Source organism: Anthonomus grandis, chromosome 1 (genome assembly GCF_022605725.1).
Source record: "Anthonomus grandis grandis chromosome 1, icAntGran1.3, whole genome shotgun sequence".
Lineage (NCBI taxonomy): Eukaryota > Metazoa > Arthropoda > Insecta > Coleoptera > Curculionidae > Anthonomus > Anthonomus grandis.
Window position 1 is genome coordinate 34,161,809 of NC_065546.1, and position 118,902 is coordinate 34,280,710.

General features: G+C 33.4%; 3 protein-coding genes, 1 long non-coding RNA gene and 1 pseudogene across 7 annotated transcripts in view; 2 read left to right on the forward strand and 3 right to left on the reverse strand.

The window, feature by feature from the left end:
- LOC126734928 (uncharacterized) overlaps positions 1–10,023 on the reverse strand; it is a 13,185-nt gene extending 3,162 nt beyond the window's left edge. The window contains exon 1 of the long non-coding RNA XR_007660210.1: positions 9,875–10,023. This is a non-coding gene — a long non-coding RNA (uncharacterized LOC126734928). The remainder of the gene's footprint in view (positions 1–9,874) is intronic.
- Positions 10,024–37,493: 27,470 nt separating this feature from the next.
- LOC126734667 (tyrosine-protein phosphatase non-receptor type 4) lies at positions 37,494–75,829 on the reverse strand. 2 transcript variants are annotated; one of them, XM_050438380.1, is made up of 17 exons: positions 75,534–75,829; positions 74,796–74,952; positions 73,470–73,629; positions 73,199–73,415; positions 73,018–73,138; positions 72,871–72,958; positions 63,924–64,076; positions 63,626–63,871; positions 63,319–63,464; positions 63,022–63,254; positions 57,463–57,645; positions 57,297–57,401; positions 57,070–57,234; positions 56,894–57,010; positions 50,351–50,583; positions 44,533–44,817; positions 37,494–38,239 (listed from the first exon to the last, which is right to left on the reverse strand). In XM_050438380.1, exons 2-17 carry the CDS (start codon positions 74,912–74,914, stop codon positions 38,132–38,134), a joined length of 2,679 nt encoding a protein of 892 aa, XP_050294337.1. In that variant the 5' UTR covers positions 74,915–74,952; positions 75,534–75,829; the 3' UTR covers positions 37,494–38,131. The 2 variants fall into 2 exon arrangements, with proteins under 2 accessions (XP_050294337.1, XP_050294328.1); XM_050438371.1 differs by having other exon boundaries at positions 57,070–57,237.
- A 45-nt stretch (positions 75,830–75,874) lies between these two features.
- LOC126734866 (transcription factor Jun) lies at positions 75,875–89,165 on the forward strand. Of its 3 annotated transcripts, none has more exons than XM_050438698.1 (4): positions 75,875–76,248; positions 88,066–88,292; positions 88,348–88,642; positions 88,700–89,165. In XM_050438698.1, the coding sequence occupies exons 2-4, from the start codon at positions 88,094–88,096 to the stop codon at positions 88,887–88,889; spliced, it is 684 nt and encodes a 227-aa protein (XP_050294655.1). In that variant the 5' UTR covers positions 75,875–76,248; positions 88,066–88,093; the 3' UTR covers positions 88,890–89,165. The 3 variants fall into 3 exon arrangements, with proteins under 3 accessions (XP_050294655.1, XP_050294641.1, XP_050294648.1); XM_050438684.1 differs by having other exon boundaries at positions 75,877–76,248; positions 87,971–88,292; XM_050438691.1 differs by lacking the exon at positions 75,875–76,248 and adding an exon at positions 76,491–76,634 and having other exon boundaries at positions 87,971–88,292.
- Positions 89,166–95,029: 5,864 nt separating this feature from the next.
- LOC126744944 (uncharacterized) lies at positions 95,030–97,197 on the reverse strand (annotated as a pseudogene).
- Positions 97,198–97,253: 56 nt separating this feature from the next.
- Positions 97,254–104,691, forward strand: LOC126734863 (ataxin-3-like). Its single transcript, XM_050438653.1, has 6 exons — positions 97,254–97,458; positions 103,290–103,499; positions 103,555–103,802; positions 103,858–104,070; positions 104,129–104,216; positions 104,299–104,691. Exons 1-6 carry the CDS (start codon positions 97,435–97,437, stop codon positions 104,323–104,325), a joined length of 810 nt encoding a protein of 269 aa, XP_050294610.1. The 5' UTR covers positions 97,254–97,434; the 3' UTR covers positions 104,326–104,691.
- Positions 104,692–118,902: the final 14,211 nt, after the last annotated feature.

Here is a 118,902-nt window from a genome sequence, read left to right on the forward strand (position 1 = left end):
GCAGAAGATAATAACTTAAAAAAAAATAAATTGCGGACCGACGAGTGCACCTTTACAACCGTGGGCATTTACAATCGAAAAAAATGTTCGCTTTTGGTCAAGAACAAACCCCCGAATAACAAGGGAAATTAAGTTTCAAGGGCGGCAATCTCTACATGTATGGTGTGGAATTTTAAATGACCAGGTCATAGGACCTATTTTTTATAACGGCAACTTGACGGGAGAGAGATACCTAGAGATGCTTACTTATCAAATTGAAGCTAAACTTGAAGATCTACCCATAAGGCAATACGAGCAAATAGTTCAGGCATCAAGATGGTGCCCCACCGCATAATGTGTTACCTGTTTTGAGATTTTTAAATGAAAGATATAACCTGTGGATTGGACGAACTGGGCCAATTCGTTGGCCACCAAACAGTCCAGACCTGACACCTCTTGATTCATTTCTGTGGGGTTACCTGCAAAATAAAGTTTACGAACAGAGAACTGAAAATGTCGAGGAGCTCCGCAGAAAAATTATTACCGCGATAAATGATCAAAATCAAAATCATAGACAATTTATAAGGAATACAATACACAAAATTGAGCAGGATTATATAAACTGTATTCATAATGGTGGTGGTCATATAGAGCAGTTATAGTTATAATTATGTCTAAATTAAAGTTTAACAATTGTTAAAATAATGTTTCCTTGTCAACAAAAAGATGCTAAATATCACCTTAGTAATAATAAATCTTCTGTTTTTATTGTTTCTACTCAATTCATTTATCTTAAAAAAAAACGCCAAACAATAACAATGCAGCGCTTACCAAGATCTTCAATATAATATTTTTTTAAAGTTTGGAGCCCGATATTTCCGAAACGGTTTAATAAAACATAGTTAAACTATATATATTTGAAATCAGAAAATTCGGCTCTTTTTAACTATGAAGTCATATACAGGGTGTTCCATAAGAAAAAACCGATCATCTGTCAAAATTTGACGTTTCTAAACGAAAAAAATAATGTTGACATCGGATTCAAAAATTTAAAGTAAAACCCCAAAAGTTTTGTATTAAAAATTTTTTTGTAACTTTTCGCATTACCCCTGTAGCGGGAGGGGTTAATATATGGGGAAAGACCCTGTACAATTAATAACTTAGCTTAGAGTAGTGGCTTACATTTGACTATGTACTACTACTAAATATACCCCTATTGAGTCAATATCCTAGCAAGTATCTTACCATTTTGAAATCTAGATTGGATTTACCAACTTTTGAAATCATTTGCCAACCAGTGATGTCATTTTCTTTCCAGCACAGCTAGTTAAATTTGGGAAACGATGGACAAAAGACACAATTTTTAACACAAGTTGAGCAAAAATTTGATAATATCCGAAAAATGTGAACAGTTGTGTTTGAATTTAGTTTTGAAATTTAAAGGGTTATTCAGGGTTACATTAAGAAAAAATTGTAAAGAAATTCGAAAATTTGTAACCACAGCACCAAAAAGATCAACAGCAGGGGCTGTAATTTTTTTTCAGTTTTCTATGAATGCCCATAATTTTAAAAGTACTCAAGATAGATTTTTTTAAATATTTTTTTGAACCCCTGAGCACCTGCTCTATTGCCCGTTTTTGGCTTATTTTTTGGATACCCTGTATACATACGGATATCGAAACGCAGACAAGATTGGCAAGATTTGGACGGCAGAAATTGAAGCAATCTACAATGCAATAACATATTGCCTGAAAAAAAAGATATCAAAAAATGCCTTGTACTTTTAAATTCAGAAATTGCAATAAAAGAAATCGAATCAAATAAAATAAGGACAGATCTCGACCATATCTAATATTTAATCAAACAAATAATATTAGATGTAAAGAATAATTCGAAATAAATAAAGGCTGGATTCCAGGTTTTATCAATATTACAGTGAATGAAATCGCTGACAATTTAGCCAACATAGGAAGAAATTTATGTGTGCTTTTTTAATTAACTAGAACTATTGTACTAGGACATTAGACATAAAGAGCCAGCATTACAGAATTCTGAAAAAAACTATGGTTCTCTACATTAGAATATCAGGGCAGAGCACAAATTAGTACTTTCATCAGAATGGGCACGGAATATTTCTTAACTCTGAACAGATTTGGTTTAAAAAAATATCCGAATTGATCATGTGGAAAGATCAGCGACCTTAAACATATATTATTCGATTGTACGAACTACAAGCTTGATTTTTTACCAAGATTATCATTATCATCTTTTTTTTATAATTACAAACTCGTCTTCATAATACAACAAGAAAAACTATGAAATTATTCATTAAGTTTTTGGCAGAAACTGTATTAAATAATAGCAGTCATAGTTACAGCAAAAATTAGAAATTATTTAGCCTAAGAGAAAAATGCAAGTTGATCTTTCAATACATTCCTCGTAATTCATATATCCTATTTATATCGTCTATCCAAAGTCTTATTGTTTAATAAAAGAAGCATCAAAAATGTTTAATTACAAATTTAAAAATTTACAATTTCCGATTTGTGAGACTATATATATATATACAGGGTGTCTACTATAAAAACCGCCAAAGTTTAAGAGGTGATTATACAAGTCATTTGCAACAAAAAAGTCATATAAGATTTTTTCGAAAAGTTGTTAGTCCTTCTGGTACCTATTTAACATTTTTTGATTTTATCAAATTTCTTTGTTTTTTTTCATATAAACAAGAATATCTCCGTTATTCTTACCACCACATAAAATTTAGATATACCATCTGAAATAGAATTAAATTTGCTATAAGAAGGGTATATTTAAGTTTTTGAGAAATTTTTTATACCGTGTGTTATCAGAAGTTAAATGTAACATTTAGGAAATGTGCAAAATTAGTGGTATCTTCTTCGTTGTTGTTTTTCTAAAATTGGGTAAATAAGGACATGTTTTTTTTCAGCAAAAACTACTGCATTTAATATGCTTTCCAATGATATAGTTAATTTTGTGATAGCTATTTGCTTCCACAGCAATATCATGGCCAAAAGAAAGAAAACCACAAAAATTAAAAATTTTCAAATTTTATATTTCTTGATCTTTTGAGCACCAATGCGGTGAGTACTTGAAGATCTATCTTCCCTAACACAACAACTCCACAAATTTCCATTAGAGAAGCCGTAAACAAATAACATATCGCGATATTCATTCTTTAAGAAAAAAGGCAGGTTTTCCTTCTTTTGTAAGTGGCAATGAATCCGCAAAAAAAGAAAATTCACAAGTATTACTTAATTTTAAAACAAAAGCATAGATATTTACAATTTGACAAGAACTGTCATTAAGTTTTCACTTCGACTTAAAGTAGTTAAATAAGTAATTTGATTTAAACGTGCTTAAAAAAATAATGCCTAGTTTCACAAACATTGACAACTTATTTATTTACGGTGTCGCAAATGGAAACTCGCGGAAGGCAGCAGGGGAGTATGTGCTTCGTTTTCCTAATAGACGGCAACCCCATAGAAGTACATTTGCAGAAGTGTTCAGACGCTGCTGTGGCGAAACTGGTTCCTTTCGAGGTTTGCAGATTAGAGAAGGTGGTCAAAATGGTCAACGCTGGAGACAAGAAACTGCGATTATGAGAGCTGTTACAGAAGATAGATCTAGAAGTACTCGCCGCATTGGTGATGCATTAAGGATTCACCATTCCACTGTACATAGAGTTCTTAAAAAAATAATTTGCATCCGTTTCATTTGAAAAAAGTCCAGGATTTATTGCCAGTGGATGGTGAGGTGAGGCTTCAATTCTGTAGGTGGTACTTAAATAAGTTGCAAGAGTGGGGAACACATCAAATATTTTGGACAGATGAAGCAACATTTACAAGAGCCGGAATAATAAATTTAAGAAATAACCATATATGGCATACAGAAGAATGCGACTATTGCTTCACATTTCAACGTATGGATTAATGAGAGGTCGCCTTTTCGAGCCTGTAATACTTCCTGATCGGCTCAATTCCAATGAGTTTTCAAATTTATTAAATAATGACCTTGTTGACTTTCTGGAAGAAAACCCCTTAGCCGCTAGACAGGAACTGGAACAGGAACGGTCCGGTAAGATGGCTGCCCAGAAACCCTGACTTTACGCCCCTTGACTTTTATGTCTGGGGCACATTAAAATCTAATGTATATTAACATTAATACTCGAGACGAACTAATTAATCGAATTAGTGTATGTTGCAATGAAATGAGACAAAAACGCGTTAAACTTGAACGGGTTGTTGATATAGTGTCAGAAGAAGATGCAACAAATGTATTGAACAAGAGAGAAGACATTTTAACAATTGTTATAATTTTAGGTTTGTTTAATGAAATTTTGATTTTTTAATTTTGGTCAATCAAGAAATATAAAATTTGAAAGTTTTCAATTTTTGTGGTTTTCTTTCTTTTGCCCATGATATGGCTGTGAAAACAAATAGCTATCACAAAAGTAAGTATATCATTGGAAAGCATATTAAATGTAGAAGTTTTTGCTGAAAAAAAAACATGTCCCTATTTACCGAATTTAAAAAAAAAAAAACGACAACGAAGAAGGACCACTAATTTTGCACATTTCCCAAATGTTACATTTAAGTTCTGATAACACCCGGTATAAAAAATGACTCAAAAACTTAAATATACGCATCTTATAGCAAATTTAATTCTCTTTCAGATGGTATATCTAAATTTTATGCGGTGGTAAGAATAACGGATATATTCTTATTTATATGAAAAAAAAACAAAGAAATTTGATAAAATAAAAAATGTTAAATACCAGAAGAACTAACAACTTTTCAAAAAACTGTTATACGACGTTTTTGTTGCAAGTGACTTGTTTAATCACCTCTTAAAGTTTGGCGGTTTTTATAGTAGACACCTTGTATATACATCGTCGAGTATGTATGTACATACTCGAGAAATCCTGAATCATTACAAGAAGCTGCGGAGATTTCCTGGTTCCAAAACCCATAAGAAAGCAGGCGGTCAGTCAGTCAGTGGATTAAATCTTAAAAAATATCTAATCCTTCGTATCCACTGTATTGCAATATTTGCTTAGCATAATGCCTTACGTCCGACCACTGTGTTCAAGTACAACTATCAAGCCGCCATTATTACTGCCGTAATCTTAAGGAACCGTTATCTTTACCGAACTTTTCCGGCTAGAAAATAAGATTTCTCCCTGTCGATATTCATATATTATGAGAGAGCAAAGGTTCTAGAAAATGCTAAAAACCAATAATTATCGAATTGAGGCATTTTTTAAATGATATTACAGTGTAAGGACCTAGAGGTTTTCATCGCATTAAAGCGTTTTTATATAGACAAAACACAACCCAAAAGCAACTTAGCTAAATTTCTTTCTTGTGTGAAATGGAAATTGCTAAAAAAGTGCATAATTTGAATATACGGGGTAGTTTTCAAAGTTTTAAAGAGTCATTTATTTTAACACCTTATAGAACTCGTCAAAAGATGATAACATACCAGAGAACACCTATATAAAAGTTGCATAATAAGAGAGGTATGTACTTCCATTATTAAAAAATATTTAAAAAAATCTTTATTAAGTTCTTGCGGAGTATTTACTACTCCATCATGATACATAAATTCTTTTAAATAGCCCGAAATCGCAAGGCATTCAATGTTGGAAGTAAGGAGGCCAAGAAATTGGTCCATTGCTCCGTATCCATCTATACGGAAATCCATTATTTACATGTTCATGAACTTATCGTCTAAAATGTAATGGAGCCCTATCATGTAGGAACAACATATTTAGAGAAACATCTTCTACTAATTATGTTAGATTGTGTTGAAGAAAATAACTTTCACCGATTAGTCGAGCTGGAAAAAAGTAGGGCCCAATAAGCAAGCCACACCAACACAAACATTTAATAAGACTCTAGTGTCGTTTTCCTATTGCCCAAACATAATTGTTATGGAAATTTTTCACCCCATGTATTGTAAATGTGGCCTGGTCTGTACACAAAATTAATTTCATGAAATCTTTATTTCTGCTGAGCTGTTCTAAAAGCCACTTGTAAAATACAACCCATTTAGGATGATCTCCAGGTTGTAACGCTTGCACCCATTGATAATGATAACGGTTGTTGAGAATTCTTCCTCTTCGACTATTTCTAAAATGTCGTCCTCAATTTAGAACATTTCAGGTTGAGCAGCTCTTTTCCAGCCTAACCTCCTCCTTGGCCTCGAAGTTTAATAACTAAATTTACATATGTGGGCCAGATGATTCCTTACAAGAAATCTTTTCGCATACAACCTGCATGTTGCGGCAGTATTTTGTTGGCCCTTTCGATAGGTAGTATTATGTTTATTTGTTTGGTTACACAAAATACACACTCTCCTTATAAAATATACGTGAGTATTAAAGATTAATTTTATAACATTAAGTGCGTCTTTTAATAAAAAAGACTGATACGACTGATCGAACTCAAGATTTATACTGAAGTAAGCAAAAAACCTATATAAAAATTTACACGAGAATATAAAAAAAATTGTTTATTCACATTCTTATTTTTAAAATTTTTAATGTTTTACTATATTTTTATTATTTATGTATTTTTATTATGCAACTTTTATACAGGGTGTTTCTTAACCTATACGCATAAACTTGGGAAATTATTGCTAATGATAAATAATGACTAATAGTGAAAAAAAAATTAAGTAAAATATTTTTATTTTCTGAGATAATTCTTTTTTTTTCATAAAAATGTAATAACTTTATCAGGTGGAATTTTGTTTTTAAATTAAGAAGTAAACAAGTCCGGATGATGTTTATTATGTTTAGTAGTATACCTACTTTGCTATCAGTTATGGTCGTATTTCGTTTTTTATTAAAATTATACCGCATAATTTTTCAAATGAGGAACTAATGGACATGTTACTGGCATACGGGGAATCAAGACAAAACAGTGTGGCTGCAGCTAATCTTTATGCACAAAGGTTTCCTCATAGGTATCATCCGTCGCGTGAAGCTTTTTTGCGTGTGGTTCAGCGGGGTAGAGAAACTGGAAATTTGCGGCCGAGGCCAGGGCAACATGGTGGATCCATTAGACCTAGGCGCATTTTAAATCTGGAGAATTTGATTTTAGATATCATCGAAGAGCATCCTGACATAAGCACTAGAACAATTGCAACGCAATTTGGATTATCACCAGTCACAGTTTGGCGAATTTTAAGGCATGAATTACTGTATCCATTTCACGTCCAAAGGGTTACTTCTTACAAAGCTTTACTTCCAAGGGATCATGCGCCTCAAGTAAACTTTTGCGAGTGGTTGTTACATCAGCAGCAGTTAAACCCAAACTTTACCAGGAACATTTTAGCTACGGATGAAGCAATTTTCACACGCAATGGTATTCACAATTTTCGCAACACGCATTTTTGGGCAGTTGAAAATCCGCATGCCATTCGGCGAACAAACTTTCAACAACGATTTTCAGTAAATGTGTGGGCTGGAATTGTAAACGGAATACTTATTGGCCCATTCATTTTGGATAATCGTCTAACTGGTGCTCTTTATTTACAATTCTTGCCACAAAATTTGCCGGTACTCCTTGAAGAAGTCCCTCTTCACATTAGGCAGAATTTGTGGTTTCTTCACGATGGTGCTCCACCACATTTTACGCGACCAGTGCGACGGCATTTGGATCGAATGTGCCCCGAACGATGGATAGGCCGAGGTGGTCCAATTGGATGGCCTCCTCGATCACCCGACCTTAATCCGCTTGACTTTTATTTTTGGGGCCACCTAAAATCTCTGGTGTATGTAACCGAAGTTGACAATGAACAAGAATTAAGAAATCGGATATTTGCTGCCGCCGAGGAAATTCGACTACAACCTGGATTAGCTGCTGTCTGCAACTCTTGGATTAGGCGTGCTCAATAATGTATTGAAAGTCATGGAAATAACTTCGAACAGTTACACTATAATAGTTAAATAAACATTTATTTTGGAGAATTTACGTTTTTTTTAAATTTTAATTAATAAGTCGTTTATCTCCGTAACTAAAACTATTTTACTAATTTTTTTTCACTATTAGTAATTATTTGCCGTTAGCAATAATTTCCCAAGTTTATGCGTATAGGTTAAGAAACACCCTGTATACAGTGTGTCCCAGGATGAGCGAATTTATACGTAAAAATGACAACAAATTTTGGGGTTGAAATTTGACAGTTTGGCATTCAGGCCTGCTTGATTAAAAAATAAAATTTAGCATATTATTATTTTTTTAAATCAAGCATGCCTTGATACGAGCATTTTTTAAATTTTATGAGTAGTTTAAGTAGTATTTCTAGGCGAGATATGAAAAAAGTTTATAAGAAAAAGTTGTTGAGAATGCAAAATTATGCCCAAATACCGAATTTCTTAACCAGATTTTTACGTTTATAAATTATTTAATTATTTTTAATCCTTTTTTTGAAAGTTTAAACAAAAACCAAATAAATATTAATAGTTAAAATAGTGAAAATTATTGCCCTTGGACTAATTCTGTTTATGATCGGTACGAATTTTTTGCTCGTGGAATGGCGCTTATTATATTGGGTTCTTTTTTGCTGCATTTACGAGTTTTTGTCGAACTTTTTAAAATATAAACATTCTCAATTAAATGAGGCAGCTGAATGAGCACTATAAAACATTGTCACTGTCAAAGTTATGTACAAAAAACGTACTTATGTCATTATCTTATTGTAAAGTTATCGGCGGTGCTGAACATAAGCAAATCTGAATTACAAAGAATTTATCATGCCAACAATATTAAAGCATTCAAACCAGCATACTTAAGAAGAGGGGGATGAAGCGCGCCGTTTATTATTTTCACACAAATGGTGTAATTTCATCTCGAAATAGTCGATTTTGGTCCAATGAAACGCCAAACTTTTATTTAGCAAATTGTTTATTCCCAGCCATTACCCAATAACAGGGAATTACTAAAATAAAGAAATAGAGACGCTTGTAATTTAATTTCCATTGAAGAAATTAGAAATTCTTTTAAAATGTTTAGGAAAGATATTGAAAAATGTTTCAATAATGGAGGTAGCTACATTGAATAAATTTAAAATAAGTAAATAAAATAAATTTTCTTGTTCAATTAGACGTACTATGTACATTTTATTACAAACACATTTTTGAGGATGGTTTGTTATTCTTAGATCAGTGATTTAACTATTAGATAAATAAATTAGTTAATTAAATATAAATACAAAAATTAATTGGTACACAAAATGTAAAAATCAAAGTAGGCATATGGTTATGAAATTTGGTATTCAAGCATAATTTTGCATTCTAAACAACTTTTTCTTAAAAACTTTTTTTATATCTTGCCTAAAAATACTACTTTACCTACTCATAAAATATAAAAAAATGCTCGTATCAAGACATGCTTGATTTTCAAAAAATAAAAATATGCAAAATTTTATTTTTAATCAAGCAGGGCTGGATGCCAAACAGTCAAATTTCAAATACAAAATTTTTTGTCATTTTTACGAATAAATTCCCTCATCCTGGGACACACCGTAGGTCATTTTTGCTATATATTTTGACGAGTCCTATAAGCACTTAAAATAAATGACTCAAGTTTGGAAACACTCATTATTTGTTTTATATTAGTGACCGTACTGCTTAAAATAGTTTTTATCACAATTTTACTCTTCAATATTAAACACTAAACCTAATAAAATATTGCTTCAATATAAAATCTCGGTCCAGGACAGTAAAAGCGTATATAACAAAGAGCGGCCTGGAGCCGCCTAAACTGCATATCAGCCAAGCTTTTTAAAATTTATGTTCCTATTTATAGTTTTTATTATATGTACATATGGACCCAACAGAACTTATTATAAACAGATTTACCTTCTGTATAAACACTTGGGGAAAAAGTTTATTTTGGTTAAAACCTGTATTTTTTCCTCATTTACTTGAAACTGGGCATAATGCCAATAAGGCGCGTTGTAAACGTTATATAACGCGAATAAAGTATAGATAAAAGTCTAGGATAAAGAACGTTGACGTTTTCTACGTTATTCTGTTAAATCGGACTTTTGCTTATTTTTATAAAGAAAACCTCCGTTTATTGACGTCAAGAGTTATTTTTATTTTGTAATCGGTGCATTTATATGAGTAATTACGTGCAATAAGATGCTGCTTACAGTTTAAAAAATGATAGGGACTAATCGCTTTTAAAAAGACGTCATCACTATATTCGAATTTCGCGCTTCCACAAGAACCTAATATATAATGGGGAAAATAAAGTTTTACACCCGGAAAAATTCGGCAGATTCACGTTTGCAAATTGGTATATAATATGGCCGCTTAACAGTTTAAACCATTGGTAGGATATATCGCAATGGCTAGACAAAAATAGTGATGCAGGTCGATGAACATTTTTTTTTAAATTAATTTATTATGAACAGAGGTAGATTTAGAGGGATAAGAAAAATAATATTATAACGAAACTCGGGAACACACTTTTATTGTCAACGTCAAAAACACTAACCTAACTCGCCTTGACTGTCGTTTAATTATTTCCAAGGTAAAAACTGACTAAACAATTAAAACTGAATGAATTGTCACGAAGTGCGTCCTGTTTAAAACCCGATGGAACAGTTTCGAAATATTTAGAATTATCTTCATTGTTTTTGCCGAAAGAGACCAATAATTTTAGGAGAATACTGACAGTCAAAGCAAGCAAGCATACAAATTCTAGAAAATTAGAACTACAGGGATTTATAATGATATAACCTAAATTGGGGCCAAAATGGGGCTCTTAAACAAGATAAACTACTTAAAAACTAAACACTATAGATAAAAATAATAAGCCAAACGTAAGTAGAACCCTAAAGAAACCCTACGAATCGACTTTAACTACAGAGTACTAATAAATTAGTACAAAAACTAGGAGAATAATTAACGTATTTACATTTTCATAATAATATTATATTATGTTCTTCATCTCAGATAATTGATGCCTTCTGATGATTCTCTGTTGTCAAGTACTTCACATTTTTAAAAGAGAAAATTTTCAGCTATCAATTAACACATATAATAATGTTAATTTAACTTATTTGTGTTAGATTTTGGATTAACAATAAAAAGTCGAAAGTCGAAATAGATATATAGTCTATTCTAAGAGCAAAAATATCATCTTCAAACCTCTAAAAAAATTAACACTTCTGTTTCTAAAACATGGAACGGCAACATTCCGATTAAAGCTCAGTGATGCGCGAAATTTCATTTTGTCAAGCACTCGGCATTTGTGAAGTTTTGTGGTTCTTCTTTAGTTTTTGGTTGAAAAAGGAAAAAGGTCTCATTTGAGTGTTTTTGCGAACTGTTACGATGGTAACAACTTGTGGCGCACCTCGGAAAAAAGGCGATTCACGCCGATCTTTTCACAAGTAAATCCCGATACAGTCATAACATCATATCAAGGAAGAACCGTCTTCATCAACCTAGAATAGGAGATCATAGATTTGAAAATACTTACCTATTAATAGGCATAATATAGGCATTAATAACAAAAAACTCGAGTTTTTTCTATGGTTTTATTAACAAGACTGATTTTATATCTGAGATCTGAAGGAATAATATTTAAAATTCTTTTATTAAAAATCTTAACTTTTATTATAACTAGTTTATTGCCCTCAACCTTAGCTCACTGCTGGCTCTATGTTTTTAGAAACGTCACTAAGTTTGTTAATCTTTTTAGTACTATTAATAGCTTCCACTTCATCATCATCGATATCTGATATGTCAGCAATCTGACCAATCTGTTTTTTCTAATAAATGTCCTCTGATGAAGACGGCGATCTAATTACCTCTCTAATATTTGAATCCAAATGAATGCTTTTCAATGATATGGTTTTTAAAACATTCTTCTTTACTGTTCCTTTAAAATTTCCCGATGTTCACTGATTTTCCAAGAAGAAATTCTAAACATTTTGAAAAAATGTTAATTCTGTTTTAGCAGATATGTTTTAAACCAATTATAAAGCAACTAAATAAAAATTTGTGCTTAAAACAATATAGTTGTATTAGATTGTTTTATAAATGCTTTCTACCAACTTACGTATTGCATTATACAAATATTTTATTAAACTGTCTCATAGCTATCTATAAAACATTGTTATAAAACAAGGTTGTTTATAAGACAGAATTAGTTTAATTAAAGCCGTTAAGTAATATTTCATTGTTCAATACGCTCTTAATATAACTAAGTAATATAAAATAATTTTGTTTCGTAGTACAATTTGCGTGCTGCTTGGGTATGATGAGCTTCGAGTGTCTTGACGCTATTAAGTACAAAATAATAATTATAGAAAATTATATATTTCCTCATCAGGTTACATAAAGACTTTTGTTTATTTTTTAGAGAAAAGCCTCTGTTTATTGGCGCCAAGAGTCTTCTTGCATTTATGGTGCATTTATGAGCTCTTGAAGTCGAAATATGAAATTTTGATTGAGCAAAAACGATAAAATATGCATAATTTTTATTTCAGTAATTTTTCCCCAAGCCTTCTTTTCCTCTGTTGTAATCTTTCTCTGTCTGTGTTATTAATGATAAAATAATAAATATACTAAATTATACGTTTCCGCATCAGGATAAATAAAGACTCTTATTCCTGTAAACAAATTTAATGTATTTTTTGTTTTCAAGGCAAGGAGATCGTTGGATATAACGAGCTCACCGTCACGTAGGCCAACCGCTATATTTTTTAAACCACAAATAGTCCTTCAAGTTGATAATAATAATAAGCCCTATATAATAGAGCATATGAAACGATTTGAGCCGATTCTATCGTCATCGTTAGAATAAGTCCTTTTATTACTACAAAGGTGAAAAACAGCTTATAAACGTACATTTTATCGCAAAAAAACAGGCCAGATATAAATCAATTACACACAATATAATATAATCTTATTGTTTATTTGGGAACCAGTTTGGAAACGTTAAACCGGAAAGGGTGCCGAACTGAAATAAATAGCAGTGTCAAGGTTATTGATGAGTTTAAATTTACATAAGAAATAAATAACATGTTTTTTTGCCATATGAGATAATAGATCATGTGACAAAGCGATTATGAGAAGACTTATAGTTTAGACAATATTTGGTCCAAAAAAAATATTGCCTATTCCCATCACAACCGGGTTTTCTTGTGGTTTTGTGATGATCTGTTTATGATCATTTGACTAGAAAAAAACAACTTGGGCAACAAACATCTCTTATCTGTGATAAAAATAGAGTCAAAGGTGTGTCCACATCTGCTTAAATTTCATCATACCCATACAAACAATTTGTTTAAATAATAAGCGAGAAAAGTTATTTTTAGTTAATCATTTATCAAACTGAAAATATTGTTCTATATAATGAGATTGGGTAGCCAATTAACGTGTATATGCTAGATTAGCTTTTATTTTTAGATACGATAACAAGTTGTATTTTTTCTGTTTTATTATCATCGAATTAAATATACAACCTATGATTTTTCCAAGAAAAAAATAGAAAAAGCTACTTAAGACGCGGTTCAAGCCTAGAATCACGTATAGCCGACCCAAATGACCTAAAATTACATTTTAAAAACAACATGTCATTAAATGTTAATCATTATTTGAAAATCGTGTAATCGTTATATGGCTATTAAAAAATATAAATTTTTTGTGTGTATTTATTTATAACTTGAGTAACTTGAGTTCCTTATGTAGTGTTATGTTGGGCCACTGACCCAGACAGCACAAATCATGTAAGATATCAATAAAATCCATTTTGAATATTCACTACTATAAGTGAACATTTTAAAGCTATTTGGCCTTCTTCCAAGCAGTTATTAACTCTACGCTTCACGGCAGTTGAAGCCACTTTTTTCAGGGAATTCATTGTTTTTTTGTTCTATATTAATAATTTTTCTGTTCTTTTTTTACATTTTTTGAAACATTATTAATTTGTTTAATCAACATTAATTTCAAGCATTCATTTTTTAAGGGTTAAGAAAACAACACCAACCAATGTACACCTAGACATAATTTGTGTGTGTACAAAACATAAAAAATACCTAATAGGCACAAAACATGATAATATACTAAAAGCCAAATCGTATAATAATCGGATCCGTAATTCATTTACATGATCTGCAGCAGAGTAGCAATAACCTCCATAACATTTTCCCAAAGCAACTCACTTATGTTTTTACTAGTCAAGTCAAAGTCAAAATATACTTTATTTGCTAAGTTTAGAAACTTAAGCTAAAAGCTTCCTAATCCTAGATTTTATAATACAAGTATTTATTTGGTTATACAGGATATAGGACAAAAACAGAATACAGAATCGATTTTGATTGTACATAGAAGCATATTTTATATAAACAAAGAAAAAACCAAAAAAGAAGCAAAGAAAAGGCGAGAATCAACATAAAACAAGAATAATAAAAAAAAATAATAATAAAATAAATCTGATCAACAGATATATAATTAATTTTAAATATTAAAATGAGTCATGATTAAATATTGGAACATGATTAAATATTTTACGATAATAAATATAAGAGAGTTTCTCGTAAGTGAGGAGGTGGGGATTGGAAGAGATAAGTTGCCCACTTGACGAGTATTATGACTGGTGCAGGATGGTGGACTTACGAACTTATGCATGAGTGTTGCAGTTTCCAATATAAAGAGGGAGAAAACTGTTGTAAACGGCCAAAATTTTATAAATAAGACACGAGTGCTCACAACAAATATATATTCCAGACTACCGGGCTTTTCCTTTTTAAAATACGTTCTACCAGATCCAAAGTTTGTCCAAACAGTTGGATAACAGATGTGGCTAGATTCCCACCATAGTTCGAAGGCTCATTAGTATTCTTATCGCGTCCCAGCCTAGGGTTGCTTTTAGCACCATGTGGTCTCATTTTGGGCCCGGTACTTTTCCGTAGATTACAGTCGCCCTTCCTGACTACACTTCACGACCTCGTGAAGCTAGATTCACTAAAAAAAAAACAAAAAAAAACATAATTAGTTACCTATATTATAAACAAATTCAGAAGACGAAACACATTTTTCATCTACTGATGGTTGCTACTGATATCGTCATCATCATCAGTAACTGTCGTAACAAAAAATTTCATTCTATCTGAAGGACATATACCCGTATAAGCAGTCCTGCAGCGTTTGGGACCTTGTATTTCGTCAACTACATATCTATCGTTATCTAGTACTTTTGTTACAACAAAAGGACCTTTATACCGAGGTTCAAGTTTTCTACTCCTTCCGTCATTGGAGACCTTACTGGCTTAAACCACCACATGTTGGCCAACTTCGTAATTCGTAACAGGGGCATGCCTTTTATTATAATACTCTTTTTGCATTCGTTGCCGTTTTCGAGTAACCTCTACTACCTCTTTACGCATAGCTTCCAAGTCTTGCCGTTCTTCGCATATGACTTCTGAAGCCAGAAAAGAGTCGTTCACTTTCGTAAGGTGATTTTCCGGTCGTGGAATTAACCGTCGAATTAATTCCCCACCTCACTTTACTCACTGATTCATCCCAACGGGATTCATCTTCAATAGAAGCTGTAAGGGCCGACAGGATTGAGCGATTCATCCTCTCCACTTGCCCGTTAGCTCTAGGCGTCGCTGTTGAACATAAAACACGTTTAATACCTAACGTCTCACAAAAGCCCGTAAAGCTTTTGCTTGTAAATGCTGTGCCTCGATCACAAATTAATCTTCTTGGTACACCAAACATTTCAATGATGGATTCCAAGAAACGTGTCACTGGTAAAGTTTTCGTATTAGGTACTGCCTTCATGAAAACAAACTTTGTAAATGCGTCCACTACAACTATTAAATAAGCATTTTTCTTAATACTCGTAACAAAGGGTCCAAGATGGTCGATTGTGTAGAAGTACTTGCCATAGCATCCCGTTGAATTATGTCAATTGTTTGTGTCGGTAAAGGAGGAGTGTTGCAACGGTCAACGATTCCACATACATTAGAAACCGCCGGTGACTGATTTTTTTTTTCTGGTAAACTGATGATAGCTCTTTATTACTTACCCCCGTATAAAGGTTTAGAGGAGCGTTTTCCGTTTAAGTTTAATCTGTACCTCTCAGAATCTGACTCACTAGTGGACGACTCACTTAAAGTAGACATATCACGTTTGGAATGTCTTTTACTACAGCCCATCGTAACAGGAAGTATCCAATAAAAACTTATAAGCAAAACTATATACACCTAACCACTAACAAAAATCCAAATTCCGTGAAAGTCCAAACAAAAACAAGAGATGTGGCTAGATTCCCACCATCATAGTTCGAAGGCTCATTAGTATTCTTATCACGTCCCAGCCTAGGGTTGCTTTTAGCACCATGTCGTCTCATTTTGGGCCCGGTACTTTTCCGTAGATTACACTGTTAAAATTCTTTCAGCTACAAAAAGAGGTTTACAAGAGACTCTCAGACCAACACCACACAGATACCTTAATGCTTTTTTCTGAATAGTAAAAATTATGTTAAGGAGTCCCTTGGAGCACAAACCCCAAAATGGCAACCCATAACGGATATAAACAACCAGAAGAAAGTTTAGCAGCGAGGTCCAAAACGTGGTTGTCAAACCTTAAACTCTCATCAATGAAGAGGCCGAGAAATCGACAATAATCCCTACCATGTAGTGGGCTCTGCTCATCATAAAACAAAAAACCCTGTACATTACACTTAAAGCCCAGAACAAAAGTCTTATCAACATTGAATACAAGCTGATTGCAGATGCACCACTCTTTAATTTTGTAAAGGTCCTCTACTATGAGATATCTGACTACTTTTTGATCTTTGTTATGCCACAGAATTGTAGTATCATCGGCAAACTGAACCACTAGTCCATGCAGTGATAGAGAGCTTAAGTCCTTAACGTATAATAAAAATAAAATAGGACCCAACACTGACCCTTGAGGTACACCACATTTCAGATGTGCTATCCCTGACGAAAATTCAGATGCAACCATCCTCTGGGTGCGGCCAGACTGTATGACTTCAACCACCCCAAAGCCACTCCCCTAAATCCATAAAAATCAAGCTTTGACAGCAGTATTCCATGGTCCACACAATCGAAGGCCTTGGACAGATCACAGAACACCGCTGCTGCAGCCTCCTTGGAGTTCATAGATAGATACACACTCTCCAAGAATCTGAAAATGCGTCCCTTAGATGACTGAAATCCATACTGATTAGGGGACAGCACATTGTATTTGGTCAAAAAAGAGACAATTCTCTTTTTTGCAAGCCGCTCAAGAACCTTGGAGAGGGTAGACAACGGAAGTTAAGACGGAAGTTAGAGGGTCGGTCCAAGCTACCACCCTTATGAAGAGGGATAATCATAGCTTCCTTTAAAGAAGATGGGAACTCGCCCTGAAGAAATGACTGATTGATTGCCCAAGCCAGAGCACCTAAAGCGCTCGTAGGCAGAAGTGACAGCAGACGTGAAGAGATACCATCGGAACCCGAAGACCCTATGATTCTTCAAGCACTGAATTGTTTCAAGGACCTCGGTGGCATCTACAGGGTGGAAAAAGAATGATTGGTTGATAGCATTCCGATTAAGATACTGCAATGGATCGCCGTCACTGGGAACTTCCAGTAACTTCTCAGCAATATTAGAAAAATAGTCATTGAAATCATCGGGCCCCAAGTCCGATTCAACCAACCGCCGACGAGAAGACTGCCTACATTCATTAATGATTAACCAACTTTCCTTCTGTCTGTTACCGGACGAATCTAAGCGCTCATTGTAATACAGTTCCTTTCTGACTTTTATCAGATGCCTATAAATTTATATTTATTTTGAAGTTGTCTAATATTGGGACAAGGTTAAGAAGTTTAGGACGAAAATATGTCAGATATCTTTGAGTAATTGTTTTTGTAAGAAAATATGTAATAACAGATTATGCAGTCGGTCTTCTGGTAGAGTAAACTGAGTTCTCTGTCAAAGTCAGTCGTAATAGAGGAGTTTTATATACAAAGATAATCGCTTTTACTATAAAGACTGTTTGTACTGTGATTGTACTTCTTGATAAAAGAGGCCTGTATAAAATCTGGGCGGTTTAAAAAATTGCTCTTAAATCTTAAAGCGTATTGATAGTCATATAATTTCTGATATAATAAAACTTGTAATTTAGTTTATGAATTTTTAAGTCCATTAACCCATATTTTCTATATGGGTTTCACATGTAATATTTTATTTTTATATTTACTACCAATATAAAAGTTTTAATGAAACTTGGAGATCAGGCGCGCCAAAAATATATGATGCCCAGAACCGAAGGTAGTCTAAATTATTACAGAGAGTTAAAAAATACACTAAACATGCAATAAACAAGGAAAAATTAGCTTACTTTCAACAAATGTCATTAAAAAAGGGAATTTTGGAATAATGCTAAAAAACTAAATTTTACAAAAAATAAACCCACCTATTTGATTTGAAATTCTTTTTTTTCAAATTCCATGGCATTTACAAAATTAACATCTAATAAAAAAATTAATTTCTACCTTACTAATAAAAAAAATATAAATCGAAGAACATAACATAAAATTAATAAATGAAGAAAAAGCTATAGATATTGTAAAAAATATCGGAACTAATGTGGCAGAGACTGATGGATTTAAGATCTTAGGTTATGCCTTCCTTACTGCCTGAAACATTTGTTAAATTTTATTAATTGTTGTATTTTGCAAAACAGTTTTCCAAGTGAATGGAAAAAAGCTATTATTAGTATTATTGTCCTCTTGCCTAAAGTACCATCTCCTCAAGATTGTTAAGATATTAGACCTATCAGCAGTTTACGAGTGGTTTTAAAAATTTTAGAACGTCATATTTATAATGAACTTTTGGAGTTATATATAATAATCGTATTCCCAGACTGTCAATCAGGTTTCCGAAAATCATTTAACACTACCACACGTCTTTTGAGCATTATTAATGACATCAGAGCCAAAAATGATATTAAAGAAATAACCTCTCCAGAGCGACATCATTCAACAAACACAATGTTGGACTTTTTTTCAAAAATTTGGAAAAAGTGTTTCAGAACCATGGAAATTTTTACAGCGGTACAAGAATTTATAATTTAGATGAAACTGCCACCACAACCGTCCAAAAACCGAAAAAGATTGTTGCTCAGAGAGGGATCAAGCAGGTCTCTTCTTGCACGAGCGCCGAACGAGGTTTACTGGTCACCACTTGTTGTATTATATCAGCATCTGGGAATACAATACCACCAGTCATGATTTTTCCACGAAAAAAGTTTAATCTTCGAATGACTTATGGAGCACCGCATGGTACTTGGTTTCCGATTCTGGATGGATGACTGGTGAATTGTTTCCAAGCGTTGTAAGGCACTTCATTAAACAGACGTCCAGCACAAAAGAAAACCCTTCTCTCCTAATTTTTGACAATCACGAGAGTCATCTAACGATAGAAGGAATAAATCTAGCCAAGGAAAATGGAGTGATCATTTTGACCTTATCGCCACATACTTCCAACAAGTTGCAACCATTAGATGTCTCGGTGTTTTTTTCGTTTAAATCATTCTACAATACTGCCTTACAAACATGGCTTTTAGAGCACCCTAGGATACCTGTTTCTATTTTTGATATCGCTGGCTGTGTTGCTTGTGCATTTGAAAAATCGATGACTCCCGGTAATATCAAATCCGGATTTCGAAAAACTGGGATTTATCCCTTCGATAAATTCATATTTACAGATGACGACTTTGCAATTAGCAGCGTAACTGATAGGAATGTGGATCAAAACAATGAAGAAGCTCAACGACTTATGGATCCAAATCAACCATCAACATCAAAATGCATTGAAGAAAATATAATGTCAGACTCCTCAGTTTCAGTATCAGTTAGTTTAAACACAACACCTACACAAAATCACAAAGAAACTTTCGTAAGTCCACGACAATTTAAAGGATACCCAAAAGTTGAAGAACGAAAAAATCAGAGAAAGAAGAGAGAAAAAGCTAAAAGTATTATCGCCACGGATACTCCAGAAAAGATCGCCCTAGAAGCTAAACAAATGGAGCGAGAAAGAAAAAAAAGTGTTAAGAAGAATAAGGTCGTGAAAAGAAAAGTAATCGATGAAGACTCAACAGACGAAGAAAATGAAGACGCGGCGATGCTTGTAACCGAAAGTTCCGATGATGATATTGATTTTGTAGGAGAAATCGATCCACCACCACTTCTAGATAAGCTTAATAAAGAGCCAGAAGTTGGCGATTATAGTTGGAGTTTATTTTGATAAAATTTATGGACAAAAAGAAAAAAAATTATTACATAGCTGAAGTGTTCTGTAAAAAGGATAAGGAATGCGAGGTAAAATTTTTGAGAAAGTCCGTTAAGTATAATAACAGCTTCAATTACCCCAAAATAGAAGACGTCTTATTGGTATGTTTGGAAAACATTAAGATGGTGTTACCAAAACCAACACATGTGGGAACAACAAAGCGGCAATCTTATTTGAAGTTGGAAGTAAATTTTTCAGCTTTAGAAGTTGATGCTCTGAATAGAGCAAAACACGTGTAGCTTTAAGTAAATGTTGTGAGACCGTGACTTTGTGTTTTTCATTGTTTTTCGTCTGTTTAGAAGTTCGTTAAAACATTATTACCTTTTGTCTTATTGTGGAACATGCAGTGTTTGGATGTGGTACATGTGTGTTCCACTAACAGACAACTGTCCTTCCTTTGTTAAACAAACTTTTTTTAAATTAGTTTTTGGTTTATGATGTTTGTTCTACCATAAAAACTTATGTTTAGCCTTAATTTATTTTAGTGATAATCATATTTTGGTTGGTTCAATAAACAAGGTCAATACTTAGCAAAATCGATTTTGTGTCTGATTGTGGAACACTCTCCCCTACTCTGGGTTTTCAAGAAATACCACCACATTTTTTTAATCTTATCTTGAAGATCGCTGTCACTGTGTTCGAATAAGAAAATATTCAGATCTAGAATATTCAAATTTCTTGCCATAAACTACAGGCATCCCACAGGATTCTATATTTGAACCACTACTTTTTTTATATTTATATGGCCGATATGGAGGACTTCGACATTCGTCTAAATTGCAATAATACGCAGACGACTCTCAGGTCTACCGGGTTTGCACATAGCTCAAAATAAAATTCCAGTGATTTAGAAAAATTAGCTTCATTCGCTGAAAATCATAATTTAAAACTAAATGCTTGGAATTCTTGTGTGTTTGTAACAAGCAATAAAAATCAATTAACTGATGTTATGTATACCTTCAAAATAAATCTAATGGGCTGAAGCTATACCCATTGTTATGAGAAAAACAGTTTAGGAGTAATAATCGACTCAAATTTAACTTTTGCAACACATGTTAATATTAAAATTAAGCCCGTTTAAACTAAAATGCCCTAAATACTCATGCCCGATTAAAAAGTCTACATCAGTACGAAAACAAGCTATAACAAAAAATAAAATATTGGCTGTGTGATGTGCTTGTTTATCATTACTCGATTACAGAGAAGTATCGAGTACGGAGTGTATGGTGATTCTTTAACAGTTTATTTATCTAAAAAAAATAAAAATTAGCTGTATGAGGTATTCATTTAAGATACCATTTAGAAATCATATCACTCCTTATTTAAATGCAAATTCAATTTGAAATATGAGCAGTACAAGTTTTGTATAATTTAACATATAAGATTATCAAAACTGGGCAACCCGCATTTCTAAGACATTTATTTTTCACTCGGGAAGTTTCATATAATACTATAAACCCTTACCCACTGACAATCCCTATGCATAGAAGTTCAGATTGTGAAAAATCATTTGAATATACAAAGTATTTGGATGTGGAATGACCTGCCTAAGGACATGAAAAAATGTTCACCCAGAAGTTTTTTATTACATATAAAGAATTATGTTTTAAATGGACCACTTGCTGCAGTTATACAGTGTGTCCAAAATAAGGATGTCTATCATAGAGATCTCGGCAGCTATAGTAGATACGAGGTTGATTAAATTTGAGAAAAGTTGCGCATTTTAGAACCTAACAATACGCCGTTTAGAAAGTTTTAAAATTTTGAGTAGGTCCGACGACATTCGAGAAAAACCGAAATTTACCGATTTCGTTTTTATTTTTTTCTGGCGTTATTTAAAGAGATATGGAAAAACAAAAGACACTTTCTCATGGTCACTTTTTAAGCTCTAAAAAATAACATTGCGAGATTTTTCGTACGACGTTTCGTTTCGAAGAAACCATCATCAACTTAATTTTTTTATATGGCGCGTAAAAAAGTACACCCTTTATAAAATAGCATATTTCTTTACGATTACAACGACGTATGACACAATATGTTTCGACAATATTTAAATTGTAAAAAATGATTTTTTATTAAGTTCCGATAGTTTTGATGTAGTAGGCTGTGAAATAATGACGTTGAGAAAATGTCAAAATTAAATATAAATTAAATGTCAAAGTAGTTTTTATTATAACCATTATTTTTTATTCTTTTTATCTTAAGTGATGTAAATAGCTTTAATTATTTAATAAATTTGTAAAATTGTGTTTTTGAACTCGCGTCTTGTTGCTAGTTTTTTTTGTTACAAAATGGAAGACGCTTTTTTACCTGAGGAACAGTTTGATATGTACTGAAATGTTATATCCTATGCTTCAGCAACGCCGTTGAAGCTGGTCGTATGTATTTAAATAAGTATCCAGACAGGAAACAACCTAGTACAACAATTTTCGGACGATTGGTTTTCAATCTTAAGCAGTTAGACAAATTGAAAATACCACTGGAATACCAAAATCTACTGCTTATGTCATTTTAAAAAAACATAAATACCACCCGTTTAAATTCAGAATCTGTCACGGCAGAACATTTTGTGAATGGTACACCAGGAAGTGTCAGGAGGATGAAACATTTCCCAATAGGATTATCTGGTCCGACGAAAGCATGGTTACAAATATTGGAATTTTTAACCGGAAGAACACCCATTATTGGTCAAGAGATAATCCCCGAGTACACCGAATGGCTAGACATCAGCACCGTTTCGGTTTTAATATGGGGGTTGGCATTTTTGGAACAGATTTAATACGCCCCTTTTTTTACAATAATTCCCTTACCTCGGAGCGGTATTGGAACTTATTGGAACGCGATTTGGAAGAATCCTTGGACAACTTACCGCTTGCCAAGGTTAAAAACTGTTGGTTTCAGCAGGATGGTGCGCCCGCATACAATGCCCTAATAGTTCGAGAGTATCTATCGTACAGATTTCCGGAAAAATGGATAGGACCGCCTATTGACCGGACATTTGACCGCCTGCTACATCAAAACCATCGGAATTTAATAAAAATCCAAATTTTAACATTTAAATATTGTAGGAACATATTGTGTCATATTGTGTCATCGTTATAATCGTAATAAAATATGCAATTTTATACAGGGTGTACTTTTTTTACGCGCCATATAAAAAAATTAAGTTGATGATGGTTTCTTCGAAACGAAACGTCGTACGAAAAATCTCGCAATGTTATTTTTTAGAGCTTAAAAAGTGGTCATGAGAAAGTGTCTTTTGTTTTTTCATATCTCTTTAAATAACGCCAGAAAAAAATAAAAACGAAATCGGCAAATTTCGGTTTTTCTCGAATATCTCCGGAACTACTCAAAATTTTAAAACTTTCTAAACGGCGTATTGTTAGACTCTAAAATGCGCAATTTTTCTCTAATTTAATCAACCTCGTATCTCCTATAGCTGCCGAGATACCCATGATAGACATCCTTATCTTGGACACACTGTAGGTATATGTGGAGGCTTCACCTGTCATAGACCTGCTTAGCTGATTGCTGCTTTAAAGCTAAATTCTTAATATATAAAATATGTCAGTTTTAGTCTTGCCTCTTTCCTCTCCTATGGTTCTAGCTTGCCTTTGCGCTGATTCCTACAATTTACGTATTATCTATTAAGTTATTTTAGGCTATAATGTACACATACTGTTATTTCTAATATTTTGTCTTTACACGACGTTTGTCTTTATGGGTTGTACGACACATGCGCTGAGTCGCATCGGTGTCGGTTTTATAAAACCGCAGTACACTCCGATCCGATTACCAGAAAAGTATATTAATTAATCATAAAAAGTAGTTAAATATTGTTCAATCTTTAAAAGCATATTATTTGTGTAATTCTTTTGTATTTCTAAATGGTAATAAAATTGTTTTGATTTGATTTAATCGATAAAAATGCCCAATTACTTTATACATGTTGTTCTGTGCAATCGCATGATTTCAGCTTTAAAACATTTATATTTATTTGATTCTGATTAAGAATACTATAAGTCATAATTCTAATTTTGCCAATGTTTATTCTTAACCCATTAGCGCCGGAATTAATTTTTTCATGCTACTTTTTTATGCTCTTTTAAGATTACTAAAAATACGTTCAGGAAGCTGTAAAAATTTAGTTTTTTAATTTTAGCTACTTACATTTTGAGATATTAGCCGTTACCATATGGCAACGCTAGGACTTTACACTACCTAAAATTTCAAAGCAAGAAATACATAGAGCTACATCACATTTTGAACACATGGTTCTTACTGTGGAGTTGCATGTTTTGAGTGCACATCGTCTTCGTTTGTTTTGTGTTGTTTGTTAAACTAAATGGTCAAAACGATCAAACCGGATATTATCCGAAACTCGCGAATCTGAAGATTCCAATGCAGAAGCTCGTCGCCCAGATCCTTTCGGCAAAACTTGAAGTTTTTTCAAGTATACGGCCGCCACCTCTCTTTTACACTCTAACTGTGAAACCTTTTGTTTTCGAGATCGATTGTATAGTATCCAGGAGTTTTGAAGAGCAACATCAAAAATCCAGGTTACCAAAGGCCAATACCATTTCTTACCTCGAATACCGATGCGATAGCAGCCAAGGTTCTGGTCCATCTGATCAGTTCCTCCCATGTGGGCATTATATTTCGCAATAACTTTTGGTCGTGTAACCATTATATTTTTCTTTTGTTGTTGTGAGTACCTTTTAACTTGTCCAATTTCTTGAGCTCCATGCGAAGTAGACGTCATAGTTACCACTGAGTTATCCATCCATCTCACATACAAATGGCCATCGGATTTCTTCATGGCTGTTTCGAAATATCCATGGTCTTTTTTGACAAACATTTTTTTGTTCATGAGGGGGCATTGTTTGGGCATTCGGTTTTCACGAATTGTTCCAGTTGCAGAATAACCACGAAATTGCAAATATGAGTAAAGCGCTGGGTTTGAAAACAAATTATCCATATAAAGTTCATATCGCAAATCCTTTTTTTCTGGCGGCAATTCATCTAACATTACTACCAAAGGGCTTGCAGCTTTGCCAAACAATAAATCGTAGTCCGCATTAGATTTGGGACTTTTACCTTGATAAACATCAAAATTTACCAAATAGCCGTAAGTAGTATTTAGGCTCCAAATTTTATACCCAAATCTAATGGGTATTCCACGAATAAATTGCAGCTATGTCGCCCGAAATTTCGAACCATACTCTCATCATAAGCCAAATTTTGTAACGAAATTTTTCAAACAGTTTTTCTTTAACATTTCTATGACAGGCCGAATCTTGAAGAACTTATCATTTTTGTCTAGTTTTGTATTATCAGAGCAATGAAGAAACCGAGTGATCTGTAAGAATCGATCACGGCGCATTGCTTGAGACACAGCTAAATTTTTAAGATCTTCGCCACTGCTCCAATATTGCCTTTTAGATGGCAAAAATAATGCATACCTGCGAGTGTTCTATAAATCACACACCAAATGCTCTATAAATTCATCATCTATAAACTCTTCGAAAATTTGAATTACGGACATTTGCTCAAATCTGGAATAATCTGGTGGTGGAAAATATTTTGGCGGTACAACTGCATAGTCTGCTCCTTTTTCCCACTGAGGTATAAATGATTTAGACTGGTTTCGCCTATCTTTTAGCCAAGTTGTGTATTCCTGCACAAGAACCGGAGTAGGCACAGTATTTGTTTCCTGATCTGCTATATTTGCATCACGTTCAACCTCATATTGGGTTAATATGAGGCCAATCTCTCGTTATTGTCTAATCTTATTTCGGCCGGGGCTCGCAACTGTCGAGCTGTCAAATTATCAACTAGCCTACGAAAAAAAAAATGATCAAGAAATAACAAATTACAATAAAAAGTTGGCTTATTACCCGCCATCGTCCTCGTCAGCTGAGTCCTCATCTGTGTCTACATTGGGTTCTGGTGGTTCAATGTAAATATCGCCGTCAAGATCATCGTTATACACCATATGAAGCGCTTCCGCAAGTGAAAAGCCATATCTGTAATTATTTGAAATCACTTAGAGTGCAAACGCCTAGTGTTGCCATATGGTAACATAGGATGGATGGATTTTATTCCAAATTTGGCCAACGATAAGCCATAGTATTCTGAGCATCACAGTGTAACAAAATATCCTCCACTATTACACATAAAAAATAAATTATACTTACTCGAATTGTATATCCATATTTTCACGACTGATCACGTTTCAATAACTATCAAATTTAACCGCACTAAACACACACAGATCGGCGTTTTTACGGAAACTAAGCGAACGCGTGGTTTTTGCACACTGTGATTGGTGATATGATACGTTCGCAACAAATTTACTAGCGCCTGGCCAATGCCATCGCACTTTGAGTAGTCACGTGTTTGCCGTAGCCATGTGGTAACGCTAGGCGTTAATGGGTTAAGTGATGCCATTGACGAAACTTCGCAAAATCTAAGATTTCTCTTTTCTACAGAACCTTGCCAGTTGTATATACTCTATATACTAGTTTTTACTACGCGGACGAAACTGTTTTCAGTTTCGTCCGCGTTTTCGATATTAGTTTACCTGAAGTATCCAGAAAAAGAAGTTCATTAATGTAAAACTGAAGGATTCCAGCACGGTACCTCATGGAACATCATAATTTATATTTTTAAACGTATCATATGAATCTTCTACCTTTTTTGCTGCTTTAGCCAAATATTAACTTAGCTAAAAGAATAGTTAAGGGTTTTTGATTATTTGTCTTATAAAGATGATTTGTTACCTCAAATAAGGCATACTTGATTTAACCTATCTAAAACTATAAACTGAATTTTTATTACAATATAACTTATAAAAATAGGTTTTATCCTATTTTTCTCAGAATGCTTTGAGATCCTATCCTTTATACAGGCTTCAAGTAATTTTGCTATATTATTAATAAGTGATATGGAACGATAATTCCCTGGAGAATATTTATTATTCCTTTTATAAATTGGTACAACAGACTTTTTAAATTCTTTCGGAATTACTCCTTAAACTATGTGTTAATGGTCTTAAAATATTATTTTGTATTGTTGAAGAAGTAGTCCATTCTTGCAGTGGAGTTAATAGATCAATGGGTAATTAAAAGTATTTCGGTCATCCTCCACTAAATTTATTTTAAAACTATTAATCCGACATATTTCGGACATATAACATGTCCATCATCAGGGATAACAAATTAAGGGGTTGTGTTGTGTATCTTATAGTTCTAGTGCCTCAGACAAGGTTAAAGCGACTAAAAATGAATAAAAATATCATATTAAGATACATGAGAATGGGACAAAACTTGGATTTACAAAAACTTTAAACTACATAATTATGACAATAGGTCAATAATAATACAACTGTTGTTTTGTAAACGGTTTTCTGGTAAGGTTCTCTCTTATTGTTTTGTAACATTTTAAGAGGCACTAGAACGTTACAAGATGTATTGATAAAACCCATTAATTTGTTATCCCTGATGATAGACATCTAATCCTGGAGCAGACAAATTTTTCCGAGTTGTTATATGTTTAAGAACTTCCCACTTGGTTATAGGCGCTAAAAATGAACATTGACTTCCTACATATACATACAAAATTATTAAAAATATTTGTTACATCTTTTTTATATTAGTCAATTGTATTATTCTCATCCTTATTTGGCTTTTGCTTATACAGTCAAGCTCTTCATTTATAATTTCCCACGTTTATTTAGGAATATATTTTGTTTCAACAAATTTTGTTTTAAAGGAAGAAGTTTTTGTCTATTTTATTAATTTATTTAAAATATTGCAGATTTATATTCATTTAATAAGGCAAGGATATCTTTATTTTATATTTAGCTTATTTTTAACGTATAACCTGTAACCCTATACAATGATTAATGATTTTGCTATTTCAGGTTTTTTCCAAGCAGTTGAGGTTATTATTATTACTTTTTCCCTGGTAATGTGCTTTGTGTATTTGAAGGTTGGTTTCTTAAGAAAAAAATTGCGTTAAAATGCAGATAAAACCATTTTTATCAATTTTACACCTCGAACATAAATAAATGAAAGTTTCTTAGTTAGAAGTCAAGAAAATCTCCTGCTCAAGTAACAAAAACTGAAATATCAGGATATTACATTGACTCTGCTTTAAACTGGAACTGTCTGTCAAATAGATAACTTGTTTTCTGAACTTGCTGCATTTTCATCTTAAGAGACTTTTCAAGCCAAAATAGTGTTTTATCTTACTACCTTGCTCACTTTCTATCACGGGCTTATTTTTTTAAGAGCATCTAATTCTAATTTGACTAGAGTGTTTTGAGTGTAAAAAAAAATCCTTAAAAAATATTGCTGTTGTAGGTATTGGGCATTTTTATAGAAAATTATTAGAAAAATATTATATTCTCACTATTCCCATCCTCAATGTACGAGAAATATCGATCTATGTTAAGCAACATTTAAACAGTTTTGCGAGATTTAATACCACTTTGAAAGTGCCTGATTACAATCTAGCACTGTTCGTAAAGAATCCTTGTTATACTGGTGTAAAATTGTTCAATTAATTGCCTATTCATATAAAAAAGATGAATTATTGTATGTTTAAAAATAATATTTCAGAGTGTAGTAGTTTTCGCACCATAGAACTTATAGAAATTCTTAATAATGCATCTGTCCTTATCATTTAGTTTTACTATTTGCCTTTGAAACATTTTATATCTTTTTTTTCACTTGCTTTGTATTGTGGTAAAAAAAAGTTTTAAATTGAAAACCAATATGTATAATGCTGAGAAGATGTTTCTGTTTTCTCTTTTAACGTTTTCCATTGCTCTTTTATGAAATAAAAGCTTTTAATTTAATTTAGAGTATTTTTTTTCAGATATATATTTTTTTATTTCTTTCAGGCAGGTAGAATTATTGTATTTGGCAGTTTTTTAAGCCTTTCCAGCTATTATTCATTGTTCCAGAATTATAAATAATTCCTTAGTCACATTGTTTATTTTTCCTAATTTTCGAAAATAGATATTTATTATCGGTATTTTCCAGGCAGTTAAAGCCTTCCTAATAATTTCTACAGAACTGAACAATTTTAACCCTAGAACGCACGCGCTTGGGTAAAATATACCCATGCCTTTTTCTTTGGTCCGTATCTTTGTGAAACGCGCGAATATCCGCCCCCCACCTATAGTACCTTCCTAAAATAGATTATTCGTCAGTTTCGTTTCGATGACCATCGCTGCCGGACGCTTAAAATTTTTTTGTCTGCTATTGTTCTTGGCTGGGTAAAATTTACCCATAGCGCGAGCGGTTACGTTCCAGTTTTTCAGTGTTTTGTTACCAACAGGTAAGTGTTATTTTTTTATTATTTAGGTGATGTCTGCATTGACATATTTTTTGCAGGCATAATATTATTCTAACAAATGGATAAAAAAACTGAAGATCAGTTGCTGAAATGGTACGACGAGTTAGAAAGTGACCAAGGCGAAGATATTCTAGGAGGTCAGGAAACAGATGAAGAAGATGATCTACACATTAGTGATCACGACTCGGCTTCAGAGGAGGATCCTTTTGAAGAAAATGAAGCAATAATGAACATACCTGATGATATTCCCCTTTCCAATTTTGTGCGGAACTATGTCGGACGTGACGGAACTAAATGGAATAAAGATCGACCAAGTCAAAATGTGCGGACGCCTAAACACAACTGATCGACACAAACCAGGAGTACGTCCTGAAGCGAAGCATGCAAAGACGCCTCTAGAATCTCTTAGTCTTTTTTTATCTAATGATTTGCTTCAAAAAATTGTAGATTACTCCAACATTTACATTGATAAAATTAAACGCCAGTACTCACGTGAACGAGATGCTTTGCATACAAATTTACATGAAATAAAAGACGTTATCGGGCTTTTGTACCTGGCTGGAGTTGCTAAGTCGTCACATGTCAACATATACGATTTATGGGCAACTGATGGTATGGGTTTGGATATATTTCCTGCTGTGATGTCGATATCTCGATTTAAATTTTTGATGAGATGTCTGCGTTTCGACAATATTTTGGATCGCCAAAAGCGAAAATTAGAAGACAAATTAGCTCCAGTTCGTGACATGTTTGAAGATTTTGTCCAAAAATGTCAAAACATGTATACCGTATCAGAGAATGTGACAACAGACGAAATGTTAGAAGCCTTCCGTGGGCGATGTGGGTTTCGGCAATATATCAAAAATAAACTGGCCCTTTACGGAATAAAAAATTTGGTCATGGTTGATTCAAAAAACTTTTATACATCTAATTTGGAAATATATGCAGGTAAACAGCATCCGGGACCATACTATTGACCTTCTTCCCGGCAGTTATTAAATTACGCTTTTTTTTAACACTTCAAGGCAAATAGATGTTTTGTCAAGGCAGTTGAACTCATTTTTAGCCTGTTGTGTTCCAGGTAGTTAAAACTATTTTTAATTTTTTTCTCAGATTTTTAATTTTCTGTTTTTTTCAGGGAATTAAATTTTTTTCTCCAGGCAAAAAAGCCTTCTAACTTTGCCAGCCAACTTATTTGATTTTCTATTCTTTTCTGGCAGTTAAATTAATTTTTTATATGCTTTTGGGGTACAATAATTTTTTTAGTCCATACTTCTTTTAGGTAGTTGAACCTATTTTTATTTTTTTTTTTCAGATAGATATATCATTTTCTGTTAATTTTTCTATACTCTATTTCAGAAGTGTGTAGAGCAATAAAACCTCATTAGGTATGCAAAAGTGGTACCTGGTGATCCACCAATATTTTATGCCACTACCTTAGTTGGGTATTAGTTTCAATGTAAAATTCTTTCTTTTCGTTGATTGCAGGTAGTGCCACCCGGTTTTGGGTCAATTTATGAGTTTTGCCCATTGTTACCCACTGATAAACATTGAAAACGGTTCGCCAAAGGCGTGCAACTGGGACTTGTTTTTTACCTTATAATTAATGTACTTAAATGCTATTTTATTTTAGAAAGTTACTTTTGTTTAAATGGAATAATATATTTTTTTCACAAATTTATTGAACATAATATGTAGAGTAAAACAGTTGAAAATGTCACTTTTGGATCTGGCACTTTTTGAATTGCTCTGAACAGTGTATAACAATTTTAAATTATAATAGATTGTAGTCTTCTTCGTCATCTGACGAACTGTCATCACCTCTTGACATTATAATTAAAGGATCGACTGTCTGATCGATGAGGTTGTCAAGATCCCACATTTTGTCCTCTTGCTTAATTACATGCTGCTTTTCGCCAATTCTCTGGTGTCGCTTCCGTAATGGCTTGATCAAACAGTAGCTTAACATCTTTCATTTTAAAAGTCGTGTTTTGTCTTGCTACAAATCCTTTTACCTGCGCCCATATCAGTTCTATAGGATTTAGTTCGCAATGATATGGCGGTAAGCGCAGTACAGTTATATTATATTTTTCGGCTATATCTTCCACGGCGTATTTCATGAAACGAGTTTTGTGTAAGTTTGCTATTGCCAGCAGTTCTTTTTTTATCAAATTTGCTTCAAACGCAATACCTTTTGCAGTCAGCCAATCGATAATTTCTTGCTTTCTCCAACTTGAAGTTGGCGTCTTCTCTATTCGCCGTGAATGATAGCTTGCGTTATCCATAACCACCACCGAATTAGCCGGAAGAAATTTTATCATTTCACCAAAATAGTCCTCGAAAACGTCTGAGTTCATGTTTTCATGGTAATCTCCTGTGCGAGTCGACTCAAAGGTTAGCAGACCTTCTTTTAAAAATCCCTCTTCGCTTCCAATATGTGTGATTATAAGTCTTTTTCCTTTTCCCGAAGGTACTTTAATACCCGTAGACAGGCCTTCTATGAAAGCTTGGCGAGCACTGGTTATATTTTTGTCTTGCCACATTTTTTGGACTATATAACCTTCGTTAATCCACGTCTCATCAAGATAAAAAACTTTCTTTTGCTCCCTGCGGTACTGCTTAATACTTCTCAAGTATTGTCGTCTCCAACAAACAATTTCGTCGCTCTCCAGTAAAAGTGCTTTGCGGTTATGCTTTTCCCAGGCAAAATCCATATTTTTTAAAGTTTTGCATAAAAGTTTTCTACTTATCAACGGAATACTGTCATCTCGGCCAAGCTCCATTAAAATTTTGTCTAGGGTGGGTATTTCCTTTTTAAAATAAAAAGAGTGAACTTTTCTTCGAATTATACATTTAGCATTTTCATCAAGGACTTTTGTAGGTCGTCCTGGCTTTTGCTTGGGAGATTCCACTTGACCTGCTACTTTTCTTTCCCGCAACAATTTGAAAATGGTGGACTTTCCAATTCCACTCATTCGAGAACATTTTTCAACAATTTCTTGCACAGTAAAACTAGGGTAATCGTGTTTTATGCAATCATGTACATTTAAAATAATAACTTTTTCACTCAGCGATAGTGGAGAATTTTTAGTACATCTTTTCGTTGGACTGAATACCTCCATTTTTTAAATATTGGGATAATAATATTGTGATTACACTACAGCGTAGCAGTGACTACTAACGTTTAAAATATGATTTAAAAGTATTTATAGTCTGTATATATTACCTGACCCCATTTTTGCATGTTACAAAGCGTTAAAAGATAGGTACCTATACAAAAGGATTAAAAGTATTTATTTAGTATTTAATCTCTTTCAAAATAAAGGCATTTAATCCGTGAAAATTAAATTCAAAAATATTATAAGTACCTGCGCCTATGAACTACCACGAAATGTAGCCAAACAGAACGGAATTCCCCAGTTTATTGCTCTATACACTTCTGAAATAGAGTATAGTCAATTCCGTTAATTTTTCTCAGATAATTATTTTTTTCTCCAGGCAAGCTTTTTAACATCAATTTTTACAGGAAGTTAAAGTGTTTTTTTTTCTTGCAGTTGAAGACATTTTTATTTTTTTCAACCAAATTTAATTTGTTTTGTATTATTTTCTGAGAATTATAGTATTTTTTTTGTCTGTCTTTGGGTAATAAGCATTTTTTTTGAGTTCAGCACTCATTTTTGAAAATAAACTTTTTTATTTATTCCTGGCAGTTGAAGTTTTTTATCTGTAATTTCTCTAATTTTTGAAGGAGAATTTCTATTTATTTGAGGTCACTGAAGTCACTTAACTTTTTCCAAACCACTAAAATGCTTTGCCCGACGATAGTCGACCTCGGCTTCTCTTTGTTGGTGGAAATTGTAGCAGAGTGTTCCTAAAACATTTACGTTTAAAGTTTGAAGCTTACTACAAGGTCCAGTATTTCCTGAAGCCGGGCAGTTCAAGCAGTGAAGTGATTAGGACAGCATCAAATTTAGTTAAGGCCTTTACGAAAGAAGATTTTTTAATAGTAATGTTAAATGGAATTGTTCTTCATCTGACGTTTTAAAAAATTTAATTCAAAATCATGTTGATACAAACACTTTAGTGATGACAAGCCCTTATACTTATTTAAACCATAATGTTATCTATAATAGTAATAAGGATCTTTATCGTACTTTTCATGCAAATAACATTAATCTGTATGGGATTTTAGAGTCTAATCACGCCAGTAACTTTGGTTCCGACTTGGCATCATTATTACATGCACATATTTTCAAATATTTTAAAATTAATATTTCATCGAATAAATTGTCTTTGAATCATCAAATTAATGAGTCTGAACTGATTACTGATCGTGAATTGAATTCTTCTTTTTTATATACATGTCCACGAAGGTTGAATCTCATTCATGTTCATATTCTACTAGTAAGATTGAAATTAGCTCTTCGAAAAGCTTAAGTATCTTTATTCTTAATATACAATCCCTAAGAAACAAGATGGATGAGCTTCATCTTTTGCTGGACACATGTAATTTTCCTGATATTGTACTTCTGACTGAGCACTGGTTGAGGCCTAGTGAATGTTTTTTAATATCTGATTGGTGTGATTTATGTTTTTTAATATCTGATTAATATCTGACATGGAGGAACCATGATCTTGGCTAGGCAAACAATTGAAACGATTTTTTGTAATATTGATAAGTATGATAATCTTCTGTTAGAGAATGTTTTTGAATTCTCTCTTTCTTTTTGTACGCGTTTTAATATATATATTCTTTGTGTTTATAGGCCACCTACAGGAGATATTGCTATGTTTCTGGACAAACTTGATTCTCTTTTATCCCAGTTGTCCCTACACTCTAAGGTTATATTGGCTGGTGACTTTAATATCAACTACACTGATGAAACCTTGCCACGTACTTCTCTTTTAAGTATTTTAAATTCTTAAGACTTGAAAATGCACGTTCTTTCTCCCGCACGAATAACTTCTTCATCTGCAACTACAAGTGACTATTTCTGTACAAATTTTGATGACGTTTTATGCACAGTACTCCCATCTGGTATTTCCGACCATGAAGCTGTTCTTGCTAAAATGCCATATAATACTGTATTATCTTCATCTCATTATACGGGAAGAATTTTCAGCAGGAGAAATTTAAATGCTTTTTCTGCTGCTACAGCTTCGGTAAATTGGAATGCACTTGAAACGGCTTCTGACCCACATACTTTATTTTTTCAAGTTCTGTGTGATAAGATCAATCAGTGCTTTCCTAAAATGAGGCTTAAAACTAAGAAACGAAAACCATGGGTCCTAGAATTTCAGCTAAAAACCTCAGTTTTTTGACTAAATTGTGCAAATATACCACAAATGAAAATATCCTTGTATATCATCAGAAATACCGTAGTCTGTACAGAAAGACAATTAAAGCAGCAAAATCTAATTATTATAGGGATCGCTTAAATATGTCATCAAATAGGCAAAGAGAGTGTTGGTCGATTATTAATGATTTAAGACATTGCCATAGAAAAGTATCTGAATCGGATTTAAGAGCTGACATTTTAAACGACTATTATTGTGATATACCTAATATCTTGCTCAAGGGCATTCGTAGTAACATTGATCCCTTACACTATCTTCAACAAGTGTCGGTTGAGCATTCATTTTTCTTTCATCCTGTCGATCTTACCGAAGTAAAAAATGAATTCAAACGCCTAAAAAACCATAAATCATCTGGAGCTGATGGGATATCTTCGGTTGTTACTCTTTTAACCTGATTCAGCCTTAAATGCTTTAGTTTCTGCCATAAACAATTCTTTACATATTGGCATTTTTCCCAGTGGTTATCCCTCTTCATAAGGGTGGAGATTTGGATCAGCCTTGTAATTTCCGTCCCATTTCTATTTTGTCTACCCTCTCTAAGATAGTTGAAAAACTTGCAAAAAGCAGAATTTTGTCCTTTTTACATCATAATGGCATTTTGTTTGCAAATCAGTTTGGATTTCAAGCCGGTAAAGGGACTCATGATGCTGTTTTTGACTTTTTGGATAGCGTCTATGTGTCCTTGAATTCTGGAGAGTCATCGACGGCAGTGTTTTGTGATCTATCCAAAGCATTTAACTGTGTGGATCATGGAATACTGTTATCTAAGCTCGATAAATATGGTTTTAGGGGCGTAGCGTTGCGATGGCTTGAGTCCTATCTATAAAATCGTACTCAGAAGGTTACAGTGTCTGGGCTTTTGTCTGCTTCTAGATCCCTGAAATGCGGCGTTCCCCAGTGTTCAGTGTTCAGGTTCAAGGTTCAGTGAAAGACGTCTATTATGGGGTTTAAGTGCAATGTTCAGGGTCTGATGTTTAACGAAAATTCCCTCCTGCAGAATAAAGAGTGCTGCAAGTTCCTAGGAATTACCATTGATGGTCGCCTTCGGTTTGAAGATCATATTTTACATTTAGCTGGGAAATTATCTTCTGGATGTTTCGCAGTAAGAATGGCAAAACAAGAGCTGGAAGGGGTGGTTGCACGTTCAGTGTACTTTTCACTTATTGAATCTCATATTCGGTATGGCTTGCCTTTTTGGGGTTTAACCAATAAGGGGCTACTTAACATTATCTTTGTTATTCAAAAAAAAGCAGTTAGATACCTGTGTTCTGCTAAGTTAGGAGATTCTTGCAAACCCCTCTTCATTTCTGAAAAAATCCTAACTCTTTTTTCACTCTTTAACTTAGAAACAGCTGCTCTTATTCACAAAATTCCCAAACTACCCTCTGACACTGGCCATTTGACTCATCGTGTAAATGATGTTCCCCTACCTATTCCTACGTCTTCCCTTAACAAAAACTCATTAATTTACATAAGTAAAAAAATTTACAATCATGTTCCTCTATGTGTTAGACATATATCGGATGTTAAGAAATTTAAAAGAGAATTAAAGATGCTTTTATTGGCTAAGGCATATTATAACCTGGATGACTTTTTTAATGATAGGTTTTAACCTTGGACATGTTGGAAAGTTTTTTTTACTCTAGTTTTGTCAACAAGTTTACCTTAATTTAGTAATTGATTGTTTTATTTAGTTATCTTTAATTCAAGTATGTTCAAAACGATTTGTCTTCTTGTGTTTAATTTTGTTCATTGTTTTGTCAATTTTTGAAATTGTATTTTTGTTTTGTTTTTTTAGCTTGTAGGATGCTTGTACACAAGATTATTCTTACGTAATATAGCACATTTTCTTTCTTCTTTCTTTCTTTCCTCTTCATAGGCAGTTAAAAGTAATTTTTTCAAATCTCTTTTGGTTTTAAGACATTAAAAAGTAATTTCTCTTAGTTTTCCCAGGAAATTGAAGCATTTATTTATTTTCTCCAGGTATGTTAAATGGTTTTTTAATAATTTCAGCTGGTTAAAAGAAGCTTCTGGTTTTTTTCCAAACAGTCAAAATTATTTTTCTCCTTTCTAGGTCCTTTTCAAACTATAAATAATTTGCTTTTTTTATCATTTAGTTACAGTATTAAGGAGTAATTTTTCTTAATGTTGAAGAAGTTGCTTATTTTTTATTTCTTCAGTCTTTTTAGTTAGTTCAGGTCAATTTATTCTCTTCAGTCAATAAAAAGGTATTTCTTATTTGTATTTTCTTTATTTTTCTAAAATGCCTTAAAATAACTTGGATAAGTTTTAGTGAATGCAGGCTATAGTAAACAAATACAGCCCATGAAAAAACTATATTGTATCAATTAAAACTGAAATATCGATAATGACAGACATGGAATAAGAATAAACAAACAGTATAAAAAAAAGGCTTAGAATTCAGTACATAAATTTCTATTTGTCACTGTCTCCACTTTTTAAATTACAACATTCCTATGGTGTCTTATAAAAAGTACAAAATATATAATATATAGATATAATTATTATGATATAAATTATAAACAGTTATTGCACACGTTTGTGCCTCTTTTTTTTTGTCGAACTAGCGCACTTCACAGCAACAAATTAATTTGTTTTAAAAATATTTTTTTTGTAATTAGAAAGACAAAAAATAAAATCATACGAGGATAAAACTAAATCTAAGATTATCGAATAAAACTGGGGTGCCTGAAATATATAAGAACGTTACTTTTTTTTTTAATTAAAATCAACTATTGGCACTCTAATTAATATAAATACTGATACAATTTAAACAAACAGTAACTTAGGACACGAAAGACTTAATTTTAAGACTTCTTTGGACATATTTATACAGTTTTCCGTATACTTTAAGACGGATTATTATTTTTTTGAGCCTAAATGGAAGAATCCTTGTCAACATTTATATAATATAAACTTTAGTTATTTCACACTTGCACACGTCTCTGCTGAACATTTTATAGATATTATTTCTTTATTAGTCGCTAGGAAAATCATTAAAAAAAATAATTAAAAACTTACAATACAATAAAGCTATTCATTTTGTTTCTTGTTCTACCTCTTCTCCCTTTTCAGTTTCTTCCGATTCGGCGACTTTCTCTGTATATGCTTCATAAACACTTTCACACACGAATCTATATTGACTCTGAAATGGATTATTGAATTAGTTTTTTATAATTTTTACTATTAAGAATACTTTATCTAATAGAACAAACAACTACAGGGTGTTTCATTTTAATTCCATTATACCAATAATGTAAAACGGAATAATAGATTGAAAAAGCTAAATCAACGTCAAACTTTTAAAAAACTGCCAAATATATGAGGCGTCTCATAGCAAAACTCGTCTTATCCATATTAAGTCGTTCTACGCAAATTCAGAAAAACCTCTACTAAAGTTATTTTTTTGGATACAATGACAAAAAATAAATAATAATATAAAATGAGTTTTTAGAAAACACTCACATCAATTTATTTAAATGTAGAATATCCTTAATCGGCTAAAATAAATAAACAAAAATGGATAAGACAAGTTTTGATTAGTCATTTTGGATTTGACAAGTTATGCTGCAAAAAAAATAAAACAACGCCGAGTTTGAGAAGGGACATCTATATTTTTAAAAGTACAAAAGTCTTAAAAGTTACATTCTTAATTCTCCTTCATCTTCTGCTTCTCGTGGTTCTCAAAATTGATCTTCTGGAACTACAGAATTAGGTCCTATCAATGGCTGCGATATTCCATCTAAGACATCTTTATAAAACTTTAAATCCTCTTTCCTCTTCCACTTATTTCCAAAATGTTTTTCTAGTAAATTATCAACATCCAGTGGCTCCCATTGGAACGGTGTCTGGAGCAAAATGATCCCATTTTTTTCCCTATTTTAAAATCGACTTACCCCAGGTACCCCAGTATCCGAGTTTGTTTGTTTGACAAAATTGTTCTCCTCTAACCATAATATTATTTTCACCAGAGTTTTTAGTCAATATAAACCTTTTAGCAAAGGAGAACTTAAAATGCCAAGAGCTAACATTTTTTAAAAAATCGTCAACTTCAGATTTCCAGTCCATAACCAGACAGTCTTGGCCTAAGTTTACTACAGTACCGTGTTTTTTAAATAAATCCAAATATATTTTAGGATCGATAATCGTCGACATTTTTTTTAATTCCTTTTCAATTCTACCGAATACCCTATCAGGTGGTAAATATGAATGTCCAGGAACAGGAAAAATGATTTCTATGGATTTAATACTGGACGGTGCGATATTTATAAGAAAATGAAATATAGTCAAAATCGCTCTTATCGTGCGGGTGTATCGGATTATCAACGACAAACTTTTATAGTTACGTTTCATTTCAATTTGCGCAAAAACGTTTTTTAACTACAACGCGTCAGATAAACGAAACAGATATATGCAGCGTTAATGTAGCAAAAGAAGATAAAATGATAAATGTCAGTGGTTCTAAAACAATTACTTTCATAACAAACATGCCTGTCTCGTTTCGATTGACGGATGACATTATTTGTCACAAGATAATTTAAATTTCAAATTATGGAAAAGAAAAAGCCTTTTTGTGGATTTCTAAATCCTCCAGCCAAAAAAATGGTACTTAATGTTATTAATTACTTCGAGAAGGAAAATGAAAATAAAGGGTTGCCTAAGAATGTACAAGAAGAAGTAGCTAAAGCGCTTGGAATTAGTTTAAGAATGGTGCAAAAGGTTGTATATGAAAACAAGAACAATCTTATTTCCAAGAAGGAAAAAAAGTGTAAAAGGAAGAAGCCCAAGACTGAAGATTTAAGTGAATGTGTAAAAATGGAAAAATTAAAAATTTGTTTAATTTTTTTACAATGATATCATAAGGTGAATTAGGGTTATTTTTTACTATAACACAATAATAGTAAACTGTTAAAAAAACATTTAGGTAATTTTAAAAAGTAGATTAAATGAGCAAAGTTTTTAAGGTATTAGCCAGGTTGCCGTACAATTTTTTTGGTCCAGTATGAGCGGCCAAATTCAAAGTTAGAAAATTAAAAATAAGTAATACAAATAATAAATAAATATTTATTTTAGAACAGATTTCTTATTAAATTTTTTGGCGGTCTAGTTTAACGTTTGTCTTTGATCAGCAAAATGACTATTCAGTGTTGCATAGCTAAAAAGAGATTCTAAAAAATATCTATTTTTAAGGCGTGACAATCGAAAATCTGATCCAAGAGTAGGATTTTGGTGACTTCCAATAAAATGCCAATATCTCGAAAACCATCGATTTTTTACTAAGATCATTTTATGTTTTTCTGGGTGCTTATGAGTTGCTCCATCAGCCCCTTCAGTATTATTGTTGACTTTTCGGACTCCCTGTATATAACCAACAAAGGATCAATATTCTATTTTGCACAAAAAGATGCCGACAAGATACACGACACCTCGCTCCCCAAAGGGCTCTAATTGCTCTTTTTTGCAGAACAAATACTGTATTAAAGAGATAGTGGGCACATATGATCCCCAGAAACAAATCCCATAGCGAAGATGTGACTCCACAAGGGCATGATAAGCATTTTTTGCAATGTAAACGTATAAGTTCTTAGAAATTATTCTAAGGACATAGCATCCTGATTACAGCCTACTGCACACTTTAATTATGGAATTTGAGTCTGCAATCAAATTTCCCAAATAATTCAGTCTTCAAATTCTTCCATGTATTTGACCCTAGTAAGCCAAAACGAGATTATTAAACATATAGCTACTTTAAAAAATAATTCACCAGGTTTAGACCAAATTTCTACTAATATACTCAAATTAACAAATAAATTCATTTCAACTCCTTTAAGCTTTTTTTTTTTTAATTTAATTTTCACAAGTGGCCAAATACCAGCTTACTTTAAACAATCTGCGATACTCCAATACATAAAAAAGGTTTAACTAATAAGATTGAGAATTATCGCCCAATTAGGCTTATAAATAATTTTGCAAAAATTTTAGAAAAATGTATAAAAGACCGCTTAACAACATTTCTGAACTCACTTGGCATATTCTCGGAAAAAAAAGTATGGATTTACAGAGGGCCTGAATACATCGCATGCAGTATATAAATTAACTTCAGAAATAACAAAAAAATTCAATATTGGTAAAAAAAGTATTGCAGTTTTCATTGATCTGGCAAGAGCCTTTGATACGATACCGCACACAAATCTTCTTCAAACTTTAAATCATTATGGTATTAGAGGTATAGCACTAAAGCTATTTGAAAGTTGTTTTGAAAAGAGAGAGCAGGTCCTTAAAACAGAAAATACCTATAGTGATCCATTATATGTATCCATCGGAGTTCCTCAAGGAACAATACCGGGACCTACGGGGGTGGTCCCAGAAGTACCCGGCCTGACCTAGAGATGTCGGTAGTAGTTTGAAAAATATCAAAGTATTATAATTATTATAGAAAGTATACAATCTATAAAGCATATGTTTTAAGTTTGAAGACGCCACGTTGTTTAGTATTTGTTTGGCAGCCATCAATAGTGAACGTCTTTAGTGAATTTGTGAAAATGGAGAAAATTGGTCATCGTTATGTGATACAATACTTTTATTTGAAAGGCCTCAGCCCAACCAATATAGAAGCTGAACTGGATTCTACTCTGGGTGAGTCTGCTCCTTCGTTAATAACAGTAAAATATTGGGTAGCAGAGTTTAAATGAGGCCGTACGAGCTGCCAAGACAAGCATCGCAGTGGTCGACCAAATGAGCTGACGACTCCAGAAATTTTAAAGAAAATTCACAATGTGGTACTGGATGGATGATCGTTGACTGAAAGTGCGCGAGCTAGTGGACTGCCTACTATCATTTCAAAAAATGCGGTACATCGCATATTAAGTGAAAATTTTGACATGAGAAAGCTGTGTGCAAGATGGGTGCCGCGTTTGCTCACACTCGAGCAAAAACAGTGTCGTGAAGATGTTTCAATTGAGTGTTTAGCGAAATTTAATAGCAACAAAGCAGAATTTTTGCGTCGTTTCATAACCATGGATGAAACATGGGTCCATCACTTCACACCTGAGACAAAAGAACAATCAAAACAATGGATTCAAAAGGGAGAACCGGCTCCAAAGAAGGCGAAAACCGTTTTATCTGCAGGCAAGGTCATGGCGTCAGTTTTTTTGGGATGTGCGAGGGATAATTTTCATTGACTATCTTGAAAAAGGTAAAACTATCAACGGCGATAATACTCGCCGTGAACTTATTGCAACGTTTGAGGGAAGAAATCAAGCAAAAACGGCCGCATTTGGTTAAGAAAGTGTTGTTTCATCAAGACAATGCACCAGCTCACAAATCCGTTTTGCAATGGCCAAAATTAACGAATTAAAGTTTGAATTGCTACCTCAAGCACCCTATTCGCCAGATTTAGCCCCCTCAGATTATTTTCTGTTTCCAAACTTAAAAAACTGGCTCAGTGGTCAAAGATGTTCCAATGATGAAGAAGTGATGTCTGCAGTTAATGGCTATTTCGAGGCGCAAGACAGTTCTTATTTTAAAAAGGGTATCGAACTTATAAAACATCGCTGGGAAAAGTGTATAGAGCTGAATTGAGATTATGTTGAAAAATAAATAATTTTTTTTTCCAAAATTTTCGTGTTTTCTTTCTTGGGTCGGGTACTTCTGGGATCACCCTCGTATATTGTTTAAGATATACCTAAATTCTCTTCTAAAAATACCGTGGTCAGGTCAAATAGTATCATCTGCCGATGATACCGCTTTAATCTTTAATGGCAAAACATGGCAGGATGCTAGAGAGGCTTTGTGTGATGGATTTAAGCATGTAAAAAACTGGTTGTGTACTTAAAAATTAACTTTGAATATGGACAAAACTAATTACATAGCCTTTTCTTTGACCTATTTAAATAGACCACCTTTTAATGAAATCTTCGCAAAAAAGAAAACTAAATATTTAAGAGTCATAATTGATCAGCACCTCAAATGGGCAGAATACACTAATCACCTTGCTGGAAGAATTAGAAATTTGATCCAAAAATTTTACATACTAAGAGAAATTTTAAACACTAAACTTTATATTCTCATTTATGAGTCCTTAGTATAATTTCTAATAGCATACTGCATCATAGCATGGGGCGGTACAACAAAAATACATTGCAGCCTTTGAATGAAGTACAAAATTACGTTTTATGAACTTTTATATAATGAAAATATAAGCAATGTAGAACGTCTGTATATTCAGCAATCGAGTTCATTTGTTCATACCTCTGATATATCTAAAAGACTTACTATAGTTATTCACAATTCACCAGAAATAATGCTCTTAATTGCTTGTCCCTAAACATGAGACTAAGCTTGTCATTAGACATGAGAAGCATAAACTTAAAGTTTGTAGACTGCTTGGGACCCAAATTGTACAATTTGTTGCCAATGGAAATTAAAATAATAAAAAACTAACAAAAAATTAATGAAATGGCCAAGAAATATATCCTTGTAAATATAAAAAAGTTCCAATCATGCATATTAAATTGATTTAGGAATATGGTTTTATGGTAAATATTTTCATTTTGTAAACAATATCTATTCATTTCCTTATTATTTTATTATAATATGGGTGTTGTCTAGATTTGGGATTTAATAGTTGTTTTTTTTTTGTAGATATAAAGGTGTTTTTTTTTGTCACTTATGAATGTATAAAATACAATATTTTTACATATTTTTTTTGCTGTATCTTAGCTAAGTATTCCAATGAAAATGTATCTTTAAATATAAAAGCACACACAGGTATTAGGTTACCTAGGTGCTTAGGGTTAAACAAGAAATGTTATGTTGAATATTTTATGTAATATATTTGATTTGATTTGTCAATCCCAAAAACCTGCAACACTGTGAAGTTGAAATCGGCTCCTCATTGATAGTGACAGAATTCACTGAATATTTGAAACTTAACAGATATGTTTTCGACGTATTAAAACAAAGTCGATTAGCATTTGCACCATTCCCTATTCATAAGCAAGTCACCACCCAGAAACATTTTCAGTTGGTCAGTGTGTTCTCCATGCCAAATGGTGGTGGTGTCATCTGCAAACATAGTAACCCTACCCTTTATGGGGAGCAAAGGAAGGTCGTTAACATAAAGAAAAAACAATAACGGCCCCAGTACAGAACCTTGGGGAACCTCTAGGTAGTAGTCTATAGTCAGAGCAATGACCACAAAAATTAACCCTTTGGACACGACCCGAAGGATAGGAGTTGAACCAACCCAGAGAAGACCCTCTAAAACCATATCTTGATAATATGATCTTAAAATTTAAGCCCATCATCATACCTCTCCAACTACTTTAACAAAATACTTTACGTTATTACATTTCTCAACTTATTGATTAATTTTTTGTTATGCTCCAATTTGTTTTAGTATATTGAATGAAACCTCCACATGATTAGATCACTTACAGCATTTTGGATCATCATAGCACGTTGTTCCCTCATAGTTTTGACAATTTCTAACGGGTAAATCGGTTCTTCGGCTTCCATTAAACAAAGCGCGGTCTCCATAAGCACCAGGACTCCGGTTCTACCGATACCGGCGCTGCAATGAACGATCACCGGTTTGTCCTTATGACGGTATTTTCGGACATCTTGTGTGAATTTTAGAAACTGTTGGGGCGAATCGGGTACTCCGTGGTCCGGCCACGCCACGTACTGCATATGTTTGATTTCACGTGAGGTGTTATCGTTCTATAAACAAAAAAATATATAAATCGATTTACTCCCATTAAATAATATTTAGTCAATATAATAAATAAAATTTAACATCCTATATATTTAATAGAAAGTGTAGCTACGAGCGAACTCTCTAACTCGATAGAAGGAAATTTTCTTTCTATTATAGGAAAAATTTCTAAACCGTACTTTCGATCTCAACTCGTTCCGATCGGGTAGAGTTCGAGTTGCCGTCGACAGCCTTCGGAATAGAAATATAGAAAGAGGTTGTTTGGGCTTGCTATTATATTTGTCTCTTTTTAGTTCATTAAATAAAAGATATATTTATCTTTCTTGTGGGGATGGGACATCGTAGCAGATTTGAAAATCAACAAATTCTTACAACTTGTTAACCACTTTTTTCAGGTTTTAAACGATCATTAAGTATATAAGGTCATATAGTTTATCCAAGCTTTTGTAGGCCCCGAAATTGAGAAATTCCCAGTGATTCCACTGAAGGGAATAAAATGGGTTTTATTACTCTATACAAATTTTGGAATTACCCCATATACAGGGTGTCCGGAAAGTCAACGATAATACTGAAGGGGCTGATGGAGCAACTCATAAGCACCCAGAAAAACATAAAATGACCTTAGTAAAAAATCGATGGTTTTCGAGATATTGGCACTCCAAAGTCACCAAAATCCTACTCTTGGATCAGATTTTCGATTGTCACGCCTTAAAAATAGATATTGTATAATCGTCTTCTTTCTATTCTTAATTTATTCGCTTGTTCTTCCTCTTCCATTTCTAAGGCAAAATCTAAGAAATTAATAATATTATCATATAAAATTATAGTATTTTAATACTAATATTAAAATATGCATTAATAAGTAAATAGGTATATTTAAATTAAACAAAAGAAAAGATATTAAGCTATAATAAAACACACTAATGGGGAAGGGATAGGGTAAAATTAGGAGGATCCATCATAAAATTCGCTGCTGATTATTACCCTTTGTAAGAAAATCTAGTTCAAATACCAATAATAAAACTATAAGATTTCCCTTCGTAAAACGTGGCCATCGGATGAAAACAGAAACAATAACAAAGCATACTTAACTTTAAAGATCGATAATGTCGAATGACATTTCCCTAATTGACATTGTTGGCTGTGGAAAATCCCATTTGCCATAAAAATATGCTAATGTTTGTAGACTGGATAGTATAAGAACTAAGTCTAAAGCCGAACGATGCCGAATGACATAGAGAAAGGGTTAGCGAATGCTAATCGCGAATAGAAAGAAATTTTCTTTTCTATTTCTATGTCTATCGAGTTAGAGAATTCCGCTGCTGTGGTCCTAAACCTGTATTCAAATAAACGCTGGGTTTGTTCTAAAAGAAATACCAATATTTGGGCCTTTATTAGTCTTGAGGAAAGCCTAAACAGTGGCAACATTTTTCTGGGCCAAAAACTTACTTTCTTGTATATTGTATCTTGTATATGTACAAAAGCTCAAGCGTAACGGAGTTGTGGGAAAATGCCTTTCATGGATTGCCTCCTATTTGAAAGATCATGTCCAATAAGTAAAACTGTTTGGTGCTGTGGTTCTTATCACTATGGGTCTATTTTATTTTTTACTTTTTATTAACGATATTTATGTCTTAAGAAAAATTAAATTCTTGTTGTATGCAGATGGCTTAAAGTTATATTATGTTATAAATTCTATTACTTACTGTTTAACTGTACAGGGTGGGCCAATTTAGACGTTTTCTTATGGGAAGTCATGTCCCTGTTAGAGATAAAAAAATTTTGACCTCCATTCTCCGGGCTCAAATTTTAAAAGAAGTTTATTGAAGCAAATGAAATTTTGCTATGGCAAACAGTTTGGCCGCTAGAGGGCGTTTCTGAAATTTGGTCATTTTCGTTTTTCGGCTATGGCTGCTGTGTTTTTAAAGATAAATGATTTCTGTAAAGACTTTCTTATAGCACTTTTAAGCGCTTAACATGCTCATGATATTTAAATTTATACAGGGTGCTTCATTATTAAATTTTTTTTTTTTTTAAATGGAATGCATATTATTTTTTTGCATTTTCTTGTAGCCCTTAAAATTCCCTTTTCAAATATATATAACACTTATAATCTAAATTCATTAGTTTAGGAGATATAAATAGATTTCTTAAGTATCAATAAATTATAATGCCGTGCCATTTAAAACGCCTAAAAAACAGAGTAGGCGGGTGACACAATTGCGGGTGAAACAATTGCGTAAAGGGTTGAGTAGGCGGTTGTCAAACTGCTTTGAGTAATACGTCATTTTGACATAAACAAGCTTATTTTCATAATCTGTTTTACTTTGTATTTCTTTTATGTGATAATCACAATGTATCAAAACTATGAAAAATTCGATATGATTAAATGTTTTATTGAATGTAATGAAAATGCAAGAGAGGCCTGTAATTTATATCAACGACGATATCCAGAATGGGGGCAGCCACATAGTACGCTGTTTGAGAAATTAAAAAGAAACCTTATTAATTTTGGTTCTTTTGCTAAACCGCGAAGAAATGCTAATAATAATATAAATGACGATCAAGAACTGTTTGGGGGGCTCCTTTTGGAAAGGACAAATAATAGGTATTGAAGGACCAGCGTGAACTTCACACGCAAAAGAAAATAAGAAAAAGAAAACAATTACAAATTTACGGCGTCAATAACGACTTACCTGACACTCGATGAATTGGTATACTGTAGAACTGTAGATTAGATGGTTGGCCGGCCAGTTTTATCAACACACACGCTATTCTATGTTTCGATGCGTATCGTACGATGGTACCGATCAAAAAGCCCGTCTCTCGCGGGAGGAAGCGTGCACCTGTCCAAGCCATCATTGACGCATGCACGCGGATATGGATTGTTATTGGTCAATTGAAATAATCAATACTTCTAACAAAATTGGCGGTGCATTCAAATACCCTTTAAATTTGCCAATTCCAAACAAGAACTATTGGATATAACAGTTTTGGGCGCAATTGAAAATAACTCTAATCTATTCACCCGGAAATTGGAAGTAGAAACTGGTGTGCCAAGGACCTCTGCAAGACGGATTTAAAAAAAATATAGGTATAAAGCTTATCGAACCCGAAAAGTTCATCATCTCTTTCCTGCGGATCGTGATAGAAGATTGGAATTCTGTCGGTGGTATTTGCAAAAGTGTGGTCAAGATACAACATTTGGCTACAATTGTATTTGGACGGATGAAGCATCGATTAGTAGTACAGGCATTTTTAATAGGTATAATAGGTATACCTGGGCTCGAGCAAATCCTCACGCAACGGTGGCTGTAAGAAATCAAGGCCGTTACAGTTTTAGTGTATGGGTAGGCATATTTCGTGGTAGATTTATTGGTCCCTATATTTATGATGGACAGTTAAATTCAGAGCGATATTTACAAATTCTGCAAACGCAAGTTGAGCGCTTCCTAGAGGAATTGCCTCTAGCCCAGCAGAGGCATCCTATATTTTTCCAGCAGGATAGTGCGCCACCGCACAATTCTAGAGTGGTCAGTAATTATTTAAATGAGCAGTGGATAGGAAATCAAGGTCCAATACGTTGGCCGTCTAGATCCCCTGACTTAACACCCTTAGATTTTTATCTTTGGGGAAGAATAAAAGACTTGGTATACCAACAGCCAATTACTTCAAGAGTAATGTTGGAAGAAGCTTTACATAATGCATTTGCAACAATAACAAATATTGAATTAAGAAACGCTGTTGATAATGTTGAAAAACGTAGCCGCTGGTGCATTGATCAGGAAGGAGCTCAGTTTGAACACTTGTTATAAGTACGTAATATATAGAGTTGCAGTTTTAGTTAAAATATCAATAAAAAAATAAAATCTGGTTTTTACTTTTTGTTTGTTAGTTCATATTCTAAATTTAAAATAAATAAATAAATAAATACTCTTATTTTTTTTTTTACAGTGTTATTTAGTTTTTATAACTGTATTTGTCCATTAATATAATTAATATTTAATAAAACAGGAGCTATTGTTTAATTTACTTTTGATTTTTAAAAGCGCTTACTGAAGTATCACAAATAAAAAATACAGAACCTATAACGTCCTTTCTTTGAGTGTCTTAAATAACTGCACTTATTTTTAATAAGGACGTTGATATCGCAGGCCCTTAAATTCTCATTATATTTGATAAAACATCTAATCATATGGAATTTTTTGAAAAAATGATACGTTTTTGGATTCTAATATCAAAATAAAAATACAAAGGAAAACATAGATTATAAAAACAAGTTTGTTTATGTAAATATTAAGCTTCACTTATAGCAGTTTAAAACACGCCTACTCTTCCGTTTACGCGATTAAAATGGCGGGTCATTACCTACGTGTTTTTAATATTTAAGAAATTTATTTATATATCGTAAACTATTAAATTTAGATTATTAGTGTTATATATATATATTTGAAAAGGAAATTTTAAGGGCTACAAGAAAATGCAAAAAAATAATATGCATTCCATTTAAAAAAAAAAAAAAAAAATTTAATAATGAAGCACCCTGTAAGCGCTTAAAAGTGCTATAAGAAAGTCTTTACAGAAATCATTTATCTTTAAAAACAACAGCCATAGCCGAAAAACGAAAATGACCAAATTTCAGAAACGCCCTCTAGCGGCCAAACTGTTTGCCATAGCAAAATTTCATTTGCTTCAATAAACTTCTTTTAAAATTTGAGCCCGGAGAATGGAGGCCAAAATTCTTTTATCTCTAACAGGGACATGACTTCCCATAAGAAAACGTCTAAATTGGCCCACCCTGTACAAAATTAAATTTTCCGGTTAACCTCTTGGTGCGATAATAAGTGTTTAAAACTTGTTAAAGCTTAAACTTAATAAGAAAAAATCTCAATTCAATACAATTAATGGTGTCACTTGAGTAAAATTGAAACATTTAATGATTTGGGGGTAACTTTTGCAACTTTTTCAAAAAGATAAAAAACGTACTTGGTAAATACTAAGATGTAAATGATACACTGATTTTCTTGAAAAATGCTTTAAATTGTTAATAAATGGGTAAACTTTGCATTTTAGGGCAAAACAGTTTTACGGTTAAAGAGAGCGGCAAACGACCCCCTGATTTGGTTGATACAGAGGGACCCCCTATATTAACCAAACTAATTTTAAAAAATAGCCTCTCTTAATCAATTAACATTTCCCCTGTTAAATGTTTTTTCTGTTTCAAGATTTAGCCGCAATCGAGCACCGCGATATTAAATGAACACCCTATATAATAAATAAATATTTTTGAGGATAATTAATAATTCGGAAAAATATGAGAATACTCTTTCAGAAAATGCTTTTTAAAGCAGTTTTTTTGTCAATCCATAGCCATAAGACAATTAAAAAAATGAGATACACATAAGGTTCGTTGACCAAGATAAATACAACTGTAGGACTGCGTTTTTCCCTAAATTTGCGGCCTAAAATTCATGCAAAAATTAAATACACAGCTACATAAACAAACAGAAGGGACCTAGACTGACTGAGAAGACTTACTTTGACGTCGATCAAAACGAAATCCCTAAAGAAAAAACTGCCCGCCGTATCGGTTTCCTCGCTGGTACATTTGACGATAACATTGTCCAGGGTGAGAACTTCGTCGCCCTCTGGCCAGTACTTGTGACATTTGGCCCTGCCACGCTCTATCACAGTCGTGAGCATCACAATTAGGTTCACGTCCTGTTCCAGGATCATTTGCCAAAAGTCCTCGGTGGTCGTTTGGAGAGGCCCTAGAATAAGAACTATTGTATCCAAATAACCTCAAGGAAAATTGTTCTTTCTTCAAATAATGGTTCCGTGTACAATTTGTTACTGGTAAATACTGACTGGTATTTAATAATAATAATAATAATAAACGACTTTTATTTGCAAAAATTCATTATTCTTAATGTTTCTTAACCTATCAGTTGGTGAAGTCTAGCCTAGGGCGATTCAAACTCGACCCTCTAACAGATTTCATTAAATGCTAAATAACACACATGTGCCAAATAATTATGCACTTGAAACGCACTTTAAATAATGTAGTCTTAACTTATAGTTAACAGTAACTAAGGAAAAAAATGTACAAAAAAGGAAATATAAAGGAACCTGAAAATTTTTCCGTAATATACCCAACAAAAAATAAATAAATAAACAATAACATCAAAAAGAAATAGTCACTTTACTGAGAAAATTTCACGCTCCGGGCAGCAGGCGACAGACTAGCGGTGGGTCAAATTATAGTCCTATACTTGCTTAGTCATTATTATATACTTTAACACAGATTTACATTTTTTGTTGTATTGTAAATACTTTCATATAATCGGGAAATTATACCCATTTGTAATGACGTCATTTTTGTTTATCTTTGTTTAGCATATAGCGGAGACAACAAACTTTTGAAAAAAATTGGTGTCTGATGATTATTCATCATTCATCATTCATTCCAAATATTGTTCATAAAAGAATCAATTTTTTAAGGGAGTATATCAAAAATAGAAATGTAGGTCCGGAAGGTTTTACTCCAGTTTTCATTGACGAGACGTGGATTTTTAGCAAGGGATCATTTCGTAGTAGCTGGCAAGATGACACCAAGCACACGATTTCAAGGAAAAACAGTGAAAGTAAAAATTATCTGGTTATCTTTTTAGATTTTTTTTTTGAATAAAAACTATTGCCCTTGTAAGGCCCTCTAACTTCATAATTTCATCTGTTTCATAGTTTCATATAATTTCTCTCTAAGACAATATGAGGGAATTTAACTCCATACACTACTCGTATGTGCATGGAACATTACTTATTAATTATATTAAATTTATGTTCTGGAAGAATGATTTCTAAAAGAAGAGAAATGAATTATCTTTTATTTTTAAGGTCATCGTTATATCGTGGTCCACGCCGGAACCAAAGATGGCTTCATCAAGGGTGCAAATTTAATATTCAAGAGTGGATTAAAGACGGGAGATTATCATAACAATATGAACAGGAAAAACTTCGAAAACTGGTTTAAAACTCAGCTGGTTCCAAATCTTCCCCCAAAGTCATTTATAATCATGGACAATGCAAGTTACCATTCTGGTTTATTAGAAGAAATCCCGAGAAAATCTTGGACAAAGCAGAGACTGACCGAATGGTTGAAGAAAAAGAATATTGGCTTTCCAGAAAAAGCCATGAAAGATAAAATATGGAGTATTGCACGCAGAAACTGCACTAGTGAAAAAAAGTACTTCCTTGATGAATATGTTAAACCTTTAGGACACAAAATTTTGCGACTGCCACCATATCATTGCCAGTTTAATGCAATTGAAATGGTATGGCCGGAATGTAAACGAAAATATGATCAATATATTTCCAATTTTAAGGGGTCACCTTCAGAAGTTCTGACTACATGAGAAAGGGTAATAAACGAAATTTCTATAGATCATTGGCAAAAATATGTTTTTCATACAGAAAAGGTAATTGAAATGGCTTGGGAGGCAATAAAAGTGTGTGATGCCTATGACATTCTGCCACTTGTGATTACGACTGACGAAGACGACGATGACGAAGACAATATCTCTGATTTCAGTTCTGACTCTGACAATACTGACGAGATTGATTAAGCTTTTTTGTTCTAGCAAATTTTATTTTATGATCGTCGTTTAAGTATTCAATCATATCGTTGCAATTTCATTAACTTGGTAATGCAATATGGCGTGTTTTTTTTGAGTTTGTATGTTTTATTTTTTGAAATGGTATTTTCATTTTAATGTGTTAACATATTCCTTCAAGCAGCATTTTTTTTCATGAACAAGTAAATTAAAATGTGAGTATTTACATTTTTCCCAGTGAGTTAAAATAATTTTATACCATTATTCACAATTTTTGTAAGCTCGGTTTTGTTAAGTCTACTGCTCGTGCCGAATTCTACTTTTCAAAGATGTTGTAGATTTGGTTTTTGCGGTATTTTGCTTGGAAAATATATGAGCAGCGTAATCCTGATCTGATTTTATCCCATTCTTCTTTATATTTGTGATCGTTGTTGTGCTCATGTTTGTTTGTATTGTTGCATCTGCGGCTCGCTCTATCACATTCTCAATTTGAAGTGCAATTCCGTTTCGGACTTGTTGTTTATGTCCCATTATTTATGATTAATTATAATAATATTTGTTAATTATTAAGTTTGTTAATAATACAATAAATACTACAAGATTTTTTTAATTTTTTTGGGAATGAAAGTATATACACGAATATAAAAATATAATAATATGCTGCTAAAATAAATCATTTGTTAATTTTTGAACGTATAAAAATACATAGCAGACTATTAATTTCTGAAGGCGATGGTAAAGTTTCTAACCTAATATTGATTGGCAAAAATATCTACGCCATACGTTTTTTCTCACCTGGATGAGGTAACTACAAATGGGTATAATTTCGACTTTATAAAGATGAACAGAGGTATACAAAGAACTTTTTTGAAAAAATGCTGTTTTATGTTTAGGAATCACGAACTTTGTTTTATTTCTAGTATTTTTAGTGGTAGTTTAGTGTACACTGTCATTGGTCTTGATTTTTTCTATGAAGCACGTTGAAATATATTTGCGTTTATTTATAAGTTCATGAAAAAAGATTGCAAGATGTAATAGCCTTCGATTTGTCTTATTTAACCATTTAGTTTCGTTAATTTTATAAGATATGCTATCATATTTTCCAATATTAAATATTAAACGGCAGCACACATTCTGGATTTTTTGTATTCGAAACTTGTCACACTGTCTGAGGCACGGGCCATAAACTATGTTTGCATAATTAAAGTGAGACAAAACAAGGGTTTCACATAGCTTTCTTTTTAATTCGACGCTTAAAATTTGACGACTATTATATGTATAATTGTTTTAATGAAATATATGCTTTTTGAATAAGGTTTTTAATATGGCTTTCAAAATTTAATTCAGTATCTATTACTACCCCTAAATTACGTGCTTCTTCGCAGAATTCAAGCTTTTCACCATTTATTTTTATATTACTAACAACTGAAAAAATATTTTGACTTTTTTTCGGCCAAAAAACATAAGCTTAGACTTTGATGAATTAAGTTTTAAAGAGTGTTCCTGTGAAATGTTTGTTATTATTTGAAGATCCCTGTTTATGTTTTCTATTGTTTGGTTATGATTTTTAATATTAAAATGACAATAAAGCTGAGTGTCGTCAGCGAACGCTTGAACTTTACAACACTGAGGAGATCTTGAGACGTCAGCAGTGTAAATGATAAATAAAAGTGGATCCAATATTGACCCCTGTGGCACTCCTGATGACACTCTACACTCCTCTGAATACTCTTCACCCACTTTAACTCGCTGTGTTCTGTTTGAAATGTATGCTGTCATAAAAGCCAGAGCGTCAGCACTGAATCCATAATATTTTAGCTTGGCGATTAGAAGTTCGTGATTAATCGTTTTGAAGGCCTTTGAGTAGTTCAAAAGTATTAGAACCTTCATCATAAGCTTGAATAATATCATGTGTAACAACTGCCAAAGCTCCAACCGTCGAGTGTGCTTTTCGAAAACCATTCTGGAAGTCTGGGATAATCGCATTTAAATTAAAGTAATTATACATTTGCTGAATAATATTTTTTCCAAAATCTTTGACATAGCCGGTAATACAGATATAATTCTTAAATCATTATATGTAGTAGGATTTTTATTTTTTGGTAAAGGCAAACCTACACTATTTTTCCAACAAGTCGTAAAATAACTCTGTTCAATACAACAATTTACAATATTTGTAATAAAAGGATCTATGAAAGGGCTACACTGTTTAATCATATTGGCTGTTACACCATCAGTCCCACAGGCATTCGTTTTAATGCTTTGAAGTGCTTTACTTATGTCATCAACTGTGCATAACTGGAAAGCAAAATCGCTAAAATTAAAATATTATTATTATAAAAAAATATTTTATTATCACAATTTGAAACATTTTGTATATACTGTGCAAAGCGTTGAATAATTATTTCTGGACTTGAAAGTTCCTCTGGTAGCTCCATATTTTGTTTTTTTCTAGTATAGACACTTAAATCTTTTAGTGCGGTCCGATAATATATAATAATACATAAATCCTTGTCCGATTTCCTATTAGAAATGAAGTTCATATAAGCCCTCTTTTCAGCCCTGAGCATTGAAAGTGATTTTGATAGAATATTTCTGCACGGCTTTATCTCTTTCTTTCATGAGGTATTTTAAATTTGGCGTCAGCCAAGGAGCCCTAGGCTTAGTTACCCTTACAGTTCTTAATGGTGTATGAATATTAAATATTGTTGATAAAAATTCATTAAAAAATTCTAGCTTTTTCTCTATAACCTTTTATCTATTATAATTATTTTAATTACCTATTTATAATTATTTTCTTAGCACATTGAAAAATAGAATTAGTAAACAACAAATTTTGAGTTTAACATGTGCTTAGGGGCAAGAAGAATGTTTTTTTCACATGATTCTATGTTGTCAAATTAACACACATTTTTCAGCTTTATATTAACACATAATGTTAATTTTACTTATTGGTGTTATATTTTGGATTGAAACAAAATAGAAATTTAGTATGTCTTATTCTAAGCGCAAAAATAACATCTTCAAAAAAAAATTATTAACATTCTTATTCCTAAAACCACTTGTATAAAATTTGGAATGGCAACAACGCAAGCAAAAACTAATGCCATCTTGCGAAATGTACTGTTGTGAACCGGCTTTGTGTTGACATTCGGCATTTGTAAAGTTCTGAGTTTTTTCTTTAGTCTCATTGGAGTGTTTTTGTGAACTGTTACGATAGTGTGCAACATGGGTGCTGCACCATGGAAAAAAGGCGATTTTTTCACAAGTAAATTCCCATACTGTCATAACATCAGATTACGGGAGAACCATAATCATAAATGAAGAATAGGGGATCATAGAAATAAACCTAAATAAAAACTTTTTAAGAAATCTATAGTAATCATAAAATATTTGATTTCCATAAAAATGCTTTTGATTAGATAGGTAACTTTAATAGTATACGTTAAAAAAACACATAAAGGGTTCGTAAACGGTAATTTAAGACATAATCTATTATTAATAAATCATGTAAATATTTTTTGTTGACGTAAAGATTCCTTGTGTCGGTAGAATCAACAATGCGTTCGAGCGGCGTTGCGATGTTGTTGCCTTTTTCTCTAGTATTCATTAGTTTATTTTTAAGTATTGAGTATTGACTTTGTTGTAGAGAAGAACAGTAATATTGTTTTGTGCCTGTCAAAATAAGTGACAACTTTTTATGATAGTATAAAGTATATTTTTGCCATTTCTACATAAGATTTGACATTATTTTTTTCGCTTTTCGACTTTTTTAGTAAATCTTCCAGGTAATGGAGATCAAATTTTACAGCTTAAAGGAATTTGTATTAATTATGTGTTAACTATTGTTTCATGTCAATATTCCAGGCAATATTTTCTTGAAGAGTATTCAAAAATTTATTCCAGCAAAAAATTTTGATCCATTGCTCTTAAGTCATAAACACTTATGTCAAATGCCTAAAAGATGAAATATTGAAAATGTTCCTATCCCTGGAAATCATAAAAATCTCTGAAGAACAGGAAAAGTTATTGGAAATCTGTGGAAAGCATAAAAAATTACATCAAATGCCTGGAATAAGATGATAATTGCTTTTGTTGCATGGAACACACAAAAAATGACTCCAGTTTAAAGAACCAGAAAACTCATTGCAATGAAATTAAAAAAAAAACTTTAATTACATGGAGTAAGCTGAAAATTCACTTCGACTGACTGGAAAACATGAAAATTTAATTTGAATGTGCTGGAGAACAAGGAAAATTATTGGAAATCCCTGGAAGACATGAAGAACAAGAAATGTTTGGAATAAGCTGAATCTATATCTGGAAAACAAAAATATTCCTCTACGCGGTCCGGAAAAAAAGGAACGCATAAAAAACTATTACAAACCCTTGAACAATATAAAACGTAGCACGAACAAGATTCACTCTGGCTAAATACATTCTAAGCACGACAATAAGAAAACCTCCTTACCCTGCGTAGCAATATATTTATTTACAATTTCTGTCCCAGGTATCTTCATATTGACATAATTGGCATTTATGTAATCCCCGCTTGGTGCGTCCCGTAAAATAACCCTGGTTTGATCATCTAAAATAACAGAAAATTATTATATTGGGCAAAAATCACATTAAAAGCGAACAACATACATGGCGAAATATCCCTGTATCGGTTCTTATTTACATTTGCGGGTTTACTGGCTTCGTTACAAGTGAGATCCGGATGTTTCCTATAAAGGGTTTCGTAGCGCGCGATAAGAGCCCCACTGGCCAATCCGTCCGCCAATAAATACATGCTTTGTTCTAATAAATTTCCTACTGAAAATGGAAATGTTGTATATAATAAATAATAAATAAAAACCACTATACTTGAATACCTGAAGGTAATCCAACGTCATTGGCCGGTACATATTGATACGGTGGCTCTTCGTACTCCTCGTCTTGATATCCGACATTTGGTCGAGTGGTAAGGACAAGTTTCCCTTAATAAGAAACAACAAATCACATTCAGTGCGTGTAAAGGAATATGTATGGAAAACTAACCAGTTTCCGAAGCCCTCGCGGAATTTACCAAACCAACCACGTAAGAGTGAAGCACTTGCGTGACATCATGTCCGTTTATGCTCAATATTTGATCGCCCTCTGATAGTTTCGGGGTGCATTTATCCGCGGGGGTATTCGGAGCTACTTTGGATACCACTATGGGAACGCTAATTTCTGTACCGCCTAGAAATTATAACTCTTTAATTGCCTTTTATTTATATAAGAGAAAAGAAATGCAATTTGTACTTATTAAGTTATAAAGCATATAACTTAATGTATAAAAAACGTAATATATATGTAGATAAAACGTATAATATATGTGGATAAAAAAAATAAATAAATAAAATCAGGGACATAGCATTGGAGTAATAACCAACATAAAAAAAAGAGATATTAAAAAACATCATTAAGAGCATAATACTCTAGCAAACAAAATAGGATTTACAGAATATCACAACACTTTACGTAACTTAATAAAATGCAAAAAATATTTTTACTATGCTCAGGTTCTGAATGGTGATAGTGACCTTAAACAATTGTAAAAAATTTTAAATGAAGCATCTAAATTTAATAAGATGAACATGGCTAACTTTTCTAGCACTAAAAAAGCATAACGAGGACATAAGAAGAGGGCTACATAGACTTAAAGGACAATCCATAAGCAAGGACATTGAAAATAGAGCTAACACTATAGGCATAATGGGAATAAAGAGTAGTCTGGATGAAGTAAAAAGAAGCCCAAGGGAAATTGAAACGAAGGCAGAAAATGTACTAAAATATATTAATCCGGAACTAAAAGTATAGAAAGTAATCTTACTTCTTAATATTATGAACCTTAACTCACTACTAGATGATTATAATAGCAATAACGGTAGTATTAAAGTATGTGATAGACTGGAGAACATAGTCTGTTTAAAAGAATCAGTCCAAAATTTTAAATTATTGCATGTTAATATTAGGACCCTAAATAAAAAATTCGATAACCTTGTTCTTTTTCTCGAATCACTGGAAATCAATTTCGATGTTATTGTTTTATCTGAGACCAATGTCCTTCATGATCCTTTAAATTTTCGTATTAATGACTATGATTTATTTTATAATGAGAGCAAAATTAATAAATGTGATGGTAGTTTCATTTATTGTAAAAGTTCATTAGTAAAACTGAGTAATATAATTGAAATTAACAATAAAAAGTTCTTAAGAGTCAAACTTACTAAAAATAAAACAAGCATAGGGGTTATCTCCCATTATAGATCCCCTTCACTTAAAGAAGAAGATTATATTTTTTCTTTGGCGGGTCTGCTAGGTCAGGCTAATTATGCTTCTTGTAATATTGAGCTTTTTGTGGGAGACATTAACATAGATTTATTGAATATTCAGTCTTCTATTGTTAATGAATATGTAAGTTGTCTTAATAGCTTTGGTTATATCTCTAAAGTTGATAGGCCTACTAGGGTTGATAGATATAGTAAGACATGTATAGACCATATCTTCATGAGAAGCAAAACAAGGTTTGAAAATAATTTGATTATACTAACCAGCTCAGTTTCCGACCATCATTCTTTATTATTTAATATTAACTTACAAAATAAGTTAAACAACGCATCCAACGAAACAAATACTATTAGATCTTTTAGTGAAATTAACTATGAACAGCTTAAAAACTCAATACAATCTCAGAAATGGGATGAAATTCTATTATGTCGAGTCCCTGATATACCCCCTCTGAAATGTTTATAAATACCTTAAAAAACGCATACTTGCAGCAACAAATATAAAATAATTTTAAATAAAAAAAATCGCCTTACGATCACTCCGGGCCTGCTAATTTCAATTAGAAAAAGAAATGAGCTTCATAAATTATGCATTCGGAATCCTTTAGATGAAAATTTTCGTATTAGTTATAAAAGTTAGAGAAATATGCTAACTAAACTTATTAGAAGTACCAAGGCTAACTACTATAAGCAACAATTAGAAAGTGCTGGGGATTATTCGAGGAAAACCTGGGACATAATCAAATTAGCTACCAATGAATGTAAGATAAAATCTAATATTCCTTGTATTAAAAATACTAATAATCAAGAAATCACTGACCAGAAAGAGGTAGCTAATGAACTTAATATGTATTTTAGTTCTGTTGGTTCTAAGTTAGCCATTAAGATTTATAAGCCTAATAATGTTCGTGGTGTGATCCGGGAGCAACAAAAGGAATTTCCATCCATGTTTTTGTCCCCTGTCACCAAAAATGAAATTGTAATGCTGTTGCAATTTTGAAAGCAAAATCTTCTCCAAATGACTTTGGTGTTTCCAACCAGTTTGTGAAATCAAATATAGAATTTTTTAATGTGCCCTTGGTACATATTGTGAATTTGATATTTACCAGTGGCGTTTTTCCTACTATATTTGAAAGAGCGGTAATTGTTCCCTTGCATAAAGGTGGAGATAGAACAGAACCGGGTAATTATAGACCCATTGCACTTACTAGTCCCATCTGCAAAATAATCGAGAAATGTACAAAAAAACGGTTATGCAGTTTTTTAAAAGCTAATAGGGTCTTGTCAGAATCACAGTATGGATTCACCGAGTATTTTAATAACCGTGGGAAGCCTCTAGCTGTCTTTTTAGACCTTACCAAGGCGTTTGACACTGTGGATCATCTCATCCTACTAAATAAATTATATTATACCGGTATTAGGGTAATTGTACTTGACCTATTTAAGTCATATCTTAAAAAGAGATCTCAAAAGGTAAATCTGAAATCAGTTTCAAGTTCTTATGTAAGTGTGGGTTGTGGTGTTCCACAGGGTACAGTGCTTGGCCCAATACTCTTCTTAATCTACATTAACGATCTTCCACATGTAGTTTCGAAAGTAAAAGTGGTATGTTTCGCCGATGACACAGTTCTGTTATGTAAAGGGGATTGTTGGGATGAAGCTTTTTTAAAGGCTGAATGTGCAATGTGTAGTGTTCAAACATAAATGGATGTTAACTCACTGACAGTAAATATCAAAAAAACTAACTGTATGTGTTTTTCAATGAGTATAGTGGGATTACCAAGCAAGCATGTTCTTAGGATTCATACCCCAGATTGTAAAATGAATATTGACTGTACTTGTTCTGGCAGCATCAAATCAACAAACAAAATTAAATACTTAGGTGTTTATGTTGACAATTATTTAAAATGGCAGCATCATAGTGATTACTAACTAATATATAAATTTTATGAGTTACGATATAAGTTTTATGAATCATGCCTAAGCTATGGTATAATATGTTGAGGTGCTGCCTACAATGAAACTTTAAAGAATATTAATATTGTACAGAAATATCTTTTAAAAGTTATTTTATTTAAATCCAGACTGTTTCCCTCCAACCTTTTATTTAAAGAATCTGGGATATTTACTGTTACTCAACTATATATTAAAAATGTACTTAGATTCTCAATTTGTAGTAACCTTTTTAAAAATTTTATTAGTCATAATGTTAATACTAGAGCAAATACACATCAACATCTAATAATACCAATCCCCCATTTTAGTGTAACTCGAAAATGTCTAACATATATAGCTCCCAAATTATTAAATATGTTGCCGGAACAATTTAAGAACAAAAAATATTATACTGTAAAGAAGAAATTCTACTCATGGATTATAGATAACATAAATTCCATAATGCGCGCCAATAACTTCCATTAAATTATAACTAATTAGTATTTAGTCAATTTAATATTTCTGAATTTGATAACATTATTTAAGCAGGTATATGTTACTATTATTAGTGTTAGGTTGAAGTTCATTATGAACTAATTGTTGATGAGCTTGATGTGCATACACACAGACACATTATGTCCATTGTATGCATATTACATCTCATAGTAATTGTAAATTAATATGTAATCGATTAAATAAATTGATTATATTGAATTGATTAAATAAAAAAAAATTAAATAAAAAAATTCTTTGTATATGCCTTATGCCAAATATGAGGCTCAGACAGCAGTTTTGCACTTTTTTAACCCTTTTTATGTCCAGGCTGCCCATATACGCGATCAGCAAAGTTGAAAAATGATAAAACAAGTGTTTCACAGAGCATAGCCTTAGTTTTTTGCGAAAATAATATCTATGTGAATAAATTAGTTTCAACATCGAATATACTCTTTTTAAACAAAAAGTAATATGTTCTTTAAATTTTAATTTATAATCCAATATTAAGCCTAGATTTTTAACTGAGTCCTTAAATTTTATTATATTGTTGACTAATTTAAGATTTACACTATTCTGTAAGTGGTTTTTATAAGTTTCATTGCAGAATAGAATGGCTGTCAATTTGCCAGGATTTATTTTCAGTAACTGACCTGCCGAAGATTTCAATAATTCCCCTAAGCCATTATTTATTTGTTTTGTTGATATTACAGCTAAACTAGGTATAAATGACGAATAAATTTGAGTATCGTCTGCATAGAGATGACATTTACAATATTTTAAGGAATTTGCAATGTTAAAGGTATATATGCTATATAGAAGTGGGCCAAGTATATTACCCTGAGGTACTCCTGATTTGACACTCAAAAATTCTGATTTCTTTCCCTCAAGGCAAACTCGCTGTTTTCTGCCTGACAAAAATGAATTAATTAAAGAAGAAGCCTCCTGAAAGCCTGTATATTTTAAAATCTTATTGAGCTTTTTCCAAAATTTTGGAGAAAGTTGGAAAAATTGATATTGATCTTAGTTGACTTAATTCAGTAGGGTTATTAACTTTAGCCAGAGACAAAACGTTGGCTATTTTCCAGTGTTTTGGAAAGCATGAGTTCTCAATACAGCTATTTATGATGTGTGTTATATATGGTATTATAAAAGGACAGCAAAGAGAAAGAAGTGTGATATTCAATTTATCTACACCAAAAGCTTTATTCAACAGCAGTAAATTGAAAAGTCATGTTATATAATAAGTTATTATTATAAAAATCCAGCAAATCAGGGTTGGCATTTTTATTATTTTGTCCTATTTCAGTAAAATATTTGTTTAATTGGTCAACATTTTTTAGGTGATCTGGAATTGCTTTATTTTTATTTTAAGGAACATTAATTTTTCAAGCTCAGCCCATTTCTCCTTCAAAATACAATTCTTGATCTTGTGATTAAGATATGCTTTTTTTCAGCTCTTATAGCACTTGTAAGATTTCTTGGTTTTTTGTAATAATTCCAATAAAGTATTGGGTGTTTCGGCATTAATTAGATTCAGATGGACATAAACAAATAAGTGATCTGAAACGGAATAACCTGAGAAGCATCATTATCCAGCACATTCATCTTAAAATCACCAAAACACAAAATGTGGTTATAACTGGTGTAAAAATTAATTAAAACATCCTCAAAATAATTAAAAAATTCTTGAGAGTCCAGGAGGTCTGTAAATATTTCCGATAATAATTAACTCAAGTAATCAATTTAGACTACAAAACAAGAGCAAAAAATTATAAAAACCATGAGAAAATTAACGTATTTACATTTTAAGAATATTATTGTCTACTGTCTATTCCAAATTTAAACAGAAACTCACCTGTAACATTAAACCCGTACTTCCCATCTTTATCTGGGAACAGAACGATGGTACTAAAACTATCTTCTGGGGCAATCTGAGAAGTGGGCGACTGACTCACACTGTAAGGCGGAGTATCATAGACCCCATTGGACATCGGAGAAGAAATTTCTTCGTCCGCGTAACTCATCACCCTGCCCGCTATACCGGGCGAAAAAGGCCCTTCTAGGGTGCGTTCCAAAAAACCTCCGTCACTAAAAACAAATTTTTCGGTAAATTTTCTGCTGCTATTAATTGAACAAAAAAAAACGAACTTACTCGTCTGATATCCTACTGTCTTCAGTCCATGCCGGTTTTGGTTCTTTGATACAAGTTGTGGTAACTTTATAGGAGGGTCTTGGGGGAGCCAGTTGCACTTTTCCCTTGTCTTCCAATGGTGGTGCTGTTTGAACTTTATCTTTTACCTGAAAAAGTATTTATACACAGGTTTAAAATTAAAATGTGGATTTTTGACGAATTTGACGTTTGAGGGAGTTCAGAAGAACTCTTGCACTGCATGTATCCGCAGCAACCATCTCTGGTTGCTGCTTGAGAATAAATAAATAATACGTTACGTAGTACTCACCAATTGTCTACTAGGAGACCTAACAAACCGCCTCTCCAAAATGCCCTTACGTTTAACTTCGGAAACCGTTTGGAACTCGGTGCGTCCCGAATAAGTGAATTTCGAGCCTAAAGATAAGAATTTCCGTTTGATCTTAGGCGAGTGCAACCTGAAGAACGTATGGTGTTCCACGCAAGATTTCCATAAGGTTTTTGACGATCTGTAGCTTTCCATGTTGAAACCCAATAGGGTGTCGTAGTCTTCAGACTAAAAGCTTTAACTGTATGACTTAGTTAAGACTAAATGGAAAATAACTTACTGGCTCTCTCCTTAATTGTATAAAAAACTGTTTTCTCTTAAAAGATATTTTCATTATTTTAGCCCAAGAAAAGGTATTGATTCTAATATCGTTGTGAAACACTACTAGGCCAATGTGTGTTACTCCAAGCTGGATAATTCTATTTGTATTGTCCTAAAACCAAGGATACAAGAAACGTAATAAATTGCCTGGACAAATGAAAGATTGCAGTACCATAGAACAATTTAAAAAATGATTTACTTAATCATTAAAACATTGAAAGGATAAAATTAACGTTGCCATGGAACTATGGGTAATTTGTTTGCTTGCAACATCTCTGAGGCAATGATGCAAAATGCTTATGTAGAAATGGCAAAAAAACACACTTTATAATATCATAAAAATTTAATTTAACAGGCGCAAAATAATATTATTTCTTTTCAATAAAATATGAAGCACTTTTTTTCATAAAATATAATAAGATACTCTATAAAGCAGTCAACATTCAAGTTAAATGAATGTAGATAATAGACGGAGAGCTCATGACCAAAAAACCCATTGTACTTCCTACCGGCTGAAATTTTTTGTGAGATTAGTTTACTAATTTATAAATCAAAATCCGCCGGGCTGGCTGCTCAACAACGCTGTGTATTAATTTTTTTTATTTTCTAAAGTTGTTAATATAAGAAGACTACTAAAGATTCTTCCTACCAGTTGAAATTTTGACAGTATGTTATTTAGAGTATTTAGAAAATGAAATCAAAATTACCAGCCCATTTTCACGATTGTAAAGTACTGCCAGCTAATGTTGAAAGTGCGTGGATGTCAAGATGGTGCGAAGTCAACATACTTTCTACCGGCAGTCTTTTTTACAGGACATTAGCAATGTTATAAATATGTTAAATATCTAGAGCCAGCCCGTTTTGACGATTGCATCATATAAAAACGTCAAAAATGTCATTCCTGTAAGTGCGAGCGAAACAGACTTACGTGATGCGAGCGCGCGAGAGTGAGTCTGTTCATCCAAAACTCGGAAGAGTTTTGGATGAACAGACCGCCCACAAATTATGGATACGCCAGGTACGAGCTGTAAATGCAGCATTGCCGTATTTTTCTTTACCCCGCGGCCCAAATATTTTTACACAATTAGGATTATTATACATACTAGTTTGAACCCGTCGATATTCGACGCTAGAACACAGGCCAAAGTATGTTAAAAAAAAGTAATCTATAAAATTACCCGTCTTCCAATTCAAAGAACTTCTTTGTAGACAACATTTGAAGTAATGTTGCCCTTGGGTACCATTTGTACTTTTAAATTGTCAAACGATAGGCCCCAGACATAGCTACGTATAGCTGGCCATGGCTAAACACCGGTTCCGGTAAATAAATACCAACCCGTTCTAGGGTTTGTTCTTGAGTCTTATTTATAGTCATGCAAAAAGCAAGACGAATGGGGAATTAGCGTCTTTTAAAACTAAATGGCAGTGAACTATCTGAAGGCGTAAGATCTATTTTAGGAATTAATACCCTTTGTCCTGTTTTAACTCCTGTGATAATTTCCAAATCTAAACAGTTTTCATACATATGTCTTATAATTAATCTGGTTCCATTTAATAAGCCTTGAGATACATTTAAATTTCTTAATAGCATCACAATGGTACCCACCTTCAGTGTCAAAATATGAGGAGACAAACCGCTGAATTCCAAACTATTTAAAAACTCTACTGGAAATTGAAGAATGTCGTTTTCTTCTTCAGTGACTAAATGATTTACACTAACATACGTTTTTGCGATTCCAGGTATTAAATCTAAAACTTTTGTATTAATGTGATTGCAATGTTCGTTTTTTGGTGCAAGAATTGCGTATTTGGAGACTTGTATTACATTTTCAGCTTTTAGAAATCCAACGCCAAAAATTTCGGTCACGATGTCCTGTTTGCTTATTATACTTAAAGGCAATTCAATCATCAAAATTATAAACGATCAGCGACTACCACGATCCGAACACGAAATGTTGAAAGTAGAGCAATGATTAACAATAAAGCAAGTGCCTCTGGCAGTAGTATTTATAACCTATCGTTCGTGTGACATCAGATGTGCATGTCGCACCTTCAGTCGCCTCGCCCGGTCTTGTCGATCCACGTACCAGCGCATTCGCCATATTGCACAGAAAATGTTATCGGCTTAAAAACTATATTGTTTTTATAAAAAAATATACGCTATAAAACAATAAAAAAATAGTGTTGAAAGGTCTCGGTAACCAGAGGATTATTTAAAAAAAAAGATCGTGTAAATTGATGCAATACAACTCTCTCACGAACTTGCTGAAAATTTTGGCTTAGTGTTTTAAATATATAGATGAGTGTGTTTCATTTGCGAGCAGTTTGCAGACCTGGGTAATCAATGACTTGTGGAACCATACCCTGCGCTCGAGAAGCACTTGAATGAAATAAGGGAAATATGTAGAGAATTCATTGTATAAAATAGTAATAAAATAAGGAGACGTTTTTAACATTTTATAATAATAATAATAAACGTCTTTATATTACATAAAAATATGGTTTAATATAGTAAAGTAATATAATAAATTTATATGGTTTATCTGTTAAGAACAACACAACACCAAAGTTTCAGTATTATAATTTGTCACAAGATTTTTATGTTTTTTTTTGGGTCCATGGGTTAGTAATGTAATAATAACAGCCTTAACTGATATGCCTGACATCTCGACGCTCGCAAATAAGAACATCGTAACTCGATTTTTGACGAAATTGTGTTAAGACTACTTTCTAGTATGAAATTTTCTTCCCTTTCCTTTCTAAAAAAAACAGGAATTTAAAAAAAAAGGTTTAACGTATCTGCTTCGCAAGAAAACTGGCGTTAATAAAATCGTAACTTAAGTTACAAACTCTATAAATGGCTAATAAAGAACTTATTTTTATCGTATCTAGAGTTACAAGAAGACTGCAGCAAATCTAATAAAAACAGTCCATCGTATATCTACATACAATAATAATACACACATTCTAATTCATTAATTTTATCGTAAGTATACTTAAGATGTCCATTATTTTTATTTTAGCGAATGCAGTTTTATCGTAACTTAAGATACGATGTTACAAATCCGGCAACTCTGTCCGCGTGCGCTTCTGAATTCGTTCGAGTTGAGTTACGATGTTAGTACACGGGAGTTACGATCAAATTATTATATAACAGACAAGGCGAGGACAGGTGTATTATTTTTGTGTGTTATTTATCTTAAATGCCGGTAAATTATTAGACTAATATTTAAAAATAATGTGCTCACGTGAAAGGTTTTTAGTGAAGCTTGCACAGGGTAAGTGATAAATGCTCATTAAGACTATATTATTTCAAAGCTTTGATGGTTTTGGCGGCGTTTTATCAAAATAAATACTTAAAATTAACATGTATATTGTACCTAGTACCCAAAGGTTATTTTTTGCAACTTTAAAAATTCTAATTTGTTAATTGCTGTATACAGTGAGGGTGTAAAGTCACGCATAAATTCAATCAATTTTTTTTTGAAAAACCCTCGGATACGTCAGTTGACATTTTCATTTGTTGAAATTTTGACATACTTCGTTTGTTTTTTTATTTACACATGACAAAGATTTGATCTCTTGAAAATTAAAAAAAAAATAAATTATTGGAATGACTTCAAACTTTGGGAGGGAACATACTCTATGAAAGAAGACCTTTCAAATGATATATCACAAGCCATATTATTATGTTTGCATTTAAAAAAATATGACTGACATCATATTTTTATCATCTGTCAATAAAAAAACAAATAAAGTATGTCAAAGTGTCAACAAATGAAAATGTCCATTGACATGTCCGAGCGTTTTTCAAAAAAAAAAACAATTGCCTAATTCTTATTGAATTTATGCGTGACTTTCCGCCCTCTCTGTATAATAATAGTAAAAATATTAATTAAAACTCCAATCAACTAAAAATATTACCACCATCACACAATAGTTTTGCCTAATGCATACCACAAAAGTTTTTTTTATATTTTTTATTTTGATTTTCTGATATACCTTTTAGAAGAAAACAGTAGTGATACTGAAAACCACTGCCCCAATACGAGCTTAGAACAAGCATTAGCACGCTCCCCAATTTTTGATGGAAGTGATTTTGATCCCGGATTTGATGAAGTAGATCCTGCTGTATTATTATTTGGTACTACTCAAGATGGATTACCTGTGCATGAAGAGACGGCTAGTTCTGCAAATGTACAGTATTTAGAAAATACTGATGGGGATATTCTGGCTATACATACTAAGGTACTAAAATCATGAGGTATAAAAATTGCAAAGGTATGAATATGAAAATATTTTTATTGCAGCTTGAAGATGATGCTAATGAAGAAACAACTTCAATGGAAACAACTGTTTTAAAGGAAGTGAATTTATCCGTAACTATAGAAAGTAATGTCGCTGAACAACTTCAAAATGATGCTGAAAAAAATATAGGTAGAAAAAAGGTAGAAAAAAGTTTAGAAATGAGAATAATTGGAAAGTTAAAATAGCTAAAAAAAGAAGAAATACAGGTCAAGAATATACGTCTTACACTACCAAAAAAATTGTTAAGGCTAGAAAAATCAAAGAAAGTTGTGTAAAGAAAAAATGTCGAATGGAATGTTACCAGAAGATTTCAGAAGATCAGCGAAAAAACATTTTTTGTAAATTCTGGAAACTAGGAAATCATGATAAACACATTTAAAAAAATGCAAAAGAAGGCAGAAACAGTGAAAACAAATTCAAGGCGTCAATTTACAATGGAGTATTATTTTACAGTGGATGAACTCATCAAAAGTATGCAAAACTTTTTTTTTAAACACGCTCAGTATTACTGACATCTGGATAAGAACTGTAATGCTTAAGTTAGATAGAAACACGATTGGAATAGGAAGTCCATATGGCAGAGGCAGAGTCACAAGTACAGATCCAAAAGTTGAAGCTACCAGGAAATCTATAAGGCAGCACATTGAGTGTCTTCCCACAACCGAGTTACATTATATACGTAAGGAGTCAAATCGTAAATACCTACAAGTTGATATACAGTCCATAGCACAGATGTATAGACTGTCCTTAGAATGGGCCAAGGAAAAAAATATTAGTCCGATTGCTACTTGCAGACAGTATCGGTATGTCTTTGAGCATGAGTTTAATATAGGTTTTTTTTACCAAAAAAAGACCAGTGCGAGGTTTGCGATAAGTTTTTACTGGCAGATGACAGCAAAAGAGAAGAACTTGAAGAAGAAAAAAGAAGACACCAAGCCAACAAAGACGCCGTAAGAAAATTAAAGGAAAAGGACAAGGAGCAGGCAAAAGATGATAAATCATTAATTAACGTCGCCTGTTATGATTTACAAAAAATTTTAGTTACCCCACACAAAGATGTCAGCATTTTTTATTACAAATTAAAATATAGTACGTATAATTTAACGATTTTTGACGTTGGAAATATTAAAGGGCATTGCTACCTCTGGCACGAGACAATTGCAAAACGAAGAGCTAATGAAATTGGAAGTTTTGTGTTGGATTATATTAAAAATCAAAAACAGAATGGTGTCGATACTTTTGTGTTTTACACAGATAATTGCGCTGGTCAAAACAGGAATCGGTTTGTTTATGCCATGTATGTGTACGCAGCGTAAAATATAGCGTAAATATTACACACCGTTTCCTGGAAAAGGTCATACGCAGAACGAGGGAGACAGTGTCCATGCTTTTATAGAGCGACAGAAAAAGGGTAAAGTAATGTATACACCAGAGCAGTGGATTATGCTTATAAAAATGGCAAAAGTTACAGGTGAACCATATAATGTTATAGAAGTCAGTCAAGATATGGTTTATGCCTTAAAGGGACTAGTAACACCCGAAAGAAACTGGAAAACAGATCAAAATGGAAAAACTATAAAATGGAATGATATAAAAGAAATTGAAAAATTATCTGACGACCCTTTGCAAATAAAAATTAAATATGATTTTGTCGATGAGAATAACCATTGCTTGCTAGATTTAAAGAAGAAAACCATTAGTAAGAGAATGAAACTAAAGTTAAGTTGCCAAAACAAGGGATTAGGCAAGGCTTATGAAGGCCCACTTAAAATCTCCAATAAAAAGTTCGATCACTTACAATTCCTATGCAAAAATGGGATCCCCGAATTATATCATAATTTTTACCAAAACCTTCCCCATGGAGATAATGAGGAAAATGAAGATTCTGACTGAAAATTTATTCCACTTCTGTCGAAAAACTAGTTGATTTTTATGTTCATTTATTTATTTGTATTTTCTAAAATAATATTTTGTCTATCAGTTTTGTTTTCTTTATTTACTTGCAATAGTTTTGGTATATTATATATCTGTATCTATATACAGTGAGGGCGTAAAGTCACGCATAAATTCAATAAAAATTAGGCAATAATAATTGTTGTTTTGAAAAACGCTCGGACTCGTCAATTGAGATTTTCCTTTGTTCACATTTGTTGGCTCTGTTATCTGTATCTCCACTTATTTGTGTGATTTTTTAAATTTTTAGGTCTTTTAGGCAGGCCTTTATTATAAACATTCTAATATCGTATCTTTAAATAAGATAACAACATTTTAATAAATGCTCGATAGTTACATCGTATCTTTAGATACGATAATAATTTTTTAACAAATGCCCGATAGTTTTATCTTATCTCAAGATACGATATTAAATACCGAAATATGGTCAAATAATAACATCGTAACTATTTTAAACTTAAATTTAAAAAAGAAAACTCGATTTTCCACCAATTTTTTTCTTTGAAAAGGTGCCTTAATAACATATTTACACCGTCTTCAAATTTTAATGCTTAATCCGTAGTGGTTGCTTTACAAATCATAAAACAAAATCTGAAACTTTAAACCCATTTTTCTCAAAACGTACTTTTTCGAGATACGATGTTCCTATTTGCGAGCGTCGATCTGTCTGTCTTTCCGTCCATCTCTCTGTCTGCTCCAGAAGCATCTTTTAAAAACTTAGAAAAAAACTTTCAATAAACTTCTTTCTAAAATGCATAGCTATGCGTAAAATTTTAAAAATTGAAACATCAAAAATAGAAATCCCGTTAATTTTTATTTTGGGTGTAACTATGTTTTTTAGAAAAGTGTATGAGAAGTTTTTTTTTAGTTTTGAAATGATAAAGATCAATAAAACAATAATAAATAACATGAAATTTTATATCTTTTTATTTAGGTAGGTACCTACTTCATTACATTATACTTTTCAACATTTTCGATCAACATATTCTTTTTTTTTACAACCAAAAATTTAACCTCAATCGCAATAATTACCTACCTATTATATGGTAGGTATTATAATTACCTACAGTAGGTATTTTTACTTACTATGGGTTTTAACTCACTTTTCAGTTATTAGATATTATAAACAAATATCAAAAAACAAACATTAAATTTAATTTTCTACACTTAAAAGTGTTGTACCTATTTTTTTCTTAATACTGCGCGATAGGTACAATAAATAAGCCAAGAAATAAACATCTATAGCGTTTCCAATCGGTAACTCAGCCTGATGTTGCTTGGACAAAATTTCCGCTTTAAATGAAATTGAGACGTTGCCAATATTTACTGCGTCTACATGAATATTCCCTAGAAAATTTATATCGAAAATGCCCGACTGCCGCAGAAGCGGATTTGGACGAACGCACATTTGGATGAATGAACATTTGGTTATATGAGCTTTTGGATCGGTAAAGCCATCTCCAAGTTTTTACTATCGTAACAAAATTTAAAAAAATGTGAAATAAACAATTCACAAAAATACTAAGACATTTTTCCTTTTTCAACCAAAAACTAAACAAAAAACACAGAACTTCATAAATGCCGAATGTAAACACAAATCGGTTTGTCAAGATGACATGAGCTTTTGCATGTGCCATTTCAAATTTTTTAGAAGCAGTTTTAGGAATAAAAATGCTAATAATTTTTTTTTACTTTAAAGATGTTATTTTTGGGATTAGAATGAGAATATCTATTTCTACTTTTTATTTTTAATCCAACATCTAACATCAATAAGTTAAATTAACATTATGATATTCTTCAACAACTTTATCTGTGTCTCAAAAAGGAATTTATGAGGCGTGACTTACTTATTAAAAGTTTCAAAGTAAAGTTGTCATATTGACTCCCTAAAAACACAATATTTTTTAAATTGTATATGCTAATTCATTTTTTAAAAATGAAAAAAAAATAACCCTTTTGTAGGTTCAATCTTATTCAATTTGAATAAAAAAATTATAATATTGGATTGGAAATGATTTTTATTAAACCAAGCTGCATACGACTATTTCCTCAGATCTATACAAAATAAAACCATAGCAGAGTATAGATGCGGCGCCATCAACAAGTTATCTTATTGACTCGATTGCTACAAGAGCAAAATCATGGCCGTTTCGCATCGAGCCAAGTTTTAAACTGATTGGCTCCCTAACCCAGACGTGTTCGACGCGTAGATGTTTTACGTCACCGAACAGGTTTTTTAGGAGGTGATACTCTACGACAAACAAAGGCGTACGCATATTTATTATTTGTTTTGTGCTACACGCATCTATGAGATTTGAAATTTATGTTATTTAAATTTTCTGAAAAATAAAAAATAGTACGCCAATGGAGCGGCCATATTTACCTCCCGTCTCACCTTTACCCCTAAGCTTCATATAACTTTGCCGACTGTGTGTAAACTTGAAAATGATTTGAATTGGAGCTTTTGAAAATGGAGAATCGATGAATATGTTTGTAAACAAAACACCCTCCCTTGCCCCTGTGCACATGTTGAACTCAAACAAATTTGTTGTTTACTAATTTTAGTCTTTCAATGTTCTAAGACTTAATCAAGCTATATTTGTAAATTTTTCAGCCTAAAGCTAATAAAAAACAAACTCCAGTACCTTTGCTTGATGTAACTCCACCCCATACATATCCAACCTCTTTGCATGATCCAAAAAATTAAATTCGGCATCTGCTGGCAATTGCCCCCTGAAAATGGAAGATATTAATTCAATGAAAAAATAAAGATTTTTCTTGTTCAATCATACTTGTGCAATTTATGAAGCTCAGAAATCTTTTTCTCCATTTCCTCAGTCTGATGGGGTATCAGGCACAGATTGGTCAAGTAATCTGCTCCATGTTCGTCCTGATTGTAATCACCTAATTCGGCTACAAAGAAGTTTATTTTATTATACAATTTTCATTCTAGAAGTACATTTTTATGCTTACATTGAACTATATAACTAGCTAGTAAAATGGCAGTGGAAGGAGGTAGAACTAATTTTTCTGATAATATATCGTTTCTCAGTTGCAAATAGAACTGATATCTTGTGTACTCTTCATGTAACTTACTGGGATCTGATACATAAAACTTAACTCTAAAGAACAATGGGGTTTGGCAGTTTCCTATTTGTTTTTTAATCGATTTGGACGGATCAATCCATAGCTGAAAATATAAACAGTTATTATGCTTATAACCAGTAAAACCTCACCTACTTACTATAGATTCTGGGTTCCTATTGTAGAACCCATTCTCAGAGAACTGCAGGCCAAAATAGTCCTTTTCCACCAGCTCCAGATGGTCATAAACTTGGTCAAGGAGCACTGAACCTTTGGCCCTTTTCTCTACATGAAATATTTGCTCAGTATTGTCAAGAAATCTGCAATTCAAAATGCTTAATATAGACTTTTTGGTAATATTGCTACAAATGATGCTTATATATTTTTGTTAGTAATCCTATAAGAAGCATGTAGCAAGTCTATAAATAGAAATTTGAACCACTCAAAAAAAATCACATTGAATCTCAAAACTTTATAACTATTAGCCCAAACAAAGATACAATCAGCAATTGTTACTCAGCAGATTCAATATGCTTTCATTTCATCAGGAAACCAGTTGTGCAGGTTTGCTTTTTCCTTACAAATTATGTAATGGTCATATTACCTGCCTGGAATTGCTAGCAGCTCTATACTTTGTTGTGCCTTACATTAATACTAGAAGACAAAACATTTTTTACTTACAGCACCAATTAGGCAAAGAAAGAGCCTTTATACAGACCATGCTCTTGATTTAACTTGGTCCATTTGAGTCTGGATGTTGATCTCTTTAATATTATGTCTTCTTGTCATTTAAAAAAAATACTGTCAAATAATATTGTAAACCTATTTAGTTAATATGCCTCATATATTTTTTTTCTTCTTGAACATATTTTATGATTACTTATTAATTATGTTTTTATACATATTTATTATTATTTTTCATGATATATACATTGTTATTACTTATATTTTCATATATTGTCTTAGTGATTACGATTAGATTCCTGTTATTAAACAATAAATATATTTGAATTTGAATATTCTGATATGCCTATTATATGTCCAAGAAAATTTTCAGCAGTTTACCACACATTGCAAAATATTTTAATGTTTTATCAAATGAAGCAAAGTCTTGGTACTTCAAGACTTAAAGTAGAGTTTAAAGAAAAAATTAAACTAATTTTTATAGAAAATGTGTTTCTTTCAAAATTTTTTGGATATTTTTGAAAAAGCCTTTAATCTGTAGCAACTTGACTGGCCAGTGGCTATATTATGTAAATATATATTTTTGTGTGTGTATTTGTAATTAGGTATTTTATCTGATCTTACTATGTATTATTTTTTTAACTTAGTATGTAGTTCATATAAATTTTTTATTTCTCAAATTTGTTGTTTTAGATATTGGGCAACAAAACTAATGTGATCTTCATTATTATCATGTCCATTATTGTATAAATGATTTCAATTGAAAGTAACATGGGAATTTTTACAATACTGGAATACTTACTTTACAGTAACACTGAGCTTTTTAAGTTTCCTTTCTCGTGCAGCGGCCAGCTCTAAAGCCTGAACATTATATGTGCCACTAGAACCACCAAATGCCCTTTTAGACAAACTCTCGATCATTATTTAGGTTTGGGGAGACATCTTTTAAATTCATTATGCTAAAAAAAATTAAATATTTGTGGTTAAGCAGTTGATTGCTAATAACACATCTCTCCTTAGAGCACTTCAGGTTAGAAAAAAATGGATTTTTATTGGCAATGTTCTGGTAAGATCGAAACAGTAGGTTTGAGATACTAATGAAAAAAATTAATAAAAGCAAACCAATTATGCATAGACAGCACCCAATGTGAAAAGCACTAAATTCCACACCACACAGATTGTTTTCATTGCTCCAAAGCCCTTTTTATAAATATGAACTTTATAAATTGAGCTAATTTATTGGAATCTAGAGTTCAAAAATAAATATTAGAGGCGAGATAACAAATCTGGACCAGAAACTACTACTATTAAAGACAAATGCTCAGTTAAAAAAAAATTAATGAATGACTTGATTTACTGATAAAATGATTAATTCTGACACTCCCAATAAGATCAGTAATTAAGTTAGGTAACCTATATGGAACAGATTCTTCTGAGCTATGGGGCTCCACTCTTAAGGAGATAATTGGGAGGTTTTATATATAATGTTACCTTAAAAGTGTTAAGTAAATGAAAAGGATAATGGGATTATTATACTTACCAGACTCATGCGACCAGTTAATAAACGACAATCCTAATATTCTTATCAATCCACTGGCACTATTTTATGATTTTTTTAACCTATCCAAACAGTACTTCCTTTGAGTGCAGGAAAGTCATAAAAATAACATTGAGAAAGTCGTAATTGATAGGAACGCCGCATTTACCACTGAAAATTAAGCACGGATGTTTATGAAGGATGAATAAAATTAAAAAGAAATTTAAAAGCTAAGCATTTTCCACACACTTTCCAGTCTGGGACGGAAAAACGATTTCCTGATTACAACAACTCTGACAAGTATGACAGTTGACAGTATTGAAGTTTGACGTAAAATGTCAATCGTGGATTTTCTTTTGTTTATGGTTAATTTTCTCCTGGTAATAACAAAACAAGAAAAAAGAAATTATTTTTGTGAAATTAATTTTATTTTATTATAATTATTTATTGCAACAAATCAATTATACACATAAAAAAGGTCACCACCCCAATGTGCCAAATGGAAATAGCGTCTTAACCTTCAAGGTTATTTGTGCGTCATCGATGTGTCATCACCTTGTTTAGAAATTTCCTTTATACCAAGAAAAGGAGTTTTTCTTCAAATTAAAGTGTAAAATCTGTTTATTAAGTAACTTTTTACGGTTTTTACTTTTAGTTTTAAGCAGAAGTTTGAGAGCAATCATACAACCGACCGTTGACACTACATACTGCTTACAAGGTAATTTTGTTTATTTGATTATGGTTTGAATTATTGTTCTTGTCTTTTTTTATACACAACAATGCAAATAACTACTTTTATTCATAATATATTACTATTACATGTTCAGTTTTTTGACATAATAATACTATTTGCTAGAATAAATAATTTAAAGTAATTGTTTTGTCTAGAATTTACCTTTCCATCTATTACCTTCATTTGATTTTTAAATTATGCTATTCTACAAGGACAAATTAGGCTATATTACTTTATATGCTTTTGTATGAATAGAATTAAAGATTATCAGAAAATAATGCAAATGATAAATTTAACCAGTATCTTGTGCTGTAAACTGTATAATTTGTGAAATCTTGTTTGCTTCCAGACTGTTAAAATATCATTGTGAGGTGAGCAGATCATTAAAATAAGTGATTAACCTAAAATTATGCCTAATAAATTTGTACAAAAACTATTTTTACTAAGATTGGCTAAGTAAAGAACTAAAAAAATATGCTAGTTTTAAAAAGGATTTGTATGTAAACTACAAGATCACAGGTTCAGTGGTTGGTTAAATAGGTATAAGAATGAAAGAAAATACTAAAATTTGTAACATAGCACAAAAAGTGCATTAATGATAACAATGTAATTAATTCTACAAATAAAACCATGTGGAACATTTTTAATATAGAAAGTAACAATAATAACTGTATAAAATATCAGAGTTAAAGCCTTCTGTACCATAGAAGTTGTCAGTCATTTCTTGTTCATGTTCAGGCCAAATATTCTTCACTCATGAAAGACAACATTCAGGGCAACTAAAACTTTTTCCTCATTCCAGAGATTGTAGCCACTGTTTGTGTGTAATGCAAGATTTTCTGACTTCTTTTGTCAAGTTTATATCAATTTTCAGTGGCAATGTGTATGTATTTTTATTTTGGAGAAGTCAAAGTTCTACTAGTAATCTATTGTCACTCAATATTGAAGAAGGAATTCTGCTGTTGAAAAACATTGCTGTTGCTTCCAAAAAACTTTTTCCATCTTTACTTAAAACAATTAAACAAACATCTTGCATTATCTAAAATTGTATGGTTATACCTCTTCTCTACTCTATTTCGTTCAGATATTGTTGGTATGGTATATTTCACTTTGATTCCCTTTTGCTTGCAGAAATTTTTTATAGCATGTTCCACAGGCAATGTGGTTGTACGAGCCCTAACAACTATATATTGGGACAAACTAAAATACACATGTAATTTAATTTTTAATATACTTCTATTTTTTAAACTTTTTTTTTTAATGTAATATTGTTTAAACAGTTAATTAATAACAAAATCGATTCATTAGGAACGCAAAAGCACAAAATATCTATTCTAACACACCAAATTATTTAAAAAATGCTAATATTGGGTGACAACTAAATAATTTATTTTATTTATTTATTTATTCATCAACGTATATAACATTTCAAGTACTTATTAATAATTAACAGTAGTCTTAAGTAAAAACTATAATACTAATAAACAATACTGTACTAAACATAATCCAAAGAGTGGGAGTAGGGCACTATCCCACGATAGTTGCCCTAGCTGACGACTTAAATTTATTTAAAGATGTACTGAAAAAATCAAGATCTTTTGCAAATCTATTCACTGTAGAAGCTATTCTATTTATAGGACTGTTTAGTAGATAGGATGTTCTGCAAAAGGGAATGTGGAGAAGCGCCTGACCTCGTGTTGTGTAAGAAGATACATGCAAAGAGAAAAGGCACAGACATTCCGGACTTCTAACAATACCATTCAGAACCTTAAACGCAAAGCAAACATCAAAGAACTGCCTTCTACTTGATAAGGAGTTTATGCTCAGGTAGGACATGGTCTCTGAACAGGTAAGATCCAGGCCTGACTTCATAAGAGTATATCTGGCAAACATGATAAACTTGTGCTGGATATTTTCAAGCCTCTCAATGTGAATCAGAAAATGAGGTGACCAAACAATATTGGAGAATTCGAGAAGAGATCTCACCAGGCAAATATATAGTGTCTTCAATGCTGACACATTAGTAAAGTCTTTGCAAGATCTTTTGATAAAACCAAGCAGTTTATTAGCTCTATTTACAGTATTTTCGAAGTGGTGGGAGAAAGTAAGACTCGGGTCCAGAAAGACACCCAAATCCTTGACTGAGTCAAGCTCCTTCAAGGGGATACCATCAATAACATATTGACAAGGAGGGGAGACCCTTAAACGAGTAAACCTCATAAACCCACATTTCTTAACATTCAATGACATTTCATTCGACTTACACCAGGAAAACACTCTGTTTATATCTCTCTGAAGCACCAACTGATCCTGAGAGGAGGAAATCCGCCAAAAAATTTTCAAATCATCAGCGAAGAGCAAAAACTCAGACTCCAGTAGGGAGCCGAGGTGATTGATAAAGAGACTGAATAACAATGGTCCCAAATGGGAGCCCTGAGGGACCCCTGAAGTTGTCAAAAATGGGTTGGACAAAAAACCACCAATTTTAACACGCTGCTCTCTATCCATCAGATAAGACTTGATCCAAAGTAAAAGAGATCCGCTGATGCCGAGATCTGAAATATGAGAGATAAGAATATTATGGTTGACCCTATCGAAGGCCTTACTAAAGTCCGTGTATATCGCATGTGTTTCATTACCGTCGGCAAAAGATTTGAAGATATAGTTGCTAAAAACAAACAAGTTTGTATCCACAGAACGACCTCTGGTGAATCCATGCTGCTGATCTCCAATTATTTCCTGAAATGTGCCAGATAGAACCACCTCTACACAGTGCTCGAACAGCTTAGGAATTGCAGAGAGGATACTAATGGGACGATAGTTAGTTATGTCACTCTTATTCCCAGATTTATAAATAGGACATACATGAGATAGCTTCCAGTTCTCTGGAAAAGTTCCAGAAGTTAGGGACAAATTGAAAATATGAAAAAGTGGAAGGAAAAGGGAATGGCTGCATTCTTTCAAAAGCCTGTTTGGAATTCCATCGGGACCCGCTCCCTTTCTGCTGTCCAGTTTAGCTAATGCTGTTTCAATTGTAGTAGCACTAAGGAACACGTGGTTGTTGATATGGTTAAATTTACATGAGGTATCGAGACCGTCAGAGGCATTAGAAGGGTTAGTATTCTTGTTAAATACAGATAAAAAGTGGGTGACAAAGAGATTTGCAATAGAAATACCAGTATCGGCCCTGAGATCATGAAGGAACATCTCATCTGGAACGGTAGAATCGCTTTGATTGGACTGAAGTCTTACAAATTTCCAAAAGGTCTCGCTATCGTTCTCTATTGCATTTTCGGCTCTTTCAATGTAATGTCTGTAGCATTCACTAGATAATGAACGGCATTCTGAGCGCAGAACACTAAAACTTAAGTAATCAGTATTTGATCCTGACTGTCTGTACCTTCTATGTGCTATTTTTTTCTGAATAACTAGACTTTTTAGTTCTCTAGAAAACCATGGTGGATAATGTTTCTTGGGAGAGTGTTTTTTTATTGGCACAAACAGATTCAAACAATCATAAACAACAGAATAGAAGTTTGCAACAGTGGTATTTAAGTTATCGTTAACAATTATTGCCATCCAGTTGTATGTAGAAAAGTAGTTATTTATAGACACAAAATCTGCTTGATTAAAGTTGTAAAAATAAGTTATAGGTAGTTCCAGGTAATTGGACTTACTATTGGGTAGTTGCAGCTCAAGAGCAGGATGGTAAGGATCTGACCCGACTAAACCATTACATTTAGTTGTTAAAGTGGAATGAAAAGTTGTAAAGCAAAGGTCAAGAATTGTTCCATGATCATTAACCACTGCATTGAGCTGCATTAAACCTAGAAAAGTGAATGTGTCACATAAAAGATTTTCTTTATCAGATGTAACATTATTTGGGGTTAAGCCATAATGATCATCACTAGGTAACCATGAAATATTAGAAAGGTTAAAGTCACCAACAATAAGAACATTATTAAAGCTCTCGCAAGCTTTGGTAACAGAGGCACAATGCGCTGCATACACAGATAGATCCATGGATGGAGGAACATAAATGCAGCCAATGCAATAATCCTCGTCATCACCAAGACGCACAGAGATCCAGATTTCTTCAAGTGAATTGTCAGCAGTTGGCAAACGATGGGATTTTAGGGTATTGCTCACTGCTAGGAGCACACCCCCGCCTCTGCTTTTTGAACTGTTACTAGTGTTGCGGTCCGTTCTATACACACAGTAGTTGGAGCTAAGGAATTCACCGTCGTTGACTGTAGGATCCAGCCAAGTTTCAGTTAGGGCAAGAATGTGGTAGTCTTCTGCTTGGGCCGCACAGAGAAATCCCTTTAGTTTAGTTTTTAAGCCCCTCACGTTCTGATAAAAGAACGATACATCGTCTACTGTGGGCGCTGAGACAGTGTTGGGTCTAACTGAAAATTCGCCCCTCGGCCCTGAGTGCGCCTGGGACGAAATTCCTTGACCGCTATACCGGCCAGAGGTTCGGGTCAAGTAGTCCCTTCAGTAGGGACTCTTTTACCCCTATCCTAAAGGATACAACATCCTCATTCTTATCCAATATGGCACATTTAACATCTGAGATGTTTAGTTGCTTCTCAAGGTAATTTAGAATCTGCTGCTCAGTAGTGTCCGGATTGCATCTGCCCAAATACAACCACTGACGTCTATCAGCTGCAGGTAGTGAAGAAGCTTCAGAAGAAGTCCCAATGATGACTGTTTGTCTGCCAGGGTTAGTTCGATGGATTGATTGTGGTGTCGACCTATTCTGTGATTTTGCTTCAGAATTGGCGCCAGCCATTGAAGAGCTACTAGGCCTTGATCTGATTGGATCTACCCTTTTTGCGTAGGTATGGGCTACTGTTTCTGTTTCTATCGGCAAAGACACAGTATTGTCCGGAGACAAAGATGTTAGAGAAGTTATATTAGTATTAATGGGACAGTATCAAGTCACCAGTTAAAAATGATACCAGATAAGACAAGTTGGCTGCAAAAACAATTAATAAACAATGTTGCCAGGGGCGACAGACACATTTGTTTATTTTGAAATTGCTTCGCTGTCAGTTTAGGTAACTCAAACACTTCTTTATTAATTAAAATGGTGCGTGGTATCTCGACAAATTCAAAAATTCGCGAGTTGGTTAAAAATTATTCCCGAAACAAAAGAATATGTGAAGTGGCGGATGAACTAAATATTTCTAAAAGTACTGTGTTTAATACAATAAAGCATTATAGGGAAACTGGAGGAATTTTACATAAGAAATGGAATAGCCCATGTCGCCCAAAATTAGTTTCTGATAGGGATGAAAGAATGCTTGTTAAATTATGCAAAAAAGCTCGAAGAAATACGGTACGGCAGGTAACGGCAGAATGGAATCATGAAACTGGGCATAATTTCCCAAGAGAATGTTGTCGCAATTGGATTCATAAATGCGGATTGAAGTTTTACAAGGTTATTGCAGATCTTACATTAAAGAACAAACTTGTTTAATACATTTTTTCTTATATGCAAAGGAAAAACTGCATTTAACAGCAAAACAAAAGAAAGCCAGGCTGATATGGGCAAAATCTAAATTGTCCTGGTAAGTAGAAGATTGGTCGCGCGTAATTTTTAGCGATGAATCAAAATTCGACGTATGTGTTGATGATTACGAAAACGTGTGAATCGCACAAAAGATGAGGCTTTCCATAAGGACTGTTTAAACACACCGTAAAGTTTCCTAAAGGAATAATGATTTGGGGTTGCATGACACTTGGAGGATTAGGGTGTTTTGAGTTTATAGAGGGCACCATAAATGCTGCAAAATATCAAGAAATTCTACAAAATAGCCTACTTCCAAGTATCGCGAAATTAACAGTTAATGAAAATTACATATTTCAGCACGATGGGGCTGCATGTCATACGGCTAAAACTACAAAAAAGTGGTTTGGGGACCACCACAGAAACTGCCTTTCTTGGCCTTCTAACAGCCCAGACCTTAATGTCATTGAAACAGTATGGCATAAAATGAAACAGACATTAAGGAACAACCCTCAAAGAACATTGCCATAACTTAAGGCCAAAATAGAGCAGATTTGGAATGAATTTACCCCCGAACAGTGTAAGGCCTTAGTCCAATCAATGCCCAGAAGAATTCAAGCAGTTATACAATCTAAGGGCGACATTACTCCATTTTAAAAATTGAAGTTCGCGTTTGTCCCATTATTTAGTTGCCACCCAATATTAGCATTTTTTAAATAATTTGGTGTGTTAAAATAGATATTTTGTGTTTTTGCGTTCCTAATGAATCGATTTTGTTATTAGTTAACTGTTTAAACAATATTACATTAAAAAAACCAAATTTAGAAAATAGAAGTATATTAAAAATTAAATTACATGTGTATTTTAGTTTGTCCCAATATATAGTTGTTAGGGCTTGTAATATATGAAATTTACTTAAAATATATTAGTTGAATTTGTATAACAACCAAGACAATGATATAAGTTAAAACCCAATAGTACTAGCAAATAGTTTTCCTGGACAGTTATCTTCATCATTACTAGCTAGTCCCATTTCTGAATATAAGCCAAAAAATAAGTTTCCTACCACCTTTCTAACTTCAATAGATGAAAATGCAGTATCATCCTTCATTTTCCTAGCAAATATTCAGCAGGGCTCTATGAACCTGTGAATGTACTTAAGGAAGTAGCTGATGTGTTCTGTATTCTCTTATGTCACATGATTTTCAGTTCTATCATGTCAGGTGTCTTTCCAGACAGACTCAAAAGGGCAAAAATTATTCCTATTCACAAAAAAGTGGATAAACAGAATTGCAACAACTATAGACCAGTAACTATGCATTAATCTCATAAGTATTAATAATATCCAGATCTTTAAGAGGGTAAAATTATATCTGATTTAAATTTTTTGAACAGACCATGTTCTTTTTAATCCCTTAAAATATATTTATGAGAATATAGACCGAAATTCTCAGGTTGCAGGATTTTATTTTTTGCCTTTTCAAAGGCCTGTGAGCATTTAATGCAAAAGTGTTATGCATATGGCTTTAGGGGCATCTGTGGAAATTTGTCACATTCTTATGTAGAGCACTGAATGCAAGTGGTATCTGTGCTAATATAGGATGGGTCATATTTTTTAGGAAAATGGACATTCTGCAGGGAGTGCCCCAGGGCTTGATTCTGAGACCATGTCATTTTGTATGCTAATATTTTGAAACTGAAACACAAAAATGTTTTAATATGCTGATAGTTTTGTGAGGTCTGCTATAATATACTGTTATATTATTTCTCCATTTTGGCTTTTTTTTGTCAAGTGCAGTCAGGCCGTAACTGATGTGACAGGGTGGTGTCACAATAATTTTCTAAAATTGAATGTGGATAAAACAGGTTTCCTGTACTTCTCCAAGGTAAGAAGTAGGAACAGATCAGTCACCACTTTTGGTAAAGCTAAACCATAAACCTCTTCCTACAACTGACTCTCTAAAGTTCTTGAATGTTGTTTAATTATGTTCAAAATCTATCCCATTGCATGGTATTGCCTTTTGGGGATCTATGAAGGATGCAATGCTCATTTTTAGAGAACAGAAAAGAGCCATTAGATGTGTTCTGGGCCTTGGACAGAGGATGTCTTGCAGACCACATTTCCCTAATTTAAACATCCTTATTGTATCACTAGACATTGGTTAGACACAATTCAGGATACTGTCACTTTAACTCTAAAAAGTCACAACAGTGAGAGCATGCATGTAACTACATGTTATTGAAATTAATTGGCAATTCTGGCCCATGGTTTGACATTTTATGAGAGAGGCTGTTAAGGCCATTATGGCATATCAGTCACTACTTGATAATATTAAATCTATAATGAATAGATGGCAGTTTAAGAAGGGTTACATCCTATGCCAAAGAAAAATGTTTTTACTTTTTTAATTTTGAATATTACATTTTTGCATGTGAAGCAAGAGAACTATGCAGTTTTATTGTAAGTCACTTTTACTGTGTTATTTAATCTACAGGGTGTTCCGTTAATCATGTTACAACTTCTAGGGCAGATAGAAAACGTCAAAAGAAAAACAAAAGTTCATATAAACATGGGTCCGGAAAAGCTTCCTCAGGGAGCTAGAGCTCTTTGAAAATAACCTTTAAAAACTAGTTTTTTTTAATAGCTCCGGAACTACTTTAGCTACCGCAACCAATTTTGGGAGGTAAATTATTGTTAGTACGTTTACTCTTTTGAACCTACTAAATAAAAAAAATATTTACCAGGGGCTTCAGAATCAGGGGGGTATTTGGTAAATTTAGGCCCATTTCTTTAAGACTTTAATTTCTGCCCGTTTGGGCATCAGATTATGATGTTTCTATGCTTTTTACATAAAAAAGGTGCTCTTAGTAAAAGTCGGTAAATATCACCGTTTTTGTGGAAATTGACTAAAACCAAACTAAGATACAGTACCTGAATTAATTATTTTAATAATAATAATAATGCTAATTCATTGCCACTGTCAGTATTTTTTAAATTGGTCACTGTCAGTATTTTTTACATGATATTAATTCCCTTTTTATTACGGTTAAGTAATGGAAGATTACACTTTTGCTGAATACGCCGATATGCTTTTAATTTATGGGGAAGTTCGATGTAATGGTAGAGCTGCTTCTCGACTATATGAAGAGCGGTGTCCCGAAAGGCGAATCCCAGCTCACACACTTTTTGAAAGGGTCAATCAACGGCTCAGGGAGACTGGCTTCGTTAAAATAAAAAGTCAAGATAATGGCGCGCAAAGGAACATCCGAATCCCGGATTTTGAGGAAGAAGTGCTTCAGCGATTTGAAGATAACCCATCAGTAAGTACTCGAGCAGTAGCTGATGCGATGCATGTAAATCATGTTAGGGTATGGAACGTTGTTAAGGAACAGCTTCTTCGGCCCTACCACCTGCAAAAGGTGCAATCATTAGGACCCAATGATTTTATACCCCGCGTGAATTTTTGCCAGTGGTTTCTTGACCGGTGTACAGAAGAACCTCAATTTCCAAAATATGTCCTTTTTACTGACGAGGCTTTACTTACAGAAGAAGGCATTTTTAATTCTAAGAATAATCATGTGTGGAGTGAAGAAAACCCTTATGGTATTCATTTTAGGAGCTATCAACATAAGTTTTCGGTCAATATGTGGGCCGGCATTGTTGGAGAACGCTTAATTGGTCCAATTATGTTGCCTCCTCGTGTAACGGGAAATATTTATTTAAATTTTTTAAGAAATGTACTGCCAGAACTATTAGATGATCTGCCCCTAAATATACGACAGAAGTTATAGCTACAACACGATGGAGCGCCAGTTCATTTTTCACTTATTGTCCGCGAGTTTATAAATGACAATTTTGGAAGGCGCTGGATTGGCCGCGGAGGCCCTGTCACCTGGCCAGCGCGCTCACCAGATTTGACACCCTTAGATTTTTTTCTTTGGGGGCATATGAAAAGTCTCGTATATGAAACTCCAGTCGAGTCAGAAGAAGACCTGGTGGCCAGAAATTCCGCAGCTGCTGAAGTAATCCAAACCACGCCTGATATTTTAAACCATGTCAACCTTAATATGGTGCATAGAGATACAATAAATGTATCGATCGTGGCGGCCGGCATTTTGAGCATTTAATATTTTAAGTTTATTTTTGTAATACCAATCTTTAATAAAATTTGTTTACGTTTCTAAAACTGTTAATTTGTTGGTTTTTTATTACACTTAAAATCATTTAAACATTTTATGCCTCAAGGTAATTAAAGTGACAGTTAATTAATTTGAGTACCAATTTAATAAAGTGACTACCTTAATTTTTTTAAACATTTATATTTTATTTACGCCAGATTTTTTTTTAATTGTTTATTAATAATAATAGGTAATTCATTTTTGTATCTCATAACTTGCTTTTCGTCAATTTTCACAAAAACGGTGATATTTACCATAAACATCATAATCTAATGCCCAAACGGGCAGAAATTAAAGTCTTAAAGAAATGGGCCTAAATTTACCAAATACCCCCCTGATTCTGAAGCCCCTGGTAAATATTTTTTTTATTTAGTAGGTTCAAAAGAATAAACGTACTAACAATAATTTACCTTCCAAAATTGGTTGCGGTAGCTAAAGTATAGTTCCGGAGCTATTAAAAAAAAACTAGTTTTTAAAGGTTATTTTCAAAGAGCTCTAGCTCCCTGAGGTAGGGATGGGAATTCTAGTTCCTTGGGGTGAACTAGTTCCTTAGTTCTGGTTCCTCAAGCGGAATAGTTCATTGAACTAGTTCTTTAGTCACCACCAATACCGTCAATATCCTATGCTATATATACGTCGAAAAACCATTACCGCCGCTGCTTGTTGAGGGTTCTAAAAAATATCTACCCTTACTATGGTCCCAAGCACGCTTAAAAGTTACCATCTCTAGTACCATTACTTACAATCATTATTAATTTGAGATTTTTCGGAATGTAAATGCTTGGAAGTTGTTGAATTCTCTGTGTCGGGAAGAGAGGAGGATCTAGTAATTGGAATGGTGGAATGCATTCTTTTCATATGCCTATTTAAGTTCCCGAGCGAACCTCCGGAGATCGAAAAAGAATGCTTACAGTAGCTACATTTCGGTTTATTATTATCATCGGTTAAAACCTCAAAGTGCATCCACACATCACTACGCTTTTTTGACATTTTGAATATAAATATAAGAAAAATATGTCAATTGATATTGTATCACAGTCCAGACAACACTATTCACTATTTTCGTAACCCAGAAAAAATATTTAAAAGAATAAACTTCTTGAAAAGGTTATTTACCTGTAAAATTCCGAAAAGCGATCAGACGGTGTATATTGTCAGTATTGTCTGTCTATTGTATAGCGTACGTGTAAATAAAGTACGTTTATAATATTTATGCCGACGTCATCATAGTTAATAGGATTTTTTTTGACTTAGTCTACACGTCCAAAAAATTAAAATATCTAATGACCTCTCAATATAAATTATAATACAGGTATCAAATTCTTCGTAAAAATACACTTTTTATAAACGTTCGCACCTATCCGTCACGTCGGTTGGCTGAGTTGGCTCGATTCGGTCCCGTTTTGCACCTTGGAACTGCGAAGAGCAAATCAAATAGTTCCCGTGAACTAGTCATTTAAGAAATCGGAACTAGTTAATTTCGTTCCGGGTAAGGAATAGTTCATTGGAACTAGTTCGTTCACGAACTACACACCTCTACCCTGAGGAAGCTTTTCCGGACCCATGTTTGTATGAACTTTTGTTTTTCTTTTGACGTTTTCTATCTGCCCTAGAAGTTTGTAACATGATCAACGGAACACCCTGTATATAAAGCAAAGGTAATGCATGTATTGTATGTCTTTTATATTATTGTATTTCTATTGATGTGGTTGTGGGATACATAATTTTATCAATTATGAATTTTTTTATATGCATAATTAAGGGCTATATGTATTAATTTTAATTTTGATTTTTATAATACCTTCTTTTGTGATATTTTTTTTGTCTGTGTTCATTTGTCCACTTCTTGGCAGCTGTAATATTAAAATTTTTGCTTTTTTATAGTGCTTTGCCATGTTATGTGATTTTATTAGCAAATAAAGAACATCATTTTTATTATTATCAAGTACCTTCTTGAACAAACAATTGAAATTCTGTTTAATTATCTTTTCTCAAGTGAATTTCTGATTTCAGCACTTGTATGGAAATTGCTGATCCCACATACTACTTCCTCCTAGCTCTGGTAGTAATACCAGTATACCTATTTTTCAACTTGTGGTCTTGGTTAGGTTTTGAACTGTACAAAAATAACTAAACATGAGCCAGCAACAGTTTAATGACAAGCAAACCCCTGTCAATTTCCTGAAGAAGAACTTAACTCTGGACTTTTCTCAAGCTAAGAAAAACTTAAATTTTCCATTGTCCACTGGAGAGGGAGGCTTAACTGATATGCTTTCATCTCCTGACTTGTTCAAGTTGAAAGTTGACACTCCGGAACTGGAAAATATGATTCTTGGTAATGTTAATCCTGCTGTAAGTGGTTTAAGGTTATCTTAATATTTCTATTGTAGACACCCAGATGCCTAATACACCCACCCCATCATTTCCCTTCCCCAAAAATGTCACAGCAGAACAAGAAAGTTTTGCAGGAGGGTTTGTTGAAGCCTTAACGAATTTACACAACAGCAACTCACAACAGGGCTCTGATAGTAATGCAAGCTCAATTTATAATGATACCCCATTTATAACCCAGATTAAGGAGGAGCCTCAGACTGTACCTAATATAAGTAACAGTCCACCAGTTTCCCCAGTTAATATGGAATATCAGGAGAGGATGAAACTGGAGAGAAAAAGGCAGAGGAATAGGTAAGTTTATGGGAAAGCAAATTGAAGATGTGTGAAGTATTGTTTTATTGTTTTTAGGCTGGCGGCCTCGAAGTGTCGTTCCAGGAAACTGGAGCGCATCTCAAAACTAGAAGACAAAGTAAAACTTTTGAAAACTGAGAATGTCGAATTGGGTTCCATGATTAATCAACTTAAAGAAACTGTGGGATTACTGAAACTGGAAGTAATCGAACATAACAAAAGTGGGTGTCAGTTGATGCTTTATTAACATATTTATTTGTATAGAGTTAAGAGATAATATATTTTACTTTTATGTTTTATAGATTTATATTAGTTGTTTAAGAAATTGTGATTTGGCAAACAATTGTGCGAATTTTTTGGCCATGATGTAATTTATTTATGATACATATATATATATTTATATATTACCATTTATTACGAAAATAACACCATTGGAAGCTCTAATGCATCAACTAAGTATGTTTAGTTTTGTTATTTGGTAAAATAAGTGTATTTTTAATACAATATATTGAAGTAAATTAGAGATTTGTGTTGTTTCCACACCAGGGTGAAGTTTTAATTCAGTGAAATTGTTGAAACACCGTTTATTAAGAAGACAACATTTTAAATTCTTAAATATCAAAGTTGTATTTAAAATGTAGAACCACTACTCTGTTGCTAAGTATTACAGACTACCCACTTTAACATTAAGCTATAACAGCTGATCACGAACTTAATAATTATACTTCGCTGGGATCACGGACTCAGTAAATACCTGGGCTGCTAAGGCATATGGCCGATGGCCACGATATCCAAAGATGACCGCTGCCTGGTGGCCGTCATTTTTATAGTGGTTGTGTCCTTTTGATGTTGGTCACTCTGAACATTTTTAGTGTAGCCAACAAAAAATATATTGAATAAGGGCACGAACTTATATATAGTATATTTATAAGTTCGTGACTGCCTAGTTTTCGGCGATTTGTAAACGACGCTTGGGTATATCGTCTGGAACAGGCGATGTATCTTCCTCCTTATTTAATACGTGAATAACGTATCACCATCTTTATTTAAAGGTATTTGGTTCACTGTTTGTCAAAAACAAATTATTGTGAATTGTATGTCTGTGTTGTTTATGATAGAATAGTATATTTTTACTATATAAACCCTTGCTAATTACAAACCCTCATAAAATCATCTATATTTTGATTTTTATAGATGGTTGTACCTATTAATGTGGAAACACGGTGTACATGGAAGGAAAGTAAAAATAGTATATTTTCATGGTATTAGGATTTATAAGGTTTAAGTTTAGATTCATAAGATTCAAGATTATCAGAATAATCAAACAAATATTTTAAAATACATGCATCTATCCCAAGTCAATTGAAATTTTGTCTCATTTTAGGTAAGGATTACTTTCTTTCATAAATTTTAACGAAATTCTTAAAGAAGTACAAGAAAAATCACAGATTTAACGCATTTTAATATTCATTTCTCTATGTTGTAAATGTAACCTCGCAAAAACTTTAATTATTTTGTTTCCTTACAATTGGCACAACTGAAATTTGTCAGAGTGACCAACATCGAAAGGACACAATCACGCAAAATGGCGACCCCCTAGTAGTGGTCATTTACTTTTCATTGAATTGGCAGTCCAGTATGGTATATTTATTAAGTTTGCGATAATAGATAATTGACGTGAAGAAAAAAATAAAAATTCTTGAAAAAAAACTGTGGAGTCTCTAAAATGTAGCAAGTAGCAACACTACATTTACTGTTGCTAAATATTAAGGACTATTATTTTTTCTACTATTGATAGAAGTGACATTACGACATAACAGTTGATTTTACCCAATTAGTGAAAAAAATAGTAGTTTTTCCAGGATTTTGATGAAGATATTAAGCCCCGTCCAGACCGAATTTCCAACGCTAGCCAACGCAAGCTTTTATAGCTTATTTTCATACAAACTTTTTTTAAAATGTTTATAAGACAAATATCTGTTATTCTTGATAAATAAAAACAAGATTTATACAGGGTGATTAAAAAAAACAATATTAACTTCAAAATATAAAAATAGGTTTATTGACAAACTTTTTTTTATAAGCATTTTTTAAATTTTTATCTTTTAAAAACATTAAATATTAAATATAATATGTGTATAAATATACAGTGTGTCTACTTAAGTTTGCACCATAATGCAAGAAACTTAAAAAACTTTAATGCCGGACTTTTTATTACTTGTTTTTTAAAATAAAAAAGTTTCCTATAATTATATGAATATAACTGTGTGAACTTATGTAGATACACTGTATATTAATAATAATGAAAACTATAAGGTGATTTTTTTTATTTAAATCTAAACTAAACGAAACGTTTTGTAACACAATATGCGCACATACAAAAAAACTCATGTAAACAAACATGAAAATAAACCTAATCCTCATCCGAACTTATTTCTAAATTCACTACATCATCTTGTTTTTCATATTTGTCATCAATATTATTATAATCTGATAATGAATCATCTGGAATCTCTGAAACAAGCAAACCTAATGTTTCTGTCATAAAAGGTTTACTTTTTTTTGCCTTTTTTCTCTTCTGCTAGAGAGATAGGGATCAGAGGTTAGTAGAAGTCTATTAAGAATATCTCTATTCGTATCTATTCTTGTAAATTTCCGAGAAAAATTTTGCCTATATAAGCGAAAATTCTTATTTCTTGCCTCAGCAGCCTCTTCAGATAGCTGGCCTATAGGCAAAATTGCATGTGAGATTACTGTAGCACCATGCAGCAAAATTTTGTGTAATGTTGGTGACATTGGGTACCAGCCATATAGTTCGACATAAAGCTCAGCTGTTTTTCTTGTATAGAAAGCAAATTTTTCCACATTTATAGCATGGCCACTAGAAATTGCCTCCAAAACAACTTTTACTCTTAAAATTAACTCTATATTAATTCCAGTAATTCGCGAAGATATTTCTGGGTTTTCAAAAAATCTTCTTGATGTGTTCCCATCATTCGTATTCCCAAAACCTGCCTTAGGGATATCGACTAACAGACCTAATTCTTCTTTAAAACCTTCTTGAATTTTGCGTTTTGTTTCTGCTATTATTGTCTTTTCTTCGAAACTTCGAATTTGCCACTTTTTTACTGGTAATTTATAAGACACGTGAAGAAGTGACTCAAAGCATCTTATTCTGGCATGAAGAACAGACAAACCAAACCTAAGAGCATCAGGTTTAACTTCTTTTAAATTTTCCAATTTATTAAAGTTTTTTGAAGTTTCTCCGCAAAGGTAGCATCTCATTGTAGAAGCCGTATTTGTTGCGGCCAAACATACTTTTCCATCTACCATAGTAGGAACGAGAGTATGAGAAATTTTAAAAGTAGACCCTAAAGGAGTTTTTATTATAGTTTTATTCAAATTTGAAGCTTGGCTTTCGACGTAATTGATTTCTTCATTTGTTATATCATTTGACTCGTGAAGAAAACTGATGCGAATAGGTCTGCAGTATCTTGTCGATGAAGGTACAGGATTTTGCCAAATAATTTTTCTATCTTTGTTAGAAGTTACTAATCTTACAGGAACAAACGAGCTTTGAAAAATATGAGAATCACTTGCTGGAACTCCAGTTTCAAATTTTTGCTTAAATTGGGATTGATGAGACCCATCACATCCCCACTTACATAAAAGTTCTAACTCAGTTTCTGTTTCAGAAAAACTATCTAAATATTTGCATAAACGTTCACACGTATGGTCCAGTAGCTCCTGCAACTTAATTTCCGCACATACTTCGGTGACACATATTGCTTCTTCCTTCGGATAACAATCTTTTTTTGCAGTTTGTATAAGTGAGTAGCAAGGATAGATGTTTTTGTTGCAAATCTGAATAATTTCATACTGTTTTCTTGTAAGATCAGCTTCGACAAAAATTGAAAGAGCCTGAGACGGACTGTGTTTTTTAACAATACATTTTTGTGAAGAAAAAATGACTTTTCTAATTTTTGAAGCCCTGGTAGGAGTTAAGGTAATATCCTTTATAATTTTAGATACGTCAATGTTTCCGTCACTTCGTTGACTCATTTGGGCAGCATACGTAAGCTCAACAGAGGATGCTTGCGCTCTTAAATCTTGGGTTTTACGTCGCTTACTGCGTTCACTTAGATCCCCAAATTCCTTTAGTGGTCTACCCGCTTTTGGAGTTATGTTTTCCCACATAATTAGGCTAACCGACCCATTAAGCCACTGTTCGTTAGTTGCTAAAAAACGGTCCTCTTTTCTTAAAGCGTTTTCCCATTTTTTCTTTAATTCGCTTTTAAAATTCCCTAAACTTCTTTGAAAATAAGAATTTTCATATTCAGGACATTTTGTGATGAATTTCAGTTTTTTTTCTAAATATAAAATTCTATTAGCAATAGTCTGTTCGTTGCATTCTTTCATAATTTCATATAGCGATCTTCTTTTGAAGTCCTTTTTAATAATGTCTGTAACAAAAGACACTTCATTAAAAACATAAAATACGTATATGTTTTTAAATCGTGTTTTGCATCTTAAATGCGCATGAAAGGTAAAATTTTAAATTTAATAAGCCATCTTAAATTACCGATATTTGACATTTGTTTACATGACAATAAACTCTAGAACTTTGACGTTTTTTAAAAATTAAAATGATGCAAGTAACTTCTAAACCGCATACAACTTACACCAAGATCGAACAAATTGTGATTGCTAATGGGTAATTTATATACCTATAGCTACTCCAAAAAAATATATTTTAAGCAAATGGCGCAAGATTTTTTTTTAGGACATTTGTGTCATAAGGTCAACCTATCGTATGCTTCAAAAAACTGAGCCCGATCTAACCAGATACACAACTTTTTACTCTTAGTTAAAACAAGAAAAAAATTAAAATACACTAAATATTATGGAAGTTTATTAAATACATTAGAAACTTGATGCAGTTAAAATTAAAAATTAAATTATATATCAAAATAAAGTACTTACCATCACGATTCCCCTCCGTAATTCTTAAAATATAATATTACTTTATACAAAAGCACGAACGGACTTTAAAATCCTAACTTAGCAGCACTACTAAATGAACTGTAAATTCAATTTTAGTTCCTTACCTGCCACTTGCTTGCGTTGCCAAAACAATTTACATTGTTTTCAAAACAATTGTTTTTTTTGCCTCGCCAACTATTCCTCTTATCGCAAAAATGTTTTATTTACGGTTATATATTATATTGAGTTTTGGACTTATGACCGGGTTTTTGATTTGAATACTCCTCTGTGCGGCGGCCAATCGAAACCAACGCTTCCCAATGGCAAAGTTGGCGTTGGCTTGTGTTCGATAGTCGAGCGGTAACATCAAAGAGATGCCTGTTTGTGTCGAATTTGGTGTGGACGAGATTTGGATTATTTTCAAATTTCAGTCGTTCGAAAACATTTGTTCTGTGCGTGCGTATTCTGTGCATATTTTTGATATGGAGTGGACCGAAGATTTGTGTTTAAAATTAATAGAAATTTATAGGGATAACCCTATTTTATGGGACCCTACAAATTTACAATTTAAATTGTCAAAAAAGAAAATAGACATTTGGCAAAACATAGCTAGTCAATTTAACTGCGACATCTCAGAAGTTAAGAAAAAAATTGAAAGTTTAATGACTTCTTACCGCCGAGAAGTTCGCCGTGAAAATACGACGTTTTCTGGAATGGGGACAGAAGATTTATACCGTTCAAAATGGTTTGCATTCCAAGCTATGCAGTTTTGAAATATCAAGTTTCGTCCAAGAAAAACTAAAAACACTGAAATTGTAAGTATATATACCTACTTTATTATTTCTTAATTAATATAGGTACTAATTTTAAAAAATAGGCAGTTTTTCAATAATTTTGCAAAAATAGGTTTTTGTGAATTTTGTGAATGTAGAACCTAAAATACAAAAAAACAACATATTAAAAATACATCGATGTCACAACACAGTAGAGATACCTTTTCTATGCATAATCATTTTGCCAAGGTAAAGCACCGTTGGACGTAAAATATTCGGCAAACTCAGCTCGTATTTGTTCAGCACTTGTAGCCGATTTTCGAGCTACTTTTGGAATGGTGGTTAATCCAGTTTGACCATCGGATTGTTTTCGCCATAATCCTTCTATTATTTGTCCATTTATCTCGCTATCAAAATTTCCATTTGGACTATACACATGTTTCGAAGATTGATTTTTTCTCAAATAATTGTGCAAGTAAATGCATGCCATAACAATATTTTCTGCTTTATGTGGTTCTAACAACATTGGCTTCCTTAAAACTCGAAACACCGCAGATAATATACCGAATACGTTTTCAACAATTCTTCTCGCTCGAGAAAATCTATAATTAAAAACTCGTTTGGAAGATCTTTATGAGAGCCTGGGTATGGTTTTAAAATATTATCTTTTAAAGGGAAGGCTTCATCAGTAACGAAAACATACGGGATATGGTTGTGTCTTCCTGGTAAAACATCTGGATTTGGCAAATTAAGAGAATTTTCTTTGTGTTTTTTAAACAAAGTTGCATTTCTGAAAACACCTTCGTCAGAAATTCTTCCCTGACATCCAATATCGGCATATAGAAAGTTGTAATCAGCATCGACAAGTGCAAAAAGGACAATGCTCAATAATGTTGATTTATAATTAAAATAATTACTTCCACTGCAAATTGGTGCTTGTATTTGTATATACTTGCCATCCATGGCACCGAGGGAATGGGGAAAATTCCAATTTTCTTCATATTGGCGAGCTACTTTAAGCCAATCCTCGGATGTTTCGGGTAGCTGCAAAGAACGTTTTGATTTATTAAGGAAATAATAAAAGTAGCTAATAAAAAATAAAACAGAAAAAGAAAAAAGGTACAAAAATAAAAGTTTATAACTGCTGAATATTGTTATGTACGATGACAAACTATGCGGTTCCGGGTTCCGACTAACAAGCAGATCAGTTTAAAAATATGGGTAATAGCCGAGATTAATACAAACCAATTGCAATTACACAAAAAAATGTTGTGAAATCATAAACATAGGACCAATTATTAGACTACGTAATTATTTCTCAATTATTTGTTTACAGGAGACCAATTTGGCCGGAAACACTAAATCAGAAGACACATCATCAAACATACAGCAAGAAAGCAGTGAACTTGTACAGGAAGACGGAGAAAATATTGAAGAGACGCAAGTTCAATCAAATAATAAAATAAGTAAATGTAAATCACTCACAAATATGAAACCAAAAAATGTGAGAAGCGAGGATCCTCGAATAGGCGAGACCTTCAACATCTTGAAAAATATTGAAGCAAAGAAAGCCAGGAGGACAGAGAAAACGGAATCTACTCTATATGGGGAGTATGTCGCAAGCCAGCTTGAAAAGTTTGATCCACATACACGAGCTGTGGTTAAGCACAAATTTGCCACCATTCTATTCGAAGCAGAAATGAGAACATATCGACATCTGCATCTATGCATCCAAACCCAAGCCCACAATGGAGTTACCCTGAAAGTAACAGTTCGGCGTTAACATCGACTCCATTGCCATCACCCAATTATAGCCAGCAACCAGAACAGACATTCCAAGGAAAAAAAAATCTGGCTGGGATGCAACATCAGCAACCAATACTGACTCTACACCAGCATTTTTATCAGCGCTCGGTTCTGCCCCAGGACTTGTCGCACTCAGTATGGCACAACCCTCGACATCCACTAATGAGCCATCACCTGGACAATATCAACAACTATATTAAGTGCCGCAAATAAAATAATACCTATTTAAGTATCTAATGTTTTTATAGGCTAAATTTTATAAGCAAAACCAAATAAAAATTTACCTTGATATATTCTTGTAGTGATTCAACTATTAAGGCCAAGCAAACTTCTGGAATAATGGACGAGATTAATTGCTTCGATACTTTAAATGTGTACGCCAGACTAGTAAAGGAATTTCCAGTTGCTAGATAGTGCAGGTTAATGGCCAATCTTTCTTTAGCTGGAATAGCTTTTCGGTAATTGGTATTCTTTTTCTCAATTTTTGGAGCCACTAAGTTAAGCAGTTCATCAAATATTTCTGGGGACATTCGGCAAAAGTTCCTAAAATAACCAGAGTTTTCATTCCGAAGCTCATCCAATTAATTACTCGCGTTGTAGGAACTTCTGTTTTTTACGGTGTTGTCATCCACCAGCGTCTGTGCCTTCGCTTCTTATTTTTTTTGTTTAGTAAATTATGTAAAACGAGAAATCCTGCACTTGCACACATTAAATCATCATCACTTTCGCTCGATGACATCTTTAGCTCGATGAAAAATTGAAAAACCACCACACAATCAAAAAAAATTTAAAACCACCAAACCGCTACCAACGGTCTTCAATGCAACACTAAAAATTCGGTGTGGACGATGTTCTCAAATCCTTACCAACGCTTACCAATTCCAACGCCAATAACAGCACATGTGCCGTTGGCGTTGGTCTACATTGGAAACTCGGTCTGTACGCGGCTTTAAATAAACCGACGTGAAACAAGAACATAACAGCATTACACGTATTGATGCTAAGTATTAGAGACTCGTTCTTTCTTGGCATACCTGTCAGAACTGTCAGAAGTCAAATTGACATTTAACTAGACCCAAACATAATGAAAATATTTAAGAACTTTTTTTATATCAATATCTTTTATATAAAATGGTCTTAAACCCTTTGAATGTATCGAGTTTTGGATCTAAATGTGATAAATTCTTATTGAATAGTGTTATTTAATAAAATCCCTGTGCTGCTTATAAAATGGAGACAATCTTTCACGAAAAGGTAATGCCTCTGTAAAAATTTTCTCTGAACTAAATTTTAACTTTCCTTAAAGTATTTTCGGCTTCTTTAAGTAAAATCCCCTTTACTTTCACTACCAACTTAAGCCTCAAAAGGTGAATTTAAACACATGTAAGCAAGTATGGTTCTCTCACCTTACTTACTAGGGAACTTTATTATCAGTATACTTTGCAAAGAAATGACTGAATTATCCAAATACTTAATAATTTATGGATGCATAGTTATTAAGTACAATAACAATGACATTTAAAAATTTGAATTAAAATATCAAATCATCATCAAAAGAATAAAACATCACCCCTTTTAACACTTCATTTAAAATTCTTATAGGTAAAACTTGAGCCCTATCTGGTAACACAAAAAATGTTGATACCCCAGTAGCCTGGACTATCCTGGCATCTTCCCACACACCAATAGGCAGTTATTATATACAATTTATTATATTATGATAAGCTTCAGCATATACAAAGGCTTAATCAAGAGACTAAAATAAACATTTTTAGAAATATTCCTATAATGTAAACCAGCACAAACTCTCACTGCCTTTCTTTGTAAGCCAAAAAATCTGCTTACCTTTGCTTTATGGCCCCAGGCCAGAGTTTCCTATCAAGATTTTCAAGATGGGAAAGAAAATGCTGTTCTTAACAAATCAGGAGACACTTTATTTTTCAGATTAAACAAAATGTATTAAATTGTAGTTACACAGTTATAAGTTATTATAATAGCAGTATCTGAATTTTGTAGTTTTTGCCCTAAATGCAAGCATTGTGAGGGAAGAATTAACTTAAATAATTCAATTTCCATTTTTTCTAAATAATTTTAAAAATACTAACAGTCATGTATAAAAAATAAAATATTCAAGAAGATAAAGGCAACTACAATAAGTGCTTCATCATTAATTTTTTTTTTTACTTTTGATGTTTCTGATGTATCTAGGTAATAAATTGTACATTTTGGGTCCTACAAATTTAATGGATATGTTTCCAAACTCACAATATATGGGAAGGACTGGTTGTTTATCTTGATTAGATTATGTGTTTTGGTTTTGATTTATCCACTTTAGGAACTTCAGAAGTATTCTTTTTAAAACAAAGACTTATTAGTTTAGTCAAGGGAATTATTAAGTACCTTTTAATAGTTTTAACAATATTAGTTAGTGTTTGACCTGTATATATCATAGCTTGGTTTGCCTTTTAAGTTATCAATCAAATCCCTTACTTCATTAAAACTTACCTCAGAAAGAGGAAATGGGGGCTGCTGTCTCTGATAAGATAATCAAGTGGATTATTATTTGAAATTGGGATTTTGCACAGTGTTCTGCACTAGGCTGGAGAAAAAATTATTAAGCCATTTAGTGTACAGGGTGTCTCATTTTGGGTGCTTTTGCAGGATATTTCCGTTATTTTTAGGTTTTCACAACACTGTGCTACTTTTTCTTAAAACTAAAGATGCTGTTAACAAAATTTTCATAGCCCTTTTATTTTTTAAGATATGGGGCATTTTTGAAATTTTTGCATTTTGGGACCCCCGTCGTATCTCCATTATTTTTACAGTTTTTGTAAAAGTAAAAACTCATTCTTATAGATTTTTTTCCGTAAAATCTAGTGGTGTAGATATATTTTTTTTTTGATTAATAGTTTTTGAGTTATAACCCAAATTTAGTGTGGGATGGCCCTTCTGGTTCAGGTGTTTGCGTGTATTATGCTAATACAGGTGGTATGAGAACTAAAATAAAAGATTTTCAGCAGGCACTTAGTTGCTGCTGCTATGATATTGTTATGATTGCAGAGACTTGGTTAACATCTGAATATTCAGATGCTGAAATTGGAGTACCAAACTATGATTTATATAGATATGATCATCAGATGGGTACAAATACTACCAAGGCTCGTGGAGGTGGTGTATTGATTGAAGCTAAAAAGAGTTTATGTACACATAGAATTGGTATCCCACTTGTTGATGTGGATATTTATCAGATCTATTTGACTTTTACAATTGACAATCAAAGCTTTGTTGTTGGTTGCATTTATATACCATCTCCATCTCCACTTCAAGCCTATTTAAGCCATTGTGAATCCGTTGAACATGTATATAGTAGATATTCAAGTAGTTTGTTTGTCTTGGAAGGTGATTTCAATTTACCACATGCTAGATGGGAGAATGATGATCTTGGTTTGCTGGTTGGTGGCTGTCTGGAGAATGACAGAGAGTCTGTGCTTTCTCTGGCCAACTGCTTTAGCTTATATAACTTTTTTCAGGTAATATGGGGTTTTAAATATCAACGGGGTTGCCTTGGATCTTGTATTTAGTAGCTCAGATTTAATTAGTGTCGAACGTGCAATAGACAAGATTTTTGAGAATAGCTTGCACCATGCAGCAATTAGTTTTGACCTTTGTTGTGCAGAAAATTCTGATGATATGATATATGAGGAATATTTTTATGATTTTGGTAAGGGAGATTACATGGCAATTAATGATTGTCTTGCTGGGATAGACTGGAATCAATTGTTTTTGGGAGAGACATCTATTGATGTCATAGTTTCAATTTTCTATAATCTGATCTACTCCTCAATGGAAAGGTTTATTCCTCTAAAGAGGTACAAAAGTTCTTCCTTTCCATGTTGGTTTTCTTCAGAGCTTCGCAGTTTGATCATAAGAAAGAAACAAATTCACAAAAAGGTTAAAATTAGTGGTCAACAGCAGGAATATGATGAATTCGTATTTTTGAGACATCAATGTGAGTACTTAAGAGAGTTGTGCTATCAACAATATATTAATAAGGTGGAAACGAATCTCGCTAGCAATCCGAGATACTTCTGGTAATATATTGGAAATAAAAGAACTGGTTTTAGCCTTCCCTCCAGAATGACATACAATAACAGGATTAGTATGAATATCTCGGATACTGCGGATATGTTTACAGAATACTTTTCATCTGTCTATTTGGATGAGCAAGTCAATGACGTACCATCTTTTGATTTTGATAAATTAATTTGTCTGAGCAATTTAACTCTGTCAACGCAGGATGTTTATGAGGTTATTACTTCCTCTAAGAATAAGCTCTGCGCTGGACCAGATGGGATTCCGGCATTCTTATTTCTTCCTAAAGAAATGTGTTTGTGTTCTTACAAAACCAATACTGTTCATTTTTAACAACAAATCTCTAGGTACTGGTTCTTATCCCACTCTCTGGAAGAGAAGTTTTCTAAAACCCATTTTTAAATCTGGTAGTAGAAATGAAATTTCCAATTATCAGGCTGTGTGTAACCAATCTGAGTTGCCAAAGCTGCTTGACTGCCTGGTCAGTCATAGGATTGCCTGGAGTTTTAAATCTTTATTTAATCCTGAGCAATTTGGATTTATAAAAGGCAGATCTACTGATGCTAATTTGGTGTTGTATGTCAACTATCTCTACTGCTGCTTAAAGAAGGGACTTCAGGTTGACTCAATATATACAGATTTTTCCAAGGCTTTTGATAGGGTTAACCATGGGGTACTCTTGCAGAAGCTTAGAAGAGCTTTAGGTATTGTGGGGTCTCTTTTTCAGTGGATCTCGGGATTCATCAGAGGTAGAACCCAGATTGTTAATCTTGGAGGTACATGTTCCTCTGAAATTTTGGTGCCATCTGGGGTGCCACAGGGCTCTCACTCAGGCCCCTTTTTTTGTTTTGCCTCTTTTTGATTGATTTAGTTTGGAAACTTAAAAATTGTCGTGTGCTAATGTTTGCTGATGATCTGAAGCTATTTAGGCCTATCACATCCTTTTCCGATGCTGTGCTCCTGCAAAAAGAACTTAATTTGTTCTTTGATTGGTGCCACTTGAATAGAATGTCCCTTAATATCAATAAGTGCCATAAGATTACTTTTTCTAACCAAAGAAACCCTATTGCTTTTCTTTATATAATAAATAATGTAGCAATTGGTGTCAAAACAGAGGTTTCTGACTTAGGAATATTTATTGACTTCAGGTTGTCTTTTAAAAGTCACATCAATCAGGTGATTGGTAGGGCAATGAAAATGCTGGGTTTTATCCAACGGTCTACAACTGATTTGTCTTTGTTTACTTTTAGATTACTTTATTGCTCTCTTGTTAGGGCCATCTTGGAGTATGGCTCAATTGTGTGGTGCCCATCATATAACTGCTACATTGAGCAGATTGAAAAAACTCAAAATAACTTTTTAAGGGTGGCTGCTTTTAGATGTGGTTACGGGAGACAGGAGTATTACTATCGGTGGGTCAGGGATAACCTGAACTTACCCACATTAGAGTCACGAAGAACATTACTCGACTTATGTTTTATGCATAAGGTTTTAAATGCTACTATAGATTGTCCCGAGTTATTGTCTCTTTTTACACTTAGGGTGCCTTCCAGATTGAATAGACAATCAGAAATATTTTCAGTCCCATTCCACCATACCAATTATGGTATTAATGAGCCAATTACATGAATGGCTCGAAGTGCTAATGGTCTGTCAGGACAGATAAGCTTTTTTGACTCTAGGATTACATCTTTTAAGGGACAGTTAAAGAATATTATTTCATAGGGGCTTTGATTAATTAACTCATCTACTCTACACCTTTCATTGATTTATAGATAGTTTTGTATCTGAATATATATGTTTGTATGGGTATGCTATGTAACACTTTTGTAAATGAATTCCGTAAATAAATAAACTTATGTTTTTTTAAATGGAACACTCTATATATTTATAGTTCATAAAATTGGTCTTTTTTTACCTTTTCAAAAATATATAGGTAACAGTATGGACTTTTTTCAAAAATACGCAAATAATTAAGAATTTTCCAAATTAAATGCATAATTTAATAGTAGGCTATGAATAACAATAATAGACAAATAAAAAGTTACAAATTAATAACGACGAATGGGGAATTGTATCATTCTTTTTTTTTTTTGTAATAAAGGAACATAAAAAACAAATATATAAATTTAATAAACACTATAAGAAAACAACTATATAACAAACCAACATTTTACAAGAGATGTTTAAAATGACCATCATCTTCTTTGATACAAAATTGGCACATTTTTGTAACCCTTTGAATAGCATTCAAAATAATAATTTGTCTCCTCAGATTTTGAAATGCTAAATGAATTGCATCTTGAAGTTCTATGAGATTATTGCATTGTCTTTTATACACTTGATCTTGTTTACACCCCCATAAAATTATTTATTTATTTATTAACGGTATCCACCAATTTTACAAAAATAAAATAATACAAAAGATACTAATATTAATTCAACTTAAGCTTGATAATAGTAAGAGGCCAATATTATGAACTATAAATATACAGGGTGTTCCATTAAAAAAAACATAAGTTTGGGTTATAACTCAGAAACTATTGATCAAAAAAAATATATATCTACACCACTGGATTCTATGGAAAAAAATCTATAAGAATTAATTTTTACTTTTACAAAAACTTTAAAGATAACGGAGATACGACGGGGGTCCCCAAATGCAAATATTTCAAAAATGCCCTGTTTTAGTTTTACGAAAAAGTAGCACAGTGTCGCGAAAACCGCAACTCTCTTTCTCTAAAAATAACGGAAATATCCCGCAAAAGTACCCAATGGGACACCCTGTACTTGAAATATTTTTATGATCTTATTAATTTTGTTTTTACCTTGGTGTCTTTTAATTATTTGCCACATAGCTCTAGGTGGATTTTTTAAGAGGATCAGATAAAGTTATCATTTTCTCTTATTTTAGATTCTTTTTAGGGATTCTTTATAGTTTTCTTTAATTTTTAAGTTCAGTGCCTCATAATCAATATCTACATTTACTATAGCAAGATGGCTCCCTTTGTGCCCAACACTGCCTAAACTCTCTCCTCCAAGGTTCATATTTTACCGCAGTAGATTTAGGACAATTGGCTAATCGCCTAGATGAAGAAGAGCGGGAACAAATGGCCGAAGGGGGAGTAGACACTGAAGACTACAAGAGATTTTTACAACAACCCTCGAGCAACATGGATGATAGTGGTTATTTTTCTGTTCAAGTAAGCCCCAAATTAATAATTAATATAAAAATGGCTAGTCCTATCTGTTTGTTAGGTTATTAGCAGTGCACTTCAAGTCTGGGGCCTTGAACTTGTGCCTTACTGCAGCACTGACAAAAGAGCAAAATCTGCTCTGGAAAATCCTAGTCAAATGCAAGCGTTCATTTGTAATTATAAAGATCATTGGTTTACAATTAGGAAAATTGGTAGGCAGTGGTTCAACTTAAACTCTTTACTAACCAGGCCACAACTTATATCTGATACTTATTTGAGTTTATTTTTGGCACAGCTCAGAAATGAAGGGTGAGCTCTCCAATATCCCATATTTTTTCAGGTTATTATTAAAGTGGTCTTGTAGGTATTCAATATTTATTGTGTCAGGGGAATTACCAGAATGTACAGCAGATGAGATACTTAGTAAAAACCCCATTCAAGTTGAAGCCAGTTCAAGACCCAAAATGGTCCATGGTTCAGTTTCTAATGAGAGTGACCCAGATATGCAGGCTGCTTTGCGGTTAAGTTTGCAAGAAAATGATTGTGTGGATGGGCAAGAGGTTGACTCAGATGAGAGGTGAAACAAATGTTTGTCTCTGGATTAATTGATTTTTATGTTTCTTTTTATTTAACAGAGAATTACAAGAAGCCTTAAGACTCAGTTTGCAAGCGAATAGTTCCCCAGAGGATGATGGTGATGATGAGGACACCTTACTAAAAAAGGCAATAACAATGAGCTTACAGTGCTAATGAAATAAAAAGATGTTATTGGAATTTATTTGAAGAAATCTATTTTTTATTCTAGACTTACAAGCATCGTTCTGTGTCTTAGCCAAATATGAGAACCTTCTTCATCTTTTTATTTTATGAGTAATTAATTCTAGCAATGAATATAGCTTTAATATGTTCTTAAAAAATGATATATTAATGTCCTACCTCCTTGTGTTAATAAGCCCAGATAATTTAATGAAATATATTGTTTAAAAAAGTTGTTCAATTTACTACTGAGTGAGGATTAGGTATTAAGATGTGATAGACTAATGTATTTAATAGGATAAGGGAAATATCAATTAAATTATTGTCTATTGTTGCCTTTTTACATTGAAATTTACTTATTTTCTTATATTTTGTATACCTTGTTCATGTTTGATTCATAAATTGGTGGATTTTATTGTGTGCTCTACTAACCCACTAAACTGATATTTTTTGTGCCGTGTATACTAAACCATTTTTGATGTTTGTTTATTAAACTGTTTTTTGTATTCATGAGAAACGAGTTTTTTTTTATCAGGAAACACCCAAACTCTTCTGTATAAGGAATATCAATATCCTAATTCAAATATCATTTTTGTTGCACGTAAGTAATGAAAATGAACCACTGTATTTACAATTAAAAATGTTTGGTTTGTGCTTTAAAACAACAATGTTAATACAAATTACCACAAAACAAATATATAGCAAATCACAGAAAATCCCAATTCGATGACATACCGCGCCATCAATTCTATTTGTTGGACTTGGATGAAGAAAACAGAATATGTCCCACATTGTCAGCTGCACATGTCCTTCCTGAAAAGATGAACAAAATGAAGGTGTCCCATTGCACCCAAGTCTTTAGCAATAAAGTAGGATGTTTAATGTATAGGATTGCTAAGTGGGGTAAGTTTTTGTTTAACTATATTTGTTATATGTATTTAATAACAACAATTAATGTCTGCCACGGATTTTTCAGTGCACGAGAAATATTGGCTAGAAAAAATAAGCCTTCTTAAAAGTATGAGGTATCATGATAAAAAGAATAACAAATTAGTTACTGTACCATCATTAACTAATCTTATTTTCACTTTACAAAGTTTGATTCAGGTAAAAAACAATAATTTTGAAGGACAATTCTTTCTAATCTAATCAAGGACAAAAAAGTTTTTTCTGTGTTTGAGGAAAATTAACCAAGATCCATTGGAAAATTTTTTTGGCTTAGTTAGGGCACATGGTATAAGAAATATCAATCCCTCTGTATCTCTTTTTAACAAATCATTTAAAGCATTAATAGTTAGTAATTTTTTGTCGTCACGATCACCAAACTCAAATTGCGAGGAGGATCAAACCCAAGGGGCGTTAGATACTCTAAGATGTTTTATTACAGGAGAAATAATACCCGGCGTAATGCCATTATATCCTAAAGTCGATTGTATTATTCCAGAAATTTCAAATAGGAAAACGAGAATTGGTCGGTCAACAATATGTTATATAGCAGGATTTATAGTAAAAAAGCTAAAGAAAATAACAAGTTGTAAATTTTGTCGTGATAGCATTTCGAACATTACCAAGAAAGGTGATTATGGTGAATTCATAGAAGCCAGGCAATATCCTAATTCTTCTCTCACTAAGCCTGGAACGAACTTTTATCTTTTGACTAGTAGGTGTTTTGCGGCACTATTTTATTTAATACCAAGGTATTGCCATTTACCTAATTTGTCAGCTTCTTTGGAAACATATTTATGCAAAAATATTGATGTTAAAAGTCTATGTTGCAAAGATCATCCCAATTTTGTAAATATTGTGATTAAGCTGTTTGTCAAATATACGTTGTTCTTTTGGTGTAAAAGAGTAAATGTTATTGCTAAGGACAAGGATGAAAAATTTGCACGGTTTCTAAAAAAAAAAATCCAACAAATGTTGATCCTATCAAAAAAATGGCGTTATTAAAGTTTGAAAATGGCAAAAAAAGATACATAAAAAAAACTAATACTGTATAATAATATTTAATAAAGACGTTTCTGTTATAATGCCTAATTTTCCTTCTTTGAACAAAGTCTTTTTTTCTTAGGAAATGTCAAAAAGTGATACAAAGGTAAAGGATTGAGATAATAAAGATAAAATCCTTTTATACGAAATGAGTTCTAAAGTGATGTCAACACTTTCGGATGTCTTTAACTTATCAATTTATATAATGTTAATTTTTAAATTTAAAAAAATGCATATTTATTTATAGAAAATATGTTCCACATTTCATAAACATGTCTAGAATATTAACTCAATTCTTGAAAGAATTTTGTTTGTCGTAAACAATCACCCTTTATCTCAAAAATAATTAAAAAGAACACACGTTCATGCAAAAAAAATTCTTGAAATTCGTCCCAAAATCACCCACTCTATGTATAATGCCTTTAAGGAACACCCTGTACAACTAAGAAAATAAGATTTTAGTAAAGTAAGTGTATAATAAAATTGAATAAACATATTTCTTCTCTAATGTTTTGTTTTACTTATTCACACCGAACCTTTTATCAGGAAATGTTCAAAAGATAAATCGCTTTCATACGAAATAATTTAACGTGCTTTGAACACTTTTAGACTTTCTTAAAAACAAGAATTTCGAAAATAGTAAGTGCAATACAGGATTTAATAAATTCGAATTTCCCGCCAGTTCAAGTTAGTTACGGGCCCACACACTAGCGGCGCTGTAACTTATTTCCAACCTTTACACGTGAGAAACTTCTCAATTGGTGGTTGCTTTGTGAAATGATTCTTGCTGTAGGCTATATTTGTGTTCTGTGCTGTAGGCCCCCAGAAATGACCATTGCCTGGTGGCCGCCATTTTTATAGAGGTTGTGTCCTTTTGATGTTGGTCGCTTTCACAGAACACAAATAAGCCGATTCCAAGCGATCTATCGGTTTTAACCCCGGTTAAGCCCTTGGTTCACCTTGAACAGTCCCTTTATAACATAACCGATCGTGTCCGCTTGGACGTGTTTGGTTAAGTAACTTCGTAATTTGTCAGCTGTTACTATCATTTTGTTTGTTTTTAAATAATACCCCAGACGCCAGTAATATTATATGTAATTAGTTCTTAAACATAAATATTAAAAAAGAAAACTTATTAGCCATAATAAATTTTTTGTCATTTTTAAAAGGAAATAATTTGTTGAGTGTTTTTATTTTTTCCCGCACTTATTTCAATATCTTTGACATTTGACGTTTAAAAAACAGCTCCGGACGTGGGTAATTACTGTCCAAATTGATGACGTGTAAAGGGCTAATTGGTGACGTCACGTATCTCAAGCGGTTATAGTTATAACCAAGCGGTTATAACTATAAAACACGTGCAAGCGGTTATAGTTATAACCGCTTGGACGTGTTTGGTTAATACCATTTAGGAACGGTAATTACCGATAGACCGCTTGGAATCGGTTATAGTCGCTCTGACATTTGCAGTATCTCCAACAAAAAATATATAAATAACGGTTATGAAGTTGACGACACTGACGTTTGACGTGTGACCTGTCACTAACTAAATTTTTTAAAGCCATATCTTAGCGAGTAAGCGCCTTAGGCGCAATTTACACAGAACGGGCGTATGGCGACTGGCGTGGTAGACGCATGTGCCACTTGCATGTTCGCTTTTTTTTTATGGTAAACACAACCACAAGAGGAAAGTCCTATGTCACTCTTGGAGTGGTGCTTGCGCGAAGATATTTGTGGGCATTTATCTTGAAACGCTGTAGGTTGTATGCGTCGGGAAATATGTGAGGTGGAAGCCCGTTCCACAAAGAAGATGTTCTCCAGATGAATGAGTCCCGATACAGCGACGTCCTTAGAGTAGGCAGGTGGACTCGATGTTGATGAGTCACAACTGCTAGACGCGTCCTTCTTGCCGGAACAGCTCTGGGTGGTATCAGGCCTGCCAGCTCAGAGGAGCACTTACCGTGATAATAACGGTAGAATAAACAGAGATCAGCCACCTTTCTCCTGTGCTCCAGACTATCCAGACTCTTTGTCAGTTCTGGTTTGTCGATAAGACGAATAGCTATTCTTCTGTATAGAATCCAGCAGGTTTAAACTATGCTTGGGTGCAGAGCTCCAGACATGCGAGCAATACTCGAGGGAAGGGCGTATTTGAGCCTTATAAAGAGTCAGCAGCTGTTCTGGTGTATACAGTTTTTTCGTTTTGAAAAGCACTCCGAGTTTTTTGGAAGCCGCCCTGGCGACCTCGGCAACGTGGTCATGCCAGGACACACTGTTGGTGACCTCGACTCCTAGAAGATGTAAAGATGATTTCATTGGCAATGTTTTCCCTGCCATAACCAGCTCCGGGCCACCAAGGTTAGTCTTCATCGTAAATACTGCAGCCTGCGTTTTTTTAGCGTTAAAATTGACCAGATTGTTACCGCCCCACTCCAAGATTGCTCTAATATCGTTGTTGGTTGAAGCTACTTGTTTCTGTCTAAGATTCTGAGAACTTGCGGCTGTCGTTGGTTTGGCGGACTTATATGTGGAAATAAGTGTGCTATCGTCCGCAAAGCTGTAGATTGTATTGACAGTGGTTCCTAGCAAATCGTTGATATATATCAAGAAAAGGGTGGGGGATAGAATGCATCCTTGAGGGACTCCAGCGTTGATGTTAAATTTGTCGGAGAGGTATCCATCGACGGCTACTTGAATTGTTCGTTGTTCAAGAAAACTTTTGATTCAATTCAATAATGAGTTTTGTATGCCGATTGAGGAGAGCTTGGTTAGTAGTCCCTCATGCCACACTCTGTCAAATGCCTTGGAAATGTCAAGAGCGACTGAGCGGGACTCGCCGTGCTTCTCCATGGCCTCCGTCCACAAGTGTGTGACGTACGCCAGAAGATCGCCGGTGGATCTAAGCTTTCGGAAGCCGTATTGATGATCGCTGATTAGTCGAGATGATTCCAGATATCTTAACAGTTGTTGGTTGACTGCTTTCTCCATAATCTTCGATATTATTGGAACTAGTGCAATCGGGCGGTAATTGGAGGGCATTGTCTTCTTACCCTTTTTGGGTACAGCTTGCACTCGAGCAGTTTTCCAGCTTGTTGGAAATTATATTAATTATGCTTATACGATGCCGTGAACAGTCTACATAAGGGAGGAGTCAATTCGTCTGCACAACGTTTTAGTATTAGAGCTGGAATTCCATCGGGTTCAGAAGCTTTGTTGGTGTCTACGCTTTTAAGAATTTTATTTACAATTCGTTGGGGAAACGAAATTTCTCCCATCGATGAATTCACCCTTGGCAAATATGGCGGTGTTTTGCCTTGCGAGTGCAGAGTAGAATTGGACGCGAAGAGTTTATCCAGTAAGGTGGCAAGGCCGACTTAGCAAATCCTTGACTAACGGCTTTCGATACCGACCAGAAAGATCTTGTTCCATTTGGGCAGTTTAGCAGTTTGTTTTTGATCCTGTTGTTGTGACTCTCTTTGCATTCATCAATAATTCGCTTGCAGCTATTTCTGGAGGCTAAAAAGTTCCTCCGATTTTCGATGGAAGGATGTTGACGCCATTTGCGATATGCTGCGTTTTTAGTGTTTACTGCCTTTTTGCAATTCAGGTTGAACCATTGCTTGTTGTTTAATCCGCATTTAGTAGAAAAAGGGATATAAGCTTCCATTCCTGCCAAGATCGTCTCTGTAATTTGGTTTGCACATTCTGAGATCTTATTGGTTCTAAAGCAGACTTCTTTCCAAGGGAATGAGCGATAAAATTCCCGAAGATGGTTCCACTCTGCTGATATAGTGCCATACCTTCCGCGGCATCGGAGGATCCTGCGTTTTAACCTCCAACTGGCAAGAGACTGTTATCAATTTGTGGTCCAATGTTCCTAGGGGGGCATGTACTGATACAGTGTACGAGTTAGGGTCTGAAACCAAGGCCAGATCTAGGAGACTCGCGAACTCGCCGTCTCGATCGGGGATTCTGGTAGGTTCCTCCACAAGCTGCGTAAGCTCGCATATGGGGGCAAATAGCTCAGTTTCTCGTCCTTCATCGTCGTTCTTGTTGTAGAAGCGCAGCCAGTTGATATTGTGGACGTTAAAATCATCCATGACGATGATTTCTGCGCTTGGGTAGTCAATTTGCAGATGGTTAATGCAATCAACCAGGTTCAAAAAGAGCCGTCTATATTGGGTGTCGCTTGGTGGTCTGTAGATACAGCAGATAAATTTCGTGGCACCACTGGCTATTATTTTGAACCACATGGCGTCGAAGTCCGCAGGTTCAAGCGTTTCCTCCCGCTGGCAACTCAAATCGTTCTTGACAAATACTGCCAATCCAAAGTTTAGTCGAAATCGGGTGTGTAGATCGTATCCAGGACAAATGAGATGAACATTTGTTGTTGAAGGTTTCACCTTTGTTTCTGCCAATGCCAGAATGTGAGGCTTATTTGATTGCAGGTATTGGTTTACTGCATTAATATTGGTGTTTAGGCCTCTGATGTTGCAGAAATTGATTTTTAGGCTTTTAGATCCGCCTGATGGACCCCCCCGACCAGCCTCCGCCCGGAGATTCGAATGGGAGGCGAGTTTACCTCCGGAAAGTTTTGGTCGTGAGGGCGCCATCATGCATTTAGTTTCCTTCTCCATTTCCCCTTTGGAAACCGGACACATCGACATGGCGGCGAAACGTGAGTTCCATGGAACCACTTCACGCCGCCTAAGTCTTATGTGGTGGTATTGAACCGGGCGATGCAAGTGGACAACATCTACCACCAAATGTTGGGGCAATACAGATAGAATGGCGTGGTACAGGCATGATAAGTCACGCCACTTCGATGCCACGAGTGGCCTACACTAGTGGTAAATGCCATATACCAAACAGCGGTTTATATTGCTTCTTTTTGTCTATTTGGTAAAATGCGGGATGAATATTTATTTAATACGAGTTCTGTGAAGACGTGTAACAGTATGCAGTTTTATACGACCATAAAAGGTCGGATTACTGCAATAGAACTGCACAAAATCAAGCATGGGAAAAAATATTAAATAAATTCAGCAAAAATGGTAAGTATGTATGTGTTTATTAACAAAAGATGTTTAAACTCGTATTTACATTAGAAATTATACTTTTGTTTCAGTAACCGAGTGTAAGACCGCTGGAAAAACATACGAGGAAGCTACTCAAAATATAAAGCCAAATTAAAAATAAAATCAGGACAAGGAACAAAACGAGTCAAAGAATATTATTTGGCCCCACATCTCTCCTTTTTGGATCCTTTCTTGAAGTCTTGTAAGAGCAACGTGGATCAAGAGTCTGCCGACGCATCATCGAGCCACCACGCAGCTGAAACGGGGTCACAATCTAATGAGTTAAAGATACCTCCAATGCTGATGTACTCTCACCTTATAACATTCTATCCAGTCGTTCCTCTCGGTCACCTGTACCATCTTCCAGTACGTTTATCGTTGATCAACCGATAGCAATGAGAGCACCTAAAATACTACTACAGAAAGAAGATGATTTTACAAAAAAAAAAGAAGTTAGCAGCCTCAACCGCTATTAATGAGCTCAACCAGCAAGCTTACCAGTACTTTGAAAAAAAGCAACAATTGCTGGAGATCGAAAACAGCACGAAAACGAATGCCACAATCTATTCTCCTGCCCAGACCTGGCGTTTTTAAGTCCATGAATTCTGTTCAGAAGCGGGAATTTTGAATTTAGCCGAGCAAATACTATCCTCAACCATTCCTGAAGCCTCTACAAATCTCAATGGATAGTTTTCAATCTTGAATTGAAGATTCGGTAAAAAGAAATCTAGATTCAGTACCGCACAGGAACACGGATGAATTTCATTTGAGTAAATTTATACAATACAATAAATAATATTAGGGTAAGATTATCGTTATTTTTTTGTTTTAGATTAAACAGAAATAGATTCACCTAAATATATTTTCTTCAACTCTACCTCAGAGTTTAGTTCTCTTCAATTTGTAGGTTTCTTCTCAATATTAACCCTTACTAAACCCTTACTAGTATTTTATAAAACTATTGAACAGGCATTCGACAGAAACTTTGAAAACATTCAGGGTACATATTGAGCTCCCGCATAAAATTAAACCAACAACCAGTTTTTTCTTCATCTAACCACATAAGGAATGTATTCAGTAACTCCTTTACCTTTGAATATTAGCTAAATTTACAAGGTTCAACATATCTTGATCATCTTCGTCATCCGAAAGCATTGTAACTTTACTACACAGTCATGTACGTAATAAATAAATGACAATAATCACATTGAATCCCTTTCTATGTGAATTGTGCGCGCCACGTCCGCTCCATTCCAGCTCCATGCCAGTCCCACGCCACCTCCATACGCCTGTTGAATTGCGCCTTATTCGGTTGCCTTACGATATCTTAAGCGTTACGACATCATAGCTATATTCGAGTAAACGCTGGTTCTGGTTTCGGTTAACCGAAGTGATACCAACCGTATTCGTTTTACATTTAATTACGTCATTGTTTACTTTTGGTCTGTCATATCTCGAACCAGACCAGCGAGGTGGTTAATGGTTATCTGATTTGGTTTGGATTTGTTTGTAAACACGAGATAAAAGACAAAATTGTTTTTATTGATAACATTTTTTTATTTGAACTTGAATATACAATAATAAGACCCCACAGGGTAGTAATAATTAAGCAGCATTTATATTAAACCAGATGAAATGGAAAATGTACACTTTTTAATTAACGATAAGTCCCTATATATAGAGGCTGATATTTCTACTTGCCATTTACTTCTTACTGGCAGCTTTTTTGGTATTCCTTTTTTACTAAAGTAAATAAAAATTACATACATCATATTACTCTCGGTTACTACACTGCAGAAATAAATGCAGGGCCTTTATTACTCAATAATTTATTTAATAGCCCTTTAAATTAGTAGGTATTTTGTTTTTAATTTTTAGATGATGATATACACTTGACTATTTAAGACAGGTGGTAATGACGGGCCACTTTGCTCAGTTTGGTATAAATTCTGAAAATTTTGATGTTGCAACAATAAAAAGAGTTGAGAATCAGCCAAATTGTCCGGAAGCATTAAAGTTAAAAGTAAAGTTTTAATATTAGCCCATGCCAATATGTGTATTTGAAACATAACATAAATAAATAAAGCAAGAACCATAACCAATAAAAAAACAGCAGAACCATTACATTCGGGTGGTTTGGTATTGGTTATGCGTTGACGTCATTATTTGTAACCAAATACGTCAAATATTCTGTTAATAGCGTCAAATAGCTGTCAACCAGAACCAAAACCGGCGTTGAATCGAATACAGCTAATATGGTTGCGCTCCAATGACGTCATGTCTAAGCCTGAATCCACATTGATACGTAATTACGGATCCGTTGGGACCACGTGATTGCCATCAGCCAATAAGAGAGCCGAAAGGTTTCACGAACCTACGTGAACGAAAACACGGATAGAATTTGGTTAATTTCGATCGTTCCGTTTTTTGGTTCGTTGTACTATTTGTTTTTTATTGTTACTTTTGAGTTTGTACCAAATTTTTTTTATTAGTTGTTATTTTGTACCATTCTTTTTAGAATGTCAAGTTGGGGTTCGATCACGGGTTCCAAATATTTTCAATGTGACTATTGTGGCTTTTTAGTTAATAGTTAGTGCCAAAATTATTTGGAACACCAAAGTTTTCAAGTATATATGGACGAGAACCAGGGTTTTACCTTCGAGCTTTGCGCCAATGAAAACAATATTTTATGAATTCGTCTTGAAGCATAGAGTAATTAAAAGTATTTAATATTCATTTCTCTATGTCTTGAAGACTGACATAAACCATGAAAACACCCATTTGTTAGCGGTCTCCCGAGAAACACTTAAAGCGCCTTATACGGTGACATCATAACTTGATCGCTCCAATAAAACGTCTTAGGCCGGTCGCACATTGGATACGAATTTGTATCGTACGTAAGCGTACAATGCTAGTCGTATGAATTAAGTGCGCACACTGAATACGTTTTTCTCCGTCAAATAAGATTGGGGATAAGCAGTGTTTCGGTGACATTGTATTCATTAAACCCTCTTACTTTTTATTTGTTTTGTTTGGTTTTGTAGCGTAATGAACCAATACCTTCAAGATTGAAAAGAGAGGAATTTCAGGAATTCGGTGAATTTCATCATATTATGGAAGACTTATCTAATGACCAATTACTGTATCATGGTTATACACGTATGAAGAAAGAAACTTTTGAATATATTCTGAACATTATCAGACCTAAGGTGACTAAAACAGCAATTTTCGCGACACAATATCACCTGAAGAACGATTGATTGTAACTTTGAGGTAAGGAAGTAAAATATAGTCCTTTTATTCAAACTTCTTTATTTAAAACATAACTTACATATTATATAAATTACTGGTGTTTGGATTAAATTGCATACTGTTGAGAATTGTGGACAAATATATTCTTTCGATAGTCCTTGTGCTGAATTATTTTATGACATACTGAGATCAACATTAAACTGGGTCTAGTCACTAGATTGATCAAGCACTACCACAGGAGGTACAGCATTTTGTTCCTCTATAAGAACTTGTTGCAATTTTGATCTTACCATTAATTTGAGATGATTGGATATATCTATTAAAAACGGCAAAAGGCTCATTAGAAATTGGGCATCAAGATCATTTGTAGTCTCTTGAAAGCACTTTAACTTTTCCTCTTCAATCTGTAATAGTCTTGTATCGATTTCATCTGCCTGATGTGTTTTAATTTTTTTTCTAATTGGAGATTTAAAAGTCTTCTTTGGAATTTATTCGCTACTTGGTTCCGAAGATTGACCGGGGGACGGTGAAAGCATATAACTGCTACTTGTATTTGAACTATCTTCTCCATCAGAACTGTTACAAGTGTCTGGCACGCTACTTTTAAGCTCCCTTTTACACATTGTACTTCGAAAAAATAGCAGAAGCTGAAAATATGGTCATTTGGAATCGGAATCTGAAGTACTTGCTTGGCCAGATTTTTTGTTGCTGACTTTTTTGAGCTCCTTCCCAAAAGTATCTCGTAGACCTCGCCATTTCTTTTTTAGCTCATCAACTCAAAATTTGTCTTTTATTACAGGTACCTAGCAACAGGTTCATTTTTCAAGACTCTTGGATATTCATTTAGAATTTCAGACAATACTGTTGGTTGTATTGTACATGAAACATACACAAAAGTTATTTGGGAAAATCTTTCCGAAATTCATATGAAGTTTCCATCAAATTTGTTCTGGGAGCATTGACGGTAAACATAAATGGATAAACGCGCCAGCGCGCTCTGGCAGCATGTTTCGTAATTATAAATGATTTTTCTCAATTGTATGGCAAGCGGTTGTAGATGCAAACTACAGATTTATTACTATAGATGTGGGACCCTATGGCAAAGAGAGTGACGGTGGAATATTCTCTCATTCAAATCTCTCAAGACAATTGGAAAATGGTGCTCTCAACGCAAGCCAGGAAAAAGTATTACCAGGCACTAATATAGCTTTGCCTCACTTCTTATTATTTAATAGAGTATTTAAGAATTTTTAAAGAAATATTTAACAAACGGTTAACAAAAATGCAAGGCAAGTTGTTGAGTGTGCCTTTGGTATTCTGAGCAGCAAATGGAGATTATTATTAAAAGCAATTGAAGTAAATCCCGATCGTGCTGATGTCATAATAAAATGTATATGTTTACTTCATAACGTTATAATTGATAAGGAAGGTTTTTATGATTTCCCTATGGAAACACCACTGCCACAAAATAAAATTAAAAACATTTAAAACAGATTTAAGACTGCAGGAGAGAATAGAACCACAACGAGAGCCCACAATATCAGGGATGCACTTAAAAATTATTTTGCTCGTAACACTTAAAGAAATAATTATAATATAAATAACTAAACTAATATAATTAACTTAATTATTAAAACTGTTAATTTATCTGTTAATTATTAATAGCAGTATTAATAAATTTACTTACCGGATATTTTCATTTCTGTGGATATTTCTAGCCATGCCTTGCGCTGAAGATCTCGTAAGTGATAACTTGAATCTTTCTGATCCCACAAACATTTGTGATTGTAAACCAAGTTAATTAGTTTTTCTACATCCCTGTCTATATATTTTATTTAATTAATGTAATAAACGCACGAAAAATCCCAACAAGTTTGGATTGACTTCGGACGTCGGAACTAGACGTCAGCATCTTTGCACTGATTATATCCGGTCTAGCAACGACGGCTCTTGCCGGTCTTTTAATTGATCCTTCGTCGAGATTAGGCACCATCTTTTTATGATTCTGGGTCGCATCTAGGTGCTTGGACTTTTGACTTGCTCGGAAGATAGGAACCGACTGGTCGGGATAGGTTTGGTTGCATGTATTTATAAGGTCTGGGTGTGATGGTATTGGACGCGAGCCTGTGGAACAGACCACGCCCCCTCAGATTGCGGAACTTTTAGCTAGCGAGAAAAGGTCGGGCGGAGGTGTGAACGTAACCGGTCCTTTACGGTGTTTTTGGTGATGGATTAGGTTTTTAACGGTCGGATTGGGTTTTGTATAGGTTTATTTTTGTATGGTTATTAAGGATGGGAATTGTGATTTGAACACGTTAGGAAGGAAATGAACGGGAACTAGAACTGCGAGAGACTAGACCTCGACTCCCAGCAATAGCTTGATAGCCGGGTTAGAATTTAATCTCTCAAGTTTTACCATTAGGTTATCTATTTTCTTTTCTAAGATCCCGTCAGGCAAACTTAGAAGGTTCAGGAGATTTGTGTTTTTAATTGACATATTGGGCCGTTTCATGTGCGATAATGTATTGCCATCCTTTGGCTCCGCCCGCCTGTTATTAGAGTCCGAGTTGGTCGTTCTTAAGGTCTCAGCGAAGCTTTTTTTTTTTATTGTTTGTGTTTTTTATTATATTTGGGTTTTTTGGGCAGCGCCAATAGCTCGCCGGATGGTTACCGCCGCAATTGCAACACTCAGCCGGGGTTGCTCTGTTTTTTTGACATTCTGAATAGAAATGTTCGCCACCATATTCCTGGCAGCGATGACACTGCCCAATTTGCTTTCTGTTTTCAATAGTCTGAGTCCTTAAACGCTCAACGCGGACCCTAATTTTTAAAATGTTGTCAATTTCAAACACACTCTCCTGTTCTTTGGGGACGAGGAATCTGATGAGGTCTGTAGATCTTCGTCGGCCTGGGCCGGTTTTAAACAAGCCCAGTTCCTCCGGCTTAAATCCCTTCGCCCCCAGCTCCTCCTCGACCTCTTCTAGCTTGAAGTTTTGGTCAAGTCCTCTCAATTTCACGTTCAGCTTCCTGTCCTCCTCAAGGAAGAAGGAATAGAATTCCATTCCCTCCCCCTTGAGAAGACCTGTTAATGCTCGGTGGTCGTTTGGAGTTTTGGGGAAGAGTGCTAATCCCAATCTGTTTTTTTGCACTTTTACAATGTTTTTTTTTTTTTCACAAAATAACTTGTATTTTGCGGCCCAGTTTTTTGTGTCTCTTAACACTACTTTTGGGACTTTATTTATATTTGTGATGGAATCAGTGCTCTTCCCCTTGCCCGCCAAGGAGAGGTTATTTAAGGGCATGTAGAGTGGATTTTTTTTTACTTTGGAAAGGGATTTTCAGTGGAGTTTTTGGTAGGATCTGAAGCTGACGATGTTCAGGGGCCTGGCTCCCTGTTTGTGGTTATCTCATTAAACCGGTTCCGAGGCCGGCTCGTCTCCGTCTTGTGAAGGCGGAGACAGCCCGCGTCTTCCCTGGTTCTTTTATTTTTGTGTTGTTCTTTTTGATTTTTATCACTAGCCAGACCCCCCTGATCTGTCAGAAAGAAAGAAAGAAAGAAAGAAAGAAAATGTGCTATATTACGTAAGATAACAAAATCTTGTGTACAAGCATCCTAAAAACTAAAAAATTCCAAATTCACTTTAAATTTCAAATTTCAAACAAACATAACATCTAACATAAAACTTTACCATAAAATTTACACACATTACCAAAATTAATCATAACAAAACAGATTGAGAAAAAAAAAGCATCTTTTTGATAAATTTCATTAAAAAATAAGTAAAGCTGTCAATAAAACAGAATTTAGAAGAAGTAAATTAAATTATTTAACAGGAAACAAAACTAAAACACTAAAATGATGTCAGAGCACAGGTTAAAAGGTATCATTAAAAAAATCGTCAAGGCTATAATATGCCCTGGATAATAAAAGTGATTTTAATTCCTTTTTGAATCTCTTAACTTCTAAAATTTGTCTGATACATAGAGGAACATGGTTGTACATTTTTTTGCTAAGATATATAAGTGAGTTCTTGGTGAGGGAGGATGTAGGGATAGGTAAGGGAAAATCGTTAACCTGGCGAGTCATATGACCAGTGTTAGAGGGAGGTTTAGGACATTTATGAATAAGAGTAGCTGTTTCTAAGATAAAAAGAGAAAAAAGAGTTAGGATTTTTTAAGATATAAAGAGAGGTTTACAAGAATCTCTTAACCCAGCGGAACATAGGTATCTAACTGCTTTTTTTGAATCCCAAAAATTATGTTTAATAATCCCTTGTAGCTTAAACCCCAAAAAGGCAAACCATAACGAAGGTGGGACTCAATAAGAGAAAAGT

Excerpts from the sequence above, each read along its gene's own strand:
- LOC126734667 (XM_050438371.1), bottom strand. The coding sequence starts at position 74,914 with ATGATCGAGAGTTTGTCTAAAAGGGCATTTGGTGGTTCTAGTGGCACA. Across the intron at positions 57,646-63,021 it reads GTACGGGTTTAATGTTACAG|GCGGTACAGAAATTAGCGTT; the intron begins GTGAGTTTCTGT and ends TATAATTTCTAG. Across the intron at positions 44,818-50,350 it reads TCGTTTTGATCGACGTCAAA|AACGATAACACCTCACGTGA; the intron begins GTAAGTCTTCTC and ends TTTTGTTTATAG.
- LOC126734866 (XM_050438698.1), top strand. The coding sequence starts at position 88,094 with ATGAGCCAGCAACAGTTTAATGACAAGCAAACCCCTGTCAATTTCCTG. Across the intron at positions 88,293-88,347 it reads ACTGGAAAATATGATTCTTG|ACACCCAGATGCCTAATACA; the intron begins GTAATGTTAATC and ends TTTCTATTGTAG. Across the intron at positions 88,643-88,699 it reads AGAAAAAGGCAGAGGAATAG|GCTGGCGGCCTCGAAGTGTC; the intron begins GTAAGTTTATGG and ends TATTGTTTTTAG.
- LOC126734863 (XM_050438653.1), top strand. The coding sequence starts at position 97,435 with ATGGAGACAATCTTTCACGAAAAG. Across the intron at positions 103,803-103,857 it reads GCACAGCTCAGAAATGAAGG|GTATTCAATATTTATTGTGT; the intron begins GTGAGCTCTCCA and ends GTGGTCTTGTAG. Across the intron at positions 104,217-104,298 it reads AGGACACCTTACTAAAAAAG|ACTTACAAGCATCGTTCTGT; the intron begins GCAATAACAATG and ends TTTTTATTCTAG.